The 122,342-nt window shown below is 46.9% G+C and overlaps 1 protein-coding gene across 2 annotated transcripts; it reads left to right on the plus strand.

Annotated features, from left to right (window-relative positions):
• The first annotated feature begins 29,192 nt into the window (after positions 1-29,192).
• Positions 29,193-108,352, plus strand: LOC134354135 (caspase recruitment domain-containing protein 11-like). 2 transcript variants are annotated; one of them, XM_063062936.1, is made up of 23 exons: positions 29,193-29,351; positions 38,073-38,297; positions 41,875-42,012; positions 46,979-47,304; positions 54,025-54,204; positions 54,505-54,654; positions 55,293-55,418; positions 58,311-58,520; positions 63,601-63,717; positions 68,286-68,325; positions 75,892-75,923; positions 76,594-76,712; positions 78,278-78,330; positions 79,660-79,777; positions 82,363-82,525; positions 84,779-84,893; positions 88,043-88,283; positions 91,553-91,625; positions 93,857-93,968; positions 98,542-98,697; positions 102,305-102,420; positions 103,615-103,730; positions 106,920-108,352. In XM_063062936.1, the coding sequence occupies exons 2-23, from the start codon at positions 38,087-38,089 to the stop codon at positions 107,119-107,121; spliced, it is 3,114 nt and encodes a 1,037-aa protein (XP_062919006.1). In that variant the 5' UTR covers positions 29,193-29,351; positions 38,073-38,086; the 3' UTR covers positions 107,122-108,352. The 2 variants fall into 2 exon arrangements, with proteins under 2 accessions (XP_062919006.1, XP_062919007.1); XM_063062937.1 differs by lacking the exon at positions 63,601-63,717.
• Positions 108,353-122,342: the final 13,990 nt, after the last annotated feature.

The raw sequence follows: 122,342 nt of genomic DNA on the forward strand, positions 1-122,342 counted from the left end.
CTGGCCATTGTAAACTACCCCGTGATTGGGTTAGGGTTGTTGGCCTGTTGGGGCAGCGTGGCTTGAGGGAGCTGAAGATCCTACTGTATCTCTAAATAAAAATCAGAACACAAAACCCAACATCATGAATGGCAGTGATGTTTCACTTCCAGATGAACTCAACGTCTTTTATGCTTTGAAAGGAGGAATATAACCACACCTATGTTTATCCCTGCAGCATCTGGTGACCCTGTGATATTTGTCTGCGAGATGGACTTTGGAACGTCTTTCAAGATGCTGAACCCTTGCAAGGCATCAGGCCCTGATGGTGTACCTGGCAGGGATCTGAAAAGCTGTGCCAACCAACTGGTGGAGTGCTCAGGACGTCGTCAGCCTCTCACTGCTGCAGTCGGAGATTCCCACTTGTTTCAAAATGGCGACAGTCATACTCGTGCCCAAGAACAGCAGGGGTGAGCTGCCTCAAAGACTATTGCCCAGTGGCACTCACATCTCCTGTGATGAGGTGCTTTGAGAGGTTGGTCATGGCCAGAATGAACTCCTGCCTCAACAGGGACCTGGACCTGCTGCAATTTTGCCTGATTCACCCTCAATAAATCTACAGTGGATGCACTGTCACGGGCTCTCCTCTCAGCCTCCAATCACCCAGACAATTGTGATACCTCCAGGCTGCTGTCTATTGATTACAGCTCAGTGTTCAACACAGTCATACCCATAGTTCCAAGCAAAAAGCTCCAAAATCTGGCCCTCTGTACCTCCCTCTTCAACAACATCTTTGACTTCCTCACCGGGAGACCACAGTCTGTGCAGATCAGAAATAACACCTCCTCCTCACTGACGATCAATACTGGTGCGCCTCATGGATACGTGATTAAGCCACGGCTTTACTCTCTCTGCGCCCACAAATGGATGGCTGGGCACAGGTCAAATGCCACCTATAAATTTGCTGAGGATACAGCTATTACTGACAAAACCTCGGATGGAGGTGTACAGGAGCGAGTTAGATCAGCTGGTTGAGTGTTGTCACAACAACCTTGCACTCAATATCAGCAAGACCAGTACTGTATGTAACGTCCTGGCTAAGATTCCTATTACTACGCTGTGAGGCATTTCATTTTCGAGGTTTTCTGTAAACAGTAGTGTGTCCTGCTGGTAGAATGTTTTGGTTACGGCTGAAGATAAGGGCCCACGTTGTTCAACTTGCGTCAGCCATCAGGTGGTGGGATCGGCAGACGGTTCCACAAATAAATGAGCGGAGAGAGATTTATTACGGACAGAGGTCGGGTTCGTGGTCTTTTGGCGAGAAATGCGGAGAGGAGAGAATCCAGAAGGATGTCCCGGAGGATCCAGTCCGAAGGGGAGACCCCTAATGCAAGGATTGCTTCGCAAGATGAAGGAGTCCAAGAAGGGATGTTCTACCTGTGATGGGTGATGAGAATTCAGCACCGTGACGGAAACGCTGCACCCAGCCACTACAGTCATGACATCAGCTCCAACAGTGTGTGCATGTTTAGACTGGTTTAATTGTTATGGCCCCTTTTATTTTTTTCTTTTCTTTTTCCTGTTAACTGTTTCATAAAGCTGAAATTAGTAAATATACTTCCTCTATAATTTTATATGGTGTACTGTCCATTATTTCTTGCCAATTGATAATTGTGTGTGGGCAGTGCTTAATCAGCATTCCCAAAGTTCCTGTTTGGTTAAACCCTGAATAATACTGACCCTAGACGTATATTGTTTTCAAAAAGTGGCCTTCTCACCGCTGAATCTCGTGGCTGCTCACAGATCAGTCAAGTTTGTATATGAGCGCAGTGAGGGGATTGCATGTTTATCAGTTGCTTGGATGAGAATGTGCAAGCCATGCGTATCAAATTTGCGAATGACACCAAAGTGACACAGTGAAGATGGTTATTAGGATTTATAGAGGGATCTGGATCAGTTGGGCAAGTGGGCCAAGGAATGGCAAATGGAGTTTAATTCAGACAAGTATGCGGTGTTGCATTGTGGGAAGACTTTCACAGCGAGCGGTTGGCCCCTGCGGAGTGCTGTAAAACAGCGGGACCGAGGCGCATAGGTAGAATATCCCCTGGAAGTTGCAGTGAAGGTGGATGGTGGTGAAAAAGGCTTTTGACACACTGGCCTTCATCGCTCCAAACACTGAGTACAGAAGGTGAAATGTTACAGACATTGGTGAGGCCACATTTGGAATTCTGGTCGGCCTGCTATGGGAAAGAAGTAAGAGACATGTGGCTGCACAGTAGCGTAGTGGTTCGCGAGGCACTATTACAGCTTGGTGCGTTGTGCAGTTCAGCGTTCAATTCCGGCGCCGTTCTGTAAGGAGTTTGTACGTTCTCCCCATGACCACATGCATAACTGAAAGGGCATGAAAACGTGACAGCACGCAGAGTTCAGTCCCGGCATCATCTGTAGGAAGTCTCGGTGTGTCCTCCCCATGGAATGCATGGGCTCTCCCTGGGTGCTCCGCTATTCTCCTACAGTCCAAAGAGGTACTGGTCATTTTAAATTGTCCCCTGATTAACACAGAAACACAGAAAAGCTACAGCACAATACAGGCCCTTCGGCCCACAATGTTACGCCGAACATGTACTTACTTTAGAAATTACCTAGGGTTACCCATAGCCCTCTGTTTTTCTAAGCTCCATGTACCTATCCACAAGTCTCTTAAAAGTCCCTACCGTATCCACCTCCACCGCCATCGCCAGCAGCCCCTTCCAAGCACTCACCACTCTCTGCGTAAAAACTTACCCCTGACATCTCCTCTGTACCTAGTTCCAAGCGCTTTAAAACTGTGCCCTCTCATGCTAGCCGTTCCAGCCCTGGGTAAAAGCCTCTGGCTATCCACACGATCAATGCCTCTCATCATCTTACAGACTTGGGTTAGGGTTAATTGGGGCTGTGGGGTTGCTGAAGCGGCGTGGCTCGAGGGCGGGAAGGGCCTATACTGTGATGTACTTACTTGGTGCTGATTGCCTGTTATATCTCTGGCGTTTAGGGCAGCAACGAAGGTTCCTCCATCTCTGTCTGACCATACTGTCACACTCAGATGTAGAAGGATTCTTCACTGCTGCTTCCATAACAATTTTGTTCTACCGGTCAGAGGTGGTAGCCCTGAACCTGGAGCACTGGTGGCCTCTACCCTTTGACCTGTCTGGCGTGGGTGACGCTACCAAGAGTCAAAGCATGAGGCCCTGACTCTAGCCAGCGTAGCTCTCTGGGTCTTTGAGGCATGGAAGGTCGTGGTTCTCTTGAAGGACTATGCGCTGTATTGTTAAGAAAAATAAATTAAGCTGGAAGATGTGCTGAAAGATTTACAAGGCTGTTGTTAGGACTCAATGGACTGGGTTATTCTGAGAGATTGGGCAGGCTGCAACTTGACTGGAATTTAGGACACTGAAGAGTTACCTTGTAGAGGAGTGCAAAATGATCAGGGGCACAGACAGGGTGAGTGCATACGGTCTTTCTCCCAGGGTGAGGGAATCGAGAACTAGAGGGCACAGGTTTAAGGTGAGAGGGGAGAAGTTTAATAGGAACCAGAGAGGCTACATTTTTCACAGTGTGTGGCTGGAACAAGCTGCAAAACAAAACTGGTTAAGGCAAGAACAATGACAACATTTGAAAAACACTCGGACAGATACACAGATGGGAAATGGGCCAAATGCAGGAAAATGGGACTAGCTTAGACAGGGCCAGCATGTATGCTGTGTTACATTATGACTCTAACACTATATAACCATATAACCACATAACAATTACAACACAGAAACAGGCCATCTCGGCCCTTCTAGTCCGTGCCGAACTCTTACTCTCACCTAGTCCCACCAACCTGCACTCAGCCCATAACCTTCCATTCCTTTCCTGTCCAATTTAACTTTAAACAACAACATCGAACCTGCCTCAACCACTTCTGCTGGAAGCTCGTTCCACGCAGCTACCACTCTCTGAGTAAAGAAGTTCCCCCTCATGTTACCCCTAAACTTTTGCCCTTTAACTCTCAACTCATGTCCTCTTGTTTGAATCTCCCCCACTCTCAATGGAAAAAGCCTATCCACGTCAACTCTATCTATCCCCCTCATAATTTTAAATACCTCTATCAAGTCCTCCCTCAACTTTATACTTTATACTTTATTGTCGCCAAACGTACAATCATCACAGCGATATTTGATTCTGTGCTTCACACTCTCTGGATTAAAGATATTAAATATTATAAATACTAAAATAGTAAAAATTAGTAAATATTAAAAATTTAAATTATAAATCATAAATAGAAAATAGAAAAATGGAAAGTATGGTAGTGTAAAAAAAACCGAGAGGCAGGTCTGGATGTTTGGAGGGTACGGCCCAGATCCGGGTCAGGATCCGTTCAGCAGTCTTATCACAGTTGGAAAGAAGCTGTTCCCAAATCTGGCTGTACGAGTCTTCAAGCTCCTGAGCCTTCTCCCGGAGGAAAGAGAGACGAAAAGTGTGTTGGCTGGTTGGGTCGTGTCCTTGATTATCCTGGCAGCACTGCTCTGACACCATGCTGTGTAAAGTGAGTCCACGGACGGAAGGTTGGTTTGTGTGATGTGCTGCGCCGTGTTCACGATCTTCTGCAGCTTCTTTTGGTCTTGGACGGGACAACTTCCATACCAGGTTGTGATGCACCCTAGAAGAATGCTTTGTACGGTGCATCTATAAAAATTAGTGAAGGTTTTAGGGGACAGGCCAAATTTCTTTAGTTTTCTCAGGAAGTAAAGGCACTGGTGGGCCTTCTTGGCAGTGGACTCTGCTTGGTTGGACCAGGTCAGGTCATTTGTGATATTGACCCTGAGGAACTTAAAGCTTTTGACCTCTTCCACTTGCGCACTACCAAAGTAAATTGGGTCATGCGGTCCGCTACTCCTTCTGAAGTCAACAACCAATTCCTTTCTCTTGCTGACGTTGAGGGATAGGTTATTGTCTTCGCACCATGCCACCAGGTTCTTAACTTCCTTCTATGTTCCAAAGAATAAAGACCCAACTTGTTCAACCTTTCTCTGTAACTTAGGTGATGAAACCCAGGTAACATTCGAGTAAATCTTCTCTGTACTCTGTCTATTTTGTTGACATCTTTCCTATAATTCGGTGACCAAAACTGCACGCCACAGTAACACTGACCCCACACCGTTCGACCCCAGTGACGGAGAGCAGTCACAGATCCTCCGCTCCACACTCTGGGGTCCAACTTTGGGAACAAGTCATTGGAATGCCAAGAAACAGGCCCGAGTGAGCCCAAAAGGGACTGCGGATAATGTAGAACTGGAGCATGCCCACAAAATGCAGGAGGAGCTCAGCAAGTCAGGCAGCATCTGTGGAGGGAAATGGACTGTCGATGTTCTCCGGCCTACGACCTCAACTGTTCACTTCTGATCATTGCTGTCACCTCACCTGCTGAGCATTGTAACTGTGAGCAAAGTCACTGGAGGGACACTGAAGCTAGTGGGTATAGAGGCCTTCATTCTAACAATAAGAGTTTACCCAATATTACATGACATTTCAATCTGCTGAAGATCCAAGGGGTAACAGCAGGACAATTCCCTAGTTCCATTGTATCTACAATGCTTCCTTTGAATTGCATACAATTTCACACCGCCTTCTTCGCACCTACACCCAAAATGAATGTTAACCCCCACTCAGGACACATCAAAGTTGCTGGTGAACGCAGCAGGCCAGGCAGCATCTCTAGGAAGAGGTACAGTCGACATTTCGGGCCAAGACCCTTCGTCAGGACTAACTGAAGGAAGAGCTAGTAAGAGATTTGAAAGTGGGAGGGGAGGGGGAGATTCAAAATGATAGGAGAAGACAGGAGGGGGAGGGATGGAGCCAAGAGCTGGACAGGTGATTGGCAAAAGGGATATGAGAGGATCATGGGACAGGAGGCCCAGGGAGAAAGAAAAGGGCGGGGGGAAACCCAGAGGATGGGCAAGGGGTGTAGTCAGAGGGGCAGAGGGAGAAAAAGGAGAAAGAGAGAAAGAATGTGTGTATATAAATAACGGATGGGGTACGAGGGTTTGGTGGGGCATTAGCAGAAGTTAGAGAAGTCAATGTTCATGCCATCAGGTTGGAGTTTACCTAGACGGAATATAAGGTGTTGTTCCTCCAACCTGAGTGTGGCTTCATCTTTACAGTAGAGAAGACCGTGGATAGACATGTCAGAATGGGAATGGGATGTGGAATTAAAATGTGTGGCCACTGGGAGATCCTGCTTTCTCTGGCGGACAGAGCTCTGTCTGTATATGTCTATCCACGGCCTCCTCGTGTTTACGTTAACCCCCACTGATTCTGGGCAGCATTCATGCATATCCAGGCATCTGAGATCTAAGTGGAGGGTTTCTTTGTTTGTGATTAACCCCAGCCTGCAGCTCCAGGAAACCCATTGTTCTGAGCTGTGTTTTAAATTCCACCTGCAATCCACATTCAAATCTGAAGAATGGTTGCTGGTGAAATTAGCACTTGCTGTATACCCTAACTCCAGAATATGCCCTAACACTGAGGTCCTCCAGCATTTTCTGTATTTGTGTGAATCCCTGAGTTTACGCCTGCCTGCTGGGAATTGAGAGGCAGCTGCCGATCATCCGGAATGTGCTGGAATTCCCCCTCAAATCCAGGTCTGAATTTGAGAGAGATTGAGCGCCGGGGGATACGATACTGAGTCTCTGCAGAGAAAGACTACTCAAGCGTTAAACCACGTGGCCAGGGAAATGCTTTGCGGTGGCGAGGACTTCCCTCACCATTTAGCCGGCCCGGTTACTCACTGGGTAGATAACTGACGCAAACACGATGCTGGAAATCCGAAGCAATACACACACAAAATGGTGGAGGAACTCTCCAGGTCAGGCAGCATCTATGGAAAAGAGTAAATAGTCAACGTTTCGGGCCGAGACCCTTTTCCAGAACTGAGAAGGAAGGGGGTAGATGCCTGAATAAGGAGGGGGGAGGGGAAAGAGTCTGGCTGGAAGGCGATAGGTGAAACCAGGTGGGTGGGAAAGGTCAAGGACTGGGAAAAAAATGGAATCCAATAGGAGAGGAGAGAAATAGGTTGGAGGTTACCCAGATGGAATACAAGCTATTGCTCCTTCACCTGGGGGTGGCCTCTTGGCACAAGAGGAGGCGAAGGATTGACGTGTTGGAGTGGGAACAGGAATCAAAATTGAAATGTTTGGCCACCCGGAAGTTGCACTTGTGACAGACGGTGCGGAGGTGCTCGATGAAGCGGCCCCCCAATTTACGACGGGTCTATCAATGTAGAAGTGGCTGCATGGGGAGCACTGGACCCAACAGGCGACCCCAGCAGACTCGCAGGTGAAGTGTGGCCTCATGGGAAGGACTGTCTGGGGCTCTGAATGGGGGTGAGGGAGGAGGCGATAGGACAGGTGTAGTACTTTGGCTGCTTGCAGGGATAGGTACCAGGAGAGAGATTATAGGGGAGGGATGAATGGACAAAGGAATTGCAGAGGGAGAGATCCCTGTGGAAAACGGAGAGATGGGGAAGTAGATGTGATATTTAAGATGTCCCGTCACCCTGCGAAAGCCAAAGACTCTTGTCTCAGCAGGCCAAATGGCGCAGGGATCGTTCCACCAGCCAAACCCAGAATGTGGCCACTCGGCCCTTCGAACCTGTTCCATCTTCAGTAAAATTCAGTCTGATCAGAGCCTTGCATTTGGTGGCAACAAGAGTACACAGATTAGTTGCTTGTGTAGTAACATATCGTCCTCAGGACAGTCATGCAGTGTCTCACCAGATAACTAACAATTAATGGTCACAGAACTGTATCAGCTTTCCACCAAACGACAGCATTAAATCTCTCCAGAATTGTAACTGAAAGGACTCCAAATAACAACCAACTGCAGCAGCTGCCACAGTGTGGCACGGCCACCGTCTTTGTCCAAGCGAGAAAGTGACGGACGTTGTCGTAGCTAGAGGCTTGGGCATTTATGTATTCATGACGGAATGGGCCATGGTGATTTTGGAACTGGGGGCTCTCCGCAGCTGTCTGCCAATTTCCGCCTGGCCAAATTGCAACAGCTTCCTAGCATAATCGTGGATACGAGAGATTCTGCGGACGCTGGAAGTCCAGAGCAACACAAACAAAATGCTGGAGGAACTCAGCAGGTCAGGCAGCATCTGTGGAAAGGAATAAACAGTCGACATTTCAGGTCGAGACCCTTTCAGTCCTAAAGAAGGGTCTTGGTCAGTATTTCTCTGTTTCTCCCACCTCCCTTTCTCCCCCAGTTTCACCACTGTTTCTCTCCCTTTTACTCCCCTTATTTCTGACACCTGTTTCTCCTCCATTTCCCCTGTTCCTGCCCCCCTTTCTCCCCACTGTTTATCCTGTGATGGTTCACCTTTCCCCTCGTTCTCCACTCCCATTTCCCCCAACTTTCAGAGCCAGCATGGTCAGTGTTAAACCCAGTGTGGTCAGTGTCTGACCAGTGTAGTCAGTGTTAAACTCAGTGTAGTCAGTGTTAAACTCAGTGTAGTCAGTGTCTGACCAGTGTAGTCAGTGTCTGACCAGTGTAGTCAGTGTTAAACTCAGTGTAGTCAGTGTCTGACCAGTGTAGTCAGTGTTAAACTCAGTGTAGTCAGTGTTAAACTCAGTGTAGTCAGTGTCTGACCAGTGTAGTCAGTGTTAAACTCAGTGTAGTCAGTGTTAAACTCAGTGTAGTCAGTGTTAAACTCAGTGTAGTCAGTGTCTGACCAGTGTAGTCAGTGTTAAACCCAGTGTGGTCAGTGTTAAACTCAGTGTAGTCAGTGTTAAACCCAGTGTGGTCAGTGTCTGACCAGTGTAGTCAGTGTTAAACTCAGTGTAGTCAGTGTTAAACCCAGTGTGGTCAGTGTCTGACCAGTGTAGTCAGTGTTAAACCCAGTGTGGTCAGTGTTAAACTCAGTGTAGTCAGTGTTAAACCCAGTGTGGTCAGTGTCTGACCAGTGTAGTCAGTGTTAAACTCAGTGTAGTCAGTGTTAAACCCAGTGTGGTCAGTGTCTGACCAGTGTAGTCAGTGTTAAACTCAGTGTAGTCAGTGTTAAACTCAGTGTAGTCAGTGTCTGACCAGTGTAGTCAGTGTTAAACTCAGTGTAGTCAGTGTTAAACTCAGTGTAGTCAGTGTCTGACCAGTGTAGTCAGTGTCTGACCAGTGTAGTCAGTGTCTGACCAGTGTAGTCAGTGTTAAACTCAGTGTAGTCAGTGTTAAACTCAGTGTAGTCAGTGTCTGACCAGTGTAGTCAGTGTCTGACCAGTGTAGTCAGTGTTAAACTCAGCGTGGTCAGTGTTAAACCCAGTGTGGTCAGTGTCTGACCAGTGTGGTCAGTGTTAAACCACAATGTGGTCAGTATTGGACCCAGTGTGGGTCAGTGTCAAACCCAGTGTGGTCAGTGTCTGACCAGTGTAGTCAGTGTTAAACCCAGTGTGGTCAGTGTTAAACTCAGTGTAGTCAGTGTTAAACCCAGTGTGGTCAGTGTCTGACCAGTGTAGTCAGTGTTAAACTCAGTGTAGTCAGTGTTAAACCCAGTGTGGTCAGTGTCTGACCAGTGTAGTCAGTGTTAAACTCAGTGTAGTCAGTGTCTGACCAGTGTAGTCAGTGTCTGACCAGTGTAGTCAGTGTTAAACTCAGTGTAGTCAGTGTTAAACTCAGTGTAGTCAGTGTCTGACCAGTGTAGTCAGTGTCTGACTCAGTGTAGTCAGTGTTAAACCCAGCGTGGTCAGTGTTAAACCCAGTGTGGTTAGTATCAGATGCAGTGTGGTCAGTGTTAAACCACAATGTGGTCAGTATTGGACCCAGTGTGGGTCAGTGTCAAACCCAGTGTGGTCAGTGTCTGACCAGTGTAGTCAGTGTTAAACCCAGTGTGGTCAGTGTTAAACTCAGTGTAGTCAGTGTTAAACCCAGTGTGGTCAGTGTCTGACCAGTGTAGTCAGTGTTAAACTCAGTGTAGTCAGTGTTAAACCCAGTGTGGTCAGTGTCTGACCAGTGTAGTCAGTGTTAAACTCAGTGTAGTCAGTGTTAAACTCAGTGTAGTCAGTGTCTGACCAGTGTAGTCAGTGTCTGACCAGTGTAGTCAGTGTTAAACTCAGTGTAGTCAGTGTTAAACTCAGTGTAGTCAGTGTCTGACCAGTGTAGTCAGTGTCTGACCAGTGTAGTCAGTGTTAAACTCAGTGTAGTCAGTGTCTGACCAGTGTAGTCAGTGTTAAACTCAGTGTAGTCAGTGTTAAACTCAGTGTAGTCAGTGTTAAACTCAGTGTAGTCAGTGTCTGACCAGTGTAGTCAGTGTTAAACTCAGTGTAGTCAGTGTTAAACTCAGTGTAGTCAGTGTCTGACCAGTGTAGTCAGTGTTAAACTCAGTGTAGTCAGTGTTAAACTCAGTGTAGTCAGTGTTAAACTCAGTGTAGTCAGTGTCTGACCAGTGTAGTCAGTGTTAAACTCAGTGTAGTCAGTGTTAAACTCAGTGTAGTCAGTGTTAAACTCAGTGTAGTCAGTGTCTGACCAGTGTAGTCAGTGTCTGACCAGTGTAGTCAGTGTTAAACTCAGTGTAGTCAGTGTTAAACTCAGTGTAGTCAGTGTCTGACCAGTGTAGTCAGTGTCTGACCAGTGTAGTCAGTGTTAAACTCAGTGTAGTCAGTGTCTGACCAGTGTAGTCAGTGTTAAACTCAGTGTAGTCAGTGTCTGACCAGTGTAGTCAGTGTTAAACCCAGCGTGGTCAGTGTTAAACCCAGTGTGGTTAGTATCAGATGCAGTGTGGTCAGTGTTAAACCACAATGTGGTCAGTATTGGACCCAGTGTGGGTCAGTGTCAAACCCAGTCTGGTCAGTGTTATACCAAACGTGATCTGCTTGTTAGTACCTGGCCTTGTCAAAATCCTCTGTGCAACATTAAATAGACGCCTAATCCACCAGCCAGATCCCTCCCTGGCACAGGAGGTGATCAATAATCCCGGACTCCCTGTGACTGTGGTTATTAGGGACAGAAGAACCAGGATCTTCCCGGTTCCGGGCTGTGATGGGAAGTCAATCCAGTGTGAATCTGGAGCTGGCTGATGAGGAGAGTGAAGAACATTGTGTGTGGAACGGGGGGTGGGGGTGAGGTCCGGGAGGCGAGAGGTGATTTAAAAAGGTAGCTTGTCAGCTTTATGTCTAACCATATATGTACTTTGATAATAAATTTACTTTGAACTTTGAGTGGAGAGCTATGAGGAATGGAGGGGACCTGAGGGAAGGGGCGAATAGGAAGAGCAAAGCCACGTGGGATGGGAGAGGTGAGAGAGAACCGGCAGGAATCTGTGTCACAAATAATAATTAACAAAGGATCAGCAAAGCAGGCAGCCAGCAACAGCGGGTGAACAGTGACATTAACCAGGTCAGAGTGGTTTATCTGCTGGCCACTCCCTCCCTGTGGGTGAAACTGAGTTTACAGTGAGTGCAATTGATCTGAAAATTCAGAGTGTGTTAGCCGTGAACTGTACATTGCAACATCACAGCCGGGGGAAACGCAGGACATCTGGTCTGACTCAAGGAAATGACAGGTAGTTTCTATCACTTCTGAGGCCTTGATCTCGACAGAGCCTCCTGCAGCCTGGTCGAGATTGTTTAATGGCAGTTCCTGCGTGCAAGTGTAAGGAAAGGAAATAATTGTTACTCGGGATCCAAAGCAACACTAAAAATGTGCAATAATATAAATAACACAATAATAATAAAAACATAATAAATATAAATAGATAAAACAGCTTCTATACATAGAATATTTATTCGACCCCCCATCCCTCCCCACTGATCTCCCTCCTGGCACTTATCCTTGTAAGCGGAACAAGTGCTACACATGCCCTTACACTTCCTCCCTTACCACCATTCAGGGCCCCAGACAGTCCTTCCAGGTGAGGCGACACTTCACCTGTGAGTCGGCTGGGGTGATATACTGCGTCCGGTGCTCCCGATGTGGCCTTCTATATATTGGCGAGACCCGACGCAGACTGGGAGACCGCTTTGCTGAACACCTACGCTCCGTCCGCCAGAGAAAGCAGGATCTCCCAGTGGCCACACATTTTAATTCCATATCCCATTCCCATTCTGATATGTCTATCCACTGCGTCCTCTACTGTAAAGATGAAGCCACACTCAGGTTGGAGGAACAACACCTTATATTCCATCTGGGTAGCCTCCAACTTGATGTCATGAACATCGACTTCTCTAACTTCCGCTAATGCCCCACCTCCCCCTCGTACCCCATCTGTTATTTATTTATATACACACATTCTTTCTCTCTCTCTCCTTTTTCTCCCTCTGTCCCTCTGACTATACCCCTTGCCCATCCTCTGGGTTCCCCCTCCCCCCTTTTTCCTTCTCCCTGGGCCTCCTGTCCCATGATCCTCTCATATCCCTTTTGCCAATCACCTGTCCAGCTCTTGGCTCCATCCCTCCCCCTCCTGTCTTCTCCTATCATTTTGGATCTCCCCCTCCCCCTCCCACTTTCAAATCTCTTACTAACTCTTCCTTCAGTTCGTCCTGACGAAGGGTGTTGGCCCGAAACGTCGACTGTACCTCTTCCTGGAGATGCTGCCTGGCCTGCTGTGTTCACCAGCAACTTTGATGTGTGTTGCTTGAATTTCCAGCATCTGCAGAATTCCTCGTGTTTATGTGTATACATAGATTGACCGTATGTCCATAGAGTGACTGTAGGCTGTACACACGGTGACTGATGGGAAATAATAAAGTCGTGGTGGAGTTAGTGGGTGGAGGTGTTGATCAGCCTCACTGCTTGGGGACGGAACTGTGCTCGACTCTGGTGGTCCTGCTGTGGATGCTACGTAGCCTCCTCCCTGATGGGGTGGGACAAACAGTCCATGAGCAGGGTTACTCAGGGAGAACACAGCTGAACTTGAAACGCGCCACATTGTTTGTCGCCTTTAAGGAAAAACATGAATCAGTTTTATTTTGCTTTATCTATTTTTTATTCTTTTATTTCGAGATAATTGTGGGCACGTGGCCAAGTGGTTAAGGCATTGGACTAGCGACCTAAAAGTTGTGAGTTCGAGCCCCAGCCGAGGGAATGTGTTGTGTCCTTGAGCAAGGCACTTAATCACACATTGCTCTGTGACGACACTGGTGCCAAGCTGTATGGGTCCTAATGCCCTTCCGTTGGACAACATCGGTGTCGTGGAGAGGGGAGACTTGCAGCATGGGCAACTGCTGGTCTTCCATACAACTTTGCCCAGGCCTGCGCCCTGGAGAGTGAAGACTTTCCAGGCGCAGATCCACGGTCTCACAAGACTAACGGATGCCTTTATTTCGTGATATAACACAGAACAGGCCCTTTGAGCCACTCCGCTCAGCACCCCACCAATTTAATCCCTAGCCTAATCACAGGAGAATTTACAATGACCACCTCACCTACTAACCGTTATGTCTTTGGACTGACAGAGGACACCAGAGAACCCGAAGGAACCCCACACACACGGGGGGGAACAGACAAATTTTCTTTCAGAGGAAGTCAGAATTGAACTGCAAACGCCAGCGCCCTGAGCCGTAATAGAGTCCGGCTGACCGCTACGCTCCCATGGTGTTGCAGTCCTGAGAACAGCCCAAGCAACTTCCACAGAGAGTTTCCTTACTCCGAGAACATAGAACGTAGAACAGTACAAGAGAGAAACAGGCCATTTGGCCCACAATGTTATGCTGAATGAATTAAGTGAATGGCATCTAATGCCTTCTGCCTGCACTTGGTCCATATCCTTCAAACTCTGTACATTCCTGTGCCTCTTAAACACCTCTGTGGTATCTGCCTCCAGCACCATTCCTGGCAGCATGTTCGATGCACCCATGACTCTCTGTGTAAAAAAAAATACCCTGCCCACGTCCTTAACTCTCCCTTAAATGTATGCACTCTACTCTTAGACATTTCAAACTTTGAACAAAGGTATCTAAGCCTCTTGTCATCTTATAAACTCCAGTCTATCTACTCCCCTTTGTTCCTCGACCCAGCAAATTGTTTCTTTCCATTGAAATTCAACTTTATTTTAAATCATTTCTAAACTTGTGGTAATAAAAACTAGAACGGATGCTGTTGGCAAAACTCAGTGAAGGTAGTTTGGTTTGGTTGCTCATTGTCAAATCAGGTCCAAGTTGTTGTCATTCGGAATGTATACCACCAAACGAAACGATGTTCCTCCAGACCAGGGTGCAAGACACAGTACACAACACTCAGAGTAATATTAACACAAATCAAGTAACGAATACATTTACAACACAAGTTCAAAAGCGCTTCGTACATGATGAGACCTGGGTGGTGACAGGGAGTTCAGTAATCTCACGGCCTGAGGGAAGAAGCTGTTTCCCATCCTGACCGTTCTTGTCCTGATGCTACGGTGCCTCCGGCCTGGTGGTAGGGGGTCAAAGTGATTGACGGACGGATGGGAGGGATCGTTGGCAACGCTAAGCCCCTTCCGATTGCAGCACTTCTGATAAATGTCTCTAACGGGTGGAAGAGAGACCGTGATGACCCTCTTGGGCACATATACCAAGAAAAGCTTTCCTTGCGTATTATTTATTTTTTATCTAGAGATACCACTTGGGTGCCAGGACTTGAGTTATAGGGAAAGGTTGAATATTTTATACTTTATACTTTACTGTCGCCAAACAATTGATACTAGAACGTACAATCATCACCGCGATATTTGATCCTGTGCTTTCTGCTCCCTGGATTACAAATATTAAATATTAAAAATATTTAAAATAGTAACAATTAGTAAATATTAAAAATTCAAATTATAAATCATAAATAGAAAATAGAAAAATGGGAAGTAAGGTAGTGCAAAAAATCCGAGAGGCAGGTCCGGATATTTAGAGGGTACGGCCCAGATCTGGGTCAGGATCCTTTCAGCGGTCTTATCACTCCAGTTAGGACTGGAGCGTAGTAGGATGAGGGGAGATTTAATAGAGGTATAAAAGTTATGAAGGTATCGATAGCATAATTGCAAGCAGGTATTTTCCACTGAGGTTGGGTGAGATTAGAACTTGAGGTCATAGGTCAAGTGTAAAAGGTGAAATGTTTAAGGGGTACATGGGGGGAAATTCTCCATCCAAAACGTGGGACGAGCTGCCAGCGGAAGTGGTGGATGCAGGTTTGATTGCAACACTGTACAGAAGTTTGGCTAAGGACATGGATACGAGGGGTATGGGGGGGCTATGGTCCTGGTGCGGGTCGAAGGGACTGGACAGAATAACAGCCTGGCATGGACTAGATGGGCCGAGGGACCTGTTTCTGCACTGTAATGCTCTGTGACTCTATGAATCTAACCCTGGGGCCACTGGGAATGGATGGCTGGGCACAAATGTGAGGCAAGCGGGGTGCGGATTCACGAAGCCTTTAAGAATACAATCGGCAGCCCATGGATCTGCCCAGGAGATGGTATTGACAGGGTGTGCGTGTGGCTCCATGGAGCACGAGTCTGGAGGTGACTCTGTGTAACACACCGCTTACTGTGTTAAACATTTCACCGAGCAGCACACTGGCCTTGGGAAACACAAGGCAAGTTTGATTGGCTTGGTTACTGTCTGTGATTGCTGGGGACATGAGAAACACATCTTCATGTCAAATCCAAATTCCAGGCACAAGTAGTGGAATGAACACTGATTTCCATAACTCCTGCTCATTGTTCTCCACTCCCCCTTCTCTCGTTTCCTATTCCCAACTTTGGCTCCCCTCTTGCCCCTTCTCTTCTCCTCACCTGCCTTCCCTCCTTCCCTTTCTCCCATGGTCCACTCTCCTCTCCTTCTCAGCCCTTTACCTTTTGCACCTATCACCTGCCAGCTTCTTACGTCACCCCCGTTTTCCCCCTCACCTGACCTCACCTATCACCTGCCAGCTTCTTACGTCACCCCCGTTTTCCCCCTCACCTGACCTCACCTATCACCTGCCAGCTTCTTACGTCACCCCCGCTTCCCCCTCACCTGACCTCACCTATCACCTGCCAGCTTGTACTCCTTCCCCTCCCCACACCTTCTTGGCCCAAAATCTTGACAGTTTTATCCCCCTCCTTAGATATCTTCTCGTTCAGCCTTTCACCTCTTCCACCTACACCTCCCAGCTTCTCATTTCATTCTGCCCTCCCCCACCCAGCCACCCACCTCCCCCCTCACCTGGCCTCACCTATCTCCTGCTTGCTTCTGCGTCTTCCCCTCCCCCACCTCCCTGTCCTAGCCTCTTCCCAAATGACCCGGACTCCAGCAACGACCATAGATACCTTCAAAGCCATTGCGCAACCACCAACTGCGACTCCAGCCTTGAACTCCAGGCTGGGTCTTTATGTGCTGCTATTGTGACTCCCGTCTCCCCTTTCCCCTTCCCCCACCACCACTCTGCAACCCCGTCTCCCTCAGATCCCACCGTCAGCTTCTGGGCCCTCAAAGGCTCCATCTTCCTCTCACCCCAACCCTCCCCTCTCCACTGACATCCCAGCCTCCCTCCCCCTCCCCCCTCAGATCTCACTTCTTGTCCGTGCTGGGTCTTTACCATCCCCTCCGACCTTCAACTCTCTGAGGCAGAGCGCTCTGTCCTCAGTAAGGGCCTCACCTTTGTCCCCCTTCGCCCACACCTCAGCAAGTTCCGCGTTCTTCCGCTGTCTCCGTCTCGGAGCCTACTTCTTCGGCAAGGACCCTCCCACCCCCACCGATGACCCCTTCTCCCGTCTTCAACCCTCCTCCTCTTCATGGACACCCCGCTCTGGTCTTCTGCCTGCTCTGGATCTCTTTATTGCCAACTGCCGACGGGACATCAACCGTCTCGACTTCACCGCACCTTGTCCCCATTCCAACCTCACTCCTTCGGAACACTCTGTTCTCCACTCCCTCCGCACTAATCCTAACCTTACTATAAAACCCGCCGATAAGAGGGGTGCTGTTGTAGTCTGGCGTACTGACCTCTACCTTGCCGAGGCACAGCGACAACTTGCGGATACCTCCTCTTATTTACCCCTCGATCACGACCCCACTAAGGAGCACCAGGCCATTGTCTCCCACACCATCACCGACTTTATCTGCTCAGGGGATCTCCCATCCACTGCTACCAACCTTATAGTTCCCACACCCCGCACTTCCCGTTTCTACCTCCTACCCACGATCCACAAACCTGCCTGTCCTGGTAGACCTATTGTCTCAGCTTGCTCCTGCCCCACCGAACTCGTTTCTGCATACCTCGACACGGTTTTATCCCCCCTTGTTCAATCCCTTCCGACCCATGTTCGCGACACTTCTCTCCCTCCCCCTCCCACTTTCAAATCTCTTACTAGCTCTTCTTTCAGTTAGTCCTGACGAAGGGTCTCGGCCTGAAACGTTGACTGTACCTCTTCCTAGAGATGCTGCCTGGCCTGCTGCGTTCACCAGCAACTTTGACGTGTGTTGTTAGGAATGTCAAGAGTCTTTGAACCACATCTCTTTTTCTTTTTGGATAATGTTTTTGTTATGAATTCAGAAACACAAACCTTGTGTGTTTGCGAGGCTGGAGGGATGGATCCTATGGCTGCTGTTGGCATCCTCTGGCACGTGGGGACTCAGTTACCGTCTGCATTTGTGACCTTTGAACCCCCTGGGTTACCAGCAGGTCACAGGAAGGGATCCTGCCGGTGACCCGTGGAAGACCTTTAAGGGCCATGGTACGCTGCGGGGGATCTTTCCAGGGTTCACCGAACTGTTTTGGAGGGAGGTAAACAGTGAGGTCAGGAAGCACACCCGTGGCTGAGGGTTAGGGTGACTCACTCACACCGAACAGGAAAGGCAGCAGGAATTAGGTTTAGTATGTTGTGAAATCTGCGTCTTTGCGGGAGCAGTGTTTTGCAGAACGTATTAATAAAAACTACAAATTCTAGTAAGCACACAGTCCTGCACAAACGTCTTAGGCACACACACACACGTGTAGCCAGAGTGTCTAAGACTTTTGCACAGGACTGAACATTGTGGGTTACGGTATGGTCCCTGAGCCATAGCTGGGGCATGATAGAGAAGGCAGCCCAGGACAGACCAGAGATGGAGAACCTTCATTGCTGATGAAACATTAGCAGCATAATGGGCAGTCAGGAAGTAGACAGGTGGGTTGACAATCAATCGATGTACAGAAGCTGTCTTGTGTATTTATATTCATTGTCTTTTTTCATTATTATTGTGTTCTTTATCTTTTGTGGTTTCTTTCTGAGTTGCATCCGTTCTGGAGTAATAATTTATATATCAGAATCAGAATCAGGTTTAATGTCACTGGTATATGTCATGTGGATAGAAACATAGAAAATAGGTGCAGGAGTAGGCCATTCGGCCCTTCGAGCCTGCACCGCCATTCAGTATGATCATGGCTGATCATCCAACTCAGAACCCTGTACCAGCCTTCCCTCCATATCCCCTGATCCCTTTAGCCACAAGGGCCATATCTAACTCCCTCTTAAATATAGCCAATGAACTGGCCTCAACTGTTTCCTGTGGCAGAGAATTCCACAGATTCACCACTCTCTGTGTGAAGAAGTTTTTCCTCATCTCGGTCCTAAAAGGCTTCCCCTTTATCCTCAAACTGTGACCCTTCGTTCTGGACTTCCCCAACATCGGGAACAATCCTCCTGCATCTAGCCTGTCCAATCCCTTTAGAATTTTATACGTTTCAATAAGATCCCCCCTCAATCTTCTAAATTCCAGCGAGTATAAGCCTAGTCAATCCAGTCTTTCTTCATATGAAAGTCCTGCCATCCCAGGAATCAATCTGGTGAACCTTCTTTGTACTCCCTCTATGGCAAGAATATCTTTTCTCAGATTAGGGGACCAAAACTGCACACAATACTCCAGGTGTGGTCTCACCAAGGCCTTGTACAACTACAGTAGTACCTCCCTGCTCCTGCACTCGAATCCTCTTGCTATGAATGCCAGCATACCATTCGCCTTTTTCACCGCCTGCTGTACCTGCATGCCCACTTTCAATGACTGGTGTATAATGACACCCAGGTCTCGTTGCACCTCCCCTTTTCCTAATCGGCCACCATTCAGATAATAATCTGTTTTCCTGTTCTTGCCACCAAAGTGGATAACCTCACATTTATCCACATTAAATTGCATCTGCCATGAATTTGCCCACTCACCCAACCTATCCAAGTCACCCTGCATCCTCTTAGCATCCTCCTCACAGCTAACACTGCCGCCCAGCTTCGTGTCATCCGCAAACTTGGAGATGCTGCATTTAATTCCCTCATCCAAGTCATTAATATATATAGTATATTGTATTTTGTATTTATTGCAGATTGTATTTTATGTTGTATCTAAAAGCCAGAGGCTTTTCTCCAGGGCTGAAGTGGCTAACACAGGGGGCATAGCTTTAAGGTGCTTGGAAGGAGGTTCGAGGGGATGTCAGGGGTAAGTTTTTCACACAGAGAGTGGTGGGTGCGTGGAATGCACTGCTGGTGACAGTGATGGAGGTGGATTCAACAGCGGTAGGTTTCCGCTTCTAGAGTAGGTTACATGGTCAGCACAACATTGTGGGCTGAAGGGCCTGTAATATGCTGTAGACCTCTGTGTTCTGTTGCATATGTCGTGAAATTTGTTGTTTTTGCAGCGGCAGTACAAGGCAATACATATTAATCTGGAAAAAACATGAATTACAGTGTATATGTATATTAAGTGGTTAAATTAGTAGTGCAAAAATGTAGTGAAGTAGTGTCCATGGGTTCAACGTCCATTCAGAAATCAGATGGCAGAGGGGAAGAAGCTGTTCCTGAATTGTTGAGAGTGTGTCTCCAGGCTTCTGTACCTCTTTCCTGATGGTAGCAATGAGAAGAAGGCATGTCCTGGGTGATGGGGGTCCTTAATAACGGACGCCGCCTTTCTGAGGCACCGCTCCTTGAAGATGTCCTGGATGCTATGGAGGCCAGTGCCCACGATGAAGCTGACTAAGTTTACGACTCTCTGCAGCTTATTTCAATCCCCCTATCCCATACCACAGGTCAGTTTAATTTGTCACAAGTACATCCAGACATCAAAACATACAGTAAAATCAGAATCAAAATCAGGTTTAATATCATTGGCATGTGCCATGAAATTTGTGTCTTAGTGGCAGCAGTACAATGCAATACATAATAATAGAGAAAAACTGAATTACTGTAGATATATATACAAACGTTCGTATATAATAAATAAACATATATAGTAGATGCACCTTTGGCAGCAGTTACAGCCTTGAGTCTGTGTGGATGGGTCTCTATCAGTTTTGCATATTTGGACACTGCAATTTTTCCTCCATTCTTCTTTACAAAACTGCTCAATCTCTGTCAGATTGCATGGGGATCACGAGTGAACAGCGCTTTTCAAGTTCAGCCACAAATTCTTGATTGGATTGCAGTCTGTACTCTGACTTGGCCACTCCAGGACATTAACTTTGTTGTTTTTAAGCCATTCCTGTGTAGCTTTGGCTTTATGCTTTATGTCTTGCTGGAAAACAAATCTCCCAAGTCACACACATCAAAGTTGCTGGTGAACGCAGCAGGCCAGGCAGCATCTCAAGGAAGCGGTACAGTCGACGTTTCGGGCCGAGACCTTTCGTCAGGACTAACTGAAGGAAGAGCGAGTAAGGGATTTGAAAGTGGGAGGGGGAGAGGGAGATCCAAAATGATAGGAGAAGACAGGAGGGGGAGGGATGGAGCCAAGAGCTGGACAGGTGATTGGCAAAAGGGATATGAGAGGATCATGGGACAGGAGGCCCAGGGAGAAGGAAAAGGGGGAGGATGGGCAAGGGGTATAGTCAGAGGGACAGAGGGAGAAAAAGGAGAGTGAGTCGCAGTTCTCATGCAGACTGCATCAGGTTTTCCTCCAGGATTTCCCTGTATTTGCTGCACTCATTTTACCCTCTACCTTCACAAGCCTTCCAGGGCCTGCCGCAATGAAGCATCCACACAGCATGATGCAGCCACCACAATGCTTCATGGTAAGGGATGGTGTGTCTTTGATGATGTGTAGTGTATGCTTATGCCAAAGTTAGCATTTAATCTGAAGGCAAAAAAGCTCAATTTTGGTTTCATCAGACCATAGAACCTTTTTCCAGCTGACTTCAGAGTATCCCATATGACTTCCGGCGAACTCTAGCTGAGACTTCATGTGAGATTTTTTGAACAGAGGCTTTCTCTTTGCCGCTCTCCCATAAAGCTGCGACTGGTGAAACACTCGGGCAACAGTTGTATGCGCAGCCTCTCCCATCTCAGCCACTGAAGCTTGTAACTCCTCCAGAGTTGTCATAGGTCTCTTGGTGGCCTCCCTCACTAGTCCCCTTCTTGCACAATCACTCAGTTTTTGAGGACGGCCTGCTCTGGGCAGATCTACAGCCGTGCCATATTCTTTCCATTTCTTGATGATCGACTTAACTGTACTCCAAGGGATATTCAGTGACCTGGAAATGTTCTTGTATCCATCTCCTGACTTGTGCCTTTCAATAAGTTTTTTGCAGAGTTGTCTGGAGTGTTCTTTTGTCTTCATGGTGTAGTTTTTGCCAGGATACTGACTCACCAGCAGTTGGACCTTCCAGATATATATATATATACCATACCAATCAATTGAAACACCTTAACTGCATACAGATCTCCATTTAACCAATTACGTGACTTCCAAAACCAATTGGCTGCATCAGTGATGATTTGATGTGTCATATTAAAGAGGATGAATACTTGGACTGAATTATTTGTATCTTATATTTGTAATTAATTTAGATAACTTTGTAGAAATCTGTTTGAGTCATTTCCTGTTGTTGAGCATCAAAAAGCAAATTAAATCCACTGTGATTCAATATTGTAAACAACAAAACATGAAAATTTCCAAGGGGTCTGAATACCTTTTATAGGCACTGTATACTGTATATACTTCCTGTAATTCACAGATTATTAAGTATCGCATTGCACTGCTGCTGCAAAAAATTAAATTTCACAACATATGCAGATGATATTTAACCTGATTCTGATTCTGGTCCAAATTCAATGTTCAAAAGACATTTAAATAGCTACACAGCACTGAGAGGTTCAAAGGGACATAGGCCAAATGCAGGAAAATGGAATTAGATCAATGGCTGGCATGGACTAGATGGACCAAATGGCCTGTTTCTGTGCTGTATAAATATGAGTCTATGTATAAATCCATAGTTTAGAAACTAGCCATTCAGTCCATCATGTCTTCACAAACCACTGGGCTGCCATCCATATTAATTCCATCTTCCGACACTTGGCCCAGAGTCTACGTCTGCTCATCCAGATAATGATGTTGTTGACTCTGTCTCCACCGCCCTCTCCAGCAGTGGATTAACAATCAAGTTTAATATCATCACCATATGCCATGAAATTTGTTGTATTTGCGGCAACAATAGAACGCAATGCACAATAATGGGAAAAATGTGAATTCCAGTTAGTTTCTGTCGTGTCTATAATCAAATAAACAGTGCAAAAATAGAAATACAAAAGTAGTGAGGTAGTGTTCATCTGGTTCAATGTCCATTCAGAAATCGGATGGCAGAGCGGAAGAAGCTGTTCCTGAATCATCGCGTGTGTGCCTTCGGGCTCCTGCACCTCCTCCCTGATGGTAGCAATGATGATCTGCTTGATGGGAGTCCTTAATGATATATGCCTTCTTTCCGAGGCATCGCTCCTTGAAGATGTCTTCGGTACCGCGGAGGCCAGCGGCCACGAGGGAGCTGACTAACCACCACCATGGCGCTCACCACTGTCTGGTGAGAAAAACATTCCCTCTGATTGTTTTCCCACCCTTAATCCCAGTCTATGCCCTCTAGTTTATCTACCCTTGAATATGGAACACTTCCACTAATGGGCCGTTTCTGTTTGCCATCCAATTCCATATTAAGCACCAGATAAGGCACCTTGAACAGATGCTAATGCACTAACACTCTGCAAGCAACTATAAGGCAGGTATGCCAATGTACCAGGTGCATACCACACACTGAGAATATGATCGAAGTTATATGGGAAACCAGAGATCATGGCAAGAGGTCACCTGAAGGGGAATTTGGAAGGATTAATGTTGCGTCACACAGCACAAAGCACATATAACACATAGAAGATATCAGTAAAATACAGCCACACCAAGAAAAGACCAAGGCCCTGAGTCTGTGATTGTTGCAGCAGCCTGCTGAGGAACACAATAGTACAGCTTTGGATAGATAGATAGATAGATATACTTTATTAATCCCGAGGGAAATTTGGTTTCGTTGCAGCTGCGCCAACCAAGAATAGAGCATAAATATAGCGATACAAAACCCCCCAACAATCAAACATCAAAATGCAAACTATGCCAGATGGAAAATAAGTCCAGGACCAGTCTATTGGCGCAGGGTGTCTGACCCTCCATGGGAGGAGCTGCACGTTCGATGGCCACAGGCAGGAACGCCCTCCCGTGCCACCCAGTGTTGTATCACGGTGGAATGTGGCCGAAGTCCAACAGTAAAAAGTTCAACATCCAGTCTGCAAACACATTCCTCGATCGTAATATGACCCGGATTGCACCATCTGTTGTTAACCAGAACAGTGAGCACCCAACTCCTTTACGCTTACCGCTCTCAGTGCACTTCCGGTCAGGCGGAACGGTGTTACTCACCGAACTCCTCTTCTCCAAAAGTCTCTGTTGTCTCGACCTGGTCCTCTTTCCTCGGCTTTGTGATCCCCCTCTGCATCCTCTGTGTGTTTTCCTCCGGATTTCAGCAGGGGTGTCCGCCGCGCTGTTCGCTAAGCCAGCCGGTATTTGCTGTTCTGTGGAATACACAATGCGACCTTGCTTCTGTCCCGTGTGTCGGGATGTAATCATTTGCAGCACTAAAAAAAACCCAAATGAAACTCTCTCTACCAGCATGTTAGAGAGGGTGCAGCTTTGACGTGTTACCATGAGGAAAAAAAATACAAAAAATAACGTAAATTAAAAAGTAAGAAGAAGAAAGTAAGAATAGATCGGAACGGCTGTACCAGGCTGTATGCACGACCAGCGCATGCGCACTGAAAAAAAACTTGTGCTGAGTGGACACTGGCGGGCAGCACCAACACTGTGACACCACACTGCCCCTAATGGTGCGCAACGACTCTGACACCTCTCTCCTGGGCGGCTGCAAACAGGCAACACCACGGCTCGAGGCCTAGTTCCCAATATGACCGAGGCCACGCGGCTCCCCCTGCCACCTGTTAATATAATCAGTGAATAGGACTTCCAACATTCCAACACGTCCAACAGGGCCTGGGGATCACAAGAAAAGCAACTGATGCGATCACTTGCTGTTAGACTACACACCGACACGTCTGGTGCCTCTCTGACGCCGGCAGCGGCAGCACGGTCCGCACCAAGTCCATCTCCTTCGGTTTCTTTGCCTGTGAGCAACTCGCTGATGGGGTAGACCTGCAGTGCTTTAAGTTCCCAATGTTCAGCAGGGTCTCGGGATCTTTAAAAAATATGTTTAAAAGAGGACAATAATACCTTGGGTTGGCCCCGTAGACACCGCTGCAATCAAACGTACCGCCATCTTACCAGAAGGACTAGTGAATTAGTGGGTTGTGGGCATGCTATGTTGGCACCTGAGGTGTGGCGACATTTGCGGGCTGCCCCCCCACCCCCCGGCACAACCCTCGTTTCAGACGATGCATTTCCCTGTGTGTTTCAATGTTTTGATGCACATGTGACAAGTAAAGCTAAAGGAACTGGTTGGCTGTCACAGGGCCGGTGAGATGCGAGTGGGAACAGTTTTGCGACCCGGAGGCTTCCGCCTTGGGCAGTGTTAAACACGTTTAGAACACACAGCAGTACAGCTCAGGAACTGGCCCTTCGGCCCACAATGCCTGTGCTGAACAAAACCCCAATTAAACTACTGCCAGGTGCAAGTTCAAGTTTGTTGTCAATCAGCTGTCCACGTGTACACCACCAAACAAGGAAACGTTGCTTCCCCGCACCGAGGTGATCAACGCTCCAGATAGCCAACTCCTGCTCCTATTTCTTGTGCTCCTGTGTTCTTACCCCTACCTCTGATGTCTGTTGGTAGTAGTGTCAATGAAGACTAGTGAAATGGGCAGTTAAAAAAAGTGTAAAACATTGACGTTCTTTAACCAGGAACTCAGGAGGGGCTTCAACACCAAGGGAGGGGTGAGTGACTGGGACTCGGCCTCAGTTGGTACCTGAAATGGGGTATTTAAGTGCATAGGCAGGGGTTAGAAGCAGGCTTGTGGGGAGCATGAAACTTAGCCCAGATCTATTGGGCTGAAGGGAGTCTTGATCCAAAACGTCAACCATCCATTTCCCTCCACAGATGCTGCCTGACCTGCTGAGTTCCTCCAGAGGTTTGTTTATAAGTGTTGGGGTGAGTGGCCAGTTCCCCTGCTGTAGGCAGGGAGCAGCAAAGAGATACAGCACAGAAACAGCCCCTTCGGCCCATCGAGTCTATGTTGACCATCAACCGTTAGTCCCGCGAGACCATGGATCTGCGCCTGGAAAGTCTTGCTTCAGTCTGTGTTAGAGCAGCGTCTGTTGTGGCTGTAGAGGCCCACACGGGAGTGATAGTCTCGGCTGCAGCGACTGCACTTGAAGGTGCTGTCCTCCAGTGTTGTCTTGGTGCTGTTTTTCTGACGAGTGAGCTTTTCTTCAGCAGCAAGCCTCAGCTTCTCTTCTCCTCTTTCTCGACTTCTGCGTAGTTCCAGCCTCCAGTGAGAGCGATCGCTTGTGATGTCCTCCCACCTCTCGACGTTCCTGTTCAGTGAATTCATGTCTCTCTTGCAGACATCTTTGAAACAAGGATGGGGCCGCCCTTGTGCTCTCTTGCCGGAGGCCAGTTCCCCGTACAGCAGGTCTTTTGGGAACCTCCCATCTGACATGCGGTGTACGTGGCCCAGCCAGCGGAGACGGCGTTGTTGGAGCAGGGTGAAGAGGCTGGGTATCTGGGCGCGGGCCAGGATCTCATTGTTGGTGACTCGGTCAGCCCACTTGATGTCCAGGATGTGTCTCAGGCTGCGAAGGTGGAAGGCGTTGAGACGCCGCTCTTGTCTGGAGTAGAGGCTCCAGGTCTCGCTGCCGTAAAGCAGTGTGCTGAGGACGCAGGCCCTGTAGACTGCAGCCTTGGTGGTACATTAATCCTACCCTAATCCCATTTTTCCATATTCTCCTGACATTGCACCCACCCCAAAACTCACCTCTGATTCTCCACCTCAGCTACACACCGGGGGTAACCTACAGCAGCCAGTCAACCTACCAACCCACACGACTTTGCAATGTGGGTGGAAACTGGAGCCCTCGGAGGAAACCCACCTTTCACCCATAACCTATGAACTGTAGCTCTAGTCTCACCCAACCTCAGTGGAAAAAGTCCATTTGCATTCACTATCTATAACTCTCATAATTTTGTATACCTCTATCAAAATCTCCTCTCATTCCCCTACACTCCAGGGAGCTACAGCCTTTCCCTGTAATTCAGTTCCTCAAGTCCTGGTAACATTCATGCAAGTTTTCTCTGTGCTCTTTCAATCTTGTTGATGTTTTTCCTGTAGCTAGGGAAACCGAACTGCACGCAATACTCCAGGTTTGACCTCGCCAGCATCTTATACAATCTCAACATAACATTCCTTCTCCTGTACTCAGTAATGTGATTTATGAAGGCCAATGTGCCAAAGTCTTTCTTTATCGCCCTATCCACCTTTGAGGAATTATTTCTCTGAATTCCCTGATCCCTCTTTTCTACCATAGTCCTTAATGCCCTGCCATTCACTATGTAAGACCTACCCTAGCTGAACCTCCCAAAGTGCAACACCTCACACTTATCTACATTAATTTCCACCTCCCATTTTTTCAGCCTATTTCTCCAGCTTGTCCAGATCCCGCTGCAAGCTTTGATAGCCTCCCTTGTTGCCACGGTTCTGACAAGCCACATCGGCGGGAGGAGAGAGAGCAGCGCGCCGTGCGTGCGCAGCCCTCCGGTGAAAAATGATATCGTATCCGTTAAATAGGGGCCGTGGACAATTCTGATTTGATGGAGACGGACGTGAAAGCACAGAAGAACGTCTGGAAAAATTTCTGAAACGCTCGTTCGCTGCTGTCGTTACTGTGCGGTCGGGAATCTTTCGGAGGGAAGACCTCAAAGTCCCCGGCCTTGCCTGCTGTTGGCGACCGAGAAGGAGGTCGAATCATTCGGATAGTGATGGCGCTCAATACTCGGTGTCGGAGAGCTGATCAGAGCTCGAAGTTTTCGGATGACTCAGAGTCGGACCATGGTCGGGTGTGGCAGGGAGAGTTTTTCTTCCTTCTCCCGTCTGCGTGAGATGTGGGACATTTGAGAGACTTTGAACTTTACTGTGCTCATGGACTTCTTCATCAAGTTATGGTATTGTTGCACTGTTGTAATTATATGTTATAATTATGTGGTTTTGTCAGCTTTTTCAGTCTTGGTCTGTCCTGTGTTTTGTGATATCACACTGGAGGAAATATTGTATCATTTCTTAACGCATGCATTACTAAGTGACAATAAAAGAGGACTGTGTGTCTTCATAATCTAAGCCTCATAAATGGCATTTGCACTGTGCCTAACCACACAGCCTAGGTTTAGAGAGTGTAGAGCAGCAAACTGAGCACGCATTCTTGACGTATGCCTATGTTGATTGCCAATGAGGAGGAGGAGGTGTTATCTCCAATCTACACTAAATGGTCTCCCATTGAGGAAGTGAAGCGTCCTTTTGCAGAGGAACAAATGCTATTTCAATGGTTCAATTGAATGTCAGAGAATGTATACAATGTACAGTCTTCTTCTTCTTCATGTGCCTTGCGTGTTACACGCTTGGGCGATCATGGCTTTCCACATCGATTGATCCCTCGCAGCTTCAATGATATCTCGCACACTTAGATCTGTTAGCTCTTTCGCAGTGTCCATATATTTTCTTCTTTGCCTTCCTCGTATACAGTACACAACCTGAAGTTCTTACTCTTCACAGACATCCACAAAACAGAAGAAAACCCCAAAGAACGATTGACAGAAAACCCCTCTCCCATGCACAAGCAACAGAGAATGCATCAACCGTCCACCTCCCCTTCCCCACACTTGCTCCAGCAAAAGAATCAACACCCCCCTCAGCCACCCTGCAAGCAATAGCAAAGCCCCCCCCAGAGTCCATCAAAAACCCCCTGTCCATCCCAACCCTTTGACGTCTCAGACAGGCTCTCCTTCACTGGTGAGGGAGAGAGAGAGATCCTCCTGCCACAGCGAGAGCTGAGACCAACAGCTCACTGTTTCGATGTCACAATCTGCAGCATCGCTTATTCGAATTGAACATCCCTATAAATGATCCGGATTTAATAGTAAGCCTAAAACCTTGGGTATTAGCGAATGCAGAACAGTGCGACACAAGAACCAGCTCTTCAGCTCATAATGACTCTGCCTAACTCAATGTCAAATGAAACTAAATCTGTTCTACCTGAACATGATCCATCTCACTCTATTCCCTGCAGATTCATCTCTCTCTTTTGCTTCCTCTGTCTCTTCCTCTATCTTCCTCTCTCTTTCGACACATCTCTTTTAAACTTTCCCCCTCTCACCTTAAGTGCATATGCTTAAGTATTTGACATTTTTACCATGGGAAGAAGATTGTGACTGCCTACCCTCTCACAATTAGTTAAACTATTTATTGAGATGCAGCACAGAATCGGCCCTTCCTGTCCTTTGAACTGCGCTGCAGAACAACCCGGGCCTGATCACGGGACAATTTACGATGACCCACTAACCCACTATCTGGAAGGTCTTTGGACAGTGGGAGGAAGTCAGAGAGTCCAGAGGAAACCCACACATCCCACAGGGAGGGCAAACAGATTATTTCAGATGACATCAGAATTGAACTCTGAACTCCAATGCCCCGAACCATTAAGGTGTTGTGCTAACTGCTACACTATTAAAATTCCCCTGAGGAAACGGGGTGTAATTCAGAGTGTGTGAGCCTACATCACTCTCAGGTGTACAGCTCCCTCCCCCTGCTTTACCTTACTGTTATTACGACCTGCATTCCCGGGGACAGACTGACATCATTTCTAATCTGCAATTAACTATGACTCTGACAGTTCTACACCACCCACTCTGTTCTCTGGATGTGGGACGCACTCACATCTCCAGTGAGTTCTGGGAGTGGTTAGCATACACCTCCAGCTTCTCCTGAATACCTGCCTTGCATAGTTCAGCTCAGCGTCAGTCAGACAGCAGCTCACCGGCCGTTCGCAGGCTGCCTGCCCAGTCACGCTTGTCAGCTACAGCATAAAGGAAAAGCAGTTTGCCTTTGGTGATCTGAGGAGCTGCTCAAACCCGGCTCCATACAGCAGGTAAGCTGGGAAAAGCTGGTTGACTGCTCACCAAGATGGGACTCGGAGAAGTCGACTGTTTACTCTTCTCCATAGATGCTGCCTGACCTGCTGAGTTCCTCCAGCATTTTTTTTGTATGTGATACTAAGGCTGTGTGTTTCCTGTGAGTCAAGCCAATGATTGTTGCCTGGTAAATTGCAAAATGTGTACGACTTTGTTCCAGCCACGGGGCTTGGAACGCTGAGAGTCCAAAGAGAGGTTTTTCAGGCTGTCATCTCTAAGCCTTGTGCTGGGGGGAGGGGGTCAGTCAATACTCACTGGGTGGAAGTGACTAACGGAAACAGACGAGATTCCACAGAGGCTGAAGATCCAGAGCAACACACACAAAATGCCGGAGGGACTCAGCAGGTCAGGCAGCATCTATGGAGAGGAATAGACAGTCGACGCTCCAGACTGAGACCCTCCACCAGGATAGTGAAATCCAAATTAGCTCTCACAGAAAGTGACATTAAAAAAACAGCTTACGTACAGGAAATGATACTCATACTAATTAAAGTCACATAGTGGTTAACGTGATACAATTACAGCCCAGGGCGTCGAAGTTCGGAGGTCAGTTCTGGTGTCCTCTGTGAGAAGTTTGTACAATCCTTCCCGTGACCATGTGGGTTTCCTCCAGGTGCTCTAGTTTCCTCCTGCAGTCCAAAGACGTACTGGTTGGCCGATGAATTGGTCATTTAAAATTGCCCCGTGATTAGGCTGGAGTTAAATTGGTGGGTCGTTCGCGCAGCTCAAAGGGCTGGAAGAGCCTGTTCCACGCTTCCTCTCTAGAAAAAACTGTACACAAAATGAACTGTGCTTTTGGATGCCAGAACAGGGTCTGTGAATGTGGATGTTTCATTTCTACTGACTTCAGAATCGTGGGGTTTGAAGGCTGATGCACAGTTGACTAAAGTTTCTTTGTCACTGGATGTAAGGTATTCTTCTGCATCCCTGTTAAACCCAGAAATTCTCCAGAACTGAGCTGGGCAAAGGTAAAAGGCACAGAGACTTATACCAAAATCTAAAGCAGCAAGGGAGAAGAGGCAGGAGGGGGGAACGAGGGCCTGTCAGTCAGCGAACCCAGAGTTCGGGGTCCCGTCATCAGCTAGCCTGGGGGCCAGTACCAAAGACTGAAGCACAAAGGTCATTCAGAAGTCTAGAAATCAGAGCTTAATGGCCTAAGACTGGAGACTGAAGGCCCGGAAGCCTGTCCTGGAGTTGGAGGCCCATCGGTGTTTGTGGGAGGGAGGGAGGAACGGGGCCTTGTTTTGCTGTTGCTGTTTTGTTGCTTGTTGTGCCCTGTGTTGTCCTGCCGAGCATTGTGGGAATGCTACACTGGCACTGGAATGTGAGACAACACTCGCGGGCTGCCCGCAGCACATCTATAGCTATGTCGGCTGTGAATGCAAACAGATTTCACTGTGCGTTTCCACGTACGTGTAATAAATAAATAAATCTGAAACCTGATTGTAAAGCTGAGGAGCTGCCATGTGAGGAGAAGAACAAGGAGCATTTTCCCAGGGTAGAGGAGTCTAAACCAGACATCCCACCTCTCCCGGAAGTTCCGAGAGTCTCCCGCATATCGATAGCGGCTCCCTGACGCCCGGAAGTTATATACAATATCCCGGAAATAGATTTTTTTGAGAGGGAGAGCGAGCATCCTGATTGGTCTCTCTTCGTGCTAAGAGTGTTCCCAACCACCAGGCCGCGAGGAAACAATATGATTTGGCGATATGAGTCAGCGCACCTTTCCACATTCCCTGTAACGCACTGTTGAATTTTAACATACGCGGGGTCATCAGTGACCCAAGACATGCAAAGGAATGGGTCCATGACCCATTTGTGAATGTCCCCGGTGAATCATCCGTGTCAGCACGGGAAAAAGATCAACTCCTCGAGCTTGCAAATGACGACGGGCTGAAAAGTATGTTTGACATAACATCTCTGCCAGCATTCTGGATCAAAGTCAAGGCTGAATTTCCTGAGATAGCCATGAAAGCACTGAAAACGGTGCTTCTATTTCCAACATCATATCGCTGCGAAGCAGAGTTTTCTGCAACGACTGCAACGAAAACTAAATTGCGGAATAGACTGGACATAAGGAACCGCCTTCGAGTATCACTGTCTCCCATCATCATTCGATGGCACCGTCTTGTTGCAGGAAAACAAGCCCAGGGCTCCCACTGATTCACCGATATTGGTGTGTTGCAATGATTTTATATGTTCATACGAGGAAAATATGTGCTGTGTGTTTAATATCCAAACGTTACTTAAAATGTTATGATGCTATTGACTTATAAGTGACTTATAATTCAGTGGTCCCCAACCTCCGAGCCGCGAAGAATACACTGCAACAGCGGTGGCCAGGATGCACCCAGCACATCTTTAAGAAAAAAGCCGAAATAAACAAGCTGATTAATTAGGTGCTGCCCAGCATGTAAATGTCGGCCCAGATCAGAGGCGATTGCTATATTCCTATATTCCAGTCGCGTTTAACACGCCCCGCCCACCCCACCCCTGGGGTCGGCCGGTCCGCAAGAATATTGTCAATATTAAACTGGACCACGGTGCAAAAAAGGCTGGGGACCCCTGATTTGAACTAGATGGCTAGCTGCCAAGAAACTACGCTATCGATGTCCTACGTGATGAGGCCAAACTCCCTGTAGACTTGCTTAAAGTTGTAATAGAATAAACATGATAATATAATATAAGTACATATTTTAATGTCACATTTGCTGCATATACCCAACTTGGTTTACAAATTAGACAAAATCACTGAACGAAGTATTACATACACCCTTGGAGGTTGACGGGGGTGGGGGGGGGGCGAGGATATGGGATTGCGGGGAGGCGGGGGTGCTACCTCCCTGAAATGATTTCCTGCAGGGTGGGAGGTCTGCTAAACCTTGAGGGCATTGATTTAAGGTGAGGGCTGAGGATGATTTAAGAGAGACCTGATCGGCAATTTTTTTTTCCACACAGAGTGTGGAGGGTAGGTAAAACAAGCTGCCAGGAGGGATTATAATTACAACATTTAAAAGAACTTGGAAAGGTACATGGATAGAAAAGACCTAGAGGGATATAGGCTGAGACCAGCACACATACACACACACTAGGGGCCACTTCATTAGGTGGAGGAGTGGACCCCAGTGTGGTCTTCTGCTGCCGTAGCCCACCCATTTCGAGGTTCAGCGGACTGTGCTGTTATTTAAGTTACTGTCACCTTCCAGTCAGCTTGAACCAGTCTGGCCATTCTCCTCTGACCTCTCTCATTAACAGGACATTTTTGCCCACAGAACTGCGACTCACTGGATATTTATTTTGCTTTTTTTTGCACCATCCTCTCTAAACTCTAGAGACTCGTGTGTGCGTGTATAAAAAAAATCCCAGGAGATCAGCAGTTTCTGAGATATTCTGCCACCAGCAATCATTCCACGGTCTAAGTCACTTTGATCACATTTCTTCCCCATTCTGATGTTTGGCCTGAACAACAGCTGAACCTCTTGACCATGTCTGCATGCTTTTACACATTGAGCTGCTGCCACAGGATTGGCTGATTAGATATTTGCATTAATGAGCAGGTGTACGTAATGAAGTGGCCACTGAGTGGAAGTCCATAAGACATGGGATCAGAATAAAGTCCATTCAGCCCATTCAGCTGATCTACTATCCCTTTTAACCCAATTCTCTACCTTCCCCCACTAACCTTCGATACCCCTACTAATTCAGAACCTGTCTCGGTTGGCACGGATAAGATGGGCTGAAAGGCCTGTTTCTGCGCTGTGACCTGAAGGATGCTCGTGACCTGTCAGAGACAGAATGGTTCCCCTCTGCTGCAAGTAGGCAAGGACCTCTACCTGTACGTTGTACGCACACTGCAGCGCTCTCGTGCACATGACGGTCAACTTGACTTTACGTGACTCGATGCACAGCGAAGTGTCTCAGAACCGGGTTTAATATCACCGGCGTACATTGTGGAAGTTGTTGTTACAATGCAATACCTTAGTGTTATGTTCTGTCAGTTCAGAACATTAAACTAATTCAAAGGAAGGCACGGGAGTCTGAGAACACAGGTCTAACTTTATGTTTACTTTAAACAAGGTGCGCACGTATGGTGTGGTAGCGTGATGATGCAGGCAATTCATGTATTTTTATATATAACCCGTAATTAATTACTTAAACGAACAAGAATGCTTAATCAAACAAGGTATATACAAGATTACTCAAATATTACTTAAATAGTAAACAGACAACAATAATAATAAAAACTATAAATTACAGTATGTATATATACTGTATATACATATATATAGATAGGTAGATAAATAAATAACTAACTATATGTTATAATTATGTGTTTTTTGTCAGTTTTTCAGTCGGTTTGTCATATGTTTCTGTGATATCATTCTGGAAAAACATTGTATCATTTCTTAATGCATGCATTACTAAATGACAATAAAAGAGGACTGCGTGTCCTCATACTCTAATCTAATCTAATCTAAATCGATAGATATACACATACAAGAATGTAAAGTAGTGCAAAAAGAGGAGAAAAATATGTGTCCTGGTGGTGGAGGGGAAGAATCTGTCCCTGAAACGTTGAGTGTGGGTCTTCGGGCTCCTGTCCGTCCCCTCGATGAGTGGACATGCCCTGGGTGGTAGGGGTCTGCAGTGATGGCACTGCCTACCCAGGCGTGTTCACACACACACACAGCGCAGCTGCTGTGTAGTATGCTGACACTGTGATTTTTTCATGTTGAACGCTGTGTTTTGGAGACTGCTTTAGCATTCCCCCACCACACCCTGAATCCTAGGATGCCAGGTTTGATGTCTCTTTTATGTAAACACAAGAGATTCTGCAGATACTGGAAATCTTGAGCAACACACACAATACGCTGCAGCAACTCAGCAGGTTGGGCACCATATGCGGACAGGAGTAAACAGTCGACATTTCGGGCTGAGACCCTTCATTAGGAGCCACATTCCTTTAGCCTCCTAAGGAAGTACAGGCGTAGGTGTACTTGTTTGGCCTTGGCTTATACGTAGATGGACCAGGACGTGAGGGTTTAGGGCTGCCTTGTCCTGCGTTATCAATCATCAGAGCTCCCTCAGAACATCCACCCCCACTTTGACCCCCCAGTGTTTGCATTTTCAATGGTTTCCTTCACCGTGTCGCTCTGACCCAGTTCACACGAGCGGCTGCGGGAGCTACCGGCAGTGAGAAGTGACACGTTGTTTTGCACTGGCCTCCAACAAGCCCCGACTCGCTTTCAGTTTGCAACTATGGTGAAACTATTTCCAAGATCCCTCCTGCCCCACAAACATCAGGCTCATGAACATTCAGAGATAACATCACCCTCCTCAACTCTGAACCGATTCCATAGCCTACGGGCTCACATTTAAGGACTCTACATGTTCTCAGTATGACTTATAAAGGAACACAGTAGCATTGTGGTTAGCACAGCGCTTTACGGTACAGGCAACCCGAGTTCAGATCCCGCTACTGCCTGTAAGAGTTTGTACGTTCACCCCGTGACCGTGTGGGTTTCCTCCGGGTGCTCTGGTTTCCTCCCGCAGTCCAAAGACGTACCAGTTGGTGGGTTAATTGGTCACTGTAAATTGTTCTGGGATTATGTGAGGGTTAAATCGAGGGTCACTCGAAGGGCCGGAAGGGCCTGTTCTGCGCTGTATCTCCATAAATAACTTTTTAAAAAATTATTTGCATGATCCGTCTTCTTTTGCCAATTGGTTCTTTGTCACGCACCGTTTCTGCATAGTTTTTCATAAATTCTATTATATTCCTTTATTTTCCTATAAAAGCAAGAAAATGAATCTCGGGGTCGTATATGCACTTTGATGATAACTTTACTTTGACCTCAGCAGATCAATAAATGATTCCTATTTAACAAATATGAACTGTGAGCAGTTCAAAGAAAGTTTTTAAATTCACACCTGGAATGGATTATGAGGATGGGTTGGGCAGGCCGAGCTTGTCTTCACTGAGGAACAGAAGAGTGGAAGGCGAAGATTGTAATGTTTAAGATTTTGAGGCGTTTGACAGGAGGATGTAGGAAGGACTTTTCTTCTTGTGCAGAAATGTATAACTAGGCACTATTGATTAAAACATAGAGCCATACAGCTGAGGAACAGGCCCTTCAGCCCGAAAGGTTGTGCCAAACCAATTATAATAGTAATTGAATGGCCAACTAAACGAATCCACTGGTATACCCAACGTCCATCTCCTTCCATTTCCTTCACATTCCTGTGTCTACCTGAGCATCTCTTGAAAGACTTTAATGTATCTGCCTCTGCCACTTTCATGGGCAGTCCACTCCAGGCACCTGCCCTTCTCTGTGTAGAAAGAGAATGCCTTTCACATCCCCCTTGAACCTACCCCCTCTGGCCTTCAATGCGTGCCCTCTGGTGTCAGACATTTCAACCCTGGGAAACAGATATTGCCTTTCTACTCTAGCTCTGCCTCTCATAATCTTATAGACCTCTATCAGATCTCCCCTCAGCCCCCACCACTCCAAGTTTGTCCAATCTCTTGTTATAGCTCTGCTCTCCTCTACTGCCTGTTACACCACTGGCATTTAGGGCAACAATGAAGGTCCTCCATCTCTGGCGGTGGTCAGGGCTTCCTTCATCGTGTCAGTAGCTTCCTCTCAGTTTTCACTACTGTCAGTCATGCAAGTCCCGGGTGGAGACTCAGGAATACCATCACACTTAAATGTAGAAGTTCTTTATTGCTGTTTCTCTAACAGTTTAACTTTACCAGTCAGTGTTGTCAGTCCTGAACTGAACCCCCAAACCAGGAGGCCCAGAGGACCACTCTTGGTCTGGTTTCTACCCTTTGACCTGTTTGGCATGGGTGACCCCACCAAGAGCCAAAGCATAAAGCCCTGACTCCAGCCAGCATTGTTCTCCGGGTCATTGAGGCACACAAACCTCCAAACCCTATGACCTAATTGTGGTCTCCTTGGAGGACTCTCATTATAGCATGTGCCCTCTAATCCAGGCATCATCCTGGTAAACATCTTCTGCACCATCTCCAAGGCCTCGACGTCTGTGGGGTGACCAGAACTGTACGTAATACTCTAGATGTGGCCAAACCAGAGATCTATAAAGCTACAACATAACTTCCTGACTCTTGAACTCAGCGCCTCGACTAGTAAAGGCAGGGCATGCCAAATGCCTTCTTAAACACACTATCAACGTGTAATCCTGTGTAAATTTAAGATGTTGCCTTCTTAAGACAGAATTGAGAAGGGTTGCTCATCCTCTGAGGGGAATGAGTCCTGGAATTCCATTACAGTTTGGTAGGAGCAGTCCAGGAATAGTTTTAAGGTAGATATAGATAGATATTGGATAAGCAAGGGAGATGGTCTAAGTTTATGTGGGCGAGATGGGAATGTGGACTTGTTTACAAGCATATTATTCAAGATGGAGTAGATTATACTGGCATGTGCTGACATTGGAGAAGGTCCAGAGGAGATTCATGGAACTGAAAGGGTTAACATATCAGGGGCATTGGACGGCTCTGGGCATGCACTTGCTGGAGTTTGGAAGAATGAGGGGGGGGGGTCTCACTGAAACCTATTGAATACTAGGGAGGTCAAGGCCTGGTGTCTACAGGCCTGAGTACACTGGGGAGGTTGACACCTGGTGTCTGCAGGCCTGAGTGACCTGGGGAGGTCAACGCCTGGTGTCTGCTGGCCTGAATTCGCTGGGAGGTCAAGGCCTGGTGTCTGTAGGACCAGGTCCAATGGGGAGGTCAAGGCCTGGTGTCTGCAGGCCCGAGGCCACTGGGGAGGTGAACGCCTGGGGTCTGCAGGCCTGAGACAATGTAAGCTGGAGCTGGAGGCCTGCCCTAGGGTTCAGCAGACCCGAGTCTGTGTACGCTGGAAGCTGGAGCTGGAGGCTTGTCCTGGGGTTAAGGGACCGTGTATGTGCATGGCTGGGAGGAAGGAAAGGGACTTGTTTAGCTGTTGTTGTTTCATTGCTTGTATTCTGTGGTGTTCCACCAAACATGGTGGGCACTGGAATGTGTGCCGATACTCTTGGGCTGCCCCCAGCACACCCTTGTGCGTGTTGGTTGTTGATAAGAACGGAACATTTCACTATCTATTTCAATGTACATGTTATAAATTTCAGAATTGGATCTTAACTTGAAACTTTTGTGACTCTGGACCAGGATTCCCCAAGAATGACTTGTAGTGCTGAAGTTTATAAATCAAACAACCTGCTGGGTCGGTTGTGGGGTGGGGGGGTGGAAAACCCATCGATGCTTTAGGTCAAACCCATGCAACGGAACAGAGAATGGAGAGGGGAGAGGGCTGGGAGAAAGAGGAGGGGTGGGGCTGTAGCCTGAGGTGATTGGTGGACCGGGGAGGGGTGAAGGGTGATGGACAGATTGTGCCAGGTGGGGGAGAGGGGGAGGAGGAGGGGAGGGCTGTAGCCTGAGGTGCCCCAGCCTCGACATAGTTTCTGGTTATGGTCACATTACAGATTATGGGATCTTGCTATGTACTTTAATGGCTGCCGTGCTGGCTGCACTGGAACACTGTACACTGGCTCTAAGGCACTTTTGTCTGTGATGAAGGGTTCTGTGTAAATACGGGTCTCCTCTTTCCACAACAGGTGCTTGAATTGCGGGCTCTTGCTGTGCCTCACTGACCCAGTGGTTCTGTTGTCTCTTGCAGTGCGGAAGGAGGCGATGGACTGCGGCCCAGGCCTGAGCCCGGAGGAGGCGGAGGCGGAGGCGGAGAAGCTGTGGGAGAAGATCGAGAGCAAGCGTCACATCCTGACCAAGACCATCAACCCCAGCAAGCTGACCGCCTACCTCCGCCAGTGCAAGGTCATCGATGAGGAGGACGAGGATGAGATCCTGCACTCGCATCTGCTGACCTCCCGCAGGACACGTGCAAGTTAGTTGCTCGCTCGCTGACCGGTTGCCTCTTTTGGGAGTTTCCCGCCTGAACAGACCAGAAACCCCTCCCTGTGTTTAGGCAGAACCAGACTGAGTCCCTGGGAAACTGTGAGCCATTGCCCAAGGGTGGAGTGATATTCCGTCCCACCCCCCCACTGCTTCAATGTCTTGGGCTAGGACAAGCAGGATGGGCAGAATGTTCTTCTCATAGAGCCATTGTGTCCTTCAGTACAGAAATATGCCCTGCTCTCCACCACCATCACGCTGGCTAGCAAAGCTCCCATCTGTGCTAGTCCTATTTGTCAACACTTTGTCCGCATCCTTCACTGCCTCAGTAGGTCAAGTGCTTCCCTAGATACTTAGTGATAGCATCAGGCTCTACCACCAGACTCATCCAAGTTGCCAACCTGAGCTAGTCCCAGCGATTAGCCCGGGTCCTAGCGCGAGGGACAGCCCAGTGTTTAGATGATTTAAACGCCAGGCCGGGTGGACTGAAAAAGCAGGGTGATCTGACTGGAGGCAAGGGTCGGGCTGGTTCTGCACACTGCTCCACTCTCTGCTCCAGTGAGGCCGAGGCTGTGGGCCTGCTCCGGTCTGCGTGCCTGCAAACTCCACAGCGTTTTGCCCCGCTGTGTGATAAACTGAGGCCAAGGCTGTGGGCCTGCTCCAGCCACTCCGGGCTGCGTGACTATGGGCTCACTTTCATTCTGAATGCTGTAGCTTACTTTTATTGTTTGCACAAAGTGTGTGTTCATTCCTCTCTCTGCACATTGGGAGTTTGTTGGTCTTTTTTAAATGGGTTATTTCGGGTTTCTTGTTCTGTGGCTGCCTGTGAGGAGATGAATCTCAAGATTATATAATTTATACATACTTTGCGGTGGTCAAGTGGTCGGCGACTTAGGCCGGTTCCCCCACTGGATTTAGTCTGGTGAGGAGGGTGTGAGGACACCCAGCAGGACCTGATAAAAACAAGTCCTGACAAAGGGCGGATGAGCTCCTTGTGAGCCAACGGCCATCTTCCGTGGAAGAGACGAAAGCCTTACCATGTATCTACGAATCGTACGCTATCTACCTAGTTAGAAGAGACATGATGAGCTTGGATGCTGCACCGTGTGCCTGGACCTGCCCAAGGCCTCCGCCTAAGGAAGGGCCGAGCTCGAAGAAGCAGCCGCGGCTGGAGGCCGACACGGCCTCAGGCTCGAGTTCGGCGGGGGTGGCGGCGGGCGGTGCCAAGGCGGCCAGCAAGAACAAACTGGAGGAGAGGCTGTACTCGGTGCTGTCGCAAGATCGAAGAAGATGGAGGTGCATAGCCACCAACCCCAGAATCAGGACGGCACCCGCTGACTGACTGACTGACTGACTGACTGACATACTTTGTTGATAAGTGTACTTTGCACTTTGAACTTTGAACCCTTTGGTCATGATAGGCCCATATCCCTCCACACCTTCTTATCCACGTCTCTGTCTACCATTTCCTCTGGCAGTTCGTTCTATACACCCACCACCCTCTGTGTGAAAAACCTGTCCGTCACCTCATCTTCAAATATATCCCCTCTCACGTTAAATCTATGCCTTCTAGAGTGAGGAATAGAGGGGAGAGTGGAGGGAAAAAATGTTTACTGGAAAACATTTCCGGTGAGAAAGAGACTGGAAGGAGACTGATACCATTCACTTATCTCGGCAAGCATGGCCTTCTTCAGGAGTGTTAGCAAACAGAGTGTGATATGGAACAGCTTAATAACACACAACGTTGGTTGATGGGGTGGGGCTTTGAGACGATGTGGAGGAGAAAGGCAAATATTTTGCAAGGGTGGTTTAAACTCTGGTTAGGCCACACCTGGAATATCGATTTCAATTCTGGTCTCTCCAGGAAGGACGTGAAGGCTTCACAGAGGGCACAGAAGAGGTTCACCAGGATGCTTCTTGGATTAGAGGACTTGAGCTGTAACGAGAAGCTGGACGGAATCGAGTCAATTTCCCTGGAGTGACAGAGGCTGAGGAGAAATCCGACAGAGATTTAGAGAGGCTAGATGGAGTAGACAGCAGGAATATTTTTTCCCAAGGCCGAAATGTCTAATACTAAGAGGCGTGCATTTACGATGATGGTGGGTGAGCTCAGGGGGGATGAGAGGGGAATCTAAGGCAATGGGCAGGTGTGAGTAGATGGAACTAGGCAGGACATCAGGTCACATGGACTACGTAGGCCAAAGAGCCTGTTTCTGTGCTGCAGTGCTCTCTGACACCACGAGAGGTGCAGAGTAGTGGGTGTCAGGAATGCACTGGCAGGGGTGGTGGTGAAGGCAGACAGAACAGAGACGTTTAAGAGGCTCCAAGTCACATGACTGTGCAGAGAATGGGTGATGTGTAGGCAGCAGCGATTAGTTAAGCTAGTTTAATTAGTTCAGCACAGATTGTGGGCTGAATAGCCCTGCCTAAGCTGTACTGCTCTATGTTTTATATTTCATCATTTTGACTGTCCACTCGATAAAACCATGTCCATTCAAAGGTTGAAATGCAGTACCTGTTCTGGAAGTCTCAATGACGTGACGGACCCAGTGTAGCAGGGATGACAATGTTGGCCCGAGGAAAGACACTGACGTTGCTTTGCAGATCCAGCCACTGAATTTGGTAGCCTCCAACCTAATGGCATAAATATAAATTTCTTTTTCTGGTAAACATTCTTTCCCTCCCCCTCCCCTCTTCTTCTATTCCTCACTCTAGCCTTTTACCTTTTCTCAGCTGCCTTTCACCTGCCTCTGGGTTCCCTCCTCCTTCCCTCTCTCCTACTGTCCGCTCACCTCTCCTGTCAGGTTCCTTCTTCTCCAGCCCTTGACCTTTCCCGCCCATCACCTTCCAGCTATCTTCGATCCCCTCTCCACCAACTTATTTATTCCGGGGCCTTCCCCCTTCCTTCTCGGTCCTGAAGAAGGGACTCGGCCCAAAATGTTGACTGCTTATTCATTTCCGTAGATTATTCATTGCCTGACCTGCTGAGTTCCTCCGGCATTTTGTGAGTGTTGCTCAGGATTCCAAGCATCTGCCAACACACTTTTCGTCCCTCTTCCCTCCGGGAGAAGGCTCAGGAGCTTGAAGACTCGTACGGCCAAATTTGGGAACAGCTTCTTTCCAACTGTGATAAGACTGCTGAACGGATCCTGACCCGGATCTGGGCCGTACCCTCCAAATATCCGGACCTGCCTCTCGGTTTTTTTGCACTACCTTACTTCCTATTTTTCTATTTTCTATTTATGATTTATAATTTAAAATGTTAATATGTAGTAATTTTAACTATTTTTAATATTTAATATTTGTAATCCAGGGAGTGTGAAGCGCAGAATCAAATATCGCTGTGATGATTGTACGTTCTAGTACCAATTGTTTGGCGACAATAAAGTATAAAGTATAAAATATTTTCTTGTATTTATGATTTTCTACATTCTGTTACTGCCTTTCAAAACCTTAAGGGTGGTTTTCAAGACAAAGTTTTTCCCTGTATCTCTGCACTTGTGAAAATAATCAACCAGTTACATTTATCAAGGCTTTCCATCACCAGCAAGTCTTTCTCCTCCCTTCAGGCCGCCTTCTGGACATCTTGCGTTCCCGTGGTAAGCTTGGTTACCAAGCCTTCCTCGACTGCCTAGAACTTTACTACGCTGAACTGTACAAGTTAATCACAGGCAAGGAACCAACCAGATGTTGTTCGGTGCTAGTTGGTAAGTTAACCACTGCTTACCGTTAAGTATTCATCACTGTCTAGTGAGCCAGTTATTAAACTTACACCAAAATGCATTTGTTCAGACTGATGATGTTTGTTTGTGGAGTTATTGATCTTCCCCTGGACTGACGTTTGCTCAGCTCGATCAGTGGAGGGAAATTGGTCATGACCTTGTTCCGTGTGGTGGAGAATGGGCATTTTGCGATGGAAGAGATCGGCTTTCTTTTTCACATTTGCATCAAACATTGGAGCATACTGTGAAATGCGTTGCTTGCGTCAGATCGAGTCAGAGGATGGTGCTGAGTGGCACATAAGTGTTGCCATGTACGCAGTACGAGCATAGCACGTCCACAACTCACTAGCCCTAACCGTACGTCTTTGGAATGTTGGAGGAAACCAGAGCACCCAGAGGAAACCCATGCGGTAATGGAGAGAAAGTACAGACTCCTTACAGTTAGCGACAGCAATTGAGCTCTAATTGGTCATTGCTGGCACTGTAAAGCGATGCGCTGTTGGATCCCTGTTTATTTTCTGATCCTTAGGATTCTTCCGGAGTCAGGAACGATGGGCAATCTTAATTCTAATGGTTGTTTATTTTAGAGTACAAACAAACATGCAAATAGTGAGGAAACTAAATGAGGAGCTGAGAAAGAAAGCTAAGAGGTAAATGAACAACAAAGAATATAGGGTGGTATCTCTGAAAAATCTATCACTTTTATCGTTGAGATAAGAAATTCCTTGAATAGAAATAAACTAGTTAATAGGTTACATAATTAAAACAATTACATCCCGTGGGTAATGTGTTAATACTTAGCCAATGAGAATTGACAAAGGTGAAGAAAAGTTAGTTTAGCTGCTATACCGCTTTCTGCCAGTGAGTGGGGATGAACCACCACATACAGTGAAAAATACATGAGTTTGTTAAAAAATACAAAGCTTATAAAAAGTGAAAAAGGCATGAGTGCTTTCCCAGTGTATATGACAAATAAATGCACCTTGGGCTTCCAACCGGCTACAGGTATCGATTATAACCGAGGTTTCGATGACAAACTCTGCCACCTTCTTCAGGGAAGATGCTTGGGCATATCTAGTCTGGTGGTATTTGTGCCCCTGTAGTCCATCCCTCCTGATTGGTTAGTCCTCATCCAATCAGGCAGCAAGACTACTGTGCTGCGCCAATGGCTTTTGGGACCGCCTGGTAAAGGAAGCCATTGAAATAAAACTAAAGAAAAAGAATTTTTACAAAGACAAGGTCTCGCTCTAAGTAAGAACTGGAATTCAATTGTAAGCAAGGTAGGAGAGCAGAAACCTGATTGAATGAGGACTAACCAATCAGGAGGGACGGACTACGGGGGTATAAATACCACCGGACTAGACATGCCCTGACACCATCCCTGAAGAAGATGGCACAGTTTGCCATCGAAAAATCAGTTAGAATTGATACTTGAACCTGGCTGAAAGCCCGAGAAGAGTTTATTTACCCTTATAAAAATTATTATTTTAAAAAAACAATGGTTATCAACAGCACTAACCGCTACACTATCACGCCACCAGCATGTTGTTTATAGAAAATTTAAAAAATGCTGCAAAAACTGAGCAGTTGATGCCACATCTGTCCAAAGAGAAACAGAGTTAAAGTTTCATATTGACTAATTTCAATTAGCTTAGTAAATGTAGGTGGAAGGGTTTCAGCCCGAAACGTCAACTGTACTCTTCTCCATAGACTCTGCCTGGCCTGCTGAGTTCCTCCAGCATTTTGTGGGTGTTGCTCGGACCTCCAGCGTCTGCAGATTTTCTCTCGTTTGTGTCCAGATTACTACTGATGGCTAACACGGGAGAGCGTAATGTTAAGATGATTGGAGGAAAATAACCACCAAGAAGACTACAACCTTGTCATAGGGTTTGAAGGATCACATGCCTTGATGACCCGGAGAGCCTTGTTGGTTGGAGTCAGGGCCTTGGGCTTTGGCTCTTGGTAGGGTCACCCATGCCAAACTGGTCAAAAGGTAGAGGCCAGACTAAGAGTGGTATTTGTTGTCTTTGGGGCTTGCAGTACAGTGCAATACGTATCATAGGAAAAAATGTGAATTACCCTAAATATATATCTATTAAATAGTTCAATTAAATAAGTAGTGCAAAAATAGAAATAAAGAAGTAATGAGGTATGTTCATAGGTTTAATGTTCATTCAGAATTCGTTTGGCAGAGGGGAAGAAGCTGTTACTGAATCACTGAGTGTGTGTCTTCAGACTCCTGTAACTCCTCCCTGATGGTAGCAATGAGAAGAGGGCATGACCTGGGTGATGGGGGCCCTTAATGATGGATGCCGCCTTTTTGAGGCATTGCTCCTGGAAGATGTCCTGGATACTATGGAGACTGGTGTCCATGATGGACTTGTCATCTTCAGAAGTTTTCGGATGACTCTGCCATAGTTGGATGCATCAGCAAGGGAGATGAGGCTGAGTACAGGGCTACGGTAGGAAACTTTGTCACATGGTGTGAGCAGAATTATCTGCAGCTTAATGTGAAAAAGACTAAGGAGCTGGTGGTAGACCTGAGGAGAGCTAAGGTACAGGTGACCCTGTTTCCATCCAGGGGGTCAGTGTGGACATGGTGGAGGATTACAAATACCTGGGGATACGAATTGACAATAAACTGGACTGGTCAAAGAACACTGAGGCTGTCTACAAGAAGGGTCAGAGCCATCTCTATTTCCTGAGGAGACTGAGGTCCTTTATCATCTGCCGGACGATGCTGAGGATGTTCTACGAGTCTGTGGTGGCCAGTGCTATCATGTTTGCTGTTGTGTGCTGAGACAGCAGGCTGAGGGTAGCAGACACCAACAGAATCAACAAACTCATTTGTAAGACCAGTGATGTTGTGGGGATGGAACTGGACCCTCTGACGGTGGTGTCTGAAAAGAGGATGCTGTCCAAGTTGCATGCCATCTTGGACAATGTCTCCCATCCACTACATAATGGACTGGCTGGGCACAGGAGTATATTCAGCCAGAGACTCATTCCACCGAGATGCAGCACAGAGCGTCATAGGAAGTCATTCCTGCCTGTGGCCATCAAACTTTACAACTCCTCCCTTGGAGGGTCAGACACCCTGAGCCAATAGGCTGGTCCTGGACTTATTTCATAATTTACTGGCATAACTTACATTTTACTATTTAACTATTTATGGTTTTATTACTATTTATTATTTATGGTGCAACTGTAATGAAAACCAGTTTCCCCCGGGATCAATAAAGTATGACTATGACTAAGTTTACAACTCTCTGCAGCTTGTTTTGATCCTGTGCAGCAGCCCTCCAGCCCCTCACCTGACACCAGACGGTGATGTAGGCAGCTGGAATGCTCTCTGTGGTACATCTGGACAAACTTCTGAATATCTTTGGTGTTGTACCAAGTCTCCTAACCCTAAAAGTTGATCTAAAACTTTCAGATCCCTGAAAGTTGCCTCACAGGTGGATAGGGTAGTTACGAAAGCTTATGGGGTGTTAGCTTTCATAAGTCGAGGGATAGAGTTTAAGAGTCGCGATGTAATGACGCAGCTCTATAAATCTCTGGTTAGGCCACACTTGGAGTACTGTGTCCAGTTCTGGTCGCCTCACTCTAGGAAGGATGTGGAAGCATTGGAAAGGGTACAGAGGAGTTTTACCAGGATGCTGCCTGGTTTAGAGAGTATGCATTATGATCAGAGATTAAGGGAGCTAAGGCTTTACTCTTTGGAGAGAAGGAGGATGAGAGGAGACATGATAGAGGTGTACAAGATAATAAGAGGAATAGATAGAGTGGATAGCCAGCGCCTCTTCCCCAGGGCACCACTGCTCAATACAAGAGGACATGGCTTTAAGGTAAAGGGTGGGAAGTTCAAGGGGGATATTAGAGGAAGGTTTTTTACTCAGAGAGTGGTTGGTGCGTGGAATGCACTGCCTGAGTCAGTGGTGGAGGCAGATACACTAGTGAAATTTAAGAGACTACTAGACAGGTAGATGGAGGAATTTAAGGTGAGGGCTTATATGGGAGGCAGGGTTTGAGGGTCAGCACAACATTGTGAGCCAAAGGGCCTGTACTGTTCTATGTTCCTCAAACTCCTGATGAAATATAGCCACTGTTGTGCCTTCTTTGCAGCTGCATCAATAAGTTTGGTCCAGGGTAGATCCTCAGAGATGTTGACACCCAGGAAATTGAAGCTGCTCACTCTTATCATGAAAGCAGCAATGAAGGATCCTGTTACATCTGTGTGTGATGGTACAGAGATGGAGGGCTTTCAATGCTGTCCTAAGTGCCAGTGGTTTAACGGGCAGTAAGTAAGGAAGAAGTATCATCGTAAATCTTTTACACAGAGATTGGTGGATATGTGGAACATACTGCCTCCACGGATGCTGCCTGACCCCCTGAGTCCCTGTCAGGGCAACACGATCGTTAAAGATAATGAGGTTGGCTTGATTTACCGCTCGAGGAGTAAAAATATTTATGTTACCACGTACATCAAAACATACAGAAAAACGTGTTGTTTGCATCAAATCAAATCAGCGAGCATTGTGCTTGGCAGCCAACAAGAATCGCCAAGCTACCAGCGGGCCCACATAGCGTGCCCGCAACTCAGAGCTCACTAACCCTAACCCGCGCATCTTTGGAGAGTGTGAGCAATCCGACCCCGGGTGCAAATCTTGCTGTTCTTGATAAAGAGTTTGTACGTTCTCCCCTTGACAGTTTGTGTTTTCTCCGGGTGCCCCAGTTTCCTCCCACATGCCAAAGGTGTACCAGTAAGTATAGTATTTGGTCAGATGGGTACGGTTGGGGGGCTCTGTCTCGTTGGGCTGGCAGGGCCTGGGACTGTGCCCTATCTCTGAAATTAAAAATTAAAATTCAGCCCAACTACTGCATGCCACAATCTTCACTAAAGGTGTAACATTATTGAATGGCATTTGTCTCCTGTGTTCTCTCCTTGTAGTGGAGGAGGGTTACGAGGGACTGACTCAGTTCCTGATGTGTGAGGCCGTGAAGGTTCAGAAGCAGCTGAAGGACCGCGATGTGGAGATCCACAAGCTCCAGAGCAAGTGCGAGGAGCTGCAGGAGGCCAACAAGCAGCTCGGCCACCAGGCCCAGGCACTGAGGGGCTTTGAGCAGCGCTACAGCAAGCTAAAGGAAGAGTTCAAGGCCTTCAACAACCAACTCAACAAGCTGAGGGAGGACAGCTACCTGCTGGCAATGAAGCACGCCCAGCTCCACGAAGAGAAGAACATTGTGGCGATGAGGAACCGAGACCTGCAGCTCGAGGTGAGGTACCAGGCTGCCAGAGAGGGAGTTTGATCCATGTCCCTATTAATGAGCTAGTGTTTGACCCACCCTCCCAACATATGGGAAAGGCTTGCACTGCAGTAATACCTGTCTGCGTGTGAATCAGTGTGTGTCTGTGTGTTACTGTGAGTGTGTGTGAGTGTGTGTGTGTGTGTGTGAGTGTGTGAGTGTGTGTGTGTGTGTGTGTGAATGTGTGTGTGTGTGTGTGTGTGTGTGTGAATGTGTGTGTGTGTGTGAATGTGTGTGTGTGTGTGTGTGTGTGTGTGTGTGAGTGTGTGTGTGTGTGTGTGAAGTTCAAGTTCAAGTTTAATCGTCATGCACACCCATGAATTCAGCCAAACAAAGCAGTGTTCTTCCGGGTCCAGGGTTCAACACACGGTCCCCGTAATCACTCAGCACAAGGCGCACAGAGCACCTACACGTAGTGTTACGTACCCCGTAACTGGGTTGCCAAACCAGCAGAAATGGAACACTCGTTGGAATCTGTGATTACTAGGAACTAATAAAGTTTTATTAAAGAAATAGGTAATACAGTACACTAACGGCAAGGATATAAATGTAACAGGTTAGCAATGATAGTATACACATATACACAGAAATAGGGTAATAGGAATCAACCAAGCTCTATCGCAGCCTAGGGGTAAAATGATCAGTCTTAAGCGAAGCAGAGTTCAGTTCAGTCTAGTGTAGTTCGAAGTAATCGCTGTTGTTGTACCGTTGGGGGGGGGAGAGAGAGAGAGAGAGAGAGAGAGAGAGTGGGAGATGCAGTTGGTTTCGGGCAAACCTTTCGATGCCTTCTGATCCTGTTGTGGCCATCAACTGTGACCCCTCTGTTCTGGATGCGATCATTCTTCCATTGTGAACCCGGAACCCAGGCAAGGGCAGACACACATCAGGTTCACACCCATCGTACCTTTATACCCTGTGAGTCTCTGACCGATTCCCGCGAATTGGTCCTCCAAACTCCCACCAACTTGTGGGGCACACTGCTCTTTCCAGGGTCTCATGGCGTGTGTGTTGTGCCTTAGCAAACTCGCTATTTTTATCCCCCTGATGGGGTATCACCTGTCCATTAAACTTCAAACAGTTCAGGTTCAAAGCAAACGGTCTGTGGCAAACGTCTCTTTCTCGTTAATCTCTCTCTTCTCTCTTATTAGCATTTTGAATGTTTCTCCATTGTCTTTCGTTATCTCTCTCATTAGCATCATCCGTTCTGCAGCTCTGCTTGGCTTCACACATGACACCCCCACCCTTAAAAGGATTTTTGCCAGGGTAAAAATTTTGGGCATGAATGCACATTATAAGATACACACTAATATACAGGTAGTCATCAGCTATTCAGCTAATACAGAGAACTTTAAGTTTTAACACCTGGACAGACAATCAGCAATCACATTGTCGGTTCCTTTTATATGTTTTATCTTTATATCAAATTCCTGTAAGACCAGGCTCCAACTTAACAAGCGTTTGTTTTTATCCTTCATTGTGGCCAAAAGCACTAATGGATTGTGATCAGTGTAAATTATCAGTGGTTTCTGTGCCAGACAAATATAAACCTCAAAATGTTGCAATGCCAGTACGATTGCCAGTAATTCCTTCTCCACAGTGGAATAATTTCTCTGATGGACATGAAACTTCTTAGAAAAATAAGCCACTGGGTGTTCAATTTCCTCTTTGTCTGTCTGCAACAGCACCGCCCCGGCCGCTTCGTCGCTAGCATCTGTTGCTAAGGAGAAGGGTTTTGAAAAGTCAGGCGCATTCAATGCAGGGTGACACAGAATTGCCTTCAGACTCTCGAAGGCTTGTTGACAAAGGTGGTTCCACACAAACTTCTCATTCTTCGGCAAGAGCTTAGTAAGAGGGAGGGTAATATCCACAAAGTTTTTGCAAAACTTCCGATACTACCCCACCATCCACAAAAACCTTCTCAGGGCCCTCTTGTCCGTTGGAATGGGAACTTCAGAGATAGCCCGCACCTTAGCCTGCATTGGTGCCAGCTGCCCCTGTCCTACCACATACCCCAGATATGTGACCTTAGTGTGGCCGAACTCACTTTTCGTGAGGTTCACTGTCAGGTTGGCTTCAGACAGCCATTTAAACAGTTCCTCTACTGCCACAATGTGCTCCTCCCACTAAATCGTCAATATATGCTTCTGTGTGCTTTAACCCTTTTATTACTGAACTAATCATCCTTTGGAAGGTCCCTGGGGCGTTCTTCATGCCAAAGGGTAAAACATTATACCCATATAACCCGGATGGAGTGACAAATGCTGAGATTTCTCTAGCCCGGTCGGTTAAAGGAACACACCAGTACCCTTTCAGCAAATCGATCTTTGTGATGTACTTAGCTCTCCCCACTTTATCGATGCAATCGTCTACCCTTGGGATGGGGTAAGCATCAGTTTTTGTGATGGCGTTCACCTTTCTGTAATCTGTACAGAATCGTATGCTCCCATCGTGTTTCGGGACAACCACACAGGGGGACGCCCATTTCGATTTGGATGGCCTAAGAATACCTGTGGCTATCATGTGTTCAGTTTCTTTCTCCACTAGCTTGCCCTTCTCCAAGTTCACCTTATAGGGGTGTTGCTTAATAGGCTGATCTGATGTAACGACAACATCATGTACCGTCCCCTTGCATCGCCTCGGGACATCCGGACATACATCTGCATGCCAGTTAATTAGCTTTATCAGCGGCTCGCTCTGTTCAGGGGTTAAGTGAGAGACCTTATCAGCAAAGTTGGCCAAAACAATAGAGTTCTCCAATCTGGTCGGCATCATATTTATCTTTTCAAGATGGGTTTTCCCCTTATCATTTGGCACCCCAGCCTCATTTATTTTTGTGATAACACCGACTAGATCTGCTTTCTTATCGTGGTAAGCTTTTAACATATTAATGTGTACTAATTGTGTCGGCTTACATCTGTCCGGCGTTTCAATAACATAATTCAAAGAGTCTATCTTTTTAATCACTTTGTACGGACCGTGGAAACTCGCCTGGAGGAGGTTGGTTACCACTGGAAACAGAACTAAGACCCTATCGCCCACTTGAAACACTTGTTCACGTTCCTGTGCCTGTATAAATTCCTTCCACGCTAATGATAAATCTACCTCAACTCCCTCACTTCCTTCTGCTCCACTATGCTCCTTCTTCCCACTTTCTAACCCCTCCTGGTACAAGGCTGGTAAAATCATCTCAGCTAAATCTACATTTGCTTCGGCAGCCTTTCTGGACATGAGCCGAGTCACTGCGCAAACGGGATAAACCTGTGAGTCCATGGGCGGGGCCTCAGTCCTGGCAGGCTTGCTCGTCAGCTTTACTGCTGGGTACACATCTCCACCTGCAATGTCGTTACCGAGTAAGACCTCCACGTCTTCCATCGGTAGTTCGGGCCTCACCCCTATCGTGACCGGTCCGGAGACCAAGTCGCTTTTTAGGTGTATCTGGTGCAAAGGTACTGCTTCAGTCCCTTTCCCAATGCCTTTTATCACACTAACCTCCCAAGTCTCGGTCTCTGAACTAAAGTCTAACACCCTCCTTAAGATCAATGACTGACAAGCCCCAGTGTCTCTCCAGATCCGTACAGGAACTGGGTTTGACTCTTCCTTCACTGACACCAATCCGGCTGAAATAAACTTCTCACGCCCTTCCTGAACTTTATCAGACCTCTTCTCCCCTAGTGGTTTGTTTGTCTGCTTAATACAGCCAGTCGGAGTCGTTGTTTTCCCTTTCCCCGTCTCCTTCTTTGGGGCAAAGCACCTGGACGCAAAGTGACCGGCTTTCCCACAATTATAGCATACGACCCCAGGAGACTTCCTACCAAACTGCTCCCGGTCTTCCTTATCCTTCTCACTAGTCCCCAGCTTACTTTCTGGCTTTGCCAGAGGATTTTCTCCGCCCTCTCGACTACCCTTCTGGTAGGGTAAACTTTGCTTTGTGTGTTAACGCCTATTCATCCGCTAACTTAGCAGTTGCGGCTAAGGTTTCTGCCTCCTTCTCATCTAGGTAGGGCCTCATACCTTCAGGGACACAACCTTTAAATTGCTCAATCAGTATTAGCTGTAGCAGTCTGTCATAATCTCCAGTGACCCCTTTCGAGGCGCACCAACGCTCACAATACATCTGCACCTCACGGGCAAACTCTAAATACGTGCGGCCCCACTGCTTCCTCACATTCCGGAACCTTTGCCGGTATGCCTCCGGGACCAACTCATAAATCCTGAGCATAGCCTCTTTCACCACATCATACTTCTGGGCATCTTCTGCTGACAATGCCAAGTAAGCTTGTTGAGCTTTTCCTTTAAGTACGCTCTGAAGTAAAACAGCCCACTTATCCCTCGGCCAGTCCTGACTTGCAGTGACTTTTTCGAAATGTAGAAAGTACCGATCAACATCGGCCTCCTCAAATGGGGAACCAACCTAACCTCCTGGGTCACCCTGAACCCTCCACCTTGGTCCGGCATTTTGCCCCTCTCGAGCGCTATCCTTAACTTTTCCAGCTCAAACTTCCTTTCCTTCTGCTTCTCTCTCTCCTCCCGTTCTAGCTGCTTCTCTTCCTGTTCTAACTGCTTTACTCGGAACTCATGCTCGAGCCTTTAATTTTTCCATCTGCATCTGCAGCTGCACTGCCTCCCCACCAGGTTTGCTGATAGACACCACCTCCAGCTCCCCGTGGGGAAACACACCTTTAGATACATAATGCTGAACGATAGCTCTGTGCATCACCACTATCCTCGTTGTCTGCTTCCCCTTAAAAAGATTCAACCGTTTTGCAACAGTCACCAAGTCTGATTTCTTGGCATCCTCTAATGCCTCCAAGATTGGTGCCTTTAGAAATTCCTCAACCTCTGTTTCTGCTGTTTGATCCTTTATTTTTCTTTCGGGAATTTAACCCAATCAATCTACCCAATCCCAATTTTAGTGTTCAAAATCGCAGACAAGATCCCCGCTTATGTTACATACCCCGTAACTGGGTTGCCAAACCAGCAGAAATGGAACGCTCGTTGGAGTCTGTGATTACTAGGAACTAATAAAGTTTTATTAAAGAAATAAGTAATACAGTACACTAATCGTAAGGATATAAATGTAACAGCTTAGCAATGATAATACACACATATACACAGAACTAGGGTAACAGGAATCAACCAAGCTCTATTGTAGTCTAGGGGTAAAATGATCAGTCTTAAGGTGAAGCAGAGTTCAGTTCAGTCTAGTGCAGTTTGAAGTAATCGCTGTTGTTGTACTGTCGGAGAGAGAGAGTGTGAGAGATGCAGTTGGTTTCAGGCAAACCTTTCGATGCCTTCTGGTCCAGCTTTGGTCACCGACTGTGACCTCTCCGTTCCGGATGCGATCATTCTTCCGTTGTGAACCCGGCACCCAGGTAAGGGCAGACACACACCAGGTTCCCACCCACCGTACCTTTACACCCTGTGAGTCTCTGACCGATTCCCGCGAATCGGTCCTCCAAACTCCCACCAACTTGTGGGGCACACTGCTCTTTCCAGGGTCTCGTGGCATGTGTGTTGTGCCTTAGCAAACCCGCTATTTTTATCCCCCTGATGGGGTATCACCTGTCCATCAAACTTCAAACAGTTCAGGTTCAAAGCAAACGGTCTGTGGCAGACACCAACATCTGAATTGTGTCTCTTTCTCGTTAATCCCTCTCTTCTCTCTTACTGGCATTTTGAATGTTTCTCCATTGTCTTCGTTATCTCTCTCATTAGCATCATCCGTTCTGCAGCTCTGCTTGGCTTCACACATGACAATAGAAACACAGAAAACCTACAATACAGGCCCTTCGGCCCACAAAGTTGTGCCATACATGTCAATAAACGATAGCAGTGAACAAGCAGGTGTCAGCAGCCACAGACAGATGTATGTGCACGCACCCAGTCCGGCTTATCTTCTCCCAAGTGAACACTGGGGGGTGGGGCTGATGGCAGGGGCCAGCCCCCCGATCCAGTATGGGTGCCGTGCCACACTCCCCTCCAACACGTCTGCAACAGATAAAGCCGCAGCATGCGGCCATGCAGCTCCCTCGCAATAAATCAGTGAACCGGACTCGCAGTATGTTACAACACCAATGTCCAGCAGGGTCTTACAATCACAAGAAAAACATCCAAGACAATCACTGGCTGTCAAACCACACACCGCCTTCGCGCACCAACTCAGATGCCTTCCAGTAGCAGGCAGTAACACAGACTGCACCAAGTCCAGCTCCCCCGCCAATGAGCAGCACGACCTGCAGTAGCTGAAGTTCCTTATGTCCAGCAGTATCTTGCAATTGTAAAAAAGAAAAAAAACATGTTTGGTTGACCCCAGAGAGGCCACTGTGTCTGAGTCACTGCCATCTTACTCTGTGCGAGTGGATTAACTTTGCAACTCATAGTACGTTTCATGTATTGTACTGTACTGCTGCTCTAAAGCATACGTATATCAGTGACAACAAATCTGGTTCTGATTCTGTTGTTTGAAATTCTGATTGTGATTCCAATTCCGCTTGCGATTCCGATTCTGATCGTGATTCCAATTCCAATTCCGATTGCGATTCCAATTTTGATTGTGATTCCAATTCTGATTCCGACTGCGATTGCGATTCCGATCCTGTTTCTGTTTCTGATTCTGATTACATTGCTTGTGTCAGACTGGGAGCCAGGGCAGACTGGCCGGCTTCTCGGTAACGATGGGCTGTCTTGCAGAACGACCAGATGAGGTGCAAGCTGGCGGGGATGGAGGAGGAGTGCCTGCTGGCCCGGAGGCTCTCCAGCAAGCTGCGAGAGGACATGGAGAGCATGCCCAGCAAGCAGAGCATCAGCAAGCTGCACCTCGACAACCAGCAACTGCGCGCCACCATCCAGGAGCTGCAGCACTTCCTGCAGGTGAACCACTTGCGGCGCATGGCACGGGTGGGCTGCTTTACTGATCTCAGGTAGATTCAACCTTCCTCATAGTGCAGGGCCACGATGTGTATGGGTTCATGTGTGTGAATGTGTGTGTGTCTAGGTTAGTGTGGGTTATTGTGTCTGTTTGTGTGTGTGTGTGTGTGGGGGGGGTTGATGTTTCCTATAATATTCCTAATAAATGATTCCCTCATATATCCACCAATCCCTCAATTCTCCTGCTGTTCACTCAGACTGGGATGATTCACACTTTATTTCTGTCATTTGTCCTCCTGGCAGGCAAAGAACAACTTTGCCAGCACAGACAAGGTGTTCCTGGACATCGTAGACCATGACCGGAGGGAAGCCCTCGAAGAGAGACAGGCGCTGGTAGAGAAGATCCACAACATTAGCCTGGAGCTCCAGCAAGCCGAGGAAATCCGAGACAAGGTTCGTAAACCTGGTCCGGATACTCCGTAGATTCCCCCTCTGTTCCCTCTCATTGGCTGTGGCCGGTGTCCACGTCCACAGGGAGTGTCTGTTTCCACCCTACCATCAGCAGCGTCTCAGTCACCTGAGCCAATGGCAGCTTGAACCCCACCCAATGCAGCAGGGTGGGAATCATGAACTGACTAGGAGCAGGGATCCAACACCCTAGCAACACACACAACGTGCTGGACCAATTTAGCACGTCAAGCAATATCTACGTAAATGAATAAATAGTTAGCGGTTCAGGCCAAGGCTCTTCATCAGGACTGGAAAGGAAGGGGGAAGAAGCCAGAATGAAGGTGGGGAGAGGGGGAGCGGGAGGACGACAAGCTAGAAGATGGTAGGAGGAGCCGGGTGGGTGGGAAAGAGGGATGAAGTGCAAAGCTGGGAGGAGATAGGTGGAAAAGGTAAAGGGCTGGAGGAAAGGGAATCTGATAAGAGAGGAGAGTGATTGACACCACCTCACAGTTTGAACAACAGTGAGACCAATTTTCTGAAGAGCCACTCTTTAGAGATACTGTGGCACCTTGAGACCAGCCCCAGGTTACTTTTCCTAATCGAAGTCTGCGCAGTACTGAAGGGATCTTATTTTGATCTAGCTCCAGAGGGAGAAAGAAGACCTGGGCCTCCAGTTTACACTGCTCACAAAGGAATGTCAAATGCAAAAGCGGAGGCTCGAGACTGTTCTGCAGCAAATCGAAGAGGTTGAGAAGGAACGGGACCAGGTACAGTTCAAATTCAGCAGCACGGACCCTGAACCAGGGCGGATTCACCTTATTCACTCCAATGCATGTCCTTGAGGTTTTCAACGCCCTAGTGTTCCTTGTCGTCTCCTAGACTCCACATGGGTTCTCAGACCTAAACGATCAGTCTCCTGAACCAGAGTGAACAATTTCACTCACCACAACACTGAACTCATTGCACAACTATTGGCTCACTTTCAGGGACTCTACATCTCATGTTCTCGGTATTATTTATTTATTTGTTTCTTTACTTGTTTATTATTTGGGTTTCTTTGTGTATTTTCACAGTTTGCCTTCTTTTGCACATTCGTTCAGTGACTCTATTCTGCTTCTTTGTATCTACTGTGAATGCCCACAAGAAAATGAATCTCAGGCAACCATAAGGCCATAAGATATTGGAGCAGAATTAGGCCATTTGGCCCGTCGAGTCTGCTCTGCCATTTCATCTCAGCCCCAATCTCCCGCCTTCTCCCCGTATCCCTTCATGCTCAATAGGTTTCAATAGGTACATTTAATAGATAGATAGTCATACTTTATTGATCCCGGGGGAAATTGGTTTTCATTACAGTTGCACCATAAATAATAAATAGTAATAGAACCATAAATAGTTAAATAGTAATATGTAAATTATGCCAGGAAATAAGTCCAGGACCAGCCTATTGGCTCAGGGTGTCTGACCCTCCAAGGGAGGAGTTGTAAAGTTTGATGGCCACAGGCAGGAATGAATTCCTATGACGCTCCGTGTTGCATCTCGGAGGAATGAGTCTCTGGCTGAATGTACTCCTGTGCCCACCCAGTACATTATGTAGTGGATGGCAGACATTGTCCAAGATGGCATGCAACTTGGACAGCATCCTCTTTTCAGACACCACCATGAGAGAGTCCAGTTCCATCCCCACAACATCACTGGCCTTATGAATGAGTTTGTTGATTCTGTTGGTGTCTGCTACCCTCAGCCTGCTGCCCCAGCACACAACAGCAAACATGATCGCACTGGCCATCACAGACTCGTAGAACATCTTCAGCATCGTCCAGCAGATGGTAAAGGACCTCAGTCTCCTCAGGAAATAGAGACGGCTCTGACCCTTCTTGTAGACAGCCTCAGTGTTCTTTGACCAGTCCAGTTTATTGTCAATTCGTATCCCCAGGTATTTGTAATCCTCCACCATGTCCACACTGACCCCCTGGATGGAAACAGGGGTCACCGGTACCTTAGCTCTCCATACATACATAGATTGATTGTGTGTCCACAAAATGACGCTGGGCTCTACATAGGGTGACTGACAGGAAATAATACGGTTGTGGCGGAGTTACTGGTGGAGGTGTTGATCACCCTTACTGCTTGGGGAAGGGAATTGTGTACTGGAAATGAGTTAAACAGGAGAATAAAATAATTGTTACTCCGTATCCGATGCAACACAAAAGATAAAGAACGCAACAATAATGATAAATACAGAATAAATATAAATAGATAAGATAGTTTCTATAACGTACTGCAAGAAAATGAATCTTAAGGTAGTACATGGTTTCATATGCGTATTTTGGGAATAAATTTTACTTCGACATAATGCCACGGCTAGCCGACGCTATTGCGGCTCGGAGTGTGGGAATTTGGAGTGTAATCCTGCTGGCTCGGCGAGGAGTTTATACTGTTACGTACCCCGTAACTGGGTTGCCAAACCAGCAGAAATGGACCACTTAGTTGGAGTCTGGATTACTGGAACTAAGAAAGTTTTATTAAAGAAATAAGCAACACAGTACTCTAATCAAAAGGATATAAATGCAACAGTTTAGCAATGATAAAACACACATGTACACAGAACTAGGATAACAGGATCAATCAAGCTCTATCGCAGTCTAGGGGTAAATGATCAGTTTCAAGTGACGCAAAGTTCAGTTCAGTTCGCAGTAATCGCTGATGTGCCGTTGGGGCGGGGAGAAGAGAGAGAGCGAAAGCGAATTAATATTCAAAACGGGTTCCACACAGACCTTCGGTATTCCTCGCAGTTAGCTTTCCGGCGAGCCCTTTGTAATGTCTTCTGAGGTCACCGACTGTGACCCCTCCGTTCTGGATACGATTGTTCTTCTGCGGTGAACCCGGCACCCAGGCAAGGGCGGACACACACACCAGGTTCCCGCCGATCCGTATCTTTCTATCCTGTGCGTCTATGGCTGGTCCCGCGACCAGACCTCCAAAACTCACACCAACTTGTGGGGGCACACTGCTCCCAGGGTCTCGTTACCTCGTGGAGTCGTGTTTCTCTTGCCTTAGCGAATCTGTCCCTTTTTATCCCCCTGCTGGGGTATCGCCTGTCCATCAAACTTCAAACAGTTCAGGGTTCAAAGCAACCGGTCTCTGACAATACTCGGAATTGTGTCTCCTTTCGGTAATCTCTCTCGTCTCTCTCTTATTAGCACCTTGCATGTTCCCCCATTGTCCTCTTATCAGCATCAATCTTCTGATAACTGGTTCTTTTGTCACAATACGTCTTCTCCATGGAATGTGTGGGTTTTCCACGGCTGCTCCAGTCTCCTCCCACAGTCCAGCATGTACCGGGAAGGTTAGCTGGTCATTGTAAATTAACCTGTGATTGGGTTAGAGTTAAATTGGAGTTGTCGGGGGTTGCTAGATGATGTGGGTCAAAGGGCCAGATGAACTATTCTGTGTCGTATCTCTAAATAAATAAATAGATTGATTGTACATCCATAAAGTGACGCTAGATTGTACGTAAGGTGACTGACAGGAAATGATAAAGTGCTGGTGGAGGTGTTGATTGGCCTTACTGCTCGGGGAAAAGGAACTGTGTTTGAGTGACAATAAACATAATTCTGATTCTGAAGCCTTTCTTACTTGTTCAATGTCTCTGCCAACAGGCACATAAAGCTCGGGACGAGGTGCACTCCATCAACACCCAGCTCTTGCTGGACAACAGCAGGTATCGGCGGGAGATTTGGAGCATGGAGGAGAAGTGCGACCGGCTGCAGATTGAGCTGACCAGAAAGGAGGGAGAGATGTCGGTCTTACGGTACCAGTTGACGGAGCAGAGATCAACCAGCGTCAGTCTGGATCTCCCGGACCACTGTGTAATACCTTTACTTCAGTCCTTTAAAGAGCATAAGACAGAGGGGTATAATTTAGCCATTAATTGTAAATAAGGTTGAAAGAATAAAGAGAAAATTTACAAGGATGTTGCTGGGTCTGGAGGACCTGAGTTATAAGGAAAGATTGAATAGGTTAGAACTTTATTCCTTGGAATATAGAAGATTGAGGGGAGATTTGATAGAGGTATACAAAATTATGAGGGGTATAGATAGAGTAAATGCAAGCAGGCTTTTTCCACTGAGGTTGCGTTAGACTATAACTAGAGGTCATGGGTTAAGGGTGAAAGGTGCAAAGTTTAAGTTGAACATGAAAGGAAACTTCTTCATTCAGAGGGTGGTGAGAGTGTGGAACGAGCTGCCAGCACAAGTGGTGCATCCGAGCTCGATTTCAACGCTAAGAGAAGTTTGGATACGTACATGGATGGTACATGCAGGTCAATGGGAGCAGGTGGTTTAAATGGTTCGCACGGCCCAGATGGGCCGCTGTGCCTTGTTTCTGTGTTGAACTTTTCTATGATTCTATGAGTCTATTCAGCCCCTCGGGGCTGCTCTGCTTTCCCTTTCCCTATCAATCCCATTCTGTAAATGTAACGTTATATTCTGCATTCTGGCATTGTTTTCCCTCGATGTACTGATGTGACGAAAAGATCTGTGTCAGTTTTTCACTGTACCTTGGTACGCATGATGATAATAAGCCAATTCCGGTTAACCCAAGGCACAGCTCATAGGATCTCCTGGTGGTCAACCATTTTAATTCCTATTCCCATTCCCATTCCGACATGTCGGTCCATGGGCTCTTCTTTCGGCAAGATGAGGCCAGTCTCAGAGAGGAGGAGCAACTCCTCATATTCTGTTTAGGTAGCCTCCAGCCTGAAGGCATGAACATCGATTTCTCCTTTCGGTAATCTTTTACCCCTTCTCCTTCCCTCTTCTTCCATTTCCCACCTTGCTCTCTGCCCTATCACCTCCCCCCGCTGCCCCTCCTCCTTCCGCTTCTCCCATGGTCCACTCTCCTCCCCTATCAGATTCCTCCTTCTCCGACCTTTTACCAGGCTTCACCTATCACCCTCTAGCTTGTCCTGCTTCCCCACTCCACCTTTTCATACTGGAAATTTCCCCCTCCCTTCTCAGTCCTGAAGAAGAGCCTTGGCCCGAAACGTCAACTGTTTATTCATTTCCACGGATTCTGCCTGATCTGCTGAGTTCCTCCAGCAATTCATGTGTGCTGCTCATGGGATCTCAGCTTGGTCCAGCTTTCATGAGCGACCCCCTCACCAACAGCACAAAACTATTCAACTATGCAGTATATTAGACTATAAAACACAGGAGCAGAATTAGGCCATTTGGCCCATCCGATCTTCTCCTCCATTCCATGATGGCTGATTCACTTTCCTTCTCAACCCCATTCTCCTGCCTTCTCCTCATAACCTCTAACACCCTCACTCATCAAGAACTTATCAAACTCCACCAATCTCCTTACTTGAAAGAAGATATATGGCTCTTGAGGTGATATAAATGAGGTTCAACTGATTGATTTCAAAGTTGAGGGGTTAGCCTGTGATGAGAGATGGAGTTGATTAGAACTACACTGCTACAGTACGCACCCAATCGCGCCAGCCTCCAGGGTCTACAAGCTCCGATTCTCCAGAGTATAGATAGCTGGTTCCCTTCTAAGAATCTCGCCCCCTCCGCTAGTTGGCAGCCATGTTTTGGTGCCAAGATCTGGATATCTAAAGAGCACCTGAACTCAGGTTCAGAGCTCAATCGTCAGCTCAGTCTGTGATGGCGTTTAGGATCTCTGTCTCATTTGGATTCCTATCTGGTCTCGTCTAGCATCTAGTCAAGTACCCTGTTCTCATCTCAGTCTTGAAATCGTGTCTCAATTCTCAGGCACCCGGGTCCTTACCATCCTTGTCTAGGCCTCTCGTCATATATACTCGCTGAAGAATGAGAATAAGAGGATCTTGGGGAAAATAAAGTTATAAAAGGGATGGATGGGATAGACTGGTAAGTGAGACTAGAACCTGGGGACACAGCCTCAAGATTCAGGAGATTTAGAACAGAAATGAGGGTCTGGAGGACCTAAATTATAAGGAAAGATTAAATAGGTTAGAACTTTATTTCTTAGAAAGTAGAAGATTGAGGGGAGATTTGATAGAGGTATACAAAATTATGAAGGGTGTGGATAGGGTAAATGCAAGCAGGCTTTCTCCACTGAGGTTGGGTGAGACTACAACCAGAGGTCATTGGCTAAGGGTGAAAGGTGAAAAGTTTAAGGGAAATGTAAGAGGAAACTTCTTCACTCAGAAGGCCATGAGAGCGTGGAATGAGCTGTCAGCGCGTGGTGCATGTGAGCTCGGTCTCAACAGTTAAGGGAAGTTTGGATAGGTATATGGATGGAGGGCTGTGGACCCAGTGCAGATTGATGGCAGTAGGCACTTAAACGGTTCAGCATGGACTAGATGGGCCAAAGGGCCTGTTTCTGTGCTGTACTTTTCTATGACTGTGACTTTGAGCTGCTTTTCCCAGAGAGAAGTGAATCTGTGGAACTCTCTGCCCTGGGAGACAGTGGAGGCTGCCTCACTAAATATACTTAAGAGACAGTGCGATAGATTTTTGCAGAGCAGGGGAATGAAGGGCGATGGGAAAAAGGTAGAGAGACAGAGCTGAGCCCATGGGCTGATCAGCCTTGATATTATAGAACGGTGGGGCAGGCTCAACAGGCAAGATGGCCGACTCCTTTTCCCATCTCTTGTGATCTGAATACTTTCGAAGTCATCAAGACAAAAGAAGTATACAAATTTGGGAGACCATACAGTCAGTGATGTCTGTGCGGACCCATTATTCCCACCTCCACTCTGGGTCTGCACTCCTCTGTATATGACCATCTCCCCTCGCCGCTCTCAGTCCCAATGTAGGGCCTTTACCAGAAACATTTCCTCCACAGATTCAGCTCAAGCTGCTGAGTTCCTCCAGCAGTCTGGCTGTTGCGCCAGATTCCAGCTGAGAAGGGTTCATCTTCTCCCCTGGAAAACCTGCCAAGTGCAGCCTGAAGCGCTCTGAACTTCTGCAGAAACGTTCTGTGGCGTGGAAAACGATTTAGTGCTTTCCCAGCACTCAGGATGAATGAATTCCTCTCAGGCTTCCAGCCGGGTACAGGTATCAATGTTAACTGACTTTTCGATGCCAAACTCTGCCATCTTCATCGCTGATGAAGAATTTCCCTCTCAGGTTCCCCCTAACATTTCACCCCAAACCCATGACCCCTAGTTCTAGTCCCGCCCGGCTCAGTGGAAAATCAGGTGTCGTGTAACCCTGCTGAAGGGTCTCGGCCCAGTAATCTTTTCCATTGGCGCTGCCTGGCCTGCTGAGCTCCTCCAGCATTTTGTGTGTGTTGCTGAATGGGAAAAGCCTGTTTGTATTTACCCGCTCCACACCCCTCATAATTTTGTGTACATGTTTACAGTTTACAGTTACTATTCTATAGATTTGTTGAGTACGCCCACAGAAAAAGAATCTCAGGGTTGCATGTGATGACCTGTATGTACTCTGATAATAAATTATATTTTCAGCTTTGTACATCTATCAAACCTCCACTCATTCTCCTGCTCTCCAGGGAATAAAGTCCGAACCATTTCAATCTTTCCCTATAACCCAGTCCTCAAGTCCCAGCAACATCATTGTAAATTTTCCCTGTATTCTTTCGCTCTTATTATGTGACCAGAACTGCACATAGTACTCCATCTTTGGCCTCACTTGTCCTCTGCCAGTGCTCTATCTGTTCAATTTAAAAATATCCGCGGCTGGTGCATCTAGGGTTCTTGGTACTAAAGCATCTGACTGGCCTGGGACAAGACGGTTAGATTCCAGAGGCGGGTTTTAACTTGGGGGGGGGGCGCGCGGTATGGCTCACCAAACCACAGAGGCTGGAAGATTGGCTTTGTGCAGCAGAACCACTGGGCAAGCGTTCGGAGGCCTGGCGCCCCACACCACCAGGTTCAGGAACAGCTACTTCCCTTCAACCATTTCGTTCTTGAGCAAACTGGCAAAACCCTACTTCAAGTTCAAAGTACATTTATTATCAATGAGTATGAACACCCAACATGCGGGGGAAAAAAAGAACAAATCGCGGAAACAATAAAAAACAAACAAATAATACACAGAACATGAAGCAAAGAGCCTGCAAAAGTGACCCCACAGCCACGGAGCTGGTTCAGTGTCACAGCCAGTCCTGGAGCCCTTTGGCTGTAGGCCACAGCTGCAGAGCCAGTTCAGCACTGAGGGGAGTGCTGATGGCCGCAGGCCGCAGCCTCGAAACTACTCAGCGTCACAGCCAGTCCAGAAGCCTGGTGGCTGCAGGCCACAGCCTCGGAACTAGTCAGTGTCACAGCCAGTCCAGAAGCCTGGTGGCTGCAGGCCACAGCCTCGAAACTAGTCAGCGTCACAGCCAGTCCAGAAGCCTGGTGGCTGCAGGCCACAGCCATGGAGACAGTTCAGCCCTGAGGTGAATGAAGCCACGGTGTAGCAACCCTTTGATTGCTTTGCACCAAAATCTTTTCTTTTGTTTGAATTGTAGAAATGTGTACAATGTGTGGATGATCAGCCATGATCATAGTGAATGGCGGTGCTGGCTCAAAGGGCCGAATGGCCTACTCCTGCACCTATTGTCTATTGTCTATTCTGGTTTTCTTGTGAATGCTGCGTATCTGATGCTGCTGCAAGTAAGTTTTTCATTGCACCTGTGCATACATGGACTTGTGCTTTGACAATAAATATGACTTTGATGGTGTTTCACCAACCCCCCTCCCAACAGTACTGAGCCCCCTTAGGAATGGGCGGAGGGGAGTGTCGTTGAGGAGAGGGGGCATGAACCGTGCTGGATCTGTTCAAAGTTCAAAGTAAATTTTATTAACAAAGTACATATATGTCACCATATACAGCCCTGAGATTCATTTTCCTGTGGGCATACTCAACAGATCTATAGAATAGTGACTATAACAGGATCAATGAAAGACAACGGTTCTCTCCACCCAGCTAACGCCCGGTTTCGTTGACTCCTTAGAGTCTGACAAGCAGCAGTCCCGATTCCATTGGCTGTGCCGAGGAATGGAGCAGCGTGGATCCAAAAAAAGGCAGGAGCTTCCCCACGTCCAACCTCAGCAGGCGGAATTGCGTCAAGGTACGGAGTTACGGAGTGGGGAAGTTGGGGGGGGGGCGGGGAGATACGTTATCTCTCCACCTCGAGTCATCCGTCCCTTCACAGTATGAGCTCTCTGCACAGTGAGCTTCCAGATTGCAGGAGACTTCAATCATGAACTTTTACCCAAACTCCACCACAAGTCACCATGGCCATTAGGGGATAAACAGACTGGGCACACACTCAACATTTTTCGGAACAACTTCTTCCCCTCCGCCATCAGATTTCTGAATGGACAATGAACCCATATACACTACCTCAGTATTTTTTTTTTCTCTTTTTGCTCTATTTATTTACTTTAATTCTCTTCTGCACATATAATTTATCCCTCTACCGCCCATCCAGCCACTGGTGCTTAGGGCAGCAATGAAGTTATGAAGGTCCTCCAGCTCTGATGGTGTTCAAATGTTCCTTCATTGTGTCACTAGCTCGGTTTTCACCACTGTCACTCATGCAAGCCCCGGGTGGAGACTCAGGAATACCGTCACACTCAGATGTAGAAGGATTCTTCATTGCTGTTTCCACAACAATTTTGCTTGACCAGTCAGGGTTGTTAACCCTGAGCTGAACCCCCAAACCTGGAGGACTGGTGGACCACTCTTAGTCTGGCCTCTACCCTTTGACCTGTTTGGCATGGGTGACCCTACCAAGAGCCAAAGCATAAAGCCCTGACTCCAGCCGACATGGCTCTCCGGGTCACTGAGGCACACAAGCTTCCAAACCCAACGACAAGGCTGTGCTCCTCTTGGAGGTGTTATCATTTACACATTTTTTAGCAGCTCTTTGCAATTTATAGTTTTATTCTGCACTGCAATGTTCTGCTGCTACAGAACAACAAATTTCACAACATACAGTGTGCCAGAGATATTAAATCTGATTATGATTATGCTCATATTTATGTGAACAGACACATTACTTGCAGAGCCACCCCACGCCCTTATCTTGGCCTCCCTGACCACATCTCTGTAATGTTAATCCCAGCATGAAGACATCTGCTGAAAATGTCAATCATTTCCTTGGAGCCATAGAGAGATTGAAAATTACAGCACAGAAACAGGCCCTTCAGCCTATCTAGTCCTTGCTGAACCAGAAAAGAAAGGTTGAACAAGTTGGGTCTTTATTCTTTGGAACATAGAAGGTTGAGGGGGGACTTGATAGAGGTATTTAAAATTATGAGGGGGATTGATAGAGTTGATGTAGATAGGCTTTCTCCATTGAGAATGGGGGAGATTCAAACAAGGGGATATGAGTTGAGAGTTAAAGGGCAAAAGTTTAGGGGTAACATGAGGGGGAACTTCTTTACTCAGAGAGTGGTAGCTGTGTGGAACGAGCTTCCAGCAGAAGTGGTTGAGGCAGGTTCGATGTTGTCATTTAAAGTTAAATTGGACAACTATATGGACAGGAAAGGAATGGAGGGTTATGGGCTGAGTGCAGGTCGGTGGGATTCGGTGAGAGTAAGAGTTCGGCACGGTCTAGAAGGGCCAAGATGGCCTGTTTCCGTGCTGTAATTGTTATATGGTTATATTTAATCCACCTATTCCCGTCGACCTGCACCGGGACCATAGCCCTCCATAACCCTCCCATCCATGTACCTACCCAAACTTCTATTAAACGTTGAAATCAAGCTCGCGTGCAGCACTTGTTCTGGCAGCTCATTCCACACTCTCACGGCCCTCTGAGGAAATGGTAGTAAGCAATCTTGAGTTTCCTTCGTATTCAGGAGATCCATTGATCCTCTCTCCGTGGTTCCGTGTCTGTCGTACCTCTGGGGTACAGTTCCAAAGGTTTGTAGTCCTCCACATTAGGAAATCTCTCTGCATGGGACTTTCCCTGCCCCGCACTCGTGGATGTTCTTTGGCGTGGTAGCGTAACGCTTTAGAGTGCAAACGATTGGGTTTCAATTCCTGCCGCTATCTGTAAGGAGTTTGCGTGTTCTCCCTGTGGGTTTCCCTCCGGGAGCTCTGGTTTCCCCCCACACTCCAAAGGCGTACAGATGTGGGCACGGTATGCTGGCACCAGCAATGTGGCGAAGCCCAGCATATCCTTGGACTTTGTTGGCCGCTGACACAAATAGAATAGTACAGCACAGTACAGGCCCTTCAGCCCACAATGTTGTGCTGACCCTCAAACCCTGCCTCCCATATAAGCCCCCACCTTAGATTCCTCCATATACCTTAAACTTCACTAGTGTATCTGCTTCCACCACTGACTCAGGCAGTGCATTCCACGCACCAACCACTCTCTGAGTAAAAAACCTTCCTCTAATATCCCCCTTGAACTTCCCACCCCTTACCTTAAAGCCATGTCCTCTTGTATTGAGCAGTGGTGCCCTGGGGAAGAGGCACTGGCTGTCAACTCTATCTATTCCTCTTATCATCTTGTACACCTCTATCATGTCTCCTCTCATCCTCCTTCTCTCCAGAGAGTAAAGCCCGAGCTCCCTGTATATCACATACTTCACTGTATATTTTGATGTACCTGTGATAAATAAAGCTAATCTTTTTACTGTATATCCCTGTCTCCCTCCAGTCCTCCTTCCCACTCCATCTCCAGATATCATGGCTTCTTTCTCACTCAAGAGATCTAATGATCCTCCCCTCCACAGGGAAGTGTCTGTATTCCCTCTGGGGTACCATTCCAAAGACTCACAGCCATCTACGTGAGGAAATTTCTCTGCATCTCAGTCCTCACTGGCCCATCAGTACTGGGAGTGAGACCTGTAAGAGCTGGACTTTCTAGAAGTGGCTTCTCAGCGTGCAGCCGACCAGTCCCACTCAGATCCCTAGTGAAGGACAGAGCACTCTCTCCTGTGGAACACGTTGTAAAGTGTTACGCTGGCTGCTGTACTATCCTGCAGCCCACTGGCTGCTGTACTATCCTGCAGCCCACGTTAATGAGGGACTTTCTCATAGGCTTTCCCCATGGATTATAGTGAACACAAGTTACGGGTGCATAGAGTTGTAAAGAAAGCTTTTGGCACATTGGCTTTCAAAGATCAAAGTACTGAGTACAGGAGATGGGATGCTGAAATTGTATAAGACATTGATGAGGCCTAATTTGGAGTATTGTGTGCAATTTTGAAAGAGTACAGTGAAAATGTACAAGGATGTTGCCAGGACTGAAGGACCTGAGTTATAAGCAAAGATTGATTAAGTTAGGACTTTATTCCTTGGAACATAGAAGACAGAGGCGAGATTTGACAGATATATACAAAATTATGAGGGGTATAGATAGGGTAAATGCAAGAAGGTTTTTCCACTGAGGTTGGGTGGGACTACAAGGGGTCATGAGTTAAGGGTAAAAGGTAAAAAGTTTAAGGGGAACATGAGGAGAAACTTCTTCGCTCAGAAGGCTATGAGAGTGTGGAATGAACAGCTAGCACAAGTGGTGCTTGCGAGCTCGATTTCAATATTTAATAGAAGTTTGGATAGGTACCTGAATGGGAGGAGTACAGCGGGCTCTGGTAGTGGTGCAGGTTGATGGGAGTAGGCAGTTTAAATGGTTCAGCATGGACTAGATGGGCCAAAGGGCCTGTTCTGTTCTTTCCTATGACTCCATGACAAGCTGCCGGAGAGGGCACTTGTAGAGAATGGTAAAACTTGCCGGCTGAAGGAGACAGAATTGAGAGGATGCAGCAGAAATCCTAGACTTGCAATTATGTCGTTGCTGAATAACCGAGCTGTGCCAACTTACACTCCTTCCTCAGCCGCACTTTACTTACTTGTGCACAAGGAGAACAGCATGGCCCCTCTCAACAAATGGTTCTGAAGTCTGAACAAAGAAAAGCCATTTTTATACGGAAATTGACCAGTTGTACACAGACACTGACCAATCGGTAACCCTGGTCCCTGTCACCAGACGTTTCTGAAGCTTAAACAAAGACATGTAATTTTTAAACAGAAATTGGCTAGTTGTACATGAAACCTGATCCAATGGAAACTTTGTGCATTTCTGAATCGCCACTGTTTGCTTGTTTAAATACCAATCATAGTACGTATCGCAGCTGCATGTCGAAGGCCAATAATTGAGAATTTATGAAGTAACTGCCCAATAGGATTATCCTTTAGTTTGCAACTTTATCTTGCCTTGCTCTGCTCGGTATCCGTGGTTCCCAGGCTTGAACAGAAAGGCTGTACAAGGATTAGGCGTTCAAGGGCAAAGTTCAGCCTAGATGACTGTACTGCATCAGCACTCTGTGTCTGTCAGCTTATCATCTTACCTATTGCTTTTGTGACTTTCCACACAGAGCATCTGCACTCTGTTCTGTTCGCACAGCATTTTGACCCTTGCATTGCCGCAGCCTCCATGATTACAGTGCAGCAGGCAGGTGTAGATGGCTGGGGATGGGGCTGCAGGTGGACGGTGGTCTGGGACCTGACCCAGTGAGGTAGGTCAGCACAGGAGGATGGACATGTCCAAGTGGGTGCACTGAAGGAGGACAAAACTGGGAGTGAATTCATCCACCCGGCTGCCCGGCCCACGCAGTTGGTGAGGACCGTCGGAACATTTGCCCGTCCCACTGTCTAATCCTGACCTTCCTTTCCTTTCAGAGACAGGAATTACAGTTGTTGCAAACATCAGAGTTTCCAGGTGAGTCTTTGATCGTCAGCGACCACACGGTGTGGTGCTTTCGCGGTAGGACTGAACCGGTGTTAATACACAGTCTAGGTTATTCAATATTAGTACATCTCTTTATATTAACATGAACAGGGATTGTCAATAAAACTAATCCAAAGTGTCACACACAGAATGCTGGAGGAACTCAGAAGCTCAGGCAGCGTCTATGGAAATGAACAGAGAGTCCTGATGCGGCCTCAACATTGGTTACACCCGTCGTAAATTGGGGGACCTCCGCTCAATCCACCACAGACGGGAATTCCCAGTGGCCAAACAGTTTAGTTCCCATTCCCATTCCTGTTCTGTCGTGTCAGCCCATTGCCTCCATTTGTACCAAGATGAAGCCACCTTCAGGGTGGAGGCAACAACTTATATTCCAGCAGGGTAGCCTCCAACCTGATTGCATTAATATCAATTTCTCCTTCCGGAAAACAAATCCCCCCCCCACCCATCTCCTCTATTCCCCACTCTGACCTTGTACCTCTTCTCACTTGCCTATTACTTCACCCTGGGTTCCCTTTCTCCCATGGTCCACTCTCCTCTCCTATCAGATCCCTTCTTCTCCAGCCCTCCACCCACCTGGCTTCACCTATCACCTTCCAGCTAGCCTCCTTCCCCTGCCCCTCCTTTCTATTCTGGCATCTTCCCCCTTCTTTCTCAGTGCTGAAGAAGGGTTTCGGCCCGAAACATCGACTTTTTATTCATTACCATAGATGTTGCCTGACCTGCTGAGTTCCTCCAGAATTTTGTGTGCGTTTCTCTGAATTTCCAGCATCTGCAGACTTTCTCATGTTTATAATACACAATGTAATTTTAAAGCAGTAATTATTATAATGAGATAATGTTGCCACTCCATGAAACTGTGGTTAGACCACATTTGGAGTATTGTGTTCAGTTCTGGTCATCCCATTATAGGAAGGATGCGGAAGCTTTAGAGAGGGTGCAGTGGAGATTTACCGGAATTCTGCCTGGATTAGAGAGTTTTTCTTCAAGTCAAAGTCAAAGTAAAATTTATTATCAAAGTACGTACATATGTGCTGTCGTGCCACCTTGAGTTTCGTTTTCGGAAGGCATTTACAGGAAAATAAAGAAATACAATAGAATTTATGAAAATTATACATCAACAATGGCAGACAAACAATGTACAAAAGAAGACAAAATTGTGCAAATAAAATCATAAATTGTACTGAGAACTTGGGATGTAGAGTCCTTGAAAGTTCAGAGTTTTTATTGTTTTCTTTCTTTTCTCTTTTCAAATCTTTTTATTATTATTATTATCCAAAATTAACAGGAGTGCATCGAAGTAGGCAACACTTACATTGTCTCAGGAAAAACAAAACATTGTTTTAAAGATTGAAAAAAAATTGGTGATAAAAAAAACCCTACTACACAAGGAAAAGTGAGGAAAAAAACCCCCATTAGGTGTTCAACCCCGGAGCCATGCGTCATACAAAAAGCTTCTAAAGATAAACATCAAACCACCAGCAAGAAAAAAATGTACCAAAAATTTACAATTAGATCGTGGAGGAAATCTGCCAATTAACTCAAATGATAGTAACAAGCAAATGAACCTCATCTCTCCTTCGTCAAATAGTAACGATGTACAATTTTAAATTGAATCAGTGAATGACTAGCACAGATCGAAGAAGAGTTAACCAACTTCAGAATCCGCGTCCAGTCCTCCGTCATAAAAGTCAAATTAAGTTCCTTTTCCCAATCTTGTTTAATCTTAAATAAAGGACGCTTATCCCATTGTAATAGTAAATTATAAATTCTTCCAATGGAACCCTTCATCAAAGGGTTCATACTCATAATAGCAGACATCCCACCTCTCCCGGAAGTTCCCGGAGTCTCCCGCATATTAATAGTGGCTCCCTGATGCCCGCAAATTATATACAATATCACGGAAATCAATTTTTTTGAGAGAGAGCGCGCAAGAGAGAGCGAGAGAGTGAGCACAAGAGCAAGAAAGCAAGCACGAGTGAGAGCGACCACGAGAGAGAACGTGAGAGCGCGCGCGAGAGAGATCGAGAGAGCGACAGCAAGAGCAAGAAAGCAAGCGCGAGAGCGAGCGTGACAGTGGCCACGAGAGAGAGAGAGAGAGCGCGCACGAGAGAGAGAGAACGCGCGTGAGAGAGAGAGAGCGAGAGCAAGATCAAGAGCGAGAGAGTTCCAAAAAAAAGTCAGAGTGGCAGAGTGTTCCAAAAAAAGAAAATATTAAACGTACGTAACCCCAGACTACACTAAAGTGTACCCCTGCCTAATAGGGGTCAAAAATAACAACAGTGTTGCTCGCTGCACTGTTTGCAACAGTGACTTTTCTATTGCCTGTGGTGGGTTAAGACTGTAAAAGACATGTTGAGGTGAGTTTAACAGTCATTCGTTCATTAGCATAGCTAACGTTATTTAAACTAGCTGGCTCGCTGCTCAGGAGCTACTCTATTGCAGACATCCCACCTCTCCCGGAAGTTCTGGGAGTCTCCCGCAAATTGATGGTGCTACCTCCCTGAAATGAGTTTTTGCAGCGTGGGATGTCTGTAATAGCATCTAACAGGTTGGCATCCAATATGTGAGGAAAATTACGTAAATATTTTTGTAAGAAATGTCTAACTTGAAGGTATTGTAAAACGTGTGAGTATGAAAGAGAATATTTATCAACTAATTGTTCAAAAGACATCAGTCTATCTTCTTTAAATAAATCCAAAAAAGAATTAATACCTTTATTTTTCCAAAGTAAAAAAATTGGATCACTCAAAGAAGACTTTAAAAAGTAATTTCGATAAATTAAACTACAAAGTTTAAATTTTTTAAAATTAAAAAATTACGGAACTGGAGCCAAGTTTGTAAAGAATGCTTAATCACAGAGTATAAATTTAAATTAGCAACTTTAGCTAAATGTATAGGTAAAGCAACTCCCAATAATGAGGTTAAATAAAACTATTTCACAGCTTTCAATACCAAGTCTACCCAAATTGACCGATCGTTCTTATAACCCAGTGTAACCAAAAGGACATGTATCGCACATTAACAGACCAGTAATACATTCTTAAATTAGGCAAAGCAAGACCTCCATCCTTTTTCAACTTCTGTAAGTGATATTTACTAATTCTTGGTCTTTTATTATTCCAAATAAAAGATAAAATAATAGAGTCAATCCAATCAAAAACTTCTTAGTCAGAAATACAGGGATATTCTGAAATAAATATAAAAATTTTGGTAAAATTATCATTTTAACTATACGGATGCGACCAGCAAGTGAAAATGTCAGTGGGTTCCATCTACGAAGTAAATACTTCATAGAATCTACCAAGGGAACAAAATTAGCTTTGTAAAGATCCTTATATTTTTTAGTGATTATAACACCTAAATATCTAAAGGAATCCGTGACTTTGAAAGGAGTATTATCATATATAGAAAGAGATTCATTTAAAGGAAACAGTTCACTTTTACTAAAATTTATTTTATGTCCTGAAAAATCTCCAAATTCATTAAATAATTTTAGCAAGGCAGGAATAGATTCTTCGGGATTGGATATATAAACCAGTAAATCGTCAGCGTAAAGAGAAATCTTATGAATGGTCTTATTCACAAAAACCCCATAATTATCTTTAGCTTCACCAACAGCAATAGCAAGGGGTTCTAGTACTGTATTAAATTAAATAACAAAGGACTTAATGGACAACCTTGTCTTGTCCCCTGTGAAAGCTGAAAAAAGGGGATCTACAGTTATTAGTAATAACAGTAGCAATAGGAGTTTTATATATCATTCTAATCTAATTATTAAAATTAACACCAAAGCCAAAATTCTCTGAAACATTAAATAAATATTTCCATTCTACTCGATCGAACACTTTTTCAGCATCTAAAGAGACGACGCATTGTGGAGTTTTAAAAGAGGACGAATATATAATGTTAAATAATCTCTGAATGTTTGAAAAAGAATAACCACCCTTTATGAAGCCTGTTTGATCTTTAAAAATAATTTTACCCAAAATATTCTCCAACCGATTGGCCGTTATCTTTGACAGAATCTTAGCATCAACATTCAATAATGAAATAGGTCGAGATGAGGCACAAACAGTAGGATCTTTATCCTTTTTAAGAATTAAACAAATAGAAGCCTCATAAAAAGTAGAGGGTAAATCACCTTTCACAAAAGAATTCTTAAAGATTTCCAACATATATGGAGAAAGCAATTTTCCAAATTTTTTATAAAATTCCACAAGATAGCCATCAAGTCCAGGGGCTTTACCAGATTGCATTGAAAAAATAGCTTTATGAATTTCGGCTTCAGTGATTTGGGCATCAAGAGTTTTTTGATCCTCAACAGAAATTTGAGGAAAAGCAATCTTTTCCTAAGAAAGCATTCAGTTTAGAAGAATCTACTGGACATTGAGATTTATAAAGTTCAGTATAAAAATCTTGAAAAATCTTATTAATTTCTTCTTATTCCCAAGCCAGGATACCATCTTTCCTACGGATTTTCAAAATTTGCCTTTTGGCTCTAGCCGTTTTTAATTGAGATGCAAGCAGTTTGTTATTTTTATCTCCAAACATAAAATTGGCTCTTTAGCTTAAGCAAGTAGCCTTCAATGGGATGAGTTAATAATAGATTATATTGTGATTGAAGTTCCACCCTTTATTTGAATAAATCAGTATTAGGGGAGATTGCATAAATATTAACTAAGTCTTTAGTTTGTTTTGAAACCTTATCTAATTCTACTTGAGGCTGTTTTTTAAGCTGAGCTGAATAAGAAATGATCTGACCATGTAAAAATGCCTTAAATGTACCCCATATGATTAATTTAGACGTACCCCCATATTATTAAAAAGAAAAAATTATTTTATCTGGGTTTCAATGAAGCTGACAAAGTCAGAGTTCTGCAATAATGTCTGAGACATGCACCATGGTGGGTGGGCAAGGATGACATCATCAAATTCGAAAGACAAGAGTTTTTATTCTTTTATTGTTGAGCTACAGCGCCGAGTTCCAGCCCTTCGAGCCGCACTGCCCAGCAAGTTCCCTGATTTAATCCTAGCCTAATTATGGGACAATTTACAATGACTAATTAACCTACCAACCGGTATGTCTTTGGACTGTGGGAGGAGACTGGAGCACCCGGAGGAAACCCACATGGTCATGGGGAGAACGTACAAACTCCTTACAGGCAGCGGTGGGAATTGAACCTGGGTCACCTGTGCTGGCCACTACACTGCCATGCTGCCCTGTGCTGAGTGAAGTTGCCCGCACCGGTTCGGGATCCTGATGGTTGTAGGGTAATAACTGTTCCTGGACCTGGGGAGCCTTATGAAAATAAGTCGAGTAAGCTAGGGCCTTTCTCTTTGGAACAAAGGTGGTCGAGGGGCGACTTGATAGAGATGTATAAGATGCTAAGAGGCATAGATTGAGAGGGCACTCAGAGACTTTTTCCCAGGGCAGAAATGGCTAATATGTGGGGGCATTGTTTTAAGGTGATTGAAAAGATGTATAGATGGCCTTTTCACACCAAGAGTGGTGAGTGTGTGGAATACACTGCCAGGGAGGGTGGTAGAGGCAGATACATTAGCAGCAGTTAAGAAACCCTTGGATGGGCGCATGGCCGAAAGAAAAATGGAGAACTGTGCAGGAGGGAAGGGTTAAATTGATCTCAGAGTAGGTAAAAAGTCAGCAAAAGATCCTGGGCTGAAGGGCCTGTACTCTTCGATCTTCTGTTTTCTATGAATGGACCCAGTTATTGATGGTGGTGAGACATTAAGGCACAATCTGTGATCTAAGGAAAGCCTTACATTTCTATATCACCATCCACATTCATTTTCAGAGGCCCTTTTTTTACAGAAATTTACATATGTTTATTCACTAACAAAATACATATGATAATCAGGGGTTCACTAAACTATTTGCAATTGCAAATTAAAATTTGATTTCTATTAACTACGAACCATACAAGCCCCTGTGGTGGGCCACTGTTCTTGGAATTCTGCCACTGTGCCCATAGACACTGCGTGCTCCTCCTCCAAGGTCACCCGGGCACAGACGTAACCCTGGAGGAGGGGCAGGCAGTCTGCCTGGGCAAAGCCCACAATTGTCCAGCACCTGCACCCGTGAATAGTTCCAGAGGCCCTTTGCCGCAGTTGCTGTTGCAACTGGAAATGTAGCAGTCAAATTGTGCATAGCGAGATCCCACACCAAGTGTTGTGAGAGTGATCAGATACCCTGGAACTATGAAAGAGGGGCAAATATTGGCCTCAGCTGGGGACTTTTCCAATAGTTTCAAAATCTTTTGTATCTTCCTGAGAAAGATGGGGAGTATTAACACAAAATATCCCCAACCCTCCCTCCACTGCCCCCCTTGCATTACAAGATTCTCACCGTACTACAGTTAGCTGTCAGCATAGATGTTTGTGGAAGCAGAGAGATTTGAGCCCACAGCCCCACAGATTCAAAGGTCAAAATGAGCTACACCAGGAAATTGACACATTGCATGCAACTCCCACCTGACTGAAATCTCCGCTGAGGTCAGTGGTGTCGCTTCAAGAGGGAAACACAACTGATGTTCCTTCAGCTCCGACAGGGGTTTGGGGTTAGGTGTGATCCCGTGTTTGCCCGGATCCTGATGGGCTGAAAAGCTATCTTGAGTTTCCACAGAAATCCAGAGAATCTAGAGAAATTCAGTAGGAGGGTCAATCCAGAGAAAGATAATCTTACTGAAACCACAGCACAGAACAGAAAATTGTGCAGCAGATAAAGCAAGTTAGTGTTGTAGAGGGCAGCTTTGGCTGAAAATCACACCGGCTACAGGAGAGCAGTGTCCATCACCGAGGACACTCACCAGCCATGCCACACTGGCTTCTCATAGCTGTCATCAGGAAGGGGGTAGAGAAGCCTCCGGTCCCACACCACCATGTTGAAGAACAGTCTTACCCTTCGACCATCAGGTTCCTGATCCGGCGTGGAAAACTTCACTCACTCCCACAGTGAACTGATTCCACAATCTATGGACTCACACTTAAGAACTCCACAACTCTGTTCTTCATATTTATCGCTTTATTCCCTTTTATTTTGCATTTGCAGTTTGTTGTCTTTTACACATTGGTTGTTTCTCAGTCTCGTGTGTAGTTTTTCTTTGATTCCATTGTGCTTCTTTGTATTTATTGTGAATGCCCACAAGAAAATGAATCTCAGGGCAGTGAATGGTGACATGTATGTACTTTGGTAATAAATTTACTTTGAATGTTTCAGAGCTCCTGTTCAGGTAGAAAATGTTGAAGGAACTCAGCAGGTCAGTCAGCATCTACAGACAGGTATAAAGAGTCAATTTGTGGACCAAGTTCCTCCATCATGCTTATTCCCCTCCGTAGATGCTGCCTGACCTGCTGTGTTTTCCCAGCATTTTGTGTGTGCTGCTGAAGGTTTCCAGCGTCTGCAGAATTGCGTGTGTTTATGAACTACTGTTCACATAGTGACTGAGCAGACCTAACCAACTGGGGTCAGGCTAATTGCACTCCCACAGCAGTGATTTCTGTCCTTCTGATTCACAGAGAGTGAATGCGGTGAAGGAACGTCTGTGATGGTATGTCTCTTCTGATTTTAGCATGAAACCGCTTTGCGGGCAGCAACACATCGGGTTCACCTCTGCCACTTCACCTTGACTTTCTCCTTAATACTCGTTGTGGCCCTCACACATTACTGTCTACCTGCACTGTACTTTTTCTATAACTAGTGGAAAAAGCATTGGGGAGGAACCTGGGTCACCTCACTCTGGTGCCTCTCCTCCTTCTCTTTCTCCCATAGTCCACTCTCCTCTCCTATCAGATTCCTCCTTCTTCAGCCTTTTATCTCTTCCACCTATCACCTCCCAGCTTCTCACTTCATCCCACCTACCCACCTTCCCCCTCACCTGGCTTCAGCTGTCCCCTGCCAGCTTGTACACCTTCCCCTCCTCCCCACCCTCTTATTCTAGCTTCTTCGCCCTTTCCTTTCCAGTTTCAGAACAAAACGTTGACTGTTAATTCATCTCCATAGATGTTGCGTGACCTGCTGTGATCCTTTCACGTTTTGTGTGTGACCCTTAACCCATTTGTGCTTTTATTAATAACTCCACGCTGCTGACTCCCGGGATCCAGGAGAGGGGAGGGGAAGCCTTTCCTTCACTTCTCTCACTCCAGATAACAAATTGCCATTAAAAGTGGACATGGCAGAATGGGCTTACGCTGTTGTCCCTTCTCCTTTCTCTGTTGCAGGAAGTCCTCTGGCTGGACATCGAAAATGACCAGAACATCAACAGGTTCTCAATGATTCCCTTCCCACCTTGCAAGGCATCTTTGATGCGACGGATTAGAGACGAGGAACTCAGTAGCAGGTAATGCATTAACTGCCACTTGGCAAATGTACAGCTTGTTTGCATCGGAGACGCGGGTCCCAGCTCAGGTCAACCCCCAGACTCTTGGTACAGATTCCACCCTGCTCCCCGAATCTAAAGGTCCTTTGGTATTCATTGGGCAACAGCCTGGGAACTCTGTCCTCTTTGTTGACTTTGCTTGAGTTGAGAAAAATCACCAATCCAGTTTAGATATGGTGCCAAAGGGCTTGACTTTTTCATTGGTTGACCTCAGTTAGTAGGTCATGATAATAGTTTCTTCATTCAAAGTTCAAAGTAAACTTATTTCAAAGTACATTCATATCACCATATACAACCCTGAGAATCATTTTCCTGTGGGCATACTCAGCAAATCTATAGAATAGTAACTATAACAGGATCAATGAAAGATCAACCAGAGTGCAGAAGACAACACACTGTGCAAATGCAAATATCAATAAATAGCAAGAAATAATGAGAACACGAAATAATGAGATAAAGAGTCCTTAGGTGAGATGACTGGTTGTGGGAACATCTCAGTGGATGGGAGAGTGAGTGGGGAATGGAAGAAGAAGGTAGGGGGAAGGGGGTAAATTACTGCAAGTTAGAGAAATTGATATTGATGCCATCAGGTTGGAGGCTACCCAGATAGAACATAAGGTCCAGCTTCTCACTTCATCGCCCCTCCCCCACACACCGGGTTTCTCCTATCTCCTCCTACGTTATCCTCCTTTCCCAACAGCCTCCACCCCAGAACCTTCTTATTCTGCCTTCCTTTCCAGTCCTGATGAAGAGTGGCAGATTGAAACGTTGACTCTTTGTCCCTTCCACAGATGCTGACTGACCTGCTGGGTTCCTCCTGCATTTTGTATATGTAAATGACATGCATTTACTTATTTCTCCAAGGGTAAATGCAAGCAGGCTCTTTCTACTGAGGTTGGGTGGGACTACAACTAGACATCACAGGTTAAGGGTGAAAGGTGAAAAGTTTAAGGGAAACATGAGGAGAAACTTCTTCACTCAGAGGGCCAGGAGAGTGTGGAATGAGCTGCCAGCACAAGTGATATGCATGAGCTCGCTTTCAACATTTAAGAGAAGTCTGAATAGATACATGTATAGTAGGGGTATGGAGGGCTATGGTCCTGGTGAAGGCCTATGGGAGTAAGCAAGGACTAGATGGGCTGAAGGGCCTGTTTTTGTGCTGTACTTTTCTATAACTCATTCTTTTCACAAAACATTCCTGAGGGAGACTCAGCATTGCAGTGGAGCATTGGATTTGAATTCCTTTTGAATGATTCTATATTTATGTTCCGGCCAGAGTGTAATGATGTGTATGGGATGGCATGCAAATCAAGTTCAGTATGTATGACAGTAATAAACTAATTTATCAGATCACCAAGTTAGTGCTAAGGCCCTGGGTAAATAACAAGGTGAAGAGAGAGATTGGGCACTGAAGCTGGAGCTCAGCGGAATGAATGAGGTTCACAAGCTGATGTTTTGCCCCAGGTTCTTCATCCAGGTTGCCCAATGAGATTTTGTTCACCGTCTGCCTTTCTTTTCACACCCAGGTTCGAATTCAGGCCCCGCAGGAGCTCAAAGGATTTTGGCAACAGTTGTCCAGGTACCTGGCTACAAAAGTCTCTGAACATCCCAGGGGGTGGGTGGGGTGGAGAGGGTGGAGAACTGTGAACTCTGGAGTAGGAGCTGAAAATCCTCATCAACGGCACTCGTTCTGCACCCACCCCCGTTTCCTTTGGGCTTGATTTTAGCCTGAAACCCTGTGAAGGTGATGAACAACTAGTACTGTAAAGCGTTGCACCATGCTGTGCCCCCCCATTTCAGTGTGCAGTGTTCCATAATCATCATCATATTTATTATCACTTGTTTATAAAGCGTCACGGTAGTGTAGTGGTTAGCACAATGCTTTACAGTACCGGCAACCCAGGTTCAATTCCCACTGCTGCCTGTAAGGCGTTTGTACATTCACCCCGTGACCGCGTGGGTTTCTTCCGCGTGCTCTAGTTTCCTCCCAAAGTCCAAGGACATAGGTTAGTTGGTCATGGTAAATTGTCCTGTGATCAGACTGGGGTTAATTCAGGATGCTGGAAGGTACAGCTCGAAAGACTGGAAGGGCTTATATATTGAAATGTATTGGTTTGCAGCAGTGGTCGAGAATCAGCATCTCTCTTTTTCCATTCACCATCTGGGTCCCCTCCTCCTTCCCTTTCTCCGATGGTCCATTCTCCTCTCCTCTCAGATTTCTTCTGCTTTAGCCCTTTACCTCTCCCACCCCTCACCTCCCAACATCTCACCTTATCCCTCCCTCCCCCACCCAGCCGCCTGGTCTCACCTATCAACTTCCACTTTGTACCCTTCCCCCTCCCCTCCACTTTCTTCTTCTGGCTTCTACCCCGCTACCTTCCTCCTCAGCCTGAAGTATCGACTGTTTATTCCTCTCCATAGATGCTATCTGACCTGCTGAGTTCCTCCAGCATTTTCTGTGTGTTACACAGGAAATCCGTCTGTCTGTGGTAACCCATTCGCACTCTAGCTTTGTTTCAAATCCATCACCTGCTCCATTATTTTGCCTCCTGTAATTGTATTCTTTTTCTCCTTGGTTCACACTTATCATCTGTGAAGTCAGTAGCATGTGCCCTGTGCCCAGGAAAGCCCAAGCTCTCCCTTCTTTACAGCCTACCTTTTGGTCACCTCCCCTAAGGTGCTTTCCTCTGAGCCACCCCAGGGTGGGCGGCACTGCGGTGCAGTGGGTAGAGTGACACCTCCCAGTTCCAGAGACCCCGGTTCGATCCTGACCTCTGGTGGTGTGTGTGTTTGTGTGTGTGTGTGTGTCTGTGTGTGGAGTCTGCCAAATATCATGAGAAAATATCATGACAAAATGCTTCAAGTGCATTCATTGGCACCATCAAAGCCTCAGCTGTTTGCTCTGCAGATCAAATTCAAAACCTGTGCTTATCGTCCACTACTGGCTCCGAGAGGAATCTCTTGTCCCCATATTCGAAGACAATGGCCGGGGCATCAAACAGTGTCAGAGTCGGCAGTGACAGGAGGTAACTCACGGACTATGCTCCACCCCTCGCACGCCCTCAGCCTCACCGATACTGTGCATTCCCCCTCTGTCCTTCACTTCGACCATCACCGTCCTCCTCACCTCTCCATCCATCCACCCTTCATCCTCCAAAGCCCTCTCCTCCTCCAGCCCTCAAACACCCTCCATTCCTCCATCCATCACCTATCCCTCCACCTGTCACCATCACCCTCTGCCCCTCCATTAGTCCACACCTCACCCGCTCCCACCAAACACCCCTCCTGCTCCAAGCCTCAACCACCCTCCGCCCAACACCCCCCAACTCTCTGGCATCTCCACTGATCAACCACCCTCATGATGTTCCTCCACTCACCCTACTCCTGAACCTCTCAATGACTCCCTCCAACCCTCCACACGTCTAACCCTCAACCACCTCCTCCAGCCATCTGCCATAGAAACCATAGAAACTACAGCACAGAAACAGGCCTTTTGGCCCTTCTTGGCTGTGCCGAACCATTTTCTGCCCAGTCCCACTGACCTGCACATGGACCATATCCCTCCATACACCTCCCATCCATGTATCTGTCCAATTTATTCTTAAATGTTAAAAAAGAACCTGCATTTACCACTTCGTCTGGCAGCTCATTCCATACTCCCACCACTCTCTGTGTGAAGAAGCCCCCCTAATGTTCCCTTTAAACTTTTCCCCCCTCACCCTTAACCCATGTCCTCTGTTTTTTTTTCTTCCCTTGCCTCAGTGGAAAAAGCCTGCTTGCATTCACTCTATCTATACCCATCATAATTTTATATACCTTTATCAAATCTCCCCTCATTCTTCTACGCTCCAGGGAATAAAGTCCTAACCTATTCAACCTTTCTCTGTAACTGAGTTTCTCAAGTCCCGGCAACATCCTTGTAAACCTTCTCTGCACTCTTTCAACCTTATTAATATCCTTCCTGTAATTTGGTGACCAAAACTGAACACAATACTCCAGATTCGGCCTCACCAATGCCTTATACAACCTCATCATAACATTCCAGCTCTTATACTCAATACTTTGATTAATAAAGGCCAATGTACCAAAAGCTCTCTTTACGACCCTATCTACCTGTGACGCCACTTTTAGGGAATTTTGTATCTGTATTCCCAGATCCCTCTGTTCCACTGCACTCCTCAGTGCCTTACCATTAACCCTGTATGTTCTACCTTGGTTTGTCCTTCCAACGTGCAATACCTCATACTTGTCTGTATTAAACTCCATCTGCCATTTTTCAGCCCATTTTTTCAGCTGGTCCAAGTCCCTCCGCAGGCTCTGAAAACCTTCCTCACTGTCTACTACACCTCCAGTCTTTGTATCATCAGCAAATTTGCTGATCCAATTTACCACATTATCATCCAGATCATTGATATAGATGACAAATAACAATGGACCCAGCACTGATCCCTGTGGCACACCACTAGTCACAGGCCTCCACTCGGAGAAGCAATTCTCTACCACCACTCTCTGGCTTCTTCCATTGAGCCAATGTCTAATCCAATTTACCACCTCTCCATGTATACCTAGGGACTGAATTTTCCGAACTAACCTCCCATGCGGGACCTTGTCAAAGGCCCTTCATCCTCCAACCCCTTTACCTGTCACTGTCACCCCTCGCCCTCCAACCCCTCCATCCAATACCTCTCACTCTCCAACCCCTCCACCCATTACCCCTCACCCTCTACCCCTCCACCCATTACCCTCACCCTCTACCCCTCCACCCAATACCCCTCACTCTCCAACCCCTCCACCCATCACCCCTCCACCCTTTACTCCTCCACCCTTTACCCCTCCACCCATTACCCCTCACCCTCTACCCCTCCACCCATTACCCCTCACCCTGCAACCCCTCACCCATTACCCCTCACCCTCCAACCCCTCCACCCTTTATCCCTCATCCTCTACCCCTCCACCCATTACCCCTCACCCTCCAACCCCTCCACCCATTACCCCTCACCCTCTACCCCTCACCTTCCAACCCCTCACCCATTACCCCCCACCCTCCAACCCCTCCACCCTTTACCCCTCACCCTCCAACCCCTCCAGCCATTACCCCTCACCGTCTACCCCTCCACCCATTACCCCTCACCCTCTACCCCTGCACCCATTACTTCTCACCCTCCAACCCCTCCACCCATTACCCCTCACCCTCTAACCCCTTCACCCATTAGCCCTCACCCTCTACCCCTCCCCATTACCCCTCCACCCATTTATCTCACCCTCCAACCCCTCACCCTCTACCCCTCACCCTCCAACTCCTCCACCCTTTACCCCTCACCCTCTACCCCTCACCCTCTACCCACCCATTACCCTCGCCCTCCAACCCCTCCACCCTTTACCCCTCCACCCATTACCCGTCACCCTCCAACCCCTCCACCCATTACCCCTCACCCTCTACCTCTCCACCCATTATCCCTCACCCTCTACCCCTCCACCCATTACCCCTCACCCTCTACCCCTCCACCCATTACCCCTCACCCTCTACCCCTCCATCCATTACCCCTCACCCTCTAGCCCTCCCCATTACCCCTCCACCCATTACTGCTTACAGGTTTTGTTCTTGGTGCAGGGCACATTTTCTGTCGTTGTCTTTGCCGGACCTCAGCAACGTCAAGCACGAGCATGAACGCATCCTCAGTGAACTCACTGTCGTCAGGGGTGATGCGGCCTCCATCTTGGACAACCCCGAGCATCAAGGCTTGGAGCCAGAGCAGGGCTACAAACTACTGGGGGTGAGTCAGACTTTTAGGTTTCTGATGTTTCAAAAAGGTTCTTTTAGAAGTTGAGAAGGAAGTGCAAAACGTATTGATTCATGATCGTTTTATTAAGCATTGATAGAAAAAGGGAACTGAAAGTGCTAGAGTGTTAACTGTGAAGGGAAAGTTGAGATTAAAATTGCACCTATACATACCACACAGATAAGGAAAATTTCATTCAAATTTATAAATAAGCATTAACCAATTAGAAAGGTATTATTTAAATACTGCAGCAGCAAGTTAAGACCATAAGATACAGGAGCAGAATGAGGCTATTCGGCCCATCAGATCTGCTCTGCCATTTCGTCATGGCTGACCCAGTTCCCTCTCAGCCCCAATCTCCTGCCTTCTCCCCGTATCCCTTCATGCCCTGACCAATCAAGAATCTATCAGCCTATGTTTTGAATATACCCAAAGACACAGCTGCTTGTGGAAACAAATTCCACTGATTAACTACTCTCTGGCTAAAGAAATTCCTCCTCATCACCTCTCTAAATGGATGTCCCTCTATTCCAAGGCTGTGTCCTCTGGTCCTAGACGCCCCTACTATAGTAAATATCCTCTCCACATCCACTTTATCAAGGCCTTTCAACATTCAATAGGTTTCAATGAGATCCCCCTCATTCTTCTAAACTTCAGCAAGAAGCCATCAAGTGCTCCTTATCTGACAAGACTTTCAATCCCAAAATCATTTTCATGAACCTCCTTTGAACCCTCTCCAATGTCAGCACATCCTTTCTTACATAAGGGGCCAATGAGAAAACACTTATTCAAGTGATCAGGACAAAGAGTTTCCAGAGTTCTCCAGAATTATACTTTGTACAGCCACCAGAGGCACATTAAAACTGTTAAACATATAAGAACTACTTAAAATACAAGCAGATAATGAATTGTAAAACTGCAAAGAAAATAACAATTAAACAGTCGAATCTAAGAATTAAATAGTCGAATTCAACAGTGCCAGGGTCTCACTGCCCATCTATCCCTATATTGGTCAACTATCCTCCAGCCTCTACTCGTTAGTGCTGAACAATAAACTCTGGTGTTGCCAGTGACTCCCAAGTAATGATGACGATAACGATAATGATTAGCTTTAGTTTTCACAAGAATACCTACGCATCCACCAACAAAAGGACTGGCACTGCCCAATCACCACCAATAACAGGACTGGCACTGCCCAATCATCCACCAGTAACAGGACTGGCACTGCCCAATCATCCACCAATAACAGCTCTGGCATTGCCCAATCATCCACCTCACAGCACACTTTCAACCCACAATATCTGTGGGCATGTCTCACCATTGCAAAGGAGAAAGATTCACTTTATCACATGGGCATCAAAGTATCGAAAAGCGTTTGCATCAACAACCAGCACGGTCCGAGGATGTGCTGGGGCAGCCTGCCAGTGTCACCGTACAATTGGCACCAACACGGCATGCCCAAAGTTTACTACCCTAACCTGTATGTCTTTGTATTGTGGAGAAATCCGGAGGACCCGCAGGAAATTCATACAGTCATGGGAAAACATACAAACTCCTTACAAACAACGGTGGGAATTATTATGATCCCTGGCGCTGTATAAAGTGTTAAGCTAACTGCCAGGGTACCGTGCCACATTACCTGCCACTATGCCACCCAACACACAGATTCTGAGTTTAAACCTGTTCGTTGGTTTCCCGGGACATAAGACACTGAAAATGTTGGAACAAAATATAGAACATAAAAGAGGACAGGACAATGTTGTGCCGGATGGTGGTTAGCGCGACACTGTTACAGCTCGGGACGTCGGAGATCAATCCAGCATCCTCTGTAAGGAGTCTGTCCTCTCCGTGGAATGCGTGGGTTTGCTCCGGGTGCTCCGGTTTCCTCCTGCAGTCGAAGGACGTGCCGGTTAGTAGATTTATTGTCCTGTGCTTAGTTTAGGGCTAAATCGGGGGTTGCTGGGGATTGCCGGGCAGTGCGGCTCGAAGGTCTGGAAGGGCCAACTCCATACTGTATCTCTGAAATGAAATAGGTAAATAAATGGCTGCTGCAGGTTGTCCCAGCCATCTGGGTGAGTGGTGTAACCTGGGGAAGGTAAGGGGAGGGTAACATGGATCAAGGTATAACAGAGATCAACGGTACCCAATGGGCCAAGAGGATGTATCCCATTAGGCGTAGCTGGGCTCAGATCACAGAGTTAAGTGGGTGAATTTTTGGACTCATCCTGTGTTTGAACGTTTCCTCAGCTGGACAAGGAAAACGAGCAGGGGACCATGCTGCCAAACTGTGCCGGACAGGGAACCTTCTGGGCCGTGCACCATTGTGCTTTGCCAGATCCCCTTCAGTTCCAGCCAACCAATGGTAAGTGGGTCAGGAACGTGCCCATAGTTTCCTCCTGGAAGCCATCTTTGGTTGATCCTCTCGCCTTTGGCAACTGTGCCTTTGGTACATAAATCCTCTCCAAATACTGTTTTGTCACAAGGTGCATCACCTGAAAACAGATGGTTATCGAAAGCTACCTCTGACCAGCCTATTGTCTTTATGGTCCCATGTGGCTTAGTCTTCAACTCAGGGTCACGTAGTGTTGAAACGGGGTCTTCATCCCCACTGATCCACACCAACCAAAATTCCTATTCAAGATAGCCCAATTTACCCATATTTGGACCATTTCCCTCGATACCTTTCCTATCCATGTACCTGTCCAAGTCCCTTTTGAATATTAATCGTGTTTTTGCCTCAAACACTTCCTCTGGCAGCTTATTCCACATGCCAATTCTAACTGGCTGTATCGCCATCTGGTATGGAGAGGGGCTACTGCGCAGGATCGAAATAGGCTGTAGAGAGTTATAAACTTCGTCAGCTCCATCACGGGCACTAGCCTCTGTAGTATCTAGGATATTTTCAAGGAGCGATGCCTCAAAGCAGCGGTGTCCATTATTAAGGACCCCATCACCCATTCCCTCTTCTCATTGCTACCTTCAGGAAGGAGATACAGAGGTCTGAAGTCTCAATGTTTCAGGAACAGCTCCTTCGCCTCTGCCATTTGATTTCTGAATAGTCATTGAACCCATGAACACTACAACCCGGATTTTATTTTTATTTTTGCAATACTTATCTAATTTAACTAGATATATTATAATTCACATTCTTTCTTTCTTTTTAAATCTTTTTATTTTCAAAATCATAAACTCAATAACAAAGATGGTACAAAGAGATTGGAATAATCTTAATCAGCATATACAAAACGGATTTTAAGTAACATAGATATAAAAGACTTCCAAACTCATAAAAAAAAGAAATAAAAAGAAAAAACATATATAAACAAAAAAAAATCCCCAAAAGAAAACGAGAAAAAAAAACAAAAAAAGAGAACGAAACAGGGCTAGACCAATATCTTGTTTCAGACACGTTCAGTAATCTCGTCAACTCCGCTCCTCTAATCATATAATTTTATAGTTTAAGTTTAAAAAAAAGATTCGGAAAGGTCGGATTTCACATTTTTTTCTTTACCATTATGTATTGCATTGGACTACTGCTGCAAGGACAACAAATTCCACACCGTATGCCAATGATATTAAACCTGATTCTGATTCTGATACTGACCACCCTCTGGTTAAATTTCTCCACCTCCACTCTCTCCTCTCACCTTAAACTTGTGCCCTCTGGTTCTTGATTCGCTGAACAGGACAGTGTCCATTCATCAGCCAATGCTCCTCACACCTCTGTGAGATCATCCCTCATTCTTCTATACTCCAATGGACAAAATTCCAACCTGCTCAGCCCACTCCTTAAGTCACTCCCATCAGTTCTGGCAACAACTTTGTAAATTGTCTCTCTACTCTTTCCAGCTTAGTGGCATCCCTCTTACAACAGGGGTGACCAAATGCCCCAATATTCACAATATTCCAGATATGAACTCAGCCACGTCCTGTACAATTCCAACTTAGCATCCCAAATTCTGAATGCAATGCCCTGGCCAAACATGTCTGCTTGCTGTTGCTTGGACATGTGTATGTAGAACATAGAAGAGTGCAGCACAGGAACCAGCCCTTTGGCCCTCAATGTTGTATCAAACCAGCTTAAACAGTAAATCAAACAATCCCAAACACTATTCTCTCCTCCCTACACACTGTCCATATCCCTCCATCCATGTGCCTCTCTAAACATCTCCTAAAAGCCTCTAATGTATTTGCCTCTACCACCACACCAGGCAGCACATTCCAGGCATCCACCTCTCTGAGTAAAAACTTACCCCTCACATCCCTTTTGAACCTAATCCCTTTCACCTTCAATGTATGCCCTTAATGGTATTAGATATTTCAACCCTGGGAAACAGATACTCCCTGTCTGCTCTAGCTATGCCTCTCACAATTCCTCATTTCAAGAGGAATAGTGTATAAGAGTAAAGAAGAGTTGATGAGGCTCTATTGGGCACTGGTGAGACCTCATTTGGAATACTGCGTGCAGTTTTGGGCCCCCTATCTTAGAAGGGAGGTTCTGATGTTGGAGAGAGTTCAGAGAAGATTTACGAGGATGATTCCTGGAATGCAGGGGCTAACATATGAGGAGCGTTTGTCGGCTCTTGGACTGTATTCATTAGAGTATAGAAGAATGAGAGGGGATCTCGTAGAAACATTTCAAATGTTGAAAGGATTGGACAGAGTAGATGTGGAAAGGCTGCTTCCCTTGGTGGGCGAGTCCAGGACAAGAGGCCACAGTCTTAGAATTAGAGGGTACCCATTTAAAACAGAGATGAGGAGAAATTTTTTTAGCCAGTGGGTCATGGATTTATGGAATTCGTTGCCACATACAACTGTGGAGGCCCGATCATTGAGGATGTTCAAGGAGGAGATTGATAGGTATCTACTTAGTCAGGGTATCAAGGGATATCGGGAAAAAGCCGGAAGTTGGAACAAGATGGGAGAATAGTTTAGCTCATGGTGGAGTGGCAGAGCAGACTCGATGGGCCGAATGGCCTACTTCTGCTCCTTTGCCTTGTGATCTTGTGATCTTATAAACCTCTATCAGATCTCCCCTCAGCCTCCGCTGCTCCAGAGAAAACAACCCAAGTTTATCCAGCCTCTCATGATAGCACATGCCCTCTAAACCAGGCAGCGTCCTGGTAAACCTCTTCTGCACCCTCTCCAAAGCCTCAACATCCTTCCTACAGTGGGGCGATCAGAACTGTACGCAATACTCCAGATGTGGCCTAGCCAGAGTCTATAAAGTTGCAGCATAACCTGGTGACTTTTGAACTCAATGTTTTGACTAATGAAGCAAGCATTCTGCAAGCCTCTTAACCACCTTACTGACTTGTGCAGCCACTTTGAAGGAGCTATGAACTCAAATCCCTGGATCTCTCTGCTCAGCAACACTGTATATGGACAATGTTGTATGAACAGTGCACACGTGTGTCAACGGGCTGGTGGCCAATTCACCCTCCTCAGTCACTATCTGCTCTGTGCCAAAAGCTCCTTCCTCCACACCAGTAATAATTTGTGGATGTCCAGCCTACAGGATGCTCCACAGGGTGTTGCAGGACGACGAGCGACTGAATGAAGACTCCTTCTACATCCGAGTGAACCTCAATATTCTGGGACAGGTGGACAGCTGCTCCTTGCAGGTGAAGTGTGATGAGATTTTGCACGTGTTGGACACCGAGTGCCATTCAGGCAGCGAGTGGCTCTGTGCTCGCGTGGACCCAGTCACTATGCAGGACCTAGAGCAAGGAACCATTCCCAGCTATAACAGGTACAGTGGTGTGGGAGACTTCCAAAACTTATCAGCAACACCACGTCAGTGTCTATGACCTGCAGGTATTTTATTCAAAGGAGTATTGTTTTTTTGTTGTTGTGGAGGGATCAGAAACTACTGCAACTTCTCCTAATAATCGTAGGTTGGTTTCTCCAGAAACAAAAGTGGAGTAAGTGGAGTCAACGTATCGGGTCAGAGGCCTCTGCTCAGAATGAGAGGTGGGTCGGGGGGTGGGGTGGGGAGGAGTGAGGTGTGTGGCCAAGGAGGACAGGTTATAACAGGTCAGGAGATAACTCCACATAAATCCTGTACCACAAAATGGTTGAAAAGATTAATCGACAGGATTCTACTTTCCTGTGACAGCACCTACTAATCTAAACATTGTTGGAATGTGGGAGGAAACTAGAGAGGAAAACCACATGGTCACGGGGAAAATGTACAAACTCCTTGCAGAGGGCAGCAGAATTGAATCTGGTTCACTTGCACTGTAATAGTGTTCTGCTGACCGGCACGCCATTGCACTGACGTAACACCTCAAGGGTAATTAGGGATGGATTACTAAATGCTGGCTCAGCTCAAGAGGACCACAACCTTGTCGTGGTTTGGAGGCTTGCAGGCCTCAGTGACCCAGAGAGCTATATTGCTTTGTGCTTTGGCTCTTATTGGGGTCACCCATGCCAAGCAGGTCAAAGGGCAGTGGCCAGACTAAGAGTGGTCCTCCAGTCCTCTGGGTTCAGGGGTTCAGCTCAGGCCAAACAACACTTACTGGTGAAAAAACGGTTATTATGGAAACAGCAATGAAGAATCCTTCTATGCCTGAATGGCAAAGGACTTACAGAGGTGGAGGACCTTATTTCTGCCCTATGTAGCACCAAGTGAAGTGGGCAGTAAGTCAGCCCATAAGACCATAAGACAAAGGAGCTGAAGTTGGCCATTCGGCCCATCGAGTCTGCTCCGCCATTTTGTCATGAGCTGATCCATTCTCCCATTTAGTCCCACTCCCCCGCCTTCTCACCATAACCTTTGATACCCTGGCTACTTAGACACCCACATGACTTGACCAAACAGAGGACAGGTAAATCACAGAGACTGAAATCGGAAATGCTGGGAGAACTCAGGCAGTCAGTATCTGTGGAAGGAGAATTCAGTCAAGTATCGGGTCAAAGGCCCTTCCTCAGAATGAGAGGTGGGTTTGGGGGGGTGGTGCCGCGGGGAGGAGTGAGGTATATGGCCAAGGATGACAGGTTATAACAGGTCAGGATATAAGGAGCATAGGTACTGACCTTCAGAAGACAGGTGTCAGAAATAGGGTGAAATAAGACCACAAGATATAGGAGCAGAATTAGGCCATTAGGCCCATTGAGTCTGCTCTGCTATTCCATCATGGCTGATTCACTTTCCCTCTCAGCCCCAATCTTCTGCTTTCTCCCCATATCTCTTGATTCCCTGACTAATCAAGAATCTATCAACCGCTGCCTTAAATATACCCAATGACCTGGCCTCCACAGTTGCCTGTGGCAACAAATTCCACTGATTCACCACTCCCTGGCTAAAGAAATTCCTCCTCATCTCCGTTCTAAAAAGAGATGCCCCTCTATTCTGAGGCTGCGTCCTCTGGTCTTAGACTCACTCACCAAAGAAAACAGCCTCTCCACATCCACTCTAACGAGGCTCTTCAACATTCAATAGGTGTCAATGAGCTCACCCCCTCATTCTTCTGAATTCCAGTGAGTACAGGCCCAGAGCCGTCAAACGCTCTTCATATGATAAGCCTTTCAATCCCAGAATCATTTTCGTGAAAATGAAAAAGGACAAAATCAGAGAACAGTTACCTGAATTTGGAAAGTACCAGTATTAATTGCATGATAGGATATTATATTACTTTCTCGTACTGATGAAGGTTCTTGGCCTAAAACATTATCTGGCCATTTCCCTCCATAACTGCAGCCTGACCCGCCAAGTTCCTCCAGTGTCTTTGCGTGCTGCACAAAGTATTGGTTATATTCCTTATATTCCGTCTGGGTAGCCTCCAACCTGATGGCATGAACATTGACTTCTCTAACTTCCGCTAATGTCCCACCTCCCCCTCGTACCCCATCCGTTATTTATTTATATACACACATTCTTTCTCTCTCTCTCCTTTTTCTCCCTCTGTCCCTCTGACTATACCCCTTGCCCATCCTCCCCCTTTTCCTTCTCCCTGGGCCTCCTGTCCCATGATCCTCTCATATCCCTTTTGCCAATCACCTGTCCAGCTCTTGGCTCCATCCCTCCCCCTCCTGTCTTCTCTTATCATTTTGGATCTCCCCCTCCCCCTCCCACTTTCAAATCTCTTACTAACTCTTCCTTCAGTTAGTCCTGACGAAGGGTCTCGGCCCAAAACATCAACTGTACCTCTTCCTAGAGATGCTGCCTGGCCTGCTGCGTTCACCAGCAACTTTGATGTGTGTTGCAAGGTATTAGTTCTCCAGTTTCCAGTCCCCTCTACGGCTGTGGAGGAGGCTGCGGAGAGATAGGTCGGAATGGGATTGAGAATTACAGTGGCGGGCAATGGGGTGCTCGGGATCCTCCTTGGTGACTGATCGCAGTTGCTCTGCAAAGTGGTTTGCCCAGTGTAGAGGAGGCAACATTGTGGATACAAAATGCAGCACGGTAGGATGGAAGGAATGCAAGAAGTCTAGTCAGAGCCCATAGAGGAGTGTGGAGGAGATGTAGTGAAGGGTGGACAGAAAGAAATGGTGGGCAGTATACTCTGGGCACGTGGCCAAGTGGTTAAGGCATTGGACTAGCGATCTGAAGGTCATGAGTTCGAGCCCCACCCGAGGCAACGTGTTGTGTCCTTGAGCAAGGCACTTAATCACACATTGCTCTGCGACGACACTGGTGCCAAGCTGTATGGGTCCTAATGCCCTTCCCTTGGACAACATCGGTGTCGTGGAGAGGGGTGACTTGCAGCATGGGCAACTGCCGGTCTTCCATACAACCTTGCCCAGGCCTGCGCCCTGGAGAATGTAGACTTTCCAGGCGCAGATCCATGGTTTCGCAAGACTAACGGATGTCTTTATTTGTACTCTGGGTGTTCCAGTTTCCTCCCACTGTCTAAAGATGTACCCATTGGTAGGTTAATTGTTCATTGTAAAATTGTCCCATTATTAGGCCAGGGTTAACTCGGGGGTTGCCGGTGACACAGCTCATTTGGCCGAAACGGCCTATTCCACACTGTATTTCTAAATAAGTAAGTAAATAAATAAATCTATTTGTTTCAGAGCTCATCAGCTACTCATGGTAAAAATTCACGCACTGATTGGAAATTTCCAGAAGAACGGAAGAGCAAAAAAGGTATTTTGTCAGAAAATTGTGGCTGAGGTGCATGAATTGTGTGGCTAGGCCTCAGGTCAAATGGGGGCTTGCACACAGGACATAGATCAATACAGCCCACAGGCCCATGATGCTTTCAGCTAATCGACCAACCAGTATCCGGTTTAATATATCATGAAGTTTGTTGTTTTGCAGAAGCAGTACATGGCAATACACAATAAAAACTATAAAGCACAAGAAAAATAGATTTGAAAGTTAAATTAAGTAAGCAGTGCAATAAGGGAGCAAAGAAGACGTTGAGGTTATGCTTTGTTCTCATTGCCACCATCAGGAAGGAGGTACAGGAGTCTGAAGTCACACACTCAACGATTCAGGAACAGCTTCTTCCCCTCTGACATCTGGTTTCTGAATGGACATTGAAACCATGAACACTACCTCACTGCTTCTTTATTTCTATTTTTGCACTACATTTTTAAATATTTTACATACATGCTCATTATCATCCACAGCTTTTCTCAGTTATTTGGTATTGCATTGCACTGCTGCTGCAAAGACCACAGATTTCATGACATATGCCGGTGATATTAAACCTGATTCTGATTCAATGGAATGAGTGGTCTGTGTAGGAAAGAGCATCCCAGCTCTCCAGTTGATCCAGAATTATGTTGGGAAGAGCATAAACACAAGGTACCTCCATAAGAAGAGACTGAAGGCAACTGAAATAGATCTGTTGTACTAAATAATATTGATGGTCTCTGCCCTGCCAAGCACCTTAAGGATGCTGAAGCCTTGTAGGTATTTACATGTGGTCAGACTTTCTGTCCCTGTCACCCAGTGGGTCCCAGTCCACTATCACCAGAGCTTCAGAATAGATGGCTCTTGTTCGAAAGGGCCTCAAACTGAAACTCCCCCTTTAACTTGAAAAGTCAACTTTTCAGCCAAGCAGCTGGCCCCGGCAATGATCTCATCATCACCGAACGGGCAACGGATGGCACCCTGCTTTGGAGTTCAGAGTTCAGTTCTGACGTCCTCTGTAAAGAGTCCCTACGTTCTCGGCATGGAATGTGCAGTTTTTCTCCAGGTGCCCTTGTTTCCTCCCACCGGCCAAAGACAATGCCGGTTAATAGGTTAATTGGTCATTGTAAATTGTCCCGTGATTAATTTAGGGTTAAATCGGGGTTTGCTGGGTGGCGTGGCTCAAAGGACCGGAAGGGGCTACTCTGTGCTGTATCTCTAAATAAATAAAAATAAACATAGTCAGCACAACATTGTGGGCCGAATGGTCTGTATGTTGTACTCTATCTAAGGATATCATCACTGGGGTTTTAAAGCATCTTCCCACCCTCCCACCCAGTTCTAGAGTCTCAATCTCCTACCACTGTGCAGCTGGAAAAAATGCTATCTAAAACAGTCCCCCCACCACAATATTTTGATAAATTATGGTAACTCTAAGACCTCACTTAGTGGCATCTTTGCTGGGCTGTTGTTGACCACCTCTCTGGGAGACACACTGACATGCAGTCAAATGGCGCTCTCTCCCCGGTACCAGGTAGTACAGCTACTAGGACCTGGTGTTTCAATCCCTATGGTAAGTTGGCACTCTCGATGTTGGCAGTGGGTTTGGAGAGGTGACAAGGAGCGAGAGTAGGTACGTCATCAGGGTCATCAGGTGGGCACCCTCCTTCTTTGACTTTTCATTGATAAGCTCACAACATCTCCAGAGGGCTCAGCAGGGCTACCTGGCGTCCCAGATACACCCCCCTCAGTTCTATACCCTCCTGCCCTCATCTTGCAGCCCAGTTGTTGTCTTTCCTTTTAATCCAAATCCAATTGCTGCTTTCTTCTGCTGCATTTGACAAGGACTTGATTGTTTGTTGGAGGGAGTGACCCCTCACCCCCATCTTCTTTAATAGACTGGTTGTAGATGTAGCAACGAATCCCCTGCATCCCTCTTCTGCAGGGAAAATCTTGGTCTTCCAGCCATTCTGGGCAGCTTCAGTTGCCAGTTCAGAGTACTTGGTCTTTTTCTTCTCATAAGCTTCTTCGACACCATCTTCCCATGGTACTGTCAATTCCATAACATACGCCAGCTTGGCTGTTGTGGACCACAGGACCATGTCTGGCCAGAGTGTTGTTGCCGCAATGTCTGGGGAAAACACAAGCTAGATAAGAACTTGAGTCCAAGTCTGCTGCATTGGCGTGGCAGTTACAAGATTTTTTTTTCAGCTTCTGTCTATTTGTGTTTCATGAAGAATCACAATAATCTGAAGATGCTGGGTGGAGACCGAGTGAGGATTGTGGCAGCGCGGATTTCTGGGAACCCTTCCAGCACCTGTAGTCCTTCCTACAGCTTCTCCCTTGAAGGTGAGTCGGAGTCTGGAGATTATGGAAGCAACTTCCAATGAAGGAAACAGTTAAACCATCCCAAACAGGGGGTTCCTGTTCAAAAGGTTCTCAAGATAAAAATCCCTCTTTGTTTTGCTCAGTGCTGAAGGCCTTTAGTTACCTAAAAGTTGCTTATAAAGAGGCCAAGTCACACGATGTGAGAGATTCTGTAGATGTTGGAAGTCTAGAGCAACACACACAAATACGCTGGAGCAATTCAGCAGGCCAGGCAGCATCTGTGGAGGGGGAATAGGCATTTTGGGACGAGAGCCTTTATCGGGACTGGAAGGGGAAGGGGCAGAAGCCACAATAAGAAGGTGGGGTGGGGGTGGGTGATGGGGGAGGCATATAAGCTGGAAGATGATAGGTGAGATCATGTGAGGGGGAGGTGGGGGATGATGAGAGAAGCTGGGAGGTGAGATTTGGAAGTGGAAAAGAAGGAATCTGATAGGGGAGGACGGGGAGGAGGTGGAGGACTGAAGGGAGAGGATGGGAAGGTGACAAGGGGGGAGGGGGAGAGAAGACCACCAGAATGCAGAAACAGAAAGAGACTAAACTGCCCATTAAACAAGTTCTGCTTCCTAAGCTTATTCCACTGGCTAAGCTCTGGAATCAGAGTCACAGAAAGAGACCCTCCAGTCAGTTTTTCCAGGCAACGGAGATGCCCACCTGACTTGGTCCCATTTGCCAGTGTTTGCCTCATTTCCCTCTCACCCTTTCCTATCCACGTACCTGTCCAGCTGTCTTCTGAATGTTGTTATTGCCCCCTGCTTCAACCACTTCCTCTGAAACTTGTTCCAAATACACACCACCCTCGACCTAAAGGAATTGCCCCTTGGGTCTCTTTTAAATCTTTCCCCTCACGTCTTAAATCTACGCCCTTGACATCCAGATGCGCATGGGCCTCCAATCCCAGTGACCTGGGCCCTCGGGGTTCCTCGGGACCCTCGTGTCTCCGTCAGACTGCATCCTGGGTTCTTCAGCCTTCAGCTTTGCCCTCCAAACCTCACTGGGTTTGATCTTTGGGCATCTGCTTCTGGACTCTCATGGGCTCGTACTGGAATTCACGTCCGTTTTAACCCTTTCTTAGGCAATATTCAGTTTTTTTAGAAGAATGACGGAGGATCTCATTAAAACCTGTTAAATATCGAAAGGCCTGGATAGAGTGGACATGGAGACTATGTTTTCTGTAGTGGGGGAATCATGGACCAGAGCCATAGCCTCAGAATAGAAGGACAACCCTTTTGAACGGGGGCGAGGAGGAAATTCTTGAGCCAGAGGATGGTGGATCTGTGGAATTCATTGCCACAGACGACTGCAGAGGCCGAGCAATTGGGTATATTTAAAGCAGAGGTTGATAGGTTCTTGATTAGCAAATGTGTCAAAGGTTATGGGAATGGTGGAATAGACCAGATGGGCCAAATAGCCTCTTTCTTATGATTCCCTCCACCTTTCCATTCTCCCACGGTCTACTCACCTCTCCTATCAGATTCCTTCTTCTCCAGCCCTTTACCTTTCCCACTCACCTGGCTTCACCTGTCACCTGCTCCCTTCCCCCTCCCCTACCTTTTTATTCTGACATCGTCCTCCTTCCTTTCCAGTCCTGAAGAAGGGTCCTGACCCAGAACAACTGTTTATTCATTTTCATAAATGCTGCCTGATCTGCTGAGTTCCTCCATCACTGTGTGTCTGTGTCTGTGTTTCTGTGTGTGTATGTTTGTGTGTGAGTGTGTGTGTGTTTGTGTGTGAGTGTGAGTGTGTGTGTCTGTGTCTGTGTTGCTCTGGATTTTCAGCATCTACATAATTTCTTGTGTCTATATTTCCAGTGGTTTATTTAATAAACGTTTTAAGTTCCTCAAGTATTGTGCTGGGGTCTAAGTACCCATTTACATCACTGGCCCAGTCACGTACGCAGTCAGTTCCCCTTCGTAAGTTCCAGAAGAATCTGGTTCCACAGCTATTCAGTCAGCTAATTCCCAACGGCAATATTGCATTTCTAGTTGGATTATTTTGAAATTTAACTGTGACTTCGGATTCCTAGTCTCTGTCATGGTAAATTAAATTACAAAGATTAGAGTCGTAGAGTCCTGGAATTATACTACACACAACAAGCCTTGCAGCCCATCATGTTCATGCTGGCCCTCTTGCCCAACGACACTATTTCCATTTCTCCTCATTAGGTTTGTCTCTCCTATGCCCTGCCTACATAAGTGATAGGTGGTTCGACCCACGGGGAAAATATACTGGCTTTCTACTCTGTCTAGGCCTCCCATACTTTTTTTTAAAACTCCATTGGGTCTCCGCTCAGCCTCCAAAACCCCAAAGGAGACAGCCCAAGTTTGCTCAATCCCTCCTTATAATACATACTCTCCAATCCAGAAACCATGCTGGTAAATTTCTTCTGAACCTTCTCCAAAGACTTCACTTCCTTCCTGTTATGGGGTGACCTGACTTGAATGCAATTCTCCAGAAATGTGATATCACTTCCTAAAAGAGCAGGTGCTGCATTTCCCGTTCTGACTTCTTTTTGAAGAAGGAGAACCACGCGGTCACGGGGGGAGGGGGTGTGCGGGGAAGAGTAGGACAGCGGCGGCAACTGAACCCCAGCCGCTGATCGCTGGCGCAGTTATAGCGATGACAGGAGACCTGTGCGGGAGAGTTTTTAAAGTGGAAAAGTCGGCGCACTGGGGCAGTTCCCCTCTCTCGACCTCAGAAGTCCGGGTCCATTGATGCGAGCAAGCGTCACAAACCGGGGTCTTCCCTGGTTGTGGTGGAGGACCGTGACATCTTCTGGGCCTTGTCATGTCCTTCGCTCTCCTCGGAGCGTTGCAGTGCCGCCCTCCTGACCATTTGGATCTCACTGTAGATTTGTTTGTTCATTGATTGAGATATGGCATCGAGCAAACCCTCCCGGTCCTTCGAGCCGCACCGCACCGCACAGAAGCCCACCGTCCCATTTAGTGCATGGGACAATTAGCCCACCGACCAGCAGGTCTTTGGACTGTGGGAGGAAACCCACCAGCCATGGGGAGAGCGTACTAGCTCCTTACAGGCAGTGTCGGGAATTGAACCCGGGTCGCCCGCACCGTAAAGCGTTGTGCTGACCACTACGCTACCGTGCTGCCCGGTGCACCAGCGCTGCACTTCGCATGCTGGGACGGGCAAGTCCCGATCTCACCGGGGTACAAGGCCGCCGGCTACACTCGCCCGGTTCAGGCTGTCTGTCGAAGGGGTGCTGACACACGCAGACGGCTACTTGGAGCCGCAGGTGAGGGCTGAGTGTCCGGTGAGGACCAAAAGTGAGTGAGCTGCCCCAGAAAGGGCACAACAAGCCCCTCCCTGGGCATCCCACGTTTTATATAGATATCTTTACATTCGACAGACATTAGCACAGTACATTCAGTAGTGTTAATACAATTTCAATAAACTGGTGCACCATTCCCACTCTGGGATGATACACCCTTTCATTGTTTGAGCAGATCCCCACTCGACTCAAACCCTCCATGATCTGAGGCGGAAGAAGTCTAGACTGTATTACCTTGTTAACAGTAAAAGGAACATCGTGTACTTTAAAGGTTAAAAGATCTAAAGATTAGCTTTGTTTGTCACTTGGGCGTTGAAACTTCGGAACATACAGTGAAATGCGTCACCTGCATCGATGACCGACACGGCCCGAGGATTGTGCCGGCCGCAGGTCACAAATGGCATCGAGTTCCAGCGCCAACGTGACGTGCCCAGCCCACTCGTCTGTGGGATGTGGGAAGTAAATGGAAAGCCTGGAGGAAGCCCACGCTGTCACAGGGAGCTCGTACAAACCGCTTCCAGACAGCGGCAGGAGTTGATCGCCAGTCGAGATTGCCGTGTCACACCAACCGCTGCATTATCGAGTCACCCATCTGTCAAACCGGTGCCTTTGTTTACTAATCAAAGGAAGGGCCGCACGGGGTTAAGTTAAACTCTGTTGCTGTATCCTGGCTGTGGTTCATGTCTGACCACAGATGAGTCCAGTTTGCAAGGATGTTGCCAGGACTTGAGGGCCTGAGTTATGGAGAAAAGTTCAGACTTCATTCTCCGGAGCGGAGGAGAGTGAGGGGAGATTTGATAAGAGATATACAAAATTATGAGTGATAAATGCAAACAGGCTTTTTCCACTGAGGTTAGGTGAAACTAGAACCAGAAGTCAGGGGTTAAGGATGGAAGGTGAAATATTTAAGGGGAACATGAAGGGGGGGTGTTTCTTCACACACAGAGTGGTGAGAGTGTGGAACAGGCTGACAGCCAGTTCGATTTCAACACTTAAGGGAAATATGGATAGGTACACGGATTGGAAGGCTCTGGAAGGCAGGTCAATGGGGCTCAACAGATTAATAGTTCAGCACAGACAAGATGGGCCAAAGAGCCTGTTTCTGTGCCGTAGTGTTCTATGACTCTGACTCTAGTTAAACTCAACTCTAATGTAGGGAATGGGTCTCCAGCCTGCCAGAGAAAGGGTTTTGGGGAGTGAGCGAGACCAAGAATTGTATTAAAGCTGTGATGCCTTCTTGAATTGCAGCTAAGAATAAGAAGGTTACACCTTACAGCCTCGTTCAGCCCATCAGTGTGCATCAGAAGAGACCGGTGCTGATCATGCCGACAGTTTTAGCCAAGCCCCTGATCCAACGCATCCTCCAGTTACCGGCCGCCTCAGAGTTTGACATTGTGCAGCCAGGTAGGAATGTCAAGTTCAATTTGAAGTTCAAGTTTATTGCCTTTCAGCTGTACACATGTATACCACAAAATGAGACAATGTTCCTCTGGACCAAGGTGAACAATACAGTACATATAACTCACACATATAACTCACACACATAACTCACACACATAACTCACACATATAACTCACACACGTAACTCACACACATAACTCACACAAATAACTCACACATATAACTCACACACATAACTCACACATATAACTCACACACATAACTCACACACATAACTCCCACATATAACTCACACGTAACTCCTAAAGTGAGTGAGTGAGGCATCTGTTGGCAGGGTCGGCAATGGATGTTGGTCCTGCCTGTCTAGATACACAAGCCAGTGCTGTACGATATGGAGAGCAAGCTGTTGTTCAGGTAGAAGGGTCCCACTCTCCATTTGTCTGATTAACCCAAAGGAACGGCAAGGCAATTCGATACCAGCAGCATTGCTGGGGTTGCTAGTCAGTGTTGAGCTCAATGTAGGACTGCCTTAGGGACTCCTGCTCCAGATTTTTCCTCGGGATTTACTCCCAAAGTCCTCCCAATGAGTGGGTTTAGCTGCAAGGCAGCAGAGGTTTGAGATCAGAGTTTTCTTTGCCCTAGATAGGCTGCCAACCACAGCTGACAAGCCCCATCTGCCCAAAGAGACTGGTTTTAAGAACCAGTAACTCACTTTTGCCCCTTCTCCTGTCAGAAGAAACTGGTCCACCGGGCTTAGTAGCTAAGCCACACGTGAAGGCCAGGAGCTGGGCTTGGTTGTCAGACCCTATTTGAGATGCACACCATTGGGAGCATTTAATAGGTAGTGGGAGCTTATCCCCACTACCACCCCCAGGTATAACAGCCTTAAGAACACATAAATGAATACTCCCACAAATAAATTAACACATAATAAGGAACACATAAGACACAAGTCAAAAAGTAAAAGTGTAACACTCCTGGTGCCTCACACATGATGAGACCCAGATGGTCCTACGACCTGAGAGAAGAAGCTGTTTCCCATCCTAATAGTTCTTGTCCTGGTGCTATGGTACCTTCTGCCTGACGACAGGGGGTCAGAGATTGTTGTATGGAAGGGAGGGATCACTGACAAAGCTAAGGGCCCTGCGTACTCAGCACTCCTGATAAAAATCTCTAATGGAAGAGAGACCCTGATAATCCTCCTCACTCAGGAATGACACACAAGGAGACCAGTCACCCACTCTGGCTCTAGTGATGGGTTCATAAATCGAATTGTCCGTCACAGAAACCGGCCCTTCGGTTCTCCCGTCCATGCTGACTCTGATGTTAATACCATTTACCCACATTAGGACCATAACCTTCCGTGCCTTTCCCATCCAAATGCCTGCTAAATAGTGCACTTTCATCTGTGTTACTCCTCCCCCGGTAGCTTTGACCCTCGGAGTTCTTCCAGCGGTATGTTTTCTGTCTCCTGGATCCTGGGTCACACTTTGCCAAGTAGTGGGATCCTAACCAACACACTAGACGCTGGTAATACTTGTTCTTTAACAATAATACTCTCAGGAAATGTAGCGGAGCCTTGACCTGCACGCAAAGCAGTGGAGATGATTTAGTGGTGAGCGATAGGTTTCATAATAAACTCCAAAATAACGAGCCATGGGGGGGGGCCACAAAACAAGAGAGGAGGGTTACTGAACACGACAAGGCAACAAGGTAACTGAAGGCCAGGAGTAACTGGTTAAGAATGGCCGGTTCAGTGGGTGTACAAAGATTGTGGATGAGAGCTGGGTTTAAATAGGCTGCAGGCGATGAGCTAGAAATGAGTGTCAGGTGACTTCTGTTAGCTGGGTGGAAACTGTGCAGTCCTGTCAAATACATATTTTTAAAATTTTGCACAATCGTCTCTTGTGCTATGTTGGCGCCCGAATAGGTAGCCAAGCTTACAGGCTGCCTCCAGCACACCCTTGGCCTGTTGGTTGTTGACGCAAATGATGCATTTCACTGTATGTTTCGATGTACATGTGAGAAATAAGCTTCAATCTTAAACCTTCTGTGGGACTTTATTGGTCTCTTAAAATATCCAGCTAGACTACCTCATCTGTTTCCACTTCAGTATTGTACCAGTTAGAACCTCAAAAACATCAGTAGGTTTGTTAATCATGATTTCCCTTTTCATAAAACAGCCCTGACTTTACTTAATTCCATTACCAGTTTCTGCGTGTACGTTTACTGCTAATATTTGGCGATTGTGCTGGCCTCGGAGGGGTCCAAGGGAGGATCATCAGAATGATCCCGGGCATGGAAGGGTTAATGCCTGAGGGGAGTTTGATGGCACTGGGCCTGTACTCACTGAAGCTTAGAAGAGTGGTATAAAAAGTGGTTTTGTTGAGGAATGAGCTGCCAGAGGAAGTGGCTGGGAACGGTATACTAGCAACTTTTAAAAGAAAGGTACATGATTTGAAAGGTTTAAAAGGTTATGGGCTAAACTCTGGCAAATAGAATTAGCTTGGATGGGACATCTTGGTCAGCATTGGCCAGTTGAGCCAAAAGGCCTGTTCCTGTGCTGAATCTTTGGCTAGCTACGGATAAAGCGCAGTGCTGGTAAACAATAAAGTGTAAGACCGTAACGAGGTAGTGATTATAAAAATAATGAGAGAAACTATAGGGAGCAGCTTCCGGCACCATCAGAATCAGAATCAGGTTTAATATCACCGGCACGTGCTGTGGAATTTGTTACCAGCAGTGCAATGCAATGCATAATAATAGAGAAAAATGTTAGTTACAGGAAATATATAAATAATAGTTCAATTAAATAAATAATGCAAAAATAGAAATAAAAAAGTAGTGAGGTAGTGTTCATGGGTTCATGAGGTATTACTTCTTGAAGATTTCCTGGATACTACATCTCTTGCAGCCTGGAATATACAACGTGAGTAAGCGATGGAGGCTGGGACTCTCACAACATTTAAAAATGACCTAGATGAGCACTTGAATTGCCAAGGCAAAGAAAGTCAGCTTCCTTACTTTTCTCCCCTGGTCCAATGGCCTCTCCTATCAGATTCCTCCGTCTTCAACCCTTCACCTCCCAGCTTCTCAATATCATCCCCCTTCCCCCTCACCCAGTCTCACCTATCACCTGCCACCTTGTACTCCTTCCCCTCCCCGCGCTGCTAACTCTTCCTTTCCAGTCCTGAAGGAGGGTCTCAGGCCCAGACATCGACTGGGTATTCATTTCCATAGATGCTGCCTGACCTGCTGAGTTTCTCCAGCACTCTGTGTGACTTGCAATAGACCAGGCGCTTGTAGATGGGATCAGTGTGAAGGGTCAACACAGACATCTTGGGTCAAAGGGCCTGAGAACTCCACCACAATACTTCCAAGTCGAGCCACACAGGAGCAGCTGGAACCCCAGCTAGAGGATGGTGACAACGGTGTGCCAATTCCTCAGTTATCATTAGAGTCTCAGCTTCTCTCGAGGAGGATGGGAATGGTGACTTGAACAAAGGAGCTTCTGGCAGAGTAAAACTTGACACCAGCGTTTACTGTAAAAGGTGGTGTTGGCAGCTTCTTCTCTCCACTGAATAGAATCTTTATGGCTTTCCTTTCTAGAGGTTCTTACTGAAGAGGAACTGAAGACCAAAACGCGGTTCTCCTTCCAAAGGATCCTGAATCAGGACAAATATGAAAGCATCACGCTGGAAGCCATCAGAGATGTCATAGCTAAGGTATGATTTGCCCAGAAGAGTTGAGTCACTGATGCCAGGCTGATACCGGTGGCTCTGTGTCGATCTCTGCACCGTTTGGTCTTATGGCATGAATTTGTGGTTTTAAACATGAATTGTGAAGATTATCCAGGTAGGGGAGTCCAAAACTAAAGGGCCATAGTTTAAAGTGGGAGGTGAAAGCATGAGTATTGATTTCTCCAACTTTTGGTAAGTTCTCCCTCCTCCCCATCTTTTTCCTAATTCTTGCTTCCCTCTTACCCCTTACCTTCTCCCCTGCCCATCACATCCTCCGCTCACCCTCCTCCTTCCCTTTCTCCCACGGTCCATTCTTATCAAATTCCTTCTTCTTCAGCCCTTTAACTTTTCCACCGATCACCTGCCAGTTTCTCAGTTCTCCCCCACTCGCCCACCCAACCACCTTCCCCCTCACCTGGCTTCACCTTTCAACTGCTAACTTGTCCCCCTTCCTGTGTCACCTCTTTCTCTGGCTTCTTCCCCTGTCCTTTTCAGTCCTGTTGAAGTGCCACAGCCCAAAATGTTGACTCTTTACTCTTCTCTATCAGCCTGACCAGTAGTGTTCCTCCAGCATTTTGTGTGTGCTGCCCTTGGGCTGTGAAACCTCACATCCTCCCCTCAGCCATTTGGATTACCTACTAAACATCAAAGTTCAAAATAATTGTATTATCAAAGTATGTGTGTGTTGCCATATACCACCCTGAGATTCATTTCTTTGCGGGCATTCACAGCAGAACAAAGAAATGCAATAGAATCGATGAAGGACTACACACAAAGACTGACAAACAGCCAATCTGCGAAAGAAGACAAACGGTGCAAACACACAAAAAAAAACAATAATCAATTAATCACACTGAGAACACAAGTTGTAGAGTATTTGAAAGTGAGTTTATAGGTTGTGGAATCAGTTCAGTGTTGAGGTGAGTGAAGTCATCCACTCCGGTTCAGGACCCTGATGGTTGAGGGGTAATCACTGTTCCTGATCCAGGTAGTGTGGGGCCCAAGACTCCTGTACCTCCTCCTTGATGGCAGCAGAGAGAAGAGAGCACGGCCTGGAAGGTGGATCTTTGATGAATGGGGCTGCTTTTTTGTGGCAGTGCTCCTTATAAACATGCTCGATGGTGGGGGGGTGGGGGTGCTATTCCTCTAAATCTTAATCACCAACATTCTCCTTTTCAGAACAAACATGGCTTGCTTCCTTTGGGAGTGCACACTGTGAAGGACTTAATCGGCAAGGATATCTATACCATCATCATTCACATCAAAGTGACTTCAAAAAACATTAAGAAACTGAGGTAACCGACTACGGCGTGATGACATTGGATAGCGGGACAGGCTTGAGCAGCTGAGTAGTGGACTGCTGAGGTTGTACCAACGGAGGGGAGTGGGAAGGGATGGGATACTGCAGGCTGTGTTGGGCGGGTGAGGTGCAATGCCCCTCCTGATCATTTAGTGGTTGAGTACACTTCGTGTTCGGGTCCTGGTCTCTTACAGCAGGGCAGGTGCCCAGAATGTACCCTGGTCTTATCAGGTGCCCATCCCTGAATTCCAACTGATAACATGACTTTATCATGCTGTTAATGGCTTTGAGACTTCAATATATTTCCATGTGAACAATACACAAAACATGGAGGAACTCAATTTGGGCGGTGCGATCGCATAGTGCCGAGAGTAACGCCATTACAGTGCTGGTGAATTGGGAGGGTCGCTGGTCGTGTGTAACGCAGTTACGGTGCTGGTGAATTGGGAGGATCGTTGGTCCTGTGTAACGCCGTTACAGTGCTGGTGAATTGGGAGGGTTGCTGGCCGTGCGTAACGCCGTTACGGCGCTGGTGAATTGGGAGGGTCGCTGGTCGTGCGTAACGCCGTTACGGCGCTGGTGAATTGGGAGGGTCGCTGGTCGTGTGGCTCACTGAGCTAGAAAGGGGCTGTTACCGTGCTGTGTCTCTAAATAAAAATAATTAACCGACTAGCCAGGACGTCTTTGGACTGTGGGAGGAAAGCGGAGCACGCGGAGGAAACTCACGGGCTCACAGGGAGAACGTACAAACTCCTTACAGGCAGCAGCGGGAATTGAACTTGGGTCACTGTTGCTGCAGTAACGTTATGCTAATTGCTACATCACAGTGCCGCCCGTGTTAATTGGTCACATGGGTGTAGATGGGCGGCACGGAGCCAGTAGGGGCCTGTTACCGTATTGTATTTCTTAATTAAAATACACCTCAGTGGGTCAGGCAGCATCTATGGAAGGAAATGGAGTGACATTTCGGGTCAAGGACTGAAGAAGCTTAAATTCTGGCTGTTACAGTGGCGCCGCTGATAGAATCACAACCTTCACCTCTCCACAGACCCAGGTTCAATCACAACCTTCACCTCTCCACAGACCCAGGTTCAATCACAAACTCACCACTCCACAGACCCAAGTTCAATCACAAACTCACCTCTCCACAGACCCAGGTTCAGTCACAAACTCACCTCTCCAGAGACCCAGGTTCAATCACAACCTTCACCTCTCCACAGACCCGGGTTCAATCACAACCTCACCACTCCAGAGACCCAGGTTCAATCACAAACTCACCACTCCAGAGATCCAGGTTCAACCACAAACTCACCTCTCCAGAGACCCAGGTTCAGTCACAAACTCACCTCTCCAGAGACCCAGGTTCAATCACAACATTCATCTCTCCAGAGACCCAGGTTCAATCACAAACTCACCTCTCCAGAGACCCAGGTTCAGTCACAAAGTCACCTCTCCAGAGACCCAGGTTCAATCACAAACTCACCTCTCCAGAGACCCAGGTTCAGTCACAAACTCACCTCTCCAGAGACCCAGGTTCAATCACAAACTCACCTCTCCAGAGACCCGGGTTTAACCACAAACTCACCTCTCCAGAGACCCAGGTTCAATCACAAACTCACCACTCCAGAGACCCAGGTTCAGTCACGGCTTTGGGCGATGGCTGTGTGGAGTTTGCACATTCTCCTTGTGACCATGTGTGTTTTTCCTGTTTCCTCCCACATCCCAAAGATCAGCTGGTTAGTTCAGAGGCTGCTGTAAATAGACCCTTGGGGAAGAATCTCTGGGAGCTTGAAGGGAACGTGGGGTGAAAACAATGGGATTCATTAAAATCTATCGTATGTTGAAAGGCCTCGATAGAGTAAACGTGGAGATGATATTTCCCATGGGGGAGTCTAACACCAAAGGGCACAGCCTCAGAATATAGGGATGCTCATTTAGAATGGAGATATAAAGAGGAATTTCTTTAGCCAGAGAGTGGTGAATCTGTGGAATTTGGTGCCAAAGGTGGCTGTGCAGAGGTTGATAGATTCTTGATCAGTCAGGGCATGAAGGGATAAGAGGAGAAGGCAGGATATCAGAGCTGAGAGGGGTATGGATCATCCATGACAAAATGGCAGAGCAGACTCGATGGGCCAAATGGCCTAATTCTGCTCCTACATCTTATGGTTTTGTGGATTGTTATTGAATTTGTTGTTTGACAATTGACACATTAGATGAGCTGAAGGGTATGTTTCCCTGTGGTGTGGCTATACGACTCTAAGTATCCAGCTGTCACGATGGATTTTCTTTATTCTAATTTTATTTTATTTAGAGATGCAGTGCAGAATGAGCCTTTCCAACCCAATGAGCCAAACCACATAGCAACCTCCGACAACCCCTGATTTATCCCTAACCTAATCACAGGACCAATGATCAATTGACCTACTAACCAATGTGGCTTTAGACCGTGGGAAGAAACCAGAGCACCCCAGGAAAATCCACGCATTTCACGGGGAGGGCGTACAGAGACTCCTTACAGACGCCGCCGGGATTGAACCCTGAACTCCGATGCCCCGAGCCGTAATAGCGTCATGCTAACCGCTACACTTCTGTGGTGCCCTCAAGATCCGGAGCAGAGCTTTACTTCTCAGGATAGTGGAATAGTGTGTTACCTACTTAAGTGGCTGACATGACTGGGTTTTGACAAGAAGCTGTAAACCCACCAGTCCAGCTACTCATCCGCCCATCCCTGGAACTCAGGACAATGAGGTTGACACTTGACACTTGACATTGTCCCACCATCCTGAGCTGAGCTCAGCCTCACCTGGGTACTTCCATTTCACCCCTCTCCCTGCCTCCACCTCTTGTCAGTCAGCTTGGAAGGTAGCAGATGAGAATACTTTGGGAGGAATGGTGTTGGATGGACGTTAGAGAGGGACAGAATTGGCAAAGAGTGGTGGAGTCTTGACAGAAGGGGTAGACCTTTGGGAAGGGAGTAGCTGGTTGGAGAGGATGTAAATGGTTTGGAAAGGGCTAAATTGGTGGCAGATGTAGGTAGATTTTGTGGAGGAAGTAGACAGACTGTTGTTAGAAGGTGATGGAATGTTGGTGGAGAGGGGAGACTGTTGGCAGAAGGTTAGATGTTTGTTGAGAGAACTAGATGTTGCAGAGAGCATTTGAAACCTTCTTTCATCTCTCACTGCAGGAAACTGGTTCCCAAGTCCTGCAGCAGTGACGAGGAATTCCTGAAACTCTACCGGATTGAGCAGAAACACCTGGAGTCTGTGCCCTGCCTCTCAGCCACAGTGGAGCCCAACACCTGGGGCAACGTCAATGAGCTGGCCAAAGCCATGAAGGAGAGCATCTTGCAGGAGCAGACAAAACTCGTCTGGATCGAGCAGAACTGAAGCTCATCAGCCAGCTGAGCTTCGGTCCGTAATATGGAATGGAAGGACTATGGTCCTGGTGGGAACTGATGTGGGAATCCAGCCCAGCAAGGTATCTCCTGTCAGATGTCCAATGACATTGAAGCCGCAGTCACTCTCCTCTAGGCACAGGTCCAAACAGAAAGCAGAAAACTACAAGTTACCAACTGGTAGATACATGCTGGTGGCTACAACAAGATTGCATCTGATACATTGATCTCAATCCTTCTCCAGTGATACTACCCATGATGCCAGAGAAGCAGGACTGGGCGGCTGGATGGAGGAACGTGGAGATGTAGAGGGCGAGTCAGTCACACCAGAAGGGAGCTGGATAGGTATCTGTAAAGAATGATTTGCAGGGCTATAAGAGGATGGGCGAGACAAACCAACTGGATTATTCTTCAGCTGAGTCAGCATAGACTGAACAGGCTGAATGGCCTAACTTTTCTCTAACACTATGACCTTTTGTTTCTCCAGCTCCCATTCCCAGCCCCTTTTCCTTTGAATTGCCGTCCCTAATTATCCTCTTCTATTTAAGAAACATATAGAGAATAGAAAAATGGAGGGCTATGTAGGAGGGAAGGATTAGATTTATCTTAGGGTAGGTTAAAAAGTTGGCACAACATCATGGGTCGAAGAGCCTGTACTAAGCTGTTCTATGTTCTATATTCCTAACTAACACACCTCCGCTTTCATTTGCTCCTCCCCCTCTCTTTACTGCACCTGAAAAGTTATTTTCCCTCTTAATGTTTACCCAATTCCATTTAAATGTCTTTGACCTTAAATATTCAGTTTCAAAGTCAAAGTCAAGTTTATTGTCGTCCGCACAGGTACGCGTGTGCCCCGTGAGAAACGCATTTGCCACAGCATCGCAGGCACAGATCATCAGCTGGGCAGCATTCAGAAGAAAAACATATATTAAAAATAATTTATACACAACTTTTACAGAAACAACACAATTAGAGCAAAACGATTGTCCATTTTAATGCAAAGTAGTCACAGTGTACAGTTGTCTAACTGTAGTGACTAGTTAGTTCCAGAGCTGAATGGTTAAAACATAGAACACAGTACAGTACAACACAGGCCTTTCAGCCCGCTATGTCGTGCCACGCTTTTAACCTACTCCAAGATCTATTTAAAAACGCAAACACGAGGAAATCTGCAGATGCTGGAATTTCAAGCAACACACATCAAAGTTGCTGGTGAACGCAGCAGGCCAGGCAGCACCTCTAGGAAGAGGTACAGTCGACGTTTCAGGCCGAGACCCTTCGTCAGGACGAACTGAAAGGAGATAGTAAGAGATTTTCAGTTAGTCCTGACGAAGGGTCTCGGCCCGAAACGTTGACTGTACCTCTTCTTAGAGATGCTGCCTGGCCTGCTGCGTTCACCAGCAACTTTGATGTGTGTTGTCCAAGATCCATTTGACCCTTCTCTCCTATGTAGTCCTCCATTTTTATTTTATCTATGTGCCTATCTAAGAGATATTAAGAGACTTAGATATATTATCTTCCTCTACCACCACTCCTGGCAGCATACACCATACTGTGTAAAAAAAACTACCTTTAATATCACCCCCCCCCCGACACTTTCCTCAAACACCTTAAAGTTATGACCCTTTGTATTAGCCATTTCCACCAGGGAAAATGTCTCTGTTTGTCCACTGGATCTATGCCTCTTATCATCTTACACATCTCTCATCCTCCTTTATTCCAAAGAGAAAAGCCCTTGTTCACTCACCCTTTCCTCATCGAGAAAGGGGAAGTAGCTCCTTTTCTCACCCTCCACTAACCCTTTCCATTGAATGTGGCATGTCATACACGGGTGCGTTCTCCCAACCTGCCGAGTGTTTTGAGTGTTTTCTCTTTCTAGTTCCGATTTCCAATATCTACGACGTTTTGCTTTGTGTTAAAATTTTAACAGTTTATTTCTCTTTGTTAAATAATATTTCAAAGTTACTGATAACTTTAGTTCAAAAGGAGTTCAGGATACTGATAAGCAGGAGAGAAGCAGATAATAAACACGAGACAGTCTGCAGATGCGGGAAATGCCCACGAAATGCTGGAGAAACTCAGCGGGACAGGCAGCATCTATGGAGAAGAGTAAATAGTCGATGTTTCAGGCTGAGGCCCTTCATCGGGACTGGAAACGAAGGGGAAAGAGAATAAAAAGGTGTGGGGAGGGGAAGGAGGCTAGATTGAAGGTGATAGGTGAAACTGGGTGGGTGGTAGGGAGATGTAAGGGCTGGAGAAGAAGGGATAAGCAGAGGGGAGTAGATCATAGGAGAAAGGGAAGGAGGAGGGGGCCGAGGGGAAAGTAATAGGCAAGTAAAAGGTCAGAGTCAGGAATCGAGGAAGGGAGGGTACATTCCAGTACCTCTCTAAATATCTCTTAAACGCCTCCATCTTATTTGCCTACACTACCCCTGGCACATTCCATGTACCCACCACTCTCCGTATAAGTAACTTGAGCCACACATCTCCTTTGAACCTACTCCTCTCACCTTTAGTGCACATTCTTCAATGTTAGACATTTCAACCCTGGGTAAAAAGTACCAGCTGTCTCTTCTAACTCTGCCTCTCAAAATCTTCTAAACTTCTATCAGGTCTCCCCTCAGCCTCCAACACCCCGGAGAAAACAACACAGCCTCTCGTTACAGCACATGCCCTGAAATCCAGGCAGCGTCCTGGTAAACCTCTTCCTCCCCTTCTCCAAAGTCTCCACATCTTTCCTATAATGGGGCAACTAAAACTGAATTCAACGCTCCGGACGTGCCCATGGCAATTTCAATGATGAGTATGGATTTTTGGTGGAAAATGTCTACGTGGGTCTGTGAGAGAAAGACATGGACTGGAAGAAAGTTTTAAAGACAGATTTTGTTAAATATATTGTAAATACATCTTATTTTTGATTCTGTTCAACTATTTATCAAATTTAATTATATTATCAGTGTTATTATTTGATTGGTGGTTGTTCGTTATGTCCTGCGATGACAGGAAACCTGTGCGGGAGATTTTTAAAGTGGAAAGGCCGTTGCCCTGAGGCAGTTCCACCCTCTTGACATCAGAAGCCCAGGTCCAGTGGTGCGAGTGGTGTCACAACCGGGGTCTTTCTTGGTTCCAGTGGGTGACCATGACTTCTTCCACTGCCCTTCGCTCTCCACGGAGCATTGCAGAACCGCCTTCCTGGCCGTTTGACCTCTCCGTTGATCTCATCCGCCCAGTCCGTCAGAGCTGACTTCGCGTGCCAGGACAGGCGTGTCCCCGTCTCACCCGAGTACGAGGCCCCACCGGCTACCCTCACCTGGTTTAACCCACCATTTGAAGCCTTGTGCTGGGCTGCGGCCGCTGTTGCAAGCAAACAGTCGCAGGCAAGCGAAGAGTGTCCGCTGGGGTCTGCTGAGTGAGCCCCTTCACCAGAGGTGTGACCCTCTCTGGACACCCCACACACCTCATTAGTTCATTACCCTCAGGGGTAAATGGGTTTCGACAAACTGTAGTCGTAGACAGACACAAGAGTAGGTACTGCAAACTGGAACAATGAACAAACTGTTGGAGATATACAAGGGGTCGAGCAGCATCTGTGTGAGGAAAGGAATTACTGAGGTACCAGACCAAAACCCTGCAAAACGTCTGTAAAACCATAAGACATGGGAGCAGAATTAGGCCATTTGGCCCATCGAGTCTGCTCCATCATTCAATCATGGCTGATTTATTATCTCTCCAACTCCCTTCTCCTGCCTTCTCCCTGTAACCTTTTTCACCCTGATTAATCAGGAACCTATCAACCCTTGCTTTAAATATACCCCAATGACTTGGCCTCCACAGCCACCTGTGGCAATGAATTCCACAGATCAACTATCCTCTGGCTAAAGAAATTCCTCCTCGTGTCTGTTCCAAAGGGCCGTCCCTCTATTCTAAGATTGTGCATACTGGTCCTAGACTCCCCCACTACAGGAAGCATCCTCTCCATGTCCAGTCTGTCTAGGCCTTTCAATATTTGATAGGTTTCAATGAGATCCCCCCTCATTCTTCTAAACTCCAGCCAGTACAGGCCCAGAGCCATCAAGCGCTCCACATACGTTAGCCAGACTCATTTGTGTGAACCTCCTCTGGACCTTCTCCAATGCCAGCACATCCTTTCTTACATAAGGGGCCCAAATCTTCTCACAATACTCCAAATGTAGTCTGACCAATGCCTTATAAAGCCTCAACATTACATCCTTGCTGTCATGTTTCAGTCCTCTCGGAGTGGATGCTAACATTGCATTTGCCTTTCTCACCACCAACTCAACCTGCAAATTAGCCTTTAGGGAACCCTGCACGAGGATTCCCAAGTCTCTTTGCACTTCTGATTTTTGAATTTTCTCCCCTCCGTGCTAACAGGAGGCACATCAAAGGTTAATTTTTTTCATACAGATGCTGCTCGACGCGCTGAGTTCCTCCAGCGAGATTGACTGATAGCCGCAGACTTCATGGGGAGGTTTAGTTTTCCCTGTGAAGTTTTCCTTGGAGTTCAGGATGTTCAGTAACCACACAGCAGAGACAAGGTGGATTGGCTGCAATACGTCTCCCAAACTTCCTACAATCCCAAAGGTACTCTGCAGAGAGCTGATCACGGAAGTTCCCTGCACTGAAATCAAGTGGTGGGGGGGCATTCACAAATGAGTTCTGGCAGAGAACGTGAGTGGGTTCTTTAGCTGTGGTGCCGACATGTCGGTGTCTGTTATCTCGTGACGGGAGCATGAGGCATGAGGGCTGGTGAGTTAGAGAGCCTGGAGCTCGGGGTCCCATACTCAGCCAGTCCCATACTCGGGGTCCCATACTCAGCCAGTTCCATACTCGGGGTCCCATACTCAGCCAATCCCATACTCGGGGTCCCATACTCGGGGTCCCATACTCTGCCAGTCCCATACTTGGGGTCCCATACTCTGCCAGTCCCATACTCGGGGTCCCATACTCGGAGTCCCATGCTGGGAGTCCCACACTCGGGGTCCCACACTCGGGGTCCCATACGCGGGGTCCCATACTCAGCCAGTCCCACACTCGGGGTCCCATACTTGGGGTCCCACACTCGGGGTCCCATACTCGGGGTCCCACACTCGGGGTCCCATACTCAGCCAGTCCCACACTCGGGGTCCCATACTCAGCCAGTCCCATACTCGGGGTCCCACACTCGGGGTCCCATACTCGGGGTCCCACACTCGGGGTCCCATACTCGGCCAGTCCCATACTCGGGGTCCCACACTCGGGGTCCCATACTCAGCCAGTCCCACACTCGGGGTCCCATACTCGGGGTCCCACACTCGGGGTCCCATACTCGGGGTCCCATACTTGGCCAGTCCAGGGATCAATACCGAAGGTCAAAGCATGAAGGTCACCTGGAAGTCCGGAAGTCAGAGCCCAATGGCCGAAGCTTGGAGACTGGTGTCCCAGAGGCACACGCGTGTGTGTGTGTGTGTGTTTCTGTGTGTGTGTGTGTGTGTGTGTGTGTGTGTGTGTGTGTCTGTCTGTGCGTCAGTGTCTGTGTGTGTGTGTGTGTGTGTGTGTGTGTGTGTGTGTATGTGTGTCTGTCTGTGCGTCAGTGTCTGTGTGTGTGTGTCTGTGTGTGTGTGTGTGTGTGTGTGTGTGTGTGTGTGTTTCTGTGTGTGTGTGTGACTGTGTGTGTGTGTCTGTGCGTCAGTGTCTGTGTGTGGGGGGGGGAAGGGGTCTGTTTTGTGGTTGTTTTGTTGCTTGTTGTGTTCTGTGTTGTCTTCCTGAGCACAGTGGGAATGGGATGTTGGCGCTGAAATCTGTGGTGACGTTTGCAGCCTCGGCTCCAGCACATCCGTAGGCTGTGTTGGTCGTTAACACAAACGGCGCATTTCACTGTTTCCGGATGTACATGTCCTAAATCCGAGCACAAATGCCATCCGTATGAGGGGGTTCCAGGACGGCGATGGGTGCTAACTGCTGATGCTGAGGCAAACTTTTCACCCCGTCAGATCCCCAAATCACCTCTGACCATTGTGCTTGGGACTAAAAATCACAGTGAGCATGGCCCCCTCAGAGCCAGCACACAGCACGTCAACGGACTAACCTGATTGTGATCCGACTGGAAGGGCATTCCATGTAAGCCGCACTCCCCTGTCACTGGTCCACAGGTCTCTCCCTCCCCATCACTGATCCACAGATTCCCTCAGTCACAGGACTATAAGCCCCTCCCCTGTAGTTGGAACACAGAGTTCTCCATCCCGTCCTGCAGCTCCTCTGTTGTAGGACCACAGAGCCCCTCCGCCACTAGACTACAGGACCCCTCCTCTGTTAGTGGCCATCTTGTCTCTGTGTCTGGCCTTCTGAACTCTCTCACAGGCTCAGGAAGCTCCACTACGGGCCCGCAAATGAGCGGCTGTAGCGGCCATCAGATTTAGGGCACATGGTATTGGGGGCAGAGTACTGACGTGGATTGAAAATTGGCTGGCTGACAGAAAACAAAGAGTAGTGATTAACGGTCCCTTTCGGAATGGCAGGCGGTGACCAGTGGGGTACCGTAGGGTTCAGTGCTGGGACCGCAGCTGTTTACAATATATATTAATGATTTAGATGAGGGAATTAAAAGTAACATTAGCAAATTTGCTGATGACACAAAGCTGGGTGGCAGTGTGAAATGTGAGGAGGATGTTATGAGAATGCAGGGTGACTTGGACAGGCTGGGTGAGTGGGCAGATGCATGGCAGACGCAGTTTAATGTGGATAAATGTGAGGTTATCCACTTTGGTGGTAAGAATAGGAAGGCAGATTATTATCTAAATGGAGTCAAGTTAGGAAAAGGGGAAGCACAACGAGATCTAAGTGTTCTTGTACATCAGTCACTGAAAGCAAGCATGCAAGTACAGCAGGCAGTGAAGAAAGCTAATGGCCTGCTGGCCTTCATAACAAGGGGAATTGAGTATAAGAGCAAAGAGGTCCTTCTGCAGCTGTACAGGGCCCTGCTGGGACCACACCTGGAGTACTGTGTGCAGTTTTGGTCTCCAAATTTGAGGAAGGACATTCTTGCTATTGAGGGAGTGCAGCATAGGTTCACAAGGTTAATTCCCGGGATGGCGGGACTGTCATATATTGAAAGATTGGAGCGACTGGGCTTGTGTACTCTGGAATTTAGAAGGCTGAGAGGGGGTCTTATTGAAACATACAAGATTATTAAGGGATTGGATGTGCTGGAGGCAGGAAGCATGTTCCCACTGATGGGTAAGTCCAGAACCAGAGGCCACAGTTTAAGAATTAGGGGTAGGCCATTTAGAACGGAGTTGAGAAAAAACTTTTTCACCCAGTGAGTGGTGGATATATGGAATGCTCTGCCCCAGAAGGCTGTGGAGGCCAAGTCTCTGGATGCTTTCAAGAAAGAGATGGATAGAATTCTTAAAGATAGCGGAATCAAAGGTTATGGGGATAAGGCAGGAACTGGATACTGATTGTGGATGATCAGCCATGATCACAGTGAATGGCGGTGCTGGCTCGAAGGGCTGAATGGCCTACTCCTGCACCTATTGTCTATTGTCTATTTCCGCTCGCTCGGGTACTCAGTCATTTTTGTGACTGGCCCACAAGAAATCTTCCCTGACAAGCCCACAGAACCTGTCAGAGTCACAGGTCTCTGCAGCCACCGAGCTTGACAGATCTGTTTCCTCACCAGCCACGGAGCAACTCCAACACCGAAATATATCGGCTGTCCAGTTCAAGTGTATTGTCATTCAGCTGTATGGCTGAATACAGCTAAACGAAAGCATGGGACCAAGGTGCAAAACCGAGTACATATATCACACACGCCACGGTGTCATAACGGTTAGCATGACAGCGGTTAAGCTTGGGGCATTCCAGAGATCGGAATTCAATCCCAGCAGTTTCCACATTCTCCCAGTGAACCATGTGGGTTTCTTCCCAGTGCTCCAGTTTCCTCCGACAATCCAAAGACCGAGGTGTTCATCGGTTAATTGGTGATTGTAAATTGTTCTGTGATTAGGCTAGGGTTAACTAAGTGGGCAGGATGGCTCGTTAGGCCGGAAGAGGCCTGTTCTGCTCTGTATCTCTAAATAAAATTTTAAAAATAAAATAATACTAACAGACAAAAAGGTATTCTATAGATTACAAGTTGACATAAAGTGCATATAGGACATGCAGTGAAATATTCAACAGTACAATGCCTCTGCGACCGTCATAAGTAACGTGAACTGGCTGGTAGCAGGGTGTTCAGGAGTCTCACAGTCTGGGGAAAGAAACTGTAACCCAGTCTGACAGTCCTTGTTCTTATACTGTGGTACCTTCTGCCAGATGGTCGGAGCTGAAAGAGATGTGGAAGGGATAGGAGGGGCCCCTGTCTGTGCTGAGGGCTCAGCTTTCCTGCCAAGCGAAGGGCTAATCGGTGAAGGCCCTTGTATCTCAAGGCAGACGTTGGAGCTACAGGAGGAACTTATGCTTATCATCTCTCCACGTTCCACCCCTTGAACCATCAGCAAGAGGAACATATGGGTGAACAAGATATGACTTCCTCCAAAACACACAGGCAGAGGGAAGGCACAGGCCGACACTTTATAAGGCATTGGTCAGACCGCACTTGGAGTATTGTAAACAGTTTTGGGCCCCTTATCTAAGAAGGGATGCGTTGGCATTGGAGAGAGTCCAGAGGAGGTTCATGAGAGTGATCTCAGAATGATTGGGTTGACCATTGGGGAATGTTTGATGGCTCCAAATCTGTACTTGCTGGAGTTTAGAAGAATGAGGGAGGGATCTCATTGAAACATAGTCATAGTCATAGTCATACTTTATTGATCTCAGGGGGAAATTGGTTTTCATTACAGTTGCACCATAAATAATAAATAATAATAGAACCATAAATAGTTAAATAGCAATATGTAAATTATGCCAGTAAATTATGAAATAAATCCAGGACCAGGCTCAGGGTGTCTGACCCTCCAAGGGGGGAGTTGTAAAGTTTGATGGCCACAGGCAGGAATGACTTCCTATGACGCTCTGTGCTGCATCTCGGTGGAATGAGTCTCTGGCTGAATGTACTCCTGTGCCCAACCAGTACATTATGTAGTGGATGGGAGACATTGTCCAAGATGGCATCCAACTTGGACAGCATCCTCTTTTCAGACACCACCGTCAGAGAGTCCAGTTCCATCCCCACAACATCACTGGCCTTACGAATGAGTTTGTTGATTCTGTTGGTGTCTGCTACCCTCAGCCTGCTGCCCCAGCACACAACAGCAAACATGATTGTACCAGCCACCACAGACTCGTAGAACATCCTCAGCGTCGTCCGACAGATGTTAAAGGACCTCAGTCTCCTCAGGAAATAGAGACGGCTCTGACCCTTCTTGTAGACAGCCTCAGTGTTCTTAGACCAGTCCAGTTTAATGTCAATTTGTATTGAATATTGAATATTGAAAACCTATTGAGTATTGAAACACCAAGATAAAGTGGATGTGGAGAGCCTGTTTTCTACACTGGGGGAGCCTAGGACCAACGAGAACAGCCTCAGAACACAAGGACGTCCCTTTAGGACGGAGATGAGGAGGAATTTCTTTAACCAGAGGGTGGTGAATCGGTGAAATTCATTGCAACAGATAACTGCGGAGGTCGTCACTGGGCATATTTAGAGCGGAGTTTGATAGGTTCTTTGTTAGTCAGAGTGTCAAGGGTTGTGGGGAGAAAGTCAGAGAATGGGTTTGAAAGGAATATTAAATTAGCTATGATGGAAAGGCAGAGCAGTTTGATGGGTCGAATGGCCAGATTCTGATCCAATGTCTTGTGATGTTATGGTCTAAGAGGTGAATTTAGAGCACTGAGCTCAGTGCTAAAGAAGGAATTTCAAGAAGTTTCGAGTGAAGTACACATGGGAAGCAACTGGTTTATGTGAATTTGTAATCTCAGAAATCGATGTGTCAGTGTGGGCTGGAGCATACGTGCTGACTTCCCACTTTGTCAGGAATCTATTTACCTCATGAGTTCATTTCTTAAACTTCCACATTCCAGAACATTTAACATCACACGTGCTGTCTCGTCTCATAACTTCAAAGTTCAAAGTAAATTTATTATCAAAGTATATATATATATGTCACCATATACAACCTTGAGATTCATTTTTTGCAGGCATTCACAGTAGAAACAAGAAAGAATAGAATCAATGAAAGACTGCACCCAACAGGACCGACAGACAACTGATGTACAGAAGACAACAAACTGTGCAAATATAAAAAGAAAGTGAAAAAAAGAAATAATAATTAATAAATAAATAGCAATAAATATTGAGAATGAGATGAAGAGTCCTTAAAAGTGAGCCCATAGTTTGTGAGAACAGTTCAGTGAAGGGACGAGTGAAGCTGAGTGAAGTTATCCCCTTTTGTTCAAGAGCCTGATTGTTGATTGTACTAACTTTGCTGAACCTGGTCGTGTGGGTCCTGAGGCTCCTGTACCTCTTTCTTGAGAGTGTATTGACTGGCTGCATCACGGCCTGGTATGGAAACACCAATACCTGCAACGAGTAGTGGACTCGGCCCAGTACATCACGGGTAAAGCCCACCCAACCACTGAGCACATCTTGAAATGCTGTCGTAGGAAAGTAGCATCCATCATCAGAGATCCCCACACCCAGGCCATGCTCTCTTCTTGCTGCTGCCATCAGGTAGAAGGTACAGGAGCCTCAGGATTCACACCACCAGGTTCAAGAACAGTTACTACCCCTCAACCATCAGGCTCTTAAGCAAAAGGGGATAACTATACTCACTTGCCCATCATTGAGATGTTCCCACAACCAATGATCTCACTTTAAGGACTCTTTATCTCATTATCTCGCGTTCTCGTTATTTATTGCTATTTATTTATATTTGCATTTGCACAGTTTGTTGTCTTCTGCACTCTGGTTGATCTTTCATGGATCCTGTTATAGTTACTATTCTATAGATTTGCTGAGTATGCCCACAGGAAAATGAATCTCAGGGTTGTATGTGGTGACATATATGCACTCTGATAATGAAATTTACTTTGATCTTTGATCTTTGACTATGATGGCAGCAGCAAGAAGAGAGTATGGCTGGGATGGTGGGTAGCCCTTGGACAGTAAAGGAGACATCCTGATTGACGTTCGATCCGTGGTCGGTGTCTCCTTCCCAAGCTGTACTGTCTCGGTGCTCTCCAGCCAAGGCTGAAGATCATTGCTTCTATCCTTGTTACCAGCCCGAAGGCCAGCATTCTGTCAGCCATTGTCATTTAGAGAAAAGCACAGTAACAGTTTCTTCCTGCCCAGAGAGCCAGTGATGTCCACTTACACCCTTGTGACCCAGTGAGCAGTAGGTCTTTGGACCCATTCGGTCACCGGAGAACGTACAAACTCCGTCCAGACAGCAGCGGGATTGTAGCCGGGTTGCTAGCGCTGTGGTAGTGTTATGCTAAGTGCTATTCTACTGGGGCTGCGGTTGGTTGTCCATCATACCCAACAATGGCAGGAGACCTGGACAGATGAGACTTTGAAGTGGAGAAAGATGTTGTACTGGGACAGTTCCATCCTCTCGACCTCGGAGGTCCAGCTTCAGCGGTACAAGCAGTCATTACAAACTGCGATCTTCCCTAGGTGACCGCGACTATTTCTGTGCCTTGCCATGCCCTTCTGTCTCCAAGGAGCATCACTGAACCTCTTTCCTGGCTATCAGACCTCATCTGCCCAGTCTGCCAGAGCTAACTTCACAAGATAGGACATGTGCCTCGACAAAGATTTAAAGCACATTTATTATCAAAGTGTGAATGCAGTATAAAACCCTGAGATTCGCCTTCCCACAGTCAGTAATGAAACAAAGAAAACTATAAGACTGATTCAAAGAAAAACATCAAACCCCTACCAATGACCAAAAACACAAATCGCACAAACAACAGCAAAAATATGAGCAACAATCACAGAAGATAAAACACAAAATGGAAGGGGTCTGGGCACATCCAGTTTCAGCTCAATGCTCATTATCTGCAGAGTGCCCCAATTCAAAATCGCCCAATAGCAACAAAAAAAGGAGTGACCAGAAACCAGACGCACATCTTAACATGATCTACAGACCGTGTCGATTACACCTTGCTCAAGACCCAAATCTTCCAACAGCATCGCGGGAGAAAGAGACCGTCAGACACAGGCACCTTCCTCTGGCAGTAGAGAGAGAGAGAGACAGAGAGAGAGAGAGAGAGAGAGAGAGAGACAGTCACACACAAACTTCCTTCAGTAGCGGCGAGAGGCTGGTAGACGGCGCTGAACTCTCGTTTGCCTTCCACACTCGCCTCACTGATTTCAATCTTCCTTGGCTCTTTAATTTAATAATAATGCACACTTTAGGAACAGCTTCTTCCCTTTTGCCGTCAGATTTCTAAACGGTCCATGAACCCATGTACACTATCTCACTATTCCCCTTTACATTGTACGTCTTCCCAGTTGCCAAATAATACAATACTACTGAGCCAACACAAAGCTAAGTACCCTTATTCCTGTTTCCCAACCACCTTCCTACTTTAACCAATATACAGTACTGTCTTAGGCACCCTAACTATACATGTGCCTAAGATTTTTGCACGGTACTGTAATCATTTTTTTATTGTAACTTACAGTAATTTTTGGCCCTTGTATCTCAAGGCAGCTGCCTTTCCAGGGCAGACGTTTTAGCAGCAGGGAGCCTACAACAGGAACTTGTGCTTATCAATTCCCTTCACTCTCCACATTCCATCTACTGAACTACCAGCGAGTGGAACATATGGGTGCATAAGATACGACTTCCTCCAAGACTCACGTACACATTGTGCAAACAATAAAAATGAGCAAACAGCGTTCAGAATGAAAGAGAGTCCATAGACATGAAGCCTGGAGCAGGCCACAGCCTCAGCCTCAGTTCATCACACGGCGGAGCAGAACGTCATGGAGCTCACAGACACAAGACCCAGGGCAGAACGTCGCGGAGCTCGCAGACACAAGGCCCAGGGCAGAACGTCACGGAGCTCGCAGACACAAGACCCAGAGCAGAACGTCACGGAGCTCGCAGACACAAGGCCCAGGGCAGAACGTCACGGAGCTCGCAGACACAAGGCCCAGGGCAGAACGTCACGGAGCTCGCAGACACAAGGCCCAGAGCAGAACGTCATAGAGCTCGCAGACACAAGGCCCAGGGCAGAACGTCGCGGAGCTTGCAGACACAAGGCCCAGGGCAGAACGTCACGGAGCTCGCAGACACAAGGCCCAGAGCAGAACGTCATAGAGCTCGCAGACACAAGGCCCAGGGCAGAACGTCGCGGAGCTTGCAGACACAAGGCCCAGGGCAGAACGTCGCGGAGCTCGCAGACACAAGGCCCAGAGCGGGCCCGCAGCTTTGGCCTCAGTGTAGCGAAGAGCGGAGCAAACATCGCAGAGCTGCAGGCAGATCTGGGCCAGCCGTCGCCTCCAGTCCTGACACCCTGCCTTTTCAATCCATCCAGCCCTGCGTTTAAATTGTCCAAACCTCAGGTTGTTCCTCATTCAAAGACCCGGTCCCTGTCCCATTGATACACTGTCAAAACAAAACAAACAGAATAAATATAAAAGCAATCCTATGAAGCACAAACTGTGATGTACATAGACAACACCTCCACCCACTAACCCACCTCACCGCCACTGATCCCCCCTCTGTGGCGCTGCGCGGCCACGCGGTAACTGAAATGCTCCCATGCACATAGCCTTTGTTGCCACGCAGTTGGAATTTTCTTTTACTAATGTTTTATTAAAGTGCCACACAGTTTTCAGGCTGTGAAAAAATTTCCTGGTCAGAGCAATGGTTGGTCCACGCAGCTGTTAAAAAAATAGAGGAATGTTGCCCCCCACACCCCCAACCACCTTTTCTTTACCACTTGTTACGAGAATACACATAAAATTAAGATGTTTGCTGGCCTGGGCTAGCATCAGTGGCATCAGCAGTTGGTCTGCCACCTGCCCTCAGGGGAAGGAGAGATAAGGAACAATGGAGCAGCGTCTGGAGATGTGTAATGAAGGGATGTGGGAGGAAGAGCTGTCTGGAGCGGCTCCCCCCTTTGAACCCTGAACTGTTTGAAGTGATGGACAGGCGATACCCCAGCAGGGGGATAAAAAGGGACAGGTTCGCTAAGACAGACACACACGCCACCCGAGGTAACGAGACCCTGGAAGCGGTGCGCCTCTCACGAGTGGTGAGAAGTACCGGACAACGCCCAGGGTGGAAAGGTACGATCAGCGGGAACCCGGTGTGTGTCCGCCCTTGCCTGGGTGCCGGGTTCACTGCAGAGGATCGACCGCATCTGGAGGAGGGGTCACAGTCGGTGACCTCAGGTGACATCACCAAGGACCCGCCCAAATGCTGTTTGTGAGCCATCTCGCTGGTCTGTGAGTGAAGCAGTGTTCTGAATGATCAGTTGTTCCTATTCTATGTCTCTCTTCCCCCACGTTGTCCACCGCCATGGCAACGATTACTGCGAACTGAACTACAAACTGGACTGAACTTTGAGTCATTTTGAAATTGGTCATTTACCCCTAGACAACGATAGAGCTTGATTGATGCTGTTATCTTAATTCTGTGCACATGTGTGGTTATCATTGTTGAATTGTTGCATTTATTATCCTTTCGATTACTGTGTTGCTTGTTTCTGTAATAAAACTTTCTTAGTTCTAGTACTCCAGACTCCAACTGAGTGATCCATTTCTGCTGGTTTGGCAACCCAGTTACGGGGTACGTAACACACTAATGAGAGAAAATCTGCAGATGCTGGAAATCCAAGCAACACACACAAAATGCTGGAGGAACTCAGCAGGCCAGGCAGTGTCCATGGAAAAAAGTATAGTCGATGTTTCAGGCCGAGAACCTCCAGCAGAATTCACTGTCCTGCTGAAGGGTCTTGCTGTAAAATGTCGACTGTACTCTTTTCCATAGATGCTGTCTGGCCTGCCGAGTTCCTCCAGCATTTTGTGTGTGTTGTTCACTTTATCATTTTCTGTCAGTCACCTTATGTCCAGACACTCCTGTGCCCAGCATCACTTTATGGACGTACAATCAATCTGTGTGTATCTTATGTATTTATGTTTAATGTGTTTTTATTATGATGTTCTTTATCTTAATGTGTTTTTTGTGATTCATTAGGTCTCCTTTACATTTGTGTACAGGAAATTACATTAAATAATATTGAACTTTGTTGTATGTT

This window comes from Mobula hypostoma, chromosome 11, assembly GCF_963921235.1.
Source record: "Mobula hypostoma chromosome 11, sMobHyp1.1, whole genome shotgun sequence".
Classification (NCBI taxonomy): domain Eukaryota; kingdom Metazoa; phylum Chordata; class Chondrichthyes; order Myliobatiformes; family Myliobatidae; genus Mobula; species Mobula hypostoma.

Coding starts and splice junctions, on each gene's coding strand:
- LOC134354135 (XM_063062936.1), top strand. CDS start 38,087: ATGGACTGCGGCCCAGGCCTGAGCCCGGAGGAGGCGGAGGCGGAGGCG. Junction 84,894..88,042: donor TCAGTTCCAGCCAACCAATG/GTAAGTGGGTCA, acceptor GTGGATGTCCAG/CCTACAGGATGCTCCACAGG. Junction 103,731..106,919: donor AAAAACATTAAGAAACTGAG/GTAACCGACTAC, acceptor CTCTCACTGCAG/GAAACTGGTTCCCAAGTCCT.